The sequence below is a fragment of the Lepidochelys kempii genome, chromosome 7 (assembly GCF_965140265.1).
Source record: "Lepidochelys kempii isolate rLepKem1 chromosome 7, rLepKem1.hap2, whole genome shotgun sequence".
NCBI classification, from domain to species: domain Eukaryota; kingdom Metazoa; phylum Chordata; order Testudines; family Cheloniidae; genus Lepidochelys; species Lepidochelys kempii.
In genome coordinates this window covers 98,977,904-99,122,082 of record NC_133262.1, presented here as the reverse complement: position 1 = coordinate 99,122,082, position 144,179 = coordinate 98,977,904, and the positions used below count along the sequence as shown (strand labels likewise).

Genomic DNA, 144,179 nt, shown 5'->3' with positions numbered 1-144,179 from the left:
AAAGACTAACAAAATTTATTTATTCATAAGCTTTCATGGGCTACAGCCCACTTCATCGGATGCACAGAATGAAACATATAGTAAGAAGATATATACAGAGAAGGTGGAAGTTGCCATACAAACTGTAAGAGGCTAATTAATTATGATGAGCTATTATCAGCAGGAGAAAAAAAGCTTTTGTAGCGATAATCAAGATGGCCCATTTAGACAGTTGACAAGAAAGTGTGAGGATACTTAACACGGGGAAATAGATTCAATATGTGTAATGACCCAGCCACTCCCAGTCTCTATTCAAACCCAAGTTAATGGTATCTAGTTTGCATATTAATTCAAGCTCAGCGGTTTCTCATTGGAGTCTGTTTTTGAAGCTTTTCTGTTGCAAAATTGCCGCCTTAAAGTCTGTTACTGAGTGGCCAGAGAGGTTGAAGTGTTCTCCTACTGGTTTTTGAATGTTATGATTCCTGATGTCAGATTTGTGTCCATTTATTCTTTTGCGTAGAGACTGTCCGGTTTGGCCAATGTACATGGCAGAGGGGCATTGCTGGCACATGATGGCATATATCACATTGGTAGATGTGCAGGTGAACGAGCCCCTGATGGCATGGGTAATGTGATTAGGTCCTATGATGGTGTCACTTGAATAAATTTGTGGACAGAGTTGGCATCAGGCTTTGTTGCAAGGATAGGTTCTTGGGTTAGTGTTTTTGATGTGTGGTGTGTGGCTGTTGGAGAGTATTTGCTTCAGGTTGGGGGGCTGTCTGTAAGTGAGTACTGGTCTGTCTGGCAAGATCTGTGAGAGTGAGGGATCATTTTTCAAGATAGGTTGTAAATCTTTGATTATGCACTGGAGAGGTTTTAGTTGCGGGCTGAAGGTGACAGCTAGTGGTGTTCTGTTACTTTCTTTGTTGGGCCTGTCCTGTAGTAGGTGACTTCTGTGGAAATAGACACTCTACCCAGTCCTGTGATCACTACCTATAGAGCATCACCTTCTGAAGGTGTTGCTCCTTTTCTGATTTTTAGGAAGTTATTCTTAAAGGGTTTCCTGCATCCCCTCTGATGGCCTGATTGGACCTTTCGTCCCCAGCCCTGTGTCTAACTAAAAGTCTCTGCTTGCCTAACCCTCTCCCTCATCATGCACTTGTTTGTGGGGGAATAACATTCAGGCTGAACATCTTGAAAGTTTAGCCTTTTCCCCTGCTGAAATCTATCTTAACCCATTTGCCCCCTATTACTATTGTATTTTTAATATTGCTGTATTTTCAGCATGACCTGTTTCTATTTTGTTCTGTAAAACAAAAGCCTTTTAAAACTGCTCAATATAGTTAAGAAAAAGCATTTTTTACATGCTTCTATCCTTCACCCAGGCATTGAAATAACTCTCTCGTCTTGTCTACATGGAAAAGTAATACTGGATTAACAAAATTTTAAAAAAATCTGATTTAATTAAATCAGTGCAACCCTCTTGTGTGGGCACACTTATTTTGGTTTAAAAGTATCAACTCAAGATGATTGCATCAGTGTAAGTATTTTGGCACAACTTTCATGTACAGGAGGATTGTGTGTGAAAGAAGTTTAACTTAGGAGGGTCTGAAGTATTCACAAATCATCCCTGCTGCATTGCAATTCATTATTTAAAATAGTGGGAGTTTTAAGCAATAATTTTCAAGGAAGGAAATTCAACAGAATCCAGGCCAAGATTTTCAAAATGGAATGTCTACAGTTAGGATCTTAGGTCAATATTTAGGCACCTCACAAGGTCTCAGTCCTACAAACATGAACATGCTTAACTTTATTACAGTAAGTAGTCCCAATCAAAGTCACTGAGACTTCTCACAACAATAAGTTCATTATGCATGTGTCTGCAGGATGGGAATTGAAGGGTATGTCTGCATAGATATTTTTAGAGCACTGGAACAAATTCTGCAACACAAGTCTGTCAACCCAACCTGGGAAGCTTGCTCTAGCTCCCTCCAAAATGCTGTGTAGACACACTTTCAGTAGTCTGATTTTTCAGAACTGCTGAGGACCTAACAGCTCCACTTCAAATAAGAGAAAGAGCGATATATAGGTCACCCACGCACTCAAAAAGTTAAGTGGCATAAAGCTGGCAATCTTTGGGCTATTTTTTGAAGAACTTTCTAGCAAATCAATGTAATCCTTGTTGCTTTTCAATAAGCAGCACAGTGACCTTCATTACTGCAATATTTTGTGCAAACAAGAAAATTTTGTCTGATCACCCTTGCTGCCTATCCACTGCTGCAGTATTTTTGGCTTTTAGTTTTGTTTCAATCACTGAAAGGTCAATAAACCCCTCATTTATTTAAAGGGCTAATGGCTCACTAGGCTGACAGATCTTACACATCTCTGTACTGCAAAATAATAGGTTTCTATATAGTTTGACATCATACGCTCTTCACAAAGTCAGGAGTTTTATTTGAGGCATAAGAGGGACACAAGCTAATACCATGTTTAATTTAAGTTTGATTTCTCTTTGTTTTCATTATTTTTCCACATTGGCACATTACTGGGTACCAAAAATCTGAGGTGAATACAAACGTTGTGAACATGGAAGGAAGGAAAAAGGTGGGGGAGGGTGAGAGGGGATTTTAAAGAGTCTAATAGATTTGCATAGACTAATAAAACATTTTAGAACCCAATTTATCTGAATAAATTCTATTCAGAACAACATTAATTTGGGTATTGCAAAAAGGAATAGTTATGTAAACAATACATGTGGGAAGAAATCAGAAAGCCCAATCCTGTAAAGAACTCATGTTCACATGAGGTCAATGGGATTGACCATGTAAGGAAGTACACATGCATAAAACATAGGATTGCTTTCTAAGGACCTGTCATAGGCTGTGCCTCTAGACCACGCTCTTCAGGTCAGAGTTGGGCACCTTTCTTGGTCTGATGCCTTTTCCTGGCTGTAAGTGCTGCTAGAGACTGCCTGCAGCAGGAGCAGCTACAAGTCTCAGGGAGGCACTTTTCCCTCTTCTTGTGGTTTTCCAGTAGCCCACATGAAAGAGGCAAAGTACAATAGTCTTGTAACCCACAACGAGTCTGGATTCTCCCTGCCCCAGTTCATAAGGCAAATGAAATAATACTCTGAGCAAGGGCAGGGTTTTCTAAGCCTTTGTCAGTCTAAGAGGCCCAGGCTGAGCATCCTGGGCTCTAAAGGAAAAGGAAAAGAAAAACAAAGTGAGGAATGTTCCCTCTACTTAGCCAGAGGCTCCAGGTGGCAGATGATCTTCAGCAGGTTCCTGAGTTGCAGTTCCCACTCCATAGCTGTAATAAGCTCTGCTTCTGTCCAACTACCCCTCACTCTGTTTGGTTCCTCCCTGTTAAGGAGCCACTCTCCTGCAAGTTTCACAGGTGCACCAGGTCTGAGCTGATTGCACCTAGCGGGGCTTGTTAACCCCTTTTTGGATGAGGTGGGAACTTGTCCCACCACAGGGCTCAATCCTGTAAATGCTATCTAGTGCAGTGCTTCTCAAGCTAGCTGATGTGGGGGACCGGCAATTTTTTTTTCCAATGTGCGCGCAGACCAGCAGCCGATGGCTTGCGGACCAGCACCAGTCCACGGACCACCACTTTGAGAAGCACTGATCTAGTGTAATGCTTATAGTGACTTGTCCCGGTGATAAAATATATTGAACAACCATCCAACCAATCTATTCTGGCTCTAACTATTGGAAGTGAGACAGATCTGATAAATTAAAGTTTAAGTTGCTGATCATCTAAGAACTAATAGCAACAATACCAGTTTGAAATGGTGATGAAGTCTTAAGGAAAAGAAGACAAAAATAAAAGCAGACATTGAGGGAGTCAAAAATGACCTAAATAAAGTTTGCTGCAATTCAGCAATGAATGGGAAATCAACAATGGAAAAATGTTAAATGTTTTCAATATAGCTGTAATAGTCATCCCAGGAAAATAAAAATGTAAATGCATCAGAAACCCATGTGACTATGTAGCGAAGTCAAGAGCAGGCTAAAATGCCTCAGTGCTGCAAACACTTACACATGTGCTTAACTGAAAGCACATTAGTACTCCCACTAGTTTTACAGAGCCTTTATGACAAACAGATGTTGTTCTAAAATACAAAAAGGTAGAAAATATGTAAAGTTATTTTTACAATCAGAAAACAGGCATAACTTTCTGAATCAAAACCTAATTAAATTGTAGAAAATATCTCCATTAAAATGTCCTTTTTCCAATTATAAACACAGTAGACAAAATATAAAAGAAACCACTGGACAGTTGAGCTAAAAATGACAGTAGAGGGAGCTGAGAGACAGGGATAAGGACATAGAGCTAAGTGGAATTCAGCCATAGACTTTTCACAGTAGAAGAAGATGGAGTTCTGCCAAATGAGTGGATCAATTCCAGGATGACATTGAGGTTTGGTGCTGAGCTGTACATAACAGATAACAGAAGTAGTTAGTTTTTTAAAACATTAGGTGCACTTAAAGTAGACAAAGCGCCATTTATGGATACAAAAATGTGCATGTATTAATAGAAGTGACCCAGAAAACTGATGAAGGGACATTTTTTGTAATTTCACAAGCTTCAGAAAAGTTCCTTGAAGATTGGAAAGAGCAAATGGAAAACACGAACACTTTAGTCTGAAGATAGAAAGATAAACCAAGAAAATTTAAGCCAACATGTTTAACTTCGTTTGTGGGTGCAAGCTTGAAAACTATTTGGCAAAACATGGTTTCATTAAGTATAATCAGAGTGGATTCAGATAGCAATGTCTATGCTCTGTTAACCTGCTAGTGTCCTTGAACTATATCACTGTCATAATGGAGGACAATCAGTGAATGAAGCATAGTTAGATTTCTAAAAGTATTTGACATAGTTCAACTTCATGGATTAATGACTAAACCCTTGATCCTACAAACTGCTCCATTAAGGGAAACCCCTGTGCTCATGTGGAACCCAGTTGAAGTAGGTGCAAGGGTCTGCCCAAGTACAGCAGTTTGCAGGATCAGTGCCTAAATTAGAGTCATGCCCCATGAAATAAAAAGAAGGTGTTAAACTGAATGCTGGCTTACAGGAAGACAGCAAAGAATGTGCAGAGATTTAACCTTATACCGTTGCAAAGAGATGTTGAGTAGAGTGTATGAGAGATTAATGTTAAGACTTCAGTTATTCATGCTATGTATAAATGATTTGGACAATGTTATTAAAAACAGGAGCTCTGAATATAGAAGTGTCACTAAAAGTGGAAGCAGAGCAAATAACGAGTAACAATACAACACGATTCAAAAGGTTTGGATGAAGAATTTCAAAAAAGTGAGTCACCATTTTAGATGCCTCCATTCCTGGGTGCTCAACTTCAAACTGCTTAAAGTGGCCTGACTTTCCAAAAAATGCTACGTTCCCACCTTCTGCAAATGTGGCCCCTTTAAGGTGCCTCAGTTGGGCACCCAGAAACTCAGGAACTCAAAATCACTAGTTACTTTTGAAAATCTTGGTTGTTGATTAGCAACTACAGTGAAATAGAGACATAAAATAAAATAATTATTCATCTGAGTACAAAAGGGCTAGCCACGGAACGTATGCTAACTCGAACAATCACCCCCGTATGCTGATTAGAGAAAGAATATTGGAAGTAGGGGTGAATTGTTAGAGAAAAAAGGGCTGGAACAATCAAGCCACTGCACAGCAGCACTCAGGGAAGCAAGCAAGATAGTAGGTTGTACTCCTACTACAAGAGAACACAGAATCATTCTAATTACTATAGAATGCACATTAGATCGTAAACAAAATATTGACCAGATTCCCATTTACACTAAGGCCCTTTTTCAGTGATTTAGCAGTGGAAAGGGCCCTTAAAGTGGGAACAAATTACATTTACTTTCACTTTGAGGTTCCTTTCCACTGCCAGAGTAGCGTAAAGGGCCTTAGAGTAAATGAGAATCAGGCCCACTGTAAACAGTACTGGCCCTGTTGGGGCTGGTTTCCCCCACCACCTCCCCACTCACCAGAAGCGGAGCGCTGCGGCTGGGAGCTGAAGTAGTGGAGCGTGCTGGGGCCGGGCTGCTTTGCTTCCCACCGCTGCCAGTGAGTGCGTGGGGTGTGGGGATCCCTTCCCCCAAACCCCCTCTCCCGAGCAACATGGCTGGGGTCAGGGCGAGGGAAGCGGAGTGGGCTGCTCCCAGCCCCCCGATAATCCACCAGGCCACTCTGGGCCTGTGGGGCCCCCAAAAGTGCCCCCCACACACAGCTCCTGCCTCCCAGACCCTGGGAGGGAGGCCTGGGGCCCCACACAGCCCCTCCACGGGGACGCTGTGTAGGGCACCCAAATGGCAAGGGTTGGCCCTGTACATGGGGAACAAATATTTAATAAAGGGCTCTTCAGTCTAGCAGAGAAAGACATAACACAATCCAATGCCTGGAAATTGAAGCTAGACAAATTCAAACTGGAAATAAGTTTGACGGTGAGAGTATTAACCATTGGAACAATGTACCAAAGGTTGTGGTGAATTCTCCATCACTGAAATTTTTTAAATCAAGACTGGATGTTTTTACTAAAGGATATGATCTAAGAATTATTTTGGGGAAGTTCTGTGGGCTGTGTTATACAGAAGGTCAGACTAGACAATCACAATGATTTGGCATCTATGAATCTGAGAGCTAAAGTTGTTGAGTTTATTCCCATGGGAAAAGAGACTTCAAAGTGAGATGCAACAAGATTTCAAAATCACTAAGGGAATTCATGCTAGAGATACTTTTTCACACTGGTGAGGAGATGAAAAGCTAATGGCTAAGGTATAATATAAAAATGATGACTGAACAGTGAACTCAGGCAGAACTATTTCATGTAAAGAATAATAAGCATGTGGGATAACCCGTCCCTTAAGGTGATTAAATCAAAGCACATAATTATGTTAAATAGACACTCTAGAAGTTGGAGATAAAGGCATTAGAGAGAGAGAGAGAGAGATGTATGGCCTAATATGAACACAGGGCAGGCACTCCAGAATTCTAACATCCGTGTTCACATTCACTCCTCCGTGGCCAAAGGAAAGTTCCTTAACCTATTTGTTGGAGTTTTTCCCTATGCAGAAATGGAATAACAACATTTGTAAAAACTTTAGCATGACTTATTACCTGGGCATATATCATAGGGACTAGTATATTTTGTTTTGATAGCATGAAAAATTAACAACACTGTTAACTTAAACCCCTCCCACATGGACTTCAGGAGGGAAGCATCTTAGTACACTAGTGGGAAAAGACTGAGCAAAATACCCAGTTGATATAACTCCAAACTGAAAGCTGTTGTCAGAAGAGTTTGGCTAATCCCACAAGAATATAATTGTATCAAACTGTTTACAAATGCTGGGGTAAAACTTTGAAACAAGTTTTGATGTTCTGTTTAAAGAATATTAACCAAAGTCCTTCACATGTATTTCATAGTAATAATCAGAATGTTGCTTTTTAAAATTATTGTGAGAGAGAGAGGCAAATATTCCACATTGTGCCAAAGGCATTTTAATTAATGAAATGATACTGAATATTGTACTCACAGGTTAAACTATACAGCTCCCATTTAATGTGATTGATTTTTGTAATCAGTAGTATTTTGAGTAATATTAGTGTACTAAATGAAAAGACTTAATAAAAATGAGAAAAATTCTTGAAATATGACAGCATTTAAATAGGATATTTTGTAATGTTTCATTTTGCCTTGTGTGCTGAATTAAAATTATTCTTCCTCCTTACAAGAAGGAATATGATTTGTGTAGAATTTGTAGAAATGGACAACCTGAGCTGAGAACCTAACACCTTTCCAAACCTTTACCTATTTCTTCCACCAAACCCAAGATAAGCCATTTTGAAGGTTCTGAAACTTTGGTGTAATTCTGCTCCTCATAAATCAACTGGAGCTTTGCTCTGGTCCTCAAAGGGAGCAGGATCAGCCCTTTTAGGGCATATGATCATATCTTCCATTACTAGTTGCTCCCAGCTAGTGTAAGAGCCTGTTACTTAGTCATTGCTAATGGAGTTTTTCCTTTAGCACAAATGGTGGGGGGGATTGCTTTGGGTGCTGAAAGTCCCAAGTCCATGGATATACTATATATGGAGTTTGTATGTAGCCTTGGGTACAATAGTGCATTTAGTGATGTGACTGTCACCTGTGGGTAATTCTCTCTCTCTCTCTCAGTTTCTCCTGAGGCACTGAAGAAAGAGATGGGCTCAGATAGTGAGGAAGCAAAGATATGAGGAGAGAAAAAGAAAGGGAGAGAGAAAAAGGGGAAGAGAGGAAGTAAAGGCATACAGCATTAGTGAATGATATTTATTTCTGCTTCTTCATTTTATTATATTTCCCTGTCAGTCATCATATATAGTTTGGAAAGTTTGAGGAAGGGATCCTTATATTAATGTTGCTGGCTAATATGTAATTAAAGAATTAGACCAAAAAAAAAGCAAAGGAAATAACTTAAACTCACCAGAATCTACAAAAAAAAATCCCTGTACCTTTATGCTAAATAAATGGGTGGTGGCAGGAGGGAAACATTGACTGGAGAAGACAAAGGGGGGAAAACACCTTTTTGAGACAGTGAAGAGAGGCAGTTTGTGGGTGAGGGAAAAAAAGGGAGAAGCTGAAGGACAAAAAACAACACATTTCTAAGCTAGAGTAGTTAAGGTTTAGCTAGCCTGAACAAAATATGGCACGGGGAATGACTGGTAAGATCCCCTGCAGCAGGTACTTTACATACCCATCAAAATAAGATATTACAAAATAATGAATCCTCCAAAAATACGCCCTGCATCTGTGAAGTGGGTCACTTTCTAAACTAAAATTTGCTCAAGTATCCTCAGGATAGATTTCAGCTAGAAATATTGTACTGATGTTCTTGGTTATGCCTCTGACATTTAACACTTTTTAGAACAAACTCACTACTTTAAACTACCAATGTCACCTTTATTTCTATTTCTGCTGCTCCAATTGTTTGTTTGCTTCATGATGTGTTAGGGCTGTCTTTACATAAATATAAATGCAAATGTATTCATTTAGATTTATTATTAGTCAATCATTGTACTACATTACTATGGAAGTTAGAGAGATCTTCAATGATGGACTGGAGCTGTCATGGCCGTTCTTGTCTATTTTTGTCTTCTAGGAAATGGGATCAAATTTTAACAACACATACACAAAAGCAGTGGCACTGGAACCCTTTTAATAGTGTGGGTGCTGAAAGCCAGCCCTCTTACCCCTCACCCCCCCGCCACCCCAGCTGGGGCCAGGAGCAGTGTTATGTCTCTGGGAGTGCAGGACCTGGACGAGGTAAGGGGGCAAAGGCTGGAGGCAGGCATGGGGCCAGGAGCAGAGCCTCAAGCATGGGGCCTACAGCCGGAACCCCACATGAGGGGCATTTCTGAGTGGTTTTGATTCTATGTCCTAGTTTTGGGTCCAGCTCCAGTTAAAAGTTAACCTAATTTTATAAGGTTAAAATAGAACTGATTACTGACATAATTATTAGGGTCTGATGTTATCATAGAAGCTCTAAAAGATCATGTCAAAGGATTGGTTTGCAAATATCTCTGTCCTTCAAACTGATATAATACACCAGTGCAATCCAGAGCTTCTATATGTGTAACTCTCTTTTGGAACAGTCTCCATCTGCTATTACATATCCTAAAACATGACATCAAAAGTAGCTCTAAAAATCAAAACTCTTTTATCTCTTGAGTACTTGCCTTGAACCTCACTACATACCACCAGAAACTTTAAATCATTTCCCCTCCCACCTCCTCACATCAGCAGTTACCATTTGCCTCTGACAAGGAAAATGTGCTACTGTGAATTTCTGCCACCTGAGCACCACAAAAGGGCCACAATTAGAGCTGGTTGGAAAAATTTTGATGGTTTTTTTTTTCATCTGAAAAGGCCAATTCATAAAAGCTTCCCACAGGAACATGTTGATTTCAATGAATTTTTAATTTAAAACAAAATTTAGAAAATGTTGTAATGCCCCATTTTGAAATTTTTGAAACAAAATGTTTCTATTTTTCAGTTTAAAATATCTTTGCCTGGAATATTTTAATCTTTATTTAAAACATTAGAAATAAAAAAAGCCAAGATAAAAAAGAAAACATTTTGAATTTACCAAAACTACTGCTTTGATTCAATTGCACCTTTTTCTTATTATTGGTTGGCAAAAGTTTGAGATTCTGGCTTTTTGTCCCAAATTGGGATGGTGAAAAAATGTCAAAATCTCAACATTTTTCACAGGATGGGGAACCTGTTTCCAGACCAGCTGTAGCCATAATCTCACTGAAGAATCTGACCCAAAGTTTTCTGTCCTGGTGATATAAATCTGCTATATCACATGTCCAAAGCATTAAGGGTGAAATCTTGGCCCTATTGAAGTCAATAGGAATTTTGCCATTGACTTCAGCAGGCCCAGAACTTCCCCTCATATTACAAAATACCACTTACAACTCATTGAAGTAGTAATGCAGAAAGGGTTTGACATGTGAGACTAGATGTATATGCAATGCATTTCAGGTGTTTTCTTGCAAATTTACTTACCTTGTTTACTATTTTGAACCCATGTGGATTTCTTACATATTGCAAGTAACTTCATCATACCATGAAAGGATGAATTGCCCTGCTCATGCTGAAGCATTAGCTATGTTTATACTCAATAACACTAATAGAAAATCATTGCATTTCTTAGTGTGGCTGGATAGGACTGAAATTTCAAATGTAGATTGGGACAGAATGAACTTCAAGAAGAATGGAACACTTCCACACTAAAATGGTTTTTAATATTAATAAAGCCATCACAGAAAAATCTACAGTATTAGTATAACTAGCATGATGAAAAATGACTTCATCTTACAACATGCTGAATTGCTCATTTAATTTTTATGTGTGTTGATTAAGATGCCCTTGGCTGAATTTTATATCACTTACTATAATATCTTACCCTTTTCTCCAAAGTACATTGAAATAGACAAACCCAAGTTTACCATTATCAGAGAAATTATCAGATTGACAACACAGCCCTGATTCCCACCATGCATGTATATTGATAGTAATTCCATTTGCTGCAATTAATGTTTTATCTTTAAACAAAATTGCTGTTGCATCATAATCTCACCTTGTAGTTTTACTCTTTAAAAAAAGTTAATGCAACTAGTAGTAATACTGTACTGATAACTTGTCTTAATTATTATGTTACATGAATGGCTGAGGGAACTGAATGAACTTAGTTGTCGATGCAGAAGAAGAGCATTGAGTAGAAACTCCCTCAGCAGAATAATTCCCTTTTAATACCGAGAAGGAATTTCAGATGTACCTGTAGGAAGACATAAAAGCAAGTCTAAGAGGAGGACACCACTATTCTGCAATTAACTCAGCCATAAAAAAGGCAACGATAGTGATATAAATGGGATATTGGTCTGATTGCTACAATATGCAGGACAATGGTTGTGGAATTTGGAATTGTGTTGTAGATTTTTTTTAATTGATGGTGGGCATTGTGCTTTTAGACCTAGTCAAAGGGATGAGATTGCTAGTCTGTTGACATGTCTATTTTGCTGGTAACATAGGAAGGCCACTTTCTTTCCTCCTCCCCACACCATGCCTCAGTGTAGCAAATGGGGCATAAATAGGAGGAATGGGATGAAATCAAGATGTTTTTTGTTCTTTTGAAACCAAAACGGTGACTGAGGTTTTATCAAACCACATCAGGCCATTTGATGGCCACATCTACCTAATATACATTAATAGAATATCAGGGTTGGAAGGGACCTTAGGTCATCTAGTCCAACCCCCTGCTCAAAGCAGGACCAATCCCCAATTTTTGCCCCAGATCCCTAAATGGCCCCCTCAAGGATTGAACTCACAACCCTGCGTTTAGCAAGCCAATGCTCAAACCACTGAGCTATCCCTCCCGCAAATTTTTTTTAGGCCAGGGAGAAGGATCTGGTGCAGCCCCCCTCTGCCTGTTTAAAGATAAAATATTAACAAGTATCTTCATATTGCTGGATGATATTCAAGTGGATATTTATTGGCAAATATTTCCAACTGGTTAAGTCTTGGATGACATCTCTTAAAAGAATATAAATTCTGAAGACATCTGAATTATTATTTTCCCCCTATAACAGTAGAGTAGAGAACTTTTCTTTTGTTCTGATCTATAATCATATTTGGCTCAGCTATGAAGAGTTAAAGTTCAGTTGCAATAGAGAGGAAACTTATTCTACTGGATCAATATTATTTAATAATTTCAGGACTTACACATAGTTGGACCCATCTTTTCTATTTCTGAGTTTTATAATCTGGTACTCTATATTGAACTCATTATGACAACAACGCTACTGAAGGGATATTAAAACACAGCTTTAGAATTCTCTCAGTTGCTCTAGTATTTAACCAATAAAATATTAGGAAATGAATGAATACAATTAAATATCCTGAACTAAACTATGATAAAAGTATCCCTCAAAATGCATTGGGCAAATTACTGACAAAGCATTTTTAATAAAGTACAAACATGATGTTGGACTTCAAGTAAAAAGTCCCCTAAAATTTATGTTCAAGAGAAAAACTTTTGATATTAAAGACTACCGCAACTTCCTCGTTCAAATAAAAAACAAAGATTATGTCAATACATATTTTTGAAATATAAAGATTAAGAATTGCTGAATGGTAAAAATAAAAGTTTTGTTAGTTATACTTGAATAGTTTATAATTATGGATAGTGAATGAGTTTGGATAGGACAATATCTACACCAAGGCCTCGGACTACATTTTGCCTAACATGATGAGTGTTGTCTTGCCAATTTTTTTCTTATGTAGACTTATGTAGATAATGCTTTGCTTATTCCTGACAATAAAAAGGTGATGTTCTGTTATTGCACTGGAAGATTTAGATAAAAGAAGGTTAATTAGTATACTACACAAAAAGTAGTGCTAAAAGTCCCTTTATTGGGAAAAAGAAGACATGGAAACATAATGACATGAAAATAGGGCAAAAAAGTATAAATTGAAGTTTGTAAAACAAATGCCTAATGCTGAGTGGAGAAAAGCTAAAGATTATATAATGTGGAAAGGTATCCCCAAAAAAAGTGAACAAGGCCCAACTAGGAAAAATACTGGACCAAAAACTGAAGGAGGGAGATTGCAGGACCAAACCAGAGATCAAAGGCTGAGATGACGATCATGAAGTGCAGGAGAACTTCTCAGAAATCAGTAACTTGGGCCACTACCTGTTTCATCTTATCAGTTTATTATCTGGCACAAACATGTTCAGAAACTATAAGTGACCATAATTCTGTCTCAAAATTTACAAATAAATTGTGTGGAATTGTGACTCAATATCTCATCTTTAACACCCAACAAAATACATATGCTAAACCACTGGCCACATTTCAACTTCTGTAGTGATAGTCTGGCTGCCTTAAGGGCACCTATGATTTCGATATGATGGGTTATTCCTCTTGGATCTTCAGTACACTGAGAACCTGAGCTGCAGCCCAGGAGCACTCAGCACAGCTCAAGATGGTAGGGATGAAGGAGAAGGAACGGTGTAAAGGCGTCGTTAGGACCATTGCTGATCTAATCTGCACTGGGATTGGCACAATTTATATTAGTTTGAAGACTATTCTGAGCTGCACAGACTGAAACAAGCTCAAAGGTCTAATCCAGAAGCAGGATTGGCATGATACAGGAATACCCCCAGCTATATCTCCTTTCCTATGTCCACATGTTCTGTACCACTCACAGGAAACAGGTTGTTAGGAGCCACTACAACAGCTCTAGAAAACCAAAGGATCCTTCGCAAGAGAGTTCTACTAGGAGCTGTCTAAGGCAGCCTTAAGGTAGTTTTGTTCCAGCAGAGCAGCACCAAGCTGCACTACTACGGCTGAGGGTCTGGTCTACTGTTTCAGGTATATAAGACAGTAAAAGTTTCAGGTATATAAAACAGTAATATTTCCACCCTAGAGATGCTTCATGTCAGTAATAGGTAAAATGATTCTTGTACATACAGTCTGTAAAGTATTTGGGGTCCATGAAGGTAAATAGTGCTAAATAAATGCAGATATTACTACTGTTGTATTAAACATAATATTGTTATGCCGGGCACCACATTGAAGCTGTTGGGCATGATAGTTGTTTTCCTTTTAGGCTAAATGAGGGAACAATTAAATGTCCCTTAGTTTGGCGACAGATGAAACCATGCAAAACCACCACCCAAGGACTAGAGCGCATGCAAACTGGCTAGTGCCTGAGCCATGCAGACCAAGAGGTTTCCCAGGGTCTGACTGATCTGATTGCTGTGTAAGCGTGAGAGAAGCAGACACAAGTGCACAGAGAAGGCAGCAAGGAATTAAAGGAAATTCCAGAGACAGCAAAAGAAACACTCGAAGCATGGTCCTGAGAAAAAGCTAAGAGAGACCTTTTGGAAAGAGTGCTGGCTTGAAACTGGCTTGGAACTGCGTGCAGGGAAATGGGACTTTATGTACATTTTTTGCAAATAATCAGAACTTCATCAAAGAAATACCTAACTCCATCATCACTTTCTCCTCTAATGGACACAACCTGCAAGATCCCAAATATTGGCTAGCTGCTCAGGTCAAAAGAGGTTACAACATCATTCTATGTATTAACAGACTATGACACTCACTGTCTATACTTGCACTGTTGGGGTCTGTCAAAGCATGGTCCGTCCAAAATAGTTCCCACTGCATAACACAGAAGAACAAGGCTTTTATTTTGCAATTATACATTGTCTAAATTGAACAAAGTCAATGTATAATTGCAAAATAAAAGCCTTGTTCTTCTGTGTTATGCAGTGGGAACTATTTTGGACAGACCATGCTTTGACAGACCCCAACAGTGCAAGTATAGACACCTGACTATCAGCTTTTCTCTCCTACAAGACAACTGGTAAAGTGGCAAATTGCTGTGTTGCTAATGATGAATAAAAATGCAGAGAGCTCTTTAGGAATTAAATGCTCCAGATAGGAGATCTCCTAGTATGACTACACTTGTAAATTCCTGAAGTGTTTTCTGCACATTGATAAATGCTTGAACCTCTCAGTTTCATCTGCCTGAGCAGGGTGGATCAAGGCAAAAAATCAATCAATGAGTGAATGAGTAAATCATGAACATTAATTTTTTTTATTGAAAGAAGACACTAGAAATATAGAGCCAGATCCTAGCTGGTGCAAATCAGTGCAGCTTCACTACCACAGGGAATCTGCCTCTCCCTCCCCAATAGTGCTTATTTCTATGTCTGAGTAAAACAATTAGTTTCAGTGATTATCAATTTGTAACGAAGTACTCTACCAGCCCTCACCTGCACAAACCACTCTTCGTACTCTACAAATCACCCTCAGTGGAGAACCCCTGGAAAATGTGGAGCATTTTCCATACCTTGGCAGCCATCTCTCCCAAACAGCCAGCATTGACACAGAAATTGTACACAGGATCCACTGTGCCAGAACATCCTTTGGAATAGGACTCAAACGAGTCTTCGATGATAGGGATCTGCAAACAGGCACCAAGATCTTGGTTCACAAGGCAGTTGTCATCCCCATCCTTCTCTATGGATGTGAGACCTGGGTAACCTATAGACGACATCTCAAGCAGCTGGCATGGTTCCAACAGCGCTGCCTCAGGAGGATTCTCTGGATCAGCTGGGAAGACTGCCTTACAAAGGGTAAGTCTTCACTAGCAACATTAAAGTGCTGCCGCGTCAGTGCTTTAACGTGGCTGTGTAGTCGCAGCACCAGCACTGGGAGAGAGCTCTCCCAGCCCTATTGAAAAACTACCTCCACGAGGGGAGTAGCTACCAGCGCTGGTGCACTGTCCACACTGCCACTTTGGAGCGCTGAAACTTGCAGCGCTCAGGGTTTTTTTTTTTTTCACACCCCGAGCGACAAAGTTGCAGCGCTGTAAAGTGGCAGTGTAGACAAGGCCTAACATCAGCGTTCTCTCTGCAGCCAACATCAGGGGTACAGAAGTGAAGGTCATGAAACACCGACTCTGCCGGGCTGGCCACTGTGCTGCACAACTGTAGCACTTCACTTTACACGTACACCAACAGTGTATATGTACACCAATACATACACCAACAGAAGGGGTTCTCCCATCCGCATAGGTAATCCACCACTCCGAGAGGTGGTCGCTAGGTTGATGGAAGAATTCTTCCATCGACCTAGTGCTGTCTACAGGAGTACTTAGGTTGGCTTAACAATGCCACTCAGGGGTGTGGATTTTTTACATCCCTGACCGAGGTAGTTAAACTGACCTAATTTTCTAGTGTAGACCAGGCCTAAGAGTTTGAATAGGAAGCCATTGCTAGTAATGACAAACAAAACCACTTAAAGGTAAAAAGGAAATTTAACAAGACAAAAGTTTGTGCTGTCTGTGACTAGAAATAAGAGACTATTTTCAGTATGACTGAGGAGGGAGAGGCACTCTGGATCCATAACTGAAGAAAATACTTTGTGGGATGGGAAGGGTTTTCACAAGCATTTGGATTCTGGTTCTTGAGAAACCAGCCAGCTCTGCAACAGGCTGAACTTGGTAGGTTGGGGGGGGGTGGAAATGAACTTCATTCAATTGGAAAGATAACTATTAATAAGTGTAGATCCAGGTTTGTATTTTATGATTTTGTTTTGTACTGTGACTACTTGTTTCCACAACTTTCTCTTGAGTCTAGTTAAATAAATCCTTAACCTTTCTTAAATAAACCTTCTTTTGCTTTATTATAAGTGTTCTCCAGTACTGTGTGGCTCACAGGAGAAGTGGTTTAAAGTTAAAACCGGTAAACTTCTAAACTTTTGAGTGCAGAGGAGCTGGAGTTTCTGAGCGTAGTCAGTATCAGGGGCTGGATATAACAGTGGAATAATTCAAAGGGACTTGAGGATTGAGGTACACCTGCAAGCAGTAGCGTAGCTAGGGGAGGAGTAGGGGGAGTGGTCGTTCCCACTGAGCACATTCTCCAAAAGTGGTGCCTTAGGCGCTGACTCTGTGGGTGCTCCGGGGCTGGAGCACCCATGGGGAAAAATTGGTGGGTGCTGAGCACCCACCGGCAGCTCCCCGGTCCCCGCCCTGCCCCCCCCGCTCACCTCTGCCTCCACTCCGCCTCCTTCCCTGAACGTGCAGCTGCGTTCTTCTTCTCCCGCTGGCTCCCAGTGCTTGCGCTGCGAAACAGCTGATTCGCATGGCAAGCCTGAGAGGGAGCAGGGAGGAGCGGGAACGCCGGCACTCTGGGGAAGAGGCAGGGCCAAGGCAGGGATTTGTGGAGGGGTCCAATAGGGGCAGGGAGGGGGTGGGGTTGGGGCGGGGTTGGGGCAGGGCCAGGTGGGGGCGCGAGCTCCCACTGGCGCCAAGGAGAGTTGGCACCTGTGGCTGAATGACAAAATAACGCAGGACAAAAAAGCGCCAACAAAAGAACACTGACGAAAGAGCATATTCCAATACAGGTACCTCCAAATAATTTTTGAGCGGTGTCATTTTCTTCTGGACAAGCTTCCATCACATAATCAAATGTGGTAGAAACATCATCTGTACACTTGTGACACTTACCATTACAGCATTAGTCAGTCTTGTAACACGTGAATCCCTTGCAAGAACCAAGAGGCCCACATTTTTTAAAACATTTTGTCTTCGCCCTTTTGTTGGCGCTTTTTTTATCGGTTGACATGTACACTCACTCACCCAGGCACCCACACAAGCACACGTACTCATAAGAATTGTTTCCTGCAGTGTAAACAAATGCTGAACGCTTTGGATAATTTCCAGTAGTTCAGTCTGTTTGATTACTTTGTAATCTGCGGATTGTTTTCGCTTCTCCTCTAGTTTTGAATAAAGTGGTGCCTTTTCAACAAATCATTTAACACTTTGCCGACCAAATTCGAAGGGCATCAAATTCATAGTGCTGTGAAATTGACCTGGCTGCCGTGTGGACAGTTTTTTAAATAAATCACATTTTAAAAACAATTGTATATTGTTCATATTTATTTTATTTGTTTCTGATAAGGGATGGATAAGCACACTAAGAAGAAGGAACTATCAAGGTGGGACAGAAAGAAGATGAAGGAAGATGCAAATCGAGTAAAAGAATGGTCAAAATATGTGCGGTTGGAGGCCTACTTTTCATTTGACACACCCACTACATCTTTTGCACCAGAGGTGGAACATTCTGAAGACTTGCTACCTACCTTTAGCCCAGGAGCTGGAGACGGTGCCCCGGCCATTGCGGCTTCACCAGAGGTAAAACCCTCTGAAGATTTGCTAGTACCTACCTTCAACCTAGGAGCTGGTTACAGCATCCGGGCTGCAGCAGCTGCACAGGTAGTGGCAGTGGAGTCCTCAGAAGACCTGATTACTTCAGCAGACTATCATGCAGAGGACATGAATGACACAGTAAGACTCCGTGCTATTGTTGACACACATAGGGAATACCCAACAAATCCACCCTTGTTTTGTGACACACCTGTAACAGCTGATCTAGTACATGCTCTGCTTGAGTTAGACCTTTGTCAGCCAGGACTTAAAGATAATTTTGACAATTTTCCAAAAGATGAAGCTGGATGCCATTTCAGTGCAATTTGGTACAAATAAAAACAAGTGAAAAGTGTTCATACAATCGACTGGCACTGGCTGGTTTACTCACCAAGAGCAAACACTATGATTTGTTTTGCTTGTTGGCTTTTTGCAAATCGGTTGGATGCTCAGAGTGATCCAAAAACTGGTTGCAAGAATTTTGCTAAAGGTACGCACAAAATTGAAAATCATGAAAAAAGTGAAAGTCACAAAAAAGCAGAGAAAGAACTTTTCCTTACCAAATTTCATTTGTTCAACAATAGAACAGTCTTGGCTGGTCTTCTAATGGCGGAAAGGAAAGAGGAAAAAAATAGGATGATTTTACAACATATTATAGAGGCAGTTCTCTTTTTGGGAATTCAGGGATTGGCATTCCGCGGTCATTGCGAGTATTGAGGTTTAGGTTCCCCAAGTACAAATGAAGGCAATTTCTTGGAACTTATTAAGCTGTTGGCTAAAAATGATACATTACTGGAACAACATTTATTACTGAGTGATTGAAATGCAACATATCTCAGTCCTGACATACAAAATGATCTGATACAGTCCTTATCAGCCAAGCTTCTATCAAAGATAGTAGCTGAAATCAAAGTAGCTAGGTACTTTGCCATAATTGTTGACTCAACTGATCAATTTTCTTTATTCTTATGACATGTAACAGTAAATGGTGATGCAGTGGAACGATTTATACAATTCAGCGAATTACCTGGAGCAAGTGCTGAAGATTTTTTCAACATTCTTCTTTCAGCAACCAAAAACTTGGGGCTATCAATAACTATGTGTTACGCAAAAAGAACAGGAGTACTTGTGGCACCTGAGAGACTCACAAATTTATTTGACCATAAGCTTCCGTGAGCTACAGCTCACTTCATCGGATGCATTCAGTGTTATGGTCAGTCTAACAATGGAGCAAGCACCATGTTGCGTGAAATGTCAGGTCTCCAAACTAGGAAACGGGAAATTGCTCCAAATGCACTCTTTACGCATTGCTGTGCACATAATTTTAATTTAATTCTGATTGATGCATTAAGCTCCAATATTCAAACTCGGTTGTTTTTTGGAACTCTAGAAAGTCTGTATACTTTTTTTTTTCCTGGCAGTTTACCTCGTCTTTCAATAGTAAAAGAAGAACAATGCAATCTTATTGAATCTTTCACATTAACTCTAAAGAAACTTTGTGATACCAGATGGGCGTCTAGAAAGTCAGCAGTAGAGGCAGTCTTTCAAAATTTACCAGCACGAGTAATTGCCCTGCAAAGAACTGTGGATGGTGAGATAAAAAACTGTATTCCTAAACAGCTCACTGAGGCAAAGGGTATTCAGGCAACAGTCGGTACTTACGAATTCTTAGTTCTTCTTATATTCTGGAGTAAAGTGCTAGAGAAGGCTTTCCATTTATCCACATATTTACAGAAAAGTAGTCTAGATCTGGTAACAGCTTCTCATTTGCTTCAGATATTTGAAAATGATATGAAAAACATTCAAAGTGAATTTGAATCTGAATTCAAGCAGATTGAGAATGAAGCCACCAAGTTCAAAAATGTGACATTACTACGGAATATAAGCAGCACAGAATACGTAAGAGAAAAAGATTCCATGAGGAAATTGCAGAGGAAGGAATATTTGATGCCCGGGAAAAATTCATAGTTGAATCTTACTTAGTGTCCTTAGATTCTGTTATAAATAGCACGAGTAAAAGATTCGAGCATTTTAAAAATGTGGCTGCCAAATTTAGTGGTTTAGATCCAAAGCATTTTGACAACGTGGATAATGTGAACAAATTAGAATTTTTGATTGTCTGGGTTAGCTTTGCTCTCCATTGAAAGACAATTGGCTACTGAAGTAGATTATAATAATGTAATAGATAACTTTGCTAGAATGAAGCTTAGACAAAAGAAGTAGTTGTAGTTGCTTCATAGATTATCATATTGTTTTGATCTTAGCTTTGACATATAAAATAAGTAAACAACATTTGTTTTTATTGTTTTGATTTTATATACAATATAAATAGATGTCATACTGTAAAACTGTTTTTATATTTTAAATGCAAAATAACACACGTACTTGTAAAACAATATCATTCTTGTGTTTTTATTTTAAGTACAAAATAAATATGTATAACGAATTTAAAAGTATGTAATTAGTAATTTAATATGTTGGATGGTACCTTTTTTATGTGTTCACTCCCCCTGATGTTAGAAGCTGGCTACGCCACTGCCTGCAAGGTAAACACAGGGCTGGCATAGCCCAGAAGAGAGTGCTGGAGTGGCTGAAAGGCTGGTGGTGTTAGGGAGCTGACACCCAAGAAAGACTCCGTCTCCATGTAAGCAGGAGGTATCAAGATGATTCAGTCCTGGATGACCCAAGAACCCTCACACTATCTTCTGGTTAATTTTATTATTGTTCCCACATTAAACTTTTATTGTTGCAAAGGTTAAGTCTGTGCAATACTTAGCTGCGTCTTTTATTATAAGTAGGTCAGTGTGTGTTTATAACTTGGATAGTAGCAAATGAGGGAAAATTTTCTGACTTTCAGCTCACAAAGGGATAGTGCTATTAGTTGTATGGCTCTAGATTCTGCTGCTCGTAATATCAGTTACCCACAAAGATATATCCATACACTGCAGATTTCTTTTAAATGAAATTTTCAAAAGTTAGTGGGCACAAGTGATGAAAGAATTCATATTTTAAGAGAATTTGTTTAGTTCTCCCTCCATCTCCTCACTCCCACAAAAATGGAAAAGTAGATTGTGAGAGTTGGCTAGTTCATGACACTTCAAGGACCTGATCCAAAGCCCACTGAAAGCAATAGGAATCTTTCTCTTGATATGAAGGGGATTTGGATCAGACTCTTAAGTGTAGTAAATAAATCAACATGGCAGATGGATCTCACATTCTGAACAATTTAAAGATGACAGACTGTTTTTAAAAATTGGATCCTAAGCAAAATCCCTGTGGACTAAAATTCATTGTTTACATGACAACTGTCAATAGCAATAGCTTGCTAGAATGCAAAATAATTTAATTATCAGTGTTTAGTCTTCAGCCTCACAGATGTCTGTAGGATAAGTTAGCACATGAAATGTCAATATTATAATTCTGCCTGAACAAAACACTGTCTTACAATTCTCCTTGGGGTTGCTTTCAGCAGTACATATTGTTCATTACAAAGAGGTGAGTAAATGAATGATGACCACTTCATTTGTTCTTTGTTTTTTTTCATTTGTTGATGTGAGGTTTTTTTTATTGAAGGAGTGTTAAAAGCTGAAATAAATGTGGGCACCTTAAACCAAGTAGTTTTCTGCTGAGTAGAAGGCAGAATTATATCTTCTCACCTTGATGGAGAGAAAATTGATACACGGGCCATAATAATTCTCATTAGCAGTATTGGGAGTTGTATGAATCCAGGCAAAATGAAGTGATAAGATGTCTCTGAACATTTATTTTTCTGTCTATATGCCTTATGACTTGCCAACAATTCTGGGAACCCACTACCCAAAGCAGCGAGGTTAGATTAATGGAATAGAGGCCAACCTTGTTAGGTAATTGTACTTTATACTAGAACCATCTCTCTCAACCATTCAGAACCAGCTTTAAAGAAGAAGGAAACCGGGGGTTGGGAGAAACATAGTTAAAATCTCTTCTAAGCACTTAAAATAAAATGTGCTTGTTGAACTACTTTAATATGCCCTCCCTACATGATCCAGGTTGTTCCTATCCCAACTGAGCAACTAGTTCACTCAATAGCTTTGGGCAAATAACTTGGCCTCCACTGACCTCAGTTAACTCATTTGGAAAATAGTAAAAAGGCACAGATTATGACTCTTCCTAGGTAAGTCAATTACAGCAAACAGAAATTTCTGCATGTGTAGTAGACTTGATTTTTCAGGTCTCTTGCACATTGTGCTACTCAGTTACTCTACTGTATATTGTACCAGGCAATGCTGACATTGGCCAAAGTCCTTTATTTTATTAGCAGCTGTGAACTGTCATAACCTAGTTTGACAGCCAACATGATGTAAACATCTGTAATCCAATGTAGTAAGATAACATATAGCAACACAAACTTAATTGAAAAACAATTAGCAGGGACAGCTAAGCCTTAGAAAATAGGTGAAGGGCTGAATTCTGTTCCAGTTAACACCAGTGTGAACACAGAATGATTTTAATGAAGTCAGTGGAGATACGTTAGGGTAGAACTGGTGCAACTGAGACCAGATTCTGTCCCAGTATCTGCATTTGTATTCCATCCACAGACAATGTATAGTCACAGGAAACCTTTGGGTAGGATCCCCTGGGGGAATAACATGAGGGGGAAAGGAGTCCAGGAGAGCTGGCTGTATTTCAAAGAATCCCTATTGAGGTTACAGGGACAAACCATCCCGATGTGTCGAAAGAATAGTAAATATGGCAGGCGACCAGCTTGGCTTAACAGTGAAATCCTTGCGGATCTTAAACATAAAAAAGAAAGAAGTGGAAGATTGGACAAATGACCAGGGAAGAGTATAAAAATGTTGCTCGGGCATGTAGGAATGAAATCAGGAGGGCCAAATCGCACCTGGAGCTGCAGCTAGCCAGAGATGTTAAGAGTAACAAGAAGGGTTTCTTCAGGTATGTTGGCAACAAGAAGAAAGCCAAGGAAAGTGTGGGCCCCTTACTGAATGAGGGAGGCAACCTAGTGACAGAGGATGTGGAAAAAGCTAATGTACTCAATGCTTTTTTTGCCTCTGTCTTCTCGTGAAATGTGAAAAATCCACACTCCTGAGCACCATGACGATGTTGACCCAACCAGGCACAGCTAAGTCAACAGAAGAATGCTTCCAGAAGCCTAGCTACCATCACTCGGAGAGGTGGAGTTCCTACATCAATGGAAGAACCCCTATCACTGTAGTCTGCATCTACACTATGGAAGTATGGTGGCACAGCTATGGTGCCACTGCTATGCCACTCTAGTAAGGTCTTAGCTTATAATCCCAAACCACTATAGCCAACTCACTCAAAAGCTCTCCCTTAAGCTTTTTCCAGGGTCACACTGTGCTCACCAACTATTGCTTTCATGCTTTTGCCTCTAACTCTCTCTGTTCTCAGTTCCTGTATCTATAGCTTTCCCTTAGTCTCCTCCTCCCTTCCCACAAAAAGCCCTTTGCCCATTCAGTTTAAAACTCTGTGTGAGTTCACAACCCCTTTTTGTCCTGGGGGTTCTTCTGATTAGCTCATCCTTACACATATGTTAATTGTAGGGTGTATCACAGAGAAGCTGATCTCTGTGAGGTTTTAGCTCAACCCATAGCAAGGTTTCACCCAGCTCATAATAATAGTCACATAAAGCACAACCTTCTCTCTCTTCAGAAGCCAAGATTCTCACCAAACCTCAGTTTGAGAGTAAAATAAAATCCTAAATACCTGGCTGCAGAATTATTTTACATTAAGAATCATGATCAATTCAACATTACTCTTTTATCCATCTATTTTCCACAAGCTGAATTAGACTTTTCACCACACTCGTTTATTTTCATTTAAATAGTATACTGTAGGAGCACACTAGCAAGTCAGATCTTCTGTGTGAGATGTCATTGCCTGGTGTTTGTTTCAGGTTCTTTTAGTTTGTTTTTGTTTCCTGATGTCCTATAAGAATCCAACTGAAATTACACAAAACCTAATCTCTAATGCGAGCCACGATTCCTTGTGCTTCCCTGAGAGTAAAAGCTGCTCCCACAAGCCATCCCAAAGGAGCAGAGACATTTCATAACTCCCATAAATAAAACCCAGCTGTAAAGATTCAAGCCATTGTAGCTTACACTTATGTATGAGAGGTTTGGTTCAACCATATTAAGTTTTGCCTTTGATCTTTGAAGCATAAATATTTTTAAATGTTTAAACCCTGTGGAAGTCAGTGGGCGTAATCACTGCCTTTCTTTCATGATAAATGTAAAGAAGCCATTCAGGTCTTTTATGTAACCAGGCAGCAGAAATAATAGGAGCACTACTCAAAACACAGGGACATAGCAAGTCTAAAGTAGAAACTGAATTGTGTGGCCCAAGAGAGTTCCGTGGGGACTGAGATAGCAAACACAGAGTCTAAGGCAGAGAGTGGTGGAGCGGCGTACATCTGCATCTCAGAGAGAAGCAAAGACCAGAGAAGCTCCAGACAGACACAGGAGCACCAGTATAGTGGCCCTAGGAAAAAGCTGAGAGAGTGCTTTTGGATTAAGTATTGGCTGAAAAGAGGTTTAGAACTTTGAACAAATAAATGGTCTCCTATTTGATTCCTGCTGTGTGCAGAGAACCAGAACTTTATTCTTTGTAAAAAATTGCATCAAAAAAAAGAGATCACACACACATACAAAACAGACTATCATCAATTTCTCTTCCTAGCAGAAACCAACTGCAGGGCCCTGAACTTTGGATAACTGCTCGGATCAAAAAGGAGTAACAATATTAATACAAATTGCTTTTTTTCATAGATGTTCCTGTTTATCTTTCTTCTCTTGATTCACAGTACTTTGCTCTTTGTTTCCCTTCCTCTCTATCCATTTCTTCTGTGATATTCAGCAGACTGGTGCATTATATTTTATGACAGCTGGTAACCTTGTAAAGGGAACAAGGCGTGCCATTTCTGTAGCACACTTGCTAAGAAGGTATGCCGGAAATGGATTAATTTTATATTAAGTTCTAAATTGCTTGAAAATTCTTTGATGTAATGTATGCAGAGTGAAAAAACACTAACAAAGCAAGTATATAAAGACGAGTAACACTGCTCTACTTAAAGTGGAGCTCACTATGGATGGCTCAGTGTATCCACATTTCAAATCACATTAAAACAACATGTAAGGAGTCATCCCAAGTTCGACTAAGACTAGTAGTTCAAATCTTGTTTAGCAATTTGCAGCTGTAAAAGGCAAAAATCATTTGGATTTCATTCCAGGTGACTTTGTCTTTAAATAAAACTTTATATTTGAGACAAAAACCTACAATAATAAGGACATGCTTGCATTAAAGGGATTTTGTCAAGGCTCACACCTCAAATTAGATCTACCAACTTGGCTTTGGTTTGCACATTTCACTGTCCTCTCCGGCTAGCTGTTTAGTTCTTATTTTCAGGGTGAGTACTGGAATTTACAAAATATAACTGCACAAAGAAGGATCCTGTTATCTACAATGAAAGAGAGGAAGCTTCCTGGAAGTTTAGAGGCCCTACCTTCTCCTTGCATAACGGAATACATGGATGGCGAACAGACTGTAAGCTAGCTGATCCTGTCTCCTTCCTCGTCAGCATCAGGGGTGTTCAGAGTACTTGCATTCTGGCAATCATAAACGGGTAATTTATAGCAGCCTCACCTGCACTTCAGACCAAAGTAGCCTCCCTTCTGAAGAATCTCTGTCCTCCCACCTCGAGTCCTGCACTAGAGACAGTTCAGCTGATCTTGAAGATCTGACCCCAGTAGTTTATAATCCTACCAGTCCTGACTTTCTTCCCCTTACTGTCATCCTGTGCAACACAGCCTACCTTCAATTATACTCGTACAACTCCACTGAAGTGGGCAGGATTGCACAAGTGTAACAGAAACAGAGTTTAGCTCTGTTTGTTGACCTCTGAGAAATCAAGGTGTCTCAGTGCCACAGATCCTAGCAAGTTCCCCCTTCCAGCCAACCACTACGTCACCCATGAGAGGAATACAAACATCTCTGTTCTGGCTCCCCTGTGATGTGTTGAGCTGTAGGGCCTCAGCAGGATGCAGACTAGTTCCTTCCTTGGCCTTTCTGGCACATTTCCTGGGCACTGACTCTCAGTATGCTATCCCTTCTCTGAAATGGGGCTCCTCAGCCCACCTATTCTAAGCCCCAGGACCAGCACTGATCCCTGATACACGCCAGTTACTTAAACACTTCTCCCCCAGAACTCCACGCAAAACATGTGAAGCTTCTAGCTTACAGTTTAACTCTCTCAAGGGGCATACAGCAGTAGTGAGCAGTTAAAGTCAGTGTCCAACACCTTTATGCTCTTTCACATTTAGTCATGTAAAGCACAAGGAAGTACTGATCATACAGAACAATAAGCATCTCAAACCCCAGTGTCCCTCACTTCTATCTCAACCTTCCCCCGTGAGTCCTTGGCGAACCATCGGGATCCAAAAAGACAAGCTAGCAGAGCATCCCCTCCTCATGTAAATTGTTACATGCTGCCTGGTCTCTGCCCCTCAGGAAGCCCCCTACCCAGTTTGTGACATTATGCTGTCCTGCCCCACATTTCCTCTTCCTGTGCATCCCACTATTCCTGTGTGCAGTTAAATCCCTCCTGGTCACTGAGCCTAATTTCCACTGGTCCTACCTTCCTGCCTAATCCAACTAAACTGGATTTCCAAGACTTGAGCGGCTTTTTAGCATAGTCTTTGTAAGGTTTAAGTAACATCATTAACCTTAAGTATTTCCCTTTGTATCTAGCTGGTATGTCCCTGCTACATGATCTGTCAGCAATGATCCACATACATAGAGGTATTCATGATGCAAAGTTTTTCAGTTAAAAAAAATTGCTGTAATATCAATCAGAATTCATAAATGGCACAGACAGCCCCAATTCATTACTAAAAGTATAGTAGTGTTTTATGTTTCTTGGTGATTTAAATAACATAATTACTAAATGAAGTTTCCTTCATAATTTACTGTAAACATCAAATCTGTGCTAATCAGGAATATGCGACTTTATTTAATTCTCTTAATTGTTCAAGATTTTCTTTAAAGCCATTTGAATTTTTACACATCAAAATACACAGATTACTATTTCTACTGGTCCTAGCATTTCATTCTGAAGTAAATTTTACAGAGTAGTTGCATAGGGTCATAAATGTCACACGTCAGAGACTGTAATTGGATGGCCCTAATCCTAGTTGGGCCTGTTTACTGGCTCCAATTCTATTCCTACCCAAAGTACACTATCTGGCACACCCCCTAAATCTAGTCTGGGCCCATGAACTTGCCATCTAGCCTATGCTTATGAACTAGTACTACAATAGGCTAGAAGCTAACTGGCCCCAACCCTCTCCTTACATCAGACCAGCAAACTTGACCTTCTGTACTCTTAGTATGGGAATCAAATTTAATCTCACTTCACTTCTAACCCTACAAAGTCCAGAAACTAGCCACCACCCTATCCCAGGCATGTGGTCTGGCTCCAAGGCTAATCCTAGCCCTCATCTTCAAATTGGTTTTACAATCTGGTGCTAAACGTAGTCTCAGAATACACCTTTGACCTATCTCAAGCCCTCAGCTATTCCAAGAACAAACCCCAAAATTGACCCTTGATTGGACATGTAAAATGTTGCACACTTTAAAGGTAGACTAAACCTATGAACCGGCCTCAATCCTAATCCTAAATTGGCTCATAAATTTAACATAAACCTAGTCCTGTCTCATGAACTGAGGCTCAGCATAATCCTATCCCACATCCATGAACTACTATACAATTAACTATTTTAGGCAAACAAGTTGGTCTCAACGCTAACCCCAGCAGAGTCCCAAGAACAGTTTGCTCCCTGAAAGGATCTTATAAAATGGCTCTAATTGGAACCCTTACTTGGTTGCATGAACTTGATACAATCTTATATATAGGATAAAAACAAGACAAAAAACTATCCCAGCCTGAACATAACCCTTTCTTGTACCCCTGAACTGATTTTAATATACATCTGTAGATGCTTCTTTTAAGGTAGATGTCAGATTGTATGACCATACCAGAAGTTTGTTCTCCACTTATGTCCATGTCACAAGCATTATGTAATATGAATTCAAAGCTCTAACTCTAATCCTAGTTTAAGAGAAAGATTATTCATTTAACTCTGGATTACAATGGCTTGCTGCTTGGTTTTCTTTTTGTTCTCAGTTTCACAGATTGCCAAGAGATCATCTAAAAAGTTAATAGGCAGATCTGGAGCAGAAAAGCAACCTCTTGCAGACACACTGTGAGAATCCTGAAGTGTATGGCACAGCTGGATCTGGGTTCATTTTGCATTTGAAAACTGTACTGCTTTGTTCACAACATTTTGTGTGCCTGCTAAAACAATGATCATGGTTCACATGATCAGGCAGGAATTGCAAAACATCTGTATTTAAAATACAAAGTAATGACTTAGCCATCCGGTTGAAAGGGTTCATGCGATTATGTATGGGATTTCTCATGCAAAAAAAAGTACTTTTTTGGTAGGACATTATGTGGTGCAGAAACAGAGGGGTAATCTTCCATGTCTGTAAACCAGTCTTCAGATCCTACCTTGGGTCACAAATGAAAATGTGGTTGGTGATGTCATACTTGTCCCATTTGCCCATGTCATAAATGTGCCACACAGTTTCATAGTCTTAGCAATTTCTGCTCATGAAAGGCCCAATCCAATGCCCAATGGGAGTCCTTTCATTGACTCTTACACTGTGTTGTGTCTAATCCAAAAAACTAATGGGTGTTGCAGGTGCACTGGCAGAGCTGCATGGGGAAGCTTGCAGAGCACTTGGTTTTGCCACTCGTGCAACAGTTAACTTGCAACTTTGAAAGAAAAACTGCATGGGTATAATGGGGGGTTGAGTAGGTATCACTTTGTTTTATTCCTAAAGTATCCACCACAGCAAAAATCACTGGTGGCATGTACAACCAAAAAATGTCAAATTAGAAACCAAGCACTCCAATGCAACCCCTCACCCATTTATGCCCCAATCCCTCTGACAATGGGAAGTAAAATTATATCATTGTCATTTATTTTAATAAGTAAACTAATTCCTGTGATATGGATCGTGGCACTGAGCATGTGGGAGACTGTGAGCTGTCATGAAAAGATATGACCTCGATCTGTATCACTGCTACATTTTGCCATTTAGAATGTGTAAGGTGAATGGACTGATTCATATTATTTGGCTGATCAGCAAGTTAGAGGAGTAGGGGAGGGGGATATTGAATTCCAAATTCCTTACCCAGGTACAGAAATGTAAGGTTGCCTAAAGTGAGGCCTCACACACTGCTGCTCTCCTTCCATATGCCACATTGTAACCAGATCTCACAGATACTGAAATGTTATTTAGTAAAACATGGGAGAAATTCTGAGATCTGTATTTAGATTGGAGTCAAGGAGAGTTTGAGTAAAATCTTAGAAAGGACCAAATCTTAACATCCTATATCTTTATTTTCTCTTCCATTGTAAGATTTTTCTGTAGCATTATCAAATCCTTGGGCTATTTTTAGCTGGATTATTAAGAATATGCATTATTTGTATTATGCTTGTTTCTTCTATTGGGATTTGTACTTGTAAAGGGAATGAAATAAAGACTATGTTGTGTCAATTCAGCCATTGAATTCATCATGGCTGAAGGTTCTTTAGATATAGATATAAATTTGTCCATTGCATCTCCCCTCTTTCCTCATTCCTTTTAAAGACTACAATAATTAGAGGAATGGACAAAGGGAAAGAGGCCACTTTAATTGCACATTACATCCCAAAAAGATATATTAAAAATGTCTAGGAAAACAAAAAAAAGCCAGTAATATTTCAAAATCATTATTTATTTCTTGGAGTTCATGAAATATAGCTGTGTGTGCCCTGGGCATCTATCCTTGGTTGGACAGTGCCTAACATAGACCTAAGGAATTAGAAAAAAAGAATGAAAAAAATATATTAAATAAAAATATAGTAAGATCAGAACTGAAAATATAGATTTGCCCCTGAAGTCCAACAGCAGATAGGCAAACCAATGTAGGAAAGCCCCCTATCCATTGGTTCAAAGTCCTGGGATAAATGAAACATGAGCCTAAAAAAAGCTAGTCACCCAACAGGCCCCCCCTTAGGGTGTGACAGGGTTATATACTCATTCCCATTCCAGTCATCTAGACTTGGGCGGGTAGTAGAATAGGGCCTAGGATCTGCCCTTCAGATGAGTTCCTCAGGAGTTTACCCTTTCCAGGAAAAAGAAATGAAGAAAGAGGGAACCCTCACGCACAATAAACATCCAGTCCCAGACAAGCCACTAACCCCTTTTTGTTCAGGGTGTGTGTGGGGTTGAAGGCCTTGGTCAAGCCACAGTCCAGCTCAGTACCCGCTGGTTAGCCACCAGAAACAATAGTCGATCCTATCTTCACTTCAGGAAGCTTGAACCATCCATAGGCAAGAAACACATGGTTAAATATTTATTTTAATTATAGTACTATCCATTTATACAGTGCGAAGAAAAATCATCCATAGGACCATTTATAGGCAGGCTCTGCCTTCTATCAGGCCTCTCCCCGGGAGCTGGGGAGATTAGCACTCCTCCCAGAGCTTCCTGGTACTGAACTGAGTTTCTCACCTTTTGAACTCTTCCTCCACTCCCAACATAATTTGCAGGTGCTCCAGGGCAGCATCACTTGAGCCAATACTAACTCCTTAACCCCTTCCTGCTTGGTGTGGCTTTGTAAACCCCATCACAGGGACCTGATTATAGTTGGCCAGCTGGAATGACAGCTGCAAGGAAGACCAGTTTTCAACTGCTGTCCTTTCCTCCTCTGAGTTCAGGCTCAAAATGGTGGGGCAGGAACAGTCTCAGGCATGCAGGACCACTGACAGCTGCCAGACCAGATTTCTAATTGAAACACAGTTTGATGTCACCTAATACAAAATTAAACACAGATGACATTAGCGGGAACAAAAGACAACCAAGGACAGGCGGTGTGTGAAGCCCTCAAACGGACACCTGATGTCATCAGGAGAGGGGCTGCATCAGCAAGGCAGCTGGCAGAAAGAAACACTTAGTACTATAATTAAAATGAATATTTTAACCATCTATCTGTTTCTACAGTGCAAGGAAAGATCAGTTTAATTTCAAAGACCTTTAGAGAAGAATGTGGCATAGTTCAAATTCAGATCATTGTAATTTGCACTCTTATTCACTCCCTAATAACTGGAGCTTAGTGTTCTTGTCTCCTTTCAAAGATACCATTGTCAGAGTTTAATATTCATATATGCAAGCATGTGTATCACTTCCCTTTTTGGTTGATTAATCTTTAACTCAGAAATGAGATGTCAATCTTCTACTAATACAGGGAAGGAAATAGGGCCTTTAGAAAATCTGACATAGTATTCCAGTTGTCCTTTCTTTTTACCCCAATACATACCCCCTTCCCCCCCGCCCTTGGTCTGTCTTGGCCAGCTGTTGTATTACATAATGAGTCCAGATACATGTGAAAGGGAGCAACTCTGCCCCTTTTCCACGAAAGGGGGAAAACTTAGGACATGCCTCTAACAGTAACAGAATCAGGTGGATAATTCCAAAGAATATAAATTAAACTATCAAGCATATGTTTTTCATTAAACATATTAACAATTAAACAATTAACACTTTGTATTTATACCGTTCCTTTTGTTCAATAACATCATATCTCCTTGCACACTAAGCTCACAACACCTGTGCAAGATAGAATGGAAAGAATACCACTTTACATATTCATAAATTAAACTGAGGTGTGAATAGGCTAAAGATGCCCACATACTTAATCAAAAGCTTTGGCATGTAGAGAGAAGATTATAAATAGCATTTATCAAACCATCTAAGGTTCTGACTGCTCAGCTTCTGAATCATCTTTACCTTTTTTTTCCACTGTTAATGTAATACTGGGCTGATTTAGACATAAACATTTTCTACCCTGGGTTGGGTTGTTGGTTTTTTTTTTTTTCTTTTGTATCATGTAATTCAGTACAGTGCAACTTTCAGCATGGGGCCAATATATCTTAGAAAACTTTGTATTGTTTTACAGGGAGCTTATTCTGCAGGACTTGGTGTTTATCCTTGTAACTCCTGTATTATCTCTCGTATTTCTTCCTAAAAGACATTTCCCTCAAGTCTGTATCAGTGTTGGCTATCAAGTACTGCCTCTGGAGGAAAGCCCAGAACTTCAGCTCCAATCCCTGCTGCAGAAGGAGTGGGGAAATTCTTTACTACACTATTTATTTCACAGGACTCTGAAGTAATTACCTGAAAGGACAAAACAATCTCATTATTTACCAGACTGTCTCTCACTCTCTTTATCTGGCAAGTTAACAATTTCCTAGTTTTATTTTCTCATTCATAATAATTGGCTAAGAGTGTAATATGGCCCTTTCATCTGATGTGGCACTTAGCATCTGTTAATGTCTCTTTTGAGACAGCTCAGAGAGAATGAGGATTTGGGGTCCTGTAACTGTATCCGTTAGGATATGCTGATATTTCCTTACCTATTTAACAGTTCCTTTTTAATCCCACTGTGACATTAGTTGAATATATAATCGCTTCTCTATTAGAAGACCACCTTGCAGGCATCCCAAACCACTAGTAAAAAAAGCAGCTGTGTCTGCATTTTGACTGAAAACCTTTTGATCCATTGTTTAATAAACTGTGATGGGTGGGGAACAGGGGTCCCAAGGTAACTGCAAAATTAATTACCAACATATACTATCAGTGTTCCTGTCGTCTTGATGTTAGATTAAAGGTATCTGGGGGCAAACCATTCTGGGTAATAGTTCATAAATTTCTAATAGGTCATAATGCTTGTGATATAAAAATAATCTGTCCTATTGGGTGTACAGATACTAAGATTCTCTTGTCTCCGGAAGCAGTCAGCTGATTGTGATTATTCTATAGATTTCTCCAATAGCCTAAGGACTAAATCCTAAATCTCCTCTTGACGTGTCCAACCAAATATATAAAAACCAAGACCTGAGCTGTTGTATATTGAGTCTTAAGAATGCCTTATTTGAATGCATTAAAAATGCATAAGTAGTCTGTTCAAATGGGCCTTTCTTGGATCTGACGCAGAGTTTAGCAACCACATAAAATAATTCATTTATACACACAAGGAAATAGTCAAAAGGTGTTCTGGTAAATAAAAAGAAAGAATTCATTTGCTGTCAATAAGTAAAACAAGAACAAAATACTCAGGAATCACACTTTCCCATTTACTTCCAAAATCAAGATGATACACAGACTATCGGGGGTTGATTTATTGCATCTAGTCTAGATGCGATAAATCGACCCGAGAGCTCACCCGTCGACTCCTGTACTCCACCGCCACGAGAGGTGCAGGCAAAGTCAATGGGGGAGCAGCAGCAGTCGACTCGCTGCAGTGAAGACACTGCAGTGAGTAGATCTAAGTACGTTGACTTCAGCTACGTTATTCACACAGCTGAAGTTGTGTAACTTAGATAGATTTCCACCCCCTCCCGCCAACGTAGACCAGACCATAATATATATATTTATATACATAATGCTTTATATACATAATGCTTCCAAAGTGACTTCCAAAGTCATGAAAGGGACATTAAGACACTTCTACACCTTCCTGATCTGGGGATGCCAGGCCAGACCAAAGCACAAATTAAAGCACACTCAGCACTCCCTGGCTTGTAATAAATGCTACAGAACTCTTTTGCCAGACAGAAATAGCAGGGCATTGCCAGGAACCTGCTATGATGGGAGCAGTCAAGATAGGGTGGTGCAGGAACTGCTATGCCAGCTTTATACCTCCTGAGGATCCCTTCCCAGCGTGTGTGCATCATTAGGTAGCCAGTTAAACTGGTTTTGTTGTTGTTTTTCATTGTTTTATGGCAAAATGGATACAGCCAGAGCCAGGATCTGACCCAATGTTTTATCTCTGTAAGGAATCCTGTTTCATGGCAATAGCACAATCTATATATCTGATTAATATAGTACAGGTACTGCATAGCCAATACAGCAACCTTAAGCCGGTATGAATATTTTAAAATGCATTTTCTGTTTAATATGCTTATTAATTATAAACTATTCAAGTCCCTCCACAGTAGATTTTCTAGCGAAGAGGCAATGGATACGTCTCTGTTCATTGACTGGGATTCTGTACTTTATCCTGCCATACATATCAGTGTGGATTTTCAGCTCATTTATTCTGTTTCTTCTTTCTAAAAGATTTTATAAAAATTGGGACTAAATTTAGGGCTAAATCTGCAATGTAGCTATTCAGAATGTGCTGGGTTTAATTTTCTTACGGCTGTGCAGCTCCCTGACTATATTAAGAGACATCTGCTTCTTTGTACTTCCAAAACAAACCCTTAGTAGAGAGCACTATGCAGTGAATTCTACTGTAATTGTTCCTATGTTACTAGGCTGGGGACTTAGCTAGAGAGCCTGAGAATTCAAGCACACAATGGTCAGGAAAAACTTCCTAGCATCAGCTTCTCCCACAGACACTGTGATCATAGCAGATGCATGGAAAGTAGCATAAAGTAATGTCTCCACTAGAATATGTTTCATATACTCTCCCACCCAGCTGAGGCTTGGTGATATTAGAATCATGAAACAAATGGACTTTCACGGTGTCCTCCAAGCAAAGTCATTTCTAGGAACCTGTACAGTCATTACCATTCAATTCCATCTCAACCACTAGACCTTTGGTATTATCTATTTTCTGTTCTGATGCTCCAATTTTTTTTTTAAAATTAGTTTGCAGAATTGTTAGTGAACTATGGCCTGGTCTAGAGTAGGGTGGGGAGAATAGATCTAAGTTACGCAACTTCGGCTATGTGAATAACATAGCTGAAGTCAACGTACTTAGACCTACTCACCGCGGTGTCTTCACTGCAGCGAGTCGACTGCTGCTGCTCCCCCATCAACTCTGCCTGCATCTCTCGTGGCAGTGGAGTACAGGAGTCGAGGGGAGAGCGCTCGGGGGTCAATTTATCGCATCTAGTCTAGTCCCCCCCTCCCCAGATCAATCGCTACCTGACGATCTGGCAGGTAGCACAGACATATCTTATATATCAAACTATTTCTTTGATTCATGTGTAGCGGAATGTGCCTTATTACTGTTGTACATGGCAGGAGAGTTCAGAGAGACTTATCCCATTCTTAAATTGTTGTTTTTATTATGTTTAGACATTACAGACTAGGTTCTTGAAAATGCAGAGGCCACAGTCATGTGTTCAAACAATCTGTAGATGCCTTACGTGTCCATCAAGTAAATAAAAGCATTAGCTTCAATAATGTTCGAAGGTTAGGAATTGCACCTGTTTAAAAAATGCAGTCATTGACAAATGAAGTGGGAACAAAAATTTGAAACACTAACTCAGCAATTTCCTTGTGCTTAGGGCACCTAGAAGATTTTCAGAAAATCTAGCTACAATAGTAAAGGAAAACAGGAGACAATAAGGACCCCTAGTCCAGGGACAGCAGCTTCAAAGAGGCTAATCAATTTGTCTAAAGCTAAGGGAAGATTCCATGGTCACAGGTACTCAGAAGTGAAAGTAAGCCGGTACGGCGTACCGGCAAGAGCCGATGCACCGTACTGGTGCAGCCCGGCTTCCCCAAGGGACAATTTAAAGGGCCTGGGGCTCCCAGCAGTGGCTGGAGCCCCAAGACCTTTAAATTGCCTCCAGAGCCCCGCTGCTGGAGCCCTGGGGTAGCGGCTGTGGGGCTCCAGCGGCTATTTAAAGGACCCCGGGGCGGTAGAAGAAGGGGAGCCGCAGGCCCTTTAAATAGCCCCCAGAGCCCTGGGGTAGCGGGGGCTATCTAAAGGGCCCAGGCCTCCTCTGCTTCTACTGTCCCGGCCCTTTAAATAGCCGCCGGAGCCCTGCCGCCGCTACTCTAGGGCTCCAGCGGCTAATTAAGGGACTGGGGCAGTAGAAGCAAGGGAGCCCCACCCCTTCCACCCTAGGCCCCGCCCCAGTCAGTCACTCGGCTTATTTTTACCCCTGCATGTACTAGCCAAGAATCACCCCCTACAGCTTTCCCCTCTGGTTATAAACAGCAGTTCAGAGTTAAACAAAAAACAACCCTGTGGAAAAATAGCACCTGATCATGTAATTAGAGAGACAGTTTCATAATAAATATGGAACAAAATTAAGGTTGCATGGACAACCATAACTGACTTTTGAGTGCTTGACTTTTTCAACCTTAACGTTCTTTTATATCTTTTTAATATAGTTTTATTGTTACTACTGAGCCAAATTTTCAGTTTTCAGGGGAGAGACAGAGAACATAGTGAGGACATTTGCACTATTACTGCTCATGTCTCCTATAAGTGAATTAGTTTCCTGAAAATGTTTGACTGAAGTTGAATCAGTTTACAGCACTAGAGGCATTGTCAGTGAAAAAGCCAAGCATGTGAAGGAAGGAAGAAGAAAATACAATTCTTCTCTGTTGTGGATTTTAATCTTTTCAATGCAGCTTCAGCTAAACTCAGTGGGGGAGACAGCATCCAGCTGACTTTGGGGTTCACAGAATGAGGCATGGCCTAGTCATATGTACTGAGTAGAATTCTGTAATAAGCTCCCAGGACTCGCAAGCAGCATCAGCATGGTCTGTTTGTGCCTTTCAATTCTAGGCAGAGGTCTTCTTGACCCAGAGCCAGGACCAGTATGGGCAACCCTGCAGCTAAGGGTCTGTCTCATAGCCCAAACAATTTCTTTAATGGCCTACATGCTTAATGAGAATCAGCTGGCAGCCCATTCCTCCAGGACTGAGAACTTGACACTCAATTCTGGGTGCAACAGGTATTTTCCCTCCCCTACAAGGAAGCTTGGAAGCCCCATTCTCCCCCTTAGAGGGAAGTAGGGTACATGCACCTGCATTATATGCACCACTTGCATCCAGTTAGAGCATGCAGTACAGAGTGAAGCTGGATTGAAAGTTTTACATATCTGTGTAACAGAATATAGCCGTGTTCCCACCCTATATGTTGTTGTCATAATCTTTGTATAAAGTATGTCTTGTAAGGTATCATTTAAAAACTTATACTGTAATTTGATAATCAGTAATATAATGGCAAAATGCACATAGCAATGTTATATATTATGTTATAAACATAAGCTGAAATCATGACCAAAAGTAAGTTTTCCAGATAAGTCTGGGGAATGGCCAAACCAGCTCCTCAGAGACCAAGGATAAACTGATGCCTCAGGCACATGCAAACAAATCTGATAGACCATTTAATCTGTTAAGTGTCCATTCTTTTGCAGAAAATGGGCAGGGAAAAAATAATAATAATTTACATCTTAGCAAAGAAACAGCATGTAGTTTCCTTCCACACACACTGCCTTGCTCCCAGCTGGAAATGTTTCTCAAAGGGGGGACAGGACTATTTAAAAAAAAAAAAAAAGCGCACCCGCTCCCTTTCATTCACTGCACCTGAAGAGACAAAGGAAGCAGTCATTAGACTCTCTGGGAGGGGTCCTGACCTGAGAGTTTGGTCAGTAATCTGCTGAAGCTTGTGGTGAGAAAACTTTGCTTTGAACCTAATACAGTTTGATAAATTAGGCACCAGTGAGTGTTTTATCTTCATTTTTGTATCTTTCATTTGTAACCATCTCTGGTTCCTATGCCTCATTACTTTTATTCATCTAAAATCTCTTTGTAGTTAATAAACTTGTTTTACTGTTTTATCTACTCAAGTGTGTTTAAGGTGAAGTGTCTGGGTAACAAGTTGTGCGCATATTATTTCCTTAAGGAATAAAGGGACTCAATTTGTACTGTACAGCAGAGGGCTGGGCAGTATCGGACATACATTTCTGGGGGGAAAATCTGAGACTGGGAATGTGCTGGGGTCACCCTGTAGAAATCTTTAAGGCTGGTAGAAGCCAAGATGTGGCTGGCTGCAGCACACACAGATGTAGTTGGAAGGGACTTAAATGCTGGAGGTTGTTTGTGAGTAGTCCAGGTTGGAGGCTACAGCAGCAAGGGCATCCTAGGTTACAGCACAGGAGTCACACAGCTACTCATTGGTCTGGATTGTAACCTGGTGTGTCAAAATCTGGTGCACAGATCTGATTTTGTATAGTGCAGTCCTAAACATCCATGTCTAAGGTGCCCTCCTGTGGCAAACCATGGCACACCATGCACAATTGCCTCAGTTTCCCCTTTATAAGGGCCATACAAAGGAACATTAGTCTCTTGCAGCAGCAACTTCAAACCCTTTATATAAAGTGCCGTGGTCTGCAAATTGCTTGTAGCAAAGATGGGTCCTCTTAAAACCGTTAAGTAAAACAAGGTTACAATAAGCAGCTCTTCCATGTCATTCAGAGGTCACCATTCCCAGATCACCCACTCCAGCTCCAGTAACCACTGTAGCAGTTCCATTAGCCTCCATTCCCAGGTCCTGCTCCCTGAGAGTTCTACAACCTGTTTTGCTAACCCCAGTCAGGACTTCCAGGAGAGGGCTCCCTACAGTGTTTCACTCCCCCAGGAGTATTATTTTGGGGACATTCTGTGGCCTTTTTTATACAAACTAGATGATCGCAGTGGTCCCTTCTGACCTTGGAATCTATAAATCTAGGAGGGCTCCCTGTAGCTTTATACTCGCCAGGCCTCCTTGTCTGCGAGTCTGACCCCTGTTCCTCAGGACCTCCCTCCAGAGTCAACCCCTTGCTTCTGGGTATGGCTTACAGTGCCCACATTGGTTCTTCCCTTCATTCCTAGGGGCCATGCATAAGCCTTCCTACAACGTGGCAGGGTGCCCTAGCTCTAGCCCAAGCCCATGCTCCCAACTGTTTTCCACAGAACTCATTACCAGCAGCTCAGTTACTGCTCTCCTGCAGCTCCTCCTCTCAAGCAACTCTCTGCTTCTTCTACCACTCCTCTGTTCTCAAGCAGCTGTCACTTGCCTCCTTCCTGAGTCTTTCAGGTAGTGCTCACCTGCTCCCTTTTCCTCACAGTGCTCTCTGAGGCCTAATTTGGGTCAACTGACCACTCATGGATTCACTGGCCTCTTCTCTCTTAAAAAGACCAGTATCTCCCTATGATAATCCATCATCCTACCATTTGTGCTACCACAGCATCCATTTTTCGGCTTTGTCTCCCCCCAAAAGTGATTCTCCAAAAGTATTGCAAACCTAAATTGCAGCTAATGTGTGACTGATATCCATGCCATCTGTGAGGTAAATTACTAAAATAAATTCCCTGACAAGAGTGTCCAGACTTCCGACAGTCCCTAATTAAGCAATCTCTCTTGCTAAATCCACAGAGATAGTCATCCAATAAGCCAAGCAGTAACAAAACACCTGTTCTACACATTCAAGTTCTTAGGCAAGTTCCAAAAACAATAGGCTGCATTATGGCATGGCTGTAACAACTCCAGCGTTAAGGTTGAAGCTGGCTTCCCTTTATAAATCCTGTTTTTAAACTCTTCCCCTGCAACTTCTGCACATACAAACCCATCTTTTGGAAATTTCACATGCTGCATTTCAGCTGAGGCTGGAGTCTTCCTGAGAGGGGTTTTGTTTGTTTATTTTAGTTTTGTTTAAAAAAAAAAATTGTTTCAAAGTCAGTGTTTAGAAAATATTCCTGCCTGGTATTTTGGTATATTTTCCTAACATTTCAGATTTCTTTTTGTTCATTGTACCTCCAAAAGGACGCAATCTACCAACTCATAACATATTTTATTGGCCTTACTGATGTTAAATACCTTTAATAGTTAAGCTGAAGGAATGAGGGGAGAAGGGATTTTTTTAAATATTAAGAGTGGTTTAAAAAGGCATACAGCTATATAGATCAGTATCATTCTCTCTCTCACACACACACTTGTTAAAGACAATGAAGGTGGCTCAAGTATGTTCTCTCAACACCAGCAAGGAAATCCTGACATTGCCAGTCTCCAACCATTATCCCACTGCCATCATTCCTCTCCACTATATGGATGTGCCAATTCTCTAACATGATCAACTTAATGTTAATAATACTGACACCCTCAGTGTTATTACACGGGCCAGATCCTGTGAAGGGATGAGTTCCTGGACCTCCCACTGAGTGAAATTAAGGTAGAACATGCATATCTGAGCTCCATATATGCTTGTAAGAAACTAAATTTGTTTGAATATCACCTGTGTTAACACAGAGATAAAATTTAAAGCTAATTACAGTTAAAATCCTTTCCCAGTGTTAATGACTTCAGAAGAGATCTATGAAGAAATTCAATGGAGTGGTAAGTTTAAGAACAGTCTTTATTTGCATTTCACAGAACAAACTCAAGATAACCATAATTCTTTCACTTCATCCTTGCCCCTCTCAAAGCCTTGCCATTAATCAGAGATTTTCTCTTCACTGCTACAAAAAGCTGCATTACCATCGGATAGCTAGTGCTTATCAGCTCTTCCTCTATAAAATCTCAGTGGAGACAAGGTACTGTAATTTTAAATAGTGTTTCATTGGACCCGATTCATGATTTTTAAATGTTTTGGAGTTGACAACTTAAATTTCTATGCAAGCAGATATCAAGAAACATGAGCTCTAGCCCTGGCTCTGACATGACTTTCCTAAGGAAACAGAATTAATGTCATTTAGCCTCAGTGCTGCAGGTACCCCATCTGCAGAATGAGAATACTTACTCACAGGAGTGCTGAGAGATTTCATTATCCAGCTGCTATTTGTAAAATGCTTCAGAAAGGAAAGGAGGGCGGGGGGAGGGGAAATGGAAGCAGTATCAATAAGAAACCAGCAGCCAGGCCATTAATCCTGTTGTGGGATCTCAAAGCTGTGCTTGAGGGGTATAAAAAGGGTGCACATCTCACAAATCTTGTGAGACAGCCTTGGAATGTTGCTTGCTTGTGGTGGCAGCTGAAGCAGGACCTGCAGGCTGTGTCACTGGGGCTGTCAAGGTTCCTCCCCCACTCTGAACTCTAGGGTACAGATGTGGGGACCTGCATGAAAACCTCCTAAGCTTACTTTTACCAGCTTAGGTTAAAACTTTGCCAAGGTACAAATTAATTTTATCCTTTGTCCTTGGAATATCCACTGCCACCACCAAACTCTAACTGGGTTTACTGGGAAACATAGCTTGGACACGTCTTTCCCCCCCAAAATCCTCCCAACCCTTGCACCCTACTTCCTGGGAAAGGTTTGGTAAAAATCCTCACCAATTTGCATAGGTGACCACAGACCCAAACCCTTGGATCTGAGGACAATGAAAAAGCATTCAGCTTTCTTACAAGACGACTTTTAATAGAAATAGAAGTAAAGGAATCACCCCTCTAAAATCAGGATGGTAGATACCTTACAGGGTAATTAGATTCAAAACATAGAGAATCCCTCTAGGCAAAACCTTAAGTTACAAAAAAGACACACAGACAGAAATAGTCATTCTATTCAGCACAATTCTTTTCTCAGCCATTTAAAGAAATCATAATCTAACGCATACCTAGCTAGATTACTTACTAAAAGTTCTAAGACTCCATTCCTGGTCTATCCCCGGCAAAGCAGCATACCAACAGACACACAGACCCTTTGTTTCTCTCCCTCCTCCCAGCTTTTGAAAGTACCTTGTCTCCTCATTGGTCATTTTGGTCAGGTGCCAGCGAGGTTACCTTTAGCTTCTTAACCCTTTACAGGTGAGAGGATTTTTCCTCTGGCCAGGAGGGATTTTAAAGGGGTTTACCCTTCCCTTTATATTTAAGGAGCTAATGTGACAGAGTGGCTGCAATCGACCTGCAAGGCTTGGAAGGTTTTGTGGCTCAATGAAAAAACATCTCTGTAGCTTTAAAGGCTCTCCAACAGATGAGAGGTTTGAGCTGAAAATCTGCCCTCCCTCACACTTTTGTAGCGGAACGGAGGTAGAACCAACGTACGTTGGGAGTAGACAAGAGAAAGTAGATAGGACAGAATTGAAACTGTGTTAAATGCTCTTTGGAAAAGTTGTCAAAGGTAGTGTCCTGTGCCATCACAACAAAGATGGCCACTTCCTTTATTTACCAGGAAGCGTACACTGTTAAGAGACAGCCATTTTAAATTATACTTGAATGAACATAGAAGTAACAGTTCTTGTGATAACATTGTCTAACTGTATTGAACTCTTAGCTATATGTAGATGATAGGTGCCCTCAAAACACCTAAAATACAGTAGATTAGATATGGATCTATGGATTTTCTAATTCCTGCAGAACTGATGCTAGTTTGCATAAAAGCCAAATCCCTAGATGTAGGGGAGTCACAAAATTAAGGTCTGGGTTAGGATCCAGAAAATCATGTTTTACCACTTTGTAAAGAGATTTGAGGACTATGGACAGAAAAACCACTGTACAATTGCTAATATTGTATTATTATTATGACTACAATACTATCTTCCTCTCCCAAGTGTTGGAAGCATTCAAACGGGGACTTGGTTCTGGCTTATCTCTCCTACAAACCAAAACATACGCAGGTACCTTACTGAGAGATTGAAACAATTGTTTCAGAGTAGCAGCTGCATTAATCTGTATCCACAAAAAGAAAAGGAGTACTTGTGGCACCTTAGAGACTAACAAATTTATTTGAGCATAAGCTTTCGTGAGCTACAGCTCACTTCTTCGGATTTTCCACTGAATGCATCCAATGAAGTGAGCTGTAGCTCACGAAAGCTTATGCTCAAATAAATTTGTTAGTCTCTAAGGTGCCACAAGTCCTCCTTTTCTTTAAACAAGTGTGTAATGGACAAGACGAGGTGGGAAAACCCCTGCAGCGTTTGGGACTTAATATGAAATGTTTAATACAAGAAAGTTCATATTTCTGTGTTCATGTTCTAAGTATAAACCATATATTGTGCAGGAGTTGATAAAACCAGAACAGCAGTAGATAGAAATAAGTCTATTTAGCAATAAAAATTAAATTTTCATATGTTTGAAACACCTAATTTTACAGACAGTGTCACACTACAATGAGACCTACTTGTCTTCCATTTTCAGATCCTCTGTTTCATGTGCAGTCTGTTCATCTTCAAGAAAGAGACTATTTGACCTCTGTGGCTGCTGTTCATTCTGCAGGGAAAATGTAGAGATACAGAATTTCATCATCAGATGACTTTAAATAAAGGATGCTATACATAGAATAAAGAGTGAGGGTTAAATCCAGACTCTGATAATGTATGAGGAAGTTAATCTCTTATTGCAGGTTGCTGACAGGCTCTAGGTTATCATGTCTGTAAAACACATTATATATGATTTCACCAAGGTATAAAACTACCAATGGCCTCTAAAAAAAAGGACACACTAGTAATAAGAGGGATACTGAATCTTTTCTGGTCTTTTCCTGTATCTCTTTCCTCTTGCTGGAGTATTAGCCAGAAATTACTTATTACTTTCCCATACACTCATCTTCATTCGGTTCATCAGGTTCACTTATCAGATCTCTCTACCCACACTTGAGCTGAGTCTGCCTTTACTGTAAAGAAGAGAAAAGCAAGTTAAGGGTTAGAAACTATTTTAGTAGTAACAGCAAAAGTAGTGTGTCTGGAGACAAGAACAGGGAAAACTTAAGAGTCAGGACTCCTGGGTTCTATTTATGCCATAACTGGCAAGCTTGCCTTTCACCAAAAGAAGATCGTCCAATAAAAGATATTACTTCACCCACTTTGTCTCTCTAATATCCTGGGACCAACTTGCATTCAATACTACTACAATATACTGTGATACTAAGCAACTCATATAATCACTGCTATTTAGTTCCCCCCCCCCCATCTATAAAATGGGAATCTTCTACTCTTCCCGGCCTCACAGGTGTGCTGCAATCTCTATTAATGTTTGTATATGCTCAGAGATCCTTGGAGATGCCACGTAAACAGGGGAATCTCAAGTCTGAGTTATTTTACCTCCATATTTGACACTGGTACAACCACTACTGGAATACTGTGTCCAGGTCAGATGTCCACAATTCAAGAGGGATGTTGATAAATTGGAGAGGATTCAGAGAAAAGACCCACAAATGAATAAAGCATTAGAAAACATGTTTTACAGGGATAGACTCAAAGAGCTCACTCTATGTAGATTAACAAAGAGAAGGTTAAGTGGTGACTTGATTACAGTCTATAAATATCTACATGGAGAACAAATATTTAGCAATGGGCTCCTCAACCTAGCACAGAAAGGTACAACACAATCCAATGGCTGGAAGTTGAAGCTAAACAAAATCAGACTGGAAACCACCATAATTTAAAAACAAAAACAAGAACAGTAACAGTAAGTAACCACTGGAACAATTTATCAAGGGTCATGGTGGATTCTCCATCACTGACCATTTTTAAATCAAGATTGAATGGTCTAGAAGCTCAGCACTAGGAATTATTTATGGGAAGTTCTATGGCCTGTTCTATATAGGAGGTCAGAGTAGATGATTACAATGGTCCCTTCGGGGCTTGAAATCTATGAAGGTGTGTGAGAATGCTGGCAAAAGCACTATTGAGTTCCTGGGGGGAACTAACAGCTCCTCTCCCAGCATAAGCTGAGAAGCCACTGAGCTCAGGGCTCTGATGAGATCAGGGGACGACTACTGAAAAACAGGGACAGGAGTGAGGTCATAGGGTCAAAGTCAAGGGGTCCAGAGTGGGACACCAAGCAGAGAACCCTGGACAGTACTCCTCCAAAGGCATCCAGGGAGCCAGTGGACGCAGCTCAGAGGAACTCTGCCTGGATACATGACCTGAGGGAGGAGCAGAAATAGGCCCCACAGCCGCAGAGCGCCTCCCCATCCAGCATCTTCTTCCTGGTATGATGGATGGCTGCCTTGGCCAACACCACAGGGAGGTTGATGAAAGTCTTCTGACTTCATGGGGCCATGGATGGGGTGAGTGTACATCAGGAGGTGCAAGGAAAAGTGCAGCTGGAACCGAAAGAGAAAGTTCTGGAGGAGCCGGAAGAGGGGCTCGATGCAAATGTGCACCAGGGTCTCCCTCATGCAGCAAGAGGTCAGGAATGGGGTGAAACAACTCAGGTACATGACCATGCTCACGACTCCATGAAGGAGCCACCAATTCATATCCTCTGTCGGCCAGGGTGGAATACAGACTGGTCTACCGGGGCTGCCCACCATGAGCCAAGATTGGGAGGGCAGGGGAGAACATTGGATCCATCCCCCACGTGTCATATCAGTATGGGGGCAGATTTCTCCCTGCAGAGGAACGTTGGGGATGGGAGGCGAGGGGTGACACCAGGAGCTCTGTGCCTGCTGGGCAGTTTCCCCCACATGGTCTGTGTAAGGGGAGGACAGCAAAGCAGCTCCTGATGCACAGAGCCTGGCATTGCTGCTCACCACCCCTCCCGGGAGCACAGAGGAATGATGTGGGGGAGGGGCTGCCAGTCAGTTTCTCCACGTGAGCTGTGTGAGGGGAGGCCAGGAGTGCAGCAACCCTCCAGCAGAGATCTAGCTGGTGGCCGTTTTCGACAAAAGTCAGGAGGCTGAGCTGCTTCCCAACTCAGGTGAGTTCTCAGCTGCAAGTCCCAGATGTTTTCTTTAGGGTTTTTTTTTGGGGGGGGGGGCAGTGCGGGGGCAGGGGAAGGAGAGAGAAGAGGCAGACAGGACTTCCCCTGCAGGGATCCACAGGGGAGAGCTCAAACCCCTCCACAGGAAACTCCCCAGTCTCCAGGTAGCTCTGCACCCCCCACTCCATCACTCCTTAGCTGCTGGAGGTAGGAGTCACTGTATGGGGAGCTGCCCACCCCCCCCCCCAGCTACCCAACCCCCATGCAGCTGGATTCCCCACCCCCAGAACCATCCCCCACCCAACCCTCCCACACTTGAATCCCCACCAAACAGACTCCCCCAGTATCCAATGCCCCCGCCCCCATTGCCACACACCTGGATCCCCTACCAAGTCTAAACCCCGCCCCACCTCTTGCCCCTACAAATACAGAAGTCAAACTATACCTATACCACAGGTGGTAGAAGGTCCTGCCACTTGGTGTTGGACACACTACAGTGAGGAAATGATGGGTATGGAGCACAAGCGCATACTCCTGTTTCCTGAGTGCAGCTCAGAAACAAGCCAGCTGAAGGTCATGCAGCTGGTTTGGGTGGTGCAGAGAGGATGGCCGGGGGGCTCACACCCAATGATGATGTCTGGAAGGCACAGGTAAGGGGTGGACAGGAAGCTCTCTCCCACAGGACCCGCTCAATCAAGACCCATGAGGAGGGAAGTAAGACTGCCCTCGCCTCCTGGAGTATGCGCTGGGGGACACAAGGAGTGAAGAGCCGCATGTACCTGCTGAGTACCGGGGATCCATCCAGTCCCCCCAGTCATAGCCCAGGAGATCTCCAATCCTGGTCCAAAGCCAGGACCAGTCTCCGGTGCACCAAGGGGGACTCCACCACCTGCACACTGAATTGGGGGTTGTGTAGGAGGCACAGAGCATGCCCAACAGCTCCAAGCCCAGCCACTCAGCATCAGTCAATGCCAGAATGGGCACAGCGACCTCAAGCAGGGTGCTTACACGGTTGGGCAGGTGGATGAGCCTAGGGACACCCTGAAAGCAGGAGCAGGAATTGCACCCCAGGAAAGGGGGAGAAAGGAGAGGGTGCTCTGACAAAGTCATTGTCCAGACCAAGGCCTGCTGGCAAGGGGCTGTCCTCCCCATGGATAACTGGGGTCAGACACAGGGCCTTGATCTCCTCAAAGATGGAGTACAGGTCCCTGCCCACCACAAGGGAGTTCTCCCAGTCAGCGACCAAGACTATATCTACCTCTGCATCGACAGAGGCACAGATAACAAAGAGGTGAGGGTTGCCTCCTCAGGAAGGGTCTCCAAGTGTTGGGGGGGGCACAGAGGAGCAACACCACCCCCTTCTGCTGCTATGATCTCCTCAGCTAACTCCACACGTTGGAACGTGCCAGGAGGCACAGTGAAAGGCTCGGCTGGGGCTGCCCTCCTCACAGTCTTATGGGACAGTGGGGTACCAAAAAGAAAAAGGTGACAAACAGGGGCAGAGGGGTGGATGGGCAAACAAAGTGGGCGGGGGGGGGGGGGGGTCACCAGCCTAGCACTGCTAGGGGAAGGGAAATCCCAGGGGGAGGTGGGAGGGTACATGCGTTTGCAAAGAGAAGTCACTACCACCCCTGCTGATTGAGTCCCAGGTAGAAGCAGGATCAAGGCAAGCAGCCAGGCCAGGGAGTGGAGGTACTCCCAGATGAGTGGCCACTCATCACTCCCCTTGCAACAACAGCAGCAACCACCACAGGCCCAGGAGATAGCAAAGATGACAATAAAGTTACTCAGTCCAACAGGTTTCAGAGTAACAGCCATGTTAGTCTGTGTTTGCAAAAAGAAAAGGAGTACTTGTGGCACCTTAGAGACTAACCAAAGCACCCTCTCCACTGTGCTCTGCAGTAGAAGCATCTCCTCCTCCTTAAGGTCAGCAGCAGGGCTCCCAGGCCACAGCAACCAGGGAAACAGCAAGAGGGGTTCTAGCTAGTGGGGCTGTTACACCCTGGGCAACAGCTGTTGTGCTAGCACTCTGATCACTGGAACTCTAATTATTCTGTCTACAGCAAACCTCATTAAGGAGAGCTGTGCCAAATTGGCAGGCTGAAGACACCTAAGAGGCTAATTAAGCCATTAGCCAGAGAATACAAAAGGCACAGGAAGGAAGTGGGAAAAGGGGGAAGCAAAGAGCATGTGAATTCTTCTCCTATCCCCCTCCACCTTGGGTCGGGGCGGTTACATAGTGTGTAAGGATGGTGGCCACTAATACTATAAATAAACTACATTAAGTGTTTTACCAGTATAAGAGGTCTTAGAAGTGTTTGTGGACTTGAGCAGAGGTTGGACCAAACACAAGATACCATTAAAAACAAACCACTATTCTTGCAAAATATACAAATAATACACTAGAACACCACATGCAACACACTACAAATACAGCAAAATAAAATACAAATGCATCAAGTACACCACCAACTTCTACAAGAGCACATTAAGGAAAGGCCTAAAAATCACACCACTGGGAATTGATCAGCTGCCTCCCGAGTCCCCATTAATGACCTGAAGTTGCTCTGCAGGCACCATGCCCCAGTTTCCCTGCTTCTTTAGCTCAGGGTCCCTTAAATCAAACAATCAAAGCAACTTTTCTTTGGTTCAGCAATACCCATCCTTGGGGCTGGATTTATTAAAATAAACTCATTCCCAAAACAAAGCCAAAGTACCCATCAAGCACATGCTTCCAGTCTTTCCCACGGGGGGCCTTTCAAACCTTCCCTGCCTGAAACCTTTTCCCTGAATTCTCAGGGTTCCCTGCTGGAGTCTACTTGCTCCAATGGTCTTCCCCTGCCATCCCTTTACACCACGCCACCCCGTTACACCTACTCTCCTCATTTTGTCATCACTGCCATGACATCAAAGAAATATGACAAGGAGCCTGTGTCATGATATTTCAAGAGTTCAATTTTTTCCAAGTGAGAATCTGAAGAGATGGAGTGGAAATATCATGAGAATTATTCCCATGGTGTTTCTCACATTAGAAAACTAAAATAAATCCACATCAGCTGCTGGGCATGGTTGTGCCTCAGTTTCAAACCAAATATCTTCTAAGCAAAGATTTGGAGGGTTAAGAGTTTTTTTGTCCACTTCTCCATTATTTAGTAGACCAGTGGGTCTAAAGTCTGAACAAAACAGACTCTCTCTGTCCTTCTTGGGTATAAACAAGTCCATGCTCATGTTTCTGAGAAACTGAGCTTCTTGGGAAGGTCACATATGGACATCTGACTTATGGGCTAAGATAAAGGAGAGAACGTTTTATCCTCACTGAATACCATGTATAATGTATTAGTCAGTGAGATTTCTTCATGTAAAGGTATCTCTGTGTTTGAAGATGTACAGAATCCATAAGTCCTCCAAAGAAGGTATCAACTTAGATTTTAGTGCTTTGGGAAAGAGACTGTGAAAGTTTCTTTTTCTGTTTTTGTTCAGCATCTAGCACAATGGGGTATTGGTCCATGCCTAGGGTTCCGCCTCCTAGGTACTACCACAATACAAATAATAATAATAGCCTTATGTACACAGATGACTTGGGATGAGTGTAGCCAGATGTAGACCATTCCAACAGCCTGTGCTTACAGAGAGATTTTTGGGAAGGAGTCTGTCTTGAGTTGTCTATTGAAAATTGGTAGGTTTCTCTTGAAGTCCAGTGTTTCTCCCTGTTCTGGAAGTCCAGGTCTGTTCCCAAGCAGCAGTATACTAAGAAGCTACACTGATTAATCTACTATTATTTCATGACCTTCAGGATGCTGATGTTAAGTGGTGTGTAATACATCAACCCAGTTTCTTTTTAGCTTTTTCAGACTCTTCTCCAGAGTGCTTCCAAAGTGAACTTTATTGGAACAGAAAGAAAGAAATTCAATCCACTCTTAGCACTCAGCTGTTTCCCCCCCATCACCAGGAACACATTTGACTAGTGAAGTTAGGACCAGAGAGGAGTAAAGCACAAAGCTATTATTTCCAGTCAGAGGGTTTGATGCGAAACTACAGAAAAGAGATCTGTGAATTCAGCAGATACAGAGAATGGAAGATGAGATTAAACTGAATCAGACCATGCAAAGTCTTCATTAGTAGTAGTGAATACTGCCAATGAAATGAAGGGAACCTCAATTAGTACATCATACAAAAAAATGAAGTCCCACAGAGTGGCTTAAAATAAGGCATACACTATAGTAGTATAGTGTACACAGGATATTAGGGTAAAAGAGAGAGACTACGTCCAGCCCTGATGAAAAGTATTTGTAATCAAGAGCCTGGCTACACTTAGCCTACAGGAGAACATGAAAAGCAGCAGCAAATCTATTAAATAGATAGTGTACAAACACAAATACTTAGTAATAAGCAACTAAATTGGCAATAATGCAACAAAGTAAGTATTTGTGCAAAAATTATTTTTGAGCCTTTCCTAATTGGTTTGGTGTTATTAATTATTGCTTTGAAGCTTATTATTGATTGAGAACAGCAAGTTAGGAAACATTTGGGATCTAGTCAGAGCAGTTATGTACTCCTTGCCTGACCCCACTGAGTGGGGTGGTGCATCAGATTAACAATGCCCTCCGTGGCCAAGCATGGCACAGCCTCAAGGTTCACATGGCCTAGCTGCGCAGTCATAGAATCATAGAATATCAGGGTTGGAAGGGACCCCTGAAGGTCATCTAGTCCAACCCCCTGCTCGAAGCAGGACCAATTCCCAGTTAAATCCCAGCCAGGGCTTTGTCAAGCCTGACCTTAAAAACTTCTAAGGAAGGAGATTCTACCACCTCCCTAGGTAACGCATTCCAGTGTTTCACCACCCTCTTAATGAAAAAGTTTTTCCTAATATCCAATCTAAACCTCCCCCACTGCAACTTGAGACCATTACTACTCGTTCTGTCATCTGCTACCATTGAGAACAGTCTAGAGCCATCCTCTTTAGAACCCCCTTTCAGGTAGTTGAAAGCAGCTATCAAATCCCCCCTCATTCTTCTCTTCTGCAGGCTAAACAATCCCAGCTCCCTCAGCCTCTCCTCATAAGTCATGTGTTCCAGACCCCTAATCATTTTTGTTGCCCTTCGCTGGACTCTCTCCAATTTATCCACATCCTTCTTGTAATGTGGGGCCCAAAACTGGACACAGTACTCCAGATGAGGCCTCACCAATGTCGAATAGAGGGGAACGATCACGTCCCTCAATCTGCTGGCAATGCCCCTACGTATACATTCCAAAATGCCATTGGCCTTCTTGGCAACAAGGGCACACTGCTGACTCATATCCAGCTTCTCGTCCACTGTCACCCCTAGGTCCTTTTCCACAGAACTGCTGCCTAGCCATTCGGTCCCTAGTCTGTAGCGGTGCATTGGATTCTTCCATCCTAAGTGCAGGACCCTGCACTTATCCTTATTGAACCTCATCAGATTTCTTTTGGCCCTATCCTCCAATTTGTCTAGGTCCTTCTGTATCCTATCCCTCCCGTCCAGCGTATCTACCACTCCTCCCAGTTTAGTATCATCCGCAAATTTGCTGAGAGTGCAATCCACACCATCCTCCAGATCATTTATGAAGATATTGAACAAAACCGGCCCCAGGACCGACCCCTGGGGCACTCCACTTGATACTGGCTGCCAACTAGACATGGAGCCATTGATCACTACCCGTTGAGCCCGACAATCTAGCCAGCTTTCTACCCACCTTATAGTGCATTCATCCAGCCCATACTTCCTTAACTTGCTGACAAGAATACTGTGGGAGACCGTGTCAAAAGCTTTGCTAAAGTCAAGAAACAATACATCCACTGCTTTTCCTTCATCCACAGAACCAGTAATCTCATCATAGAAGGCGATTAGATTAGTCAGGCATGACCTTCCCTTGGTGAATCCATGCTGGCTGTTCCTGATCACTTTCCTCTCATGCAAGTGCTTCAGGATTGATTCTTTGAGGACCTGCTCCATGATTTTTCCAGGGACTGAGGTGAGGCTGACTGGCCTGTAGTTCCCAGGATGCTCCTTCTTCCCTTTTTTAAAGATTGGCACTACATTAGCCTTTTTCCTGTCATCCGGGACTTCCCCGGTTCGCCACGAGTTTTCAAAGATAATGGCCAATGGCTCTGCAATCACAGCCGCCAATTCCTTCAGCACTCTCGGATGCAACTCGTCCGGCCCCATGGACTTGTGCACGTCCAGCTTTTCTAAATAGTCCCTAACCACCTCTATCTCCACAGAGGGCTGGCCATCTCTTCCCCATTTTGTGATGCCCAGCGCAGCAGTCTGGGAGCTGACCTTGTTAGTGAAAACAGAGGCAAAAAAAGCATTGAGTACATTAGCTTTTTCCACATCCTCTGTCACTAGGTTGCCTCCTTCATTCAGTAAGGGGCCCACACTTTCCTTGGCTTTCTTCTTGTTGCCAACATACCTGAAGAAACCCTTCTTGTTACTCTTGACATCTCTCGCTAGCTGCAGCTCCAGGTGCGATTTGGCCCTCCTGATTTCATTCTTACATGCCCGAGCAATATTTTTATACTCTTCCCTGGTCATATGTCCAACCTTCCACTTCTTGTAAGCTTCTTTTTTATGTTTAAGATCCGCTAGGATTTCACCATTAAGCCAAGCTGGTCACCTGCCATATTTACTATTCTTTCGACTCATTGGGATGGTTTGTCCCTGTAACCTCAACAGGGATTCCTTGAAATACAGCCAGCTCTCCTGGACTCCTTTCCCCTTCAAGTTAGTCCCCCAGGGGATCCTGGCCATCCGTTCCCTGAGGGAGTCGAAGTCTGCTTTCCTGAAGTCCAGGGTCCGTATCCTGCTGCTTACCTTTCTCCCCTGTGTCAGGATCCTGAACTCAACCAACTCATAGTCACTGCCTCCCAGATTCCCATCCACTTTTGCTTCCCCCACTAATTCTACCTGGTTTGTGAGCAGCAGGTCAAGAAAAGCGCCCCCCCTAGTTGGCTCCTCTAGCACTTGCGCCAGGAAATTGTCCCCTACGCTTTCCAAAAACTTCCTGGATTGTCTATGCACCGCTGTATTGCTCTCCCAGCAGATATCAGGAAAATTAAAGTCACCCATGAGAATCAGGGCATGCGATCTAGTAGCTTCCGTGAGCTGCCGGAAGAAAGCCTCATCTACCTCATCCCCCTGGTCCGGTGGTCTATAGCAGACTCCCACCACTACATCACTCTTGTTGCACACACTTCTAAACTTAATCCAGAGACACTCAGGTTTTTCTACAGTTTCGTACCGGAGCTCTGAGCAGTCATACTGCTCCCTTACATACAGTGCTACTCCCCCACCTTTTCTGCCCTGCCTGTCCTTCCTGAACAGTTTATAACCATCCATGACAGTACTCCAGTCATGTGAGTTATCCCACCAAGTCTCTGTTATTCCGATCACGTCATAGTTCCTTGACATCACCAGGACCTCCAGTTCTCCCTGCTTGTTTCCAAGGCTTTGTGCATTTGTATATAAGCACTTGAGATAACCTGTTGATCGCCCCTCATTCCCAGTATGAGGCAGGAGCCCTCCCCTCACAGACATTCCTGCCTGTGCTTCCTCCCGGTATCCCGCTTTCCCACTTACCTCAGGGCTTTGGTCTCCTTCCCCCGGTGAACCTAGTTTAAAGCCCTCCTCACTAGGTTAGCCAGCCTGCTGGCAAGGATGCTCTTCCCTCTCTTCGTAAGATGGAGCCCGTCTCTGCCCAGCACTCCTCCTTCATGGAACACCATCCCATGGTCAAAGAATCCAAAGCCTTCTCTCCGACACCACCTGCGTAGCCATTTGTTGACTTCCACGATTCGACGGTCCCTACCCAGGCCTTTTCCTTCCACGGGGAGGATGGACGAGAACACCACTTGCGCCTCCAACTCCTTTATCCTTCTTCCCAGAGCCACGTAGTCCGCAGTGATCCGCTCAAGGTCATTCTTGGCAGTATCATTGGTGCCCACGTGGAGAAGCAGGAAGGGGTAGCGATCCGAGTGCTTGATGAGTCTCGGCAGTCTCTCCGTCACATCGCGAATCTTAGCCCCCGGCAAGCAGCAGACTTCTCGGTTTTCCCGGTCAGGGCGGCAGATAGATGACTCAGTCCCCCGGAGGAGAGAGTCCCCGACCACCACCACCCGCCTTCTCCTCTTGGGAGTGGTGGTCGTGGAACCCCCAACCTCAGGACATTGCATCTCATGCCTTCCAACCAGCGGAGTCTCCTTCTGCTTTCTCGCCCCAGACATATCATCTGGTCCACTCTCCGCAATGGTACCTGCGGAGAGAACATGAAAGCGGTTAGTTACCTGTGTCTGCGTTACTGGAACCCGGACATTCCGCTTACCTCTTCTGGAGGTCACATGTTGCCAAGCTTCTTCACTGGCCTCTTGGCTCCTCTGTGCAACCTGCTCTATATCTGTAGAGCTTTGTGCCCCTAGAAGCCTATCCTGAGTTTTGTCCAGAAAATCCTCAGTTTCTCGTATGCAACGCAGGGTCGTTATCTGTTGCTCCAGACCTTCAATCTTCTCTTCCAATATGGAGACCAGCTTGCACTTTGTATCAGTCAGCCTATTCCTGATACCCAGAAGTCTGAAAACCTTTCTTCACTCCCAAATCCACCAGGGGTTAGCAGGGAAACCCAGGCCCTCCCACTCTACTGGGTTCCAGCTTAGGGCCCTTGAGCTAGATAATCTGGATCAGGGTTCATTGATTCTGACAGTGCCCTGAGCGCCTTCCTACCTGCCCCTGGGTCTTTGCAGGCTCTCCAGTATGTCGGTCAGTTCATACCCTTCTGAACTGTTGTCTCTGGGCGGCTCTTTAGCAGTTTGCTGACAGGAGCATCTTTCTCCACCCTGTTCACTGCTCTGTAGCCACCCCCCACCCTTCAGTTTCCCAGTCCTTTTAACCTCCCAGCTGCTGTGATACTGCCAAACAGCAGTAGCTGACTATGCCTGTATTAACCCTTTGGTTGCTGGGTTAGCGTGGGGTACATATACCCCATGATAAACCCCTACAGACAGAAGCACTAGGTGGCAGAAGTACAATCCAGAGTGCCACTTTCATTTTTGTGCAGGAAGGGGAGATGATATGCTTATTAGTATTTATTATTTGTATTTCCACCACACCTAGGAGCCCCAGTCATGGACAGCGACGCCATTGTGCTAGGCACTGTACTAACAGGGAACAAAAAGACAGTCCCTGCCCCAAAGCTCTTACAATCTAATTAGGACCTTAGATTATTAATCAACCTCTTCTTTGATGCTCTGCTAATTTAAACAATAGGAAAATGAGGGCAAATCATCTAATACCCTACAACGAAAAAGAAGCAGTAGTTACACTTTCCTTTAACATCAGAGATTATAGCCAAATTGCTCCTCTTAGCTAGAGCCTGAACAGTTTTAAATTTCCTCTTCTGGCAAAGTTTCTGTGTGTGTGTGTGTGTGTGTGTGTGTGTGTGTGTGTGTGTGTGTGTGTGTGTGTGTGTGTGTGTGTGCCTTCCTGTTACATTTATTTCTCAGAAGATCTAAGGGTCTTTCCTCATTATGCTAATTCTTGCTATCTGTTGATCTTGGAGTGAAGGGGAAAATAATTTTCTTTTGTGATGTATTTGTTCCCATGAGACAACTACAAAAAGAAAATCTACCCATATAATAAATTAGAGAATAAAGATTAAGATCTTTGTTCCAATTTGATACAGCTAGGTCAGAAATAACTTGGAGTTATCTTCCCTCCTCATAGGTAGAGTCTTAATTTTCTCTCAAAATGTTTAGCTAAAAACCTAAAGAAGAGAGCTGTCTAACTTGGAAGCTTATCTCCCTCTCAATCAAAAGTTGGCCCAATAAAAGATATAACCTCATACTCTTTGTCCCGTTAGCTATGAATATGAAAGGTATGAACATTTGAGCCTGTGCCATAGTGTATGTGCAATAGAAAACAGAATCAGTTTAAACAAGAATGCCCTGCACAGTTGTGTACTAAAATGCCTAATCAGCTGAACTGCTTTAAGCGCAGGAGAACTTTTACATAGGCCCAAATACTCAGATAATTAGGCACAAAGGTTCAGAGTTCAGAATTCCTGAATCCTATTCCAACCTTTGTTGCCATTTTAAATAGTATTTTACATTTACCTGGCATTTTGTGAGCATGGCCTAGACTGCACCTCACTCCTACCAAATTGGTAAATATCATTAGCCCCATTTTCTAAATGCAGTAAGTAAAGTGCAGAGACATTAAATCCCGGATTTTCAAAAGTGTTCATTTATTTTTGGATGTTTAACGTGAGTTGTACTGTCAGGGAGACTGAGTACTCACGGGAAGTGAATGACAATGAAAAACAAAATAAGAAAAGATACAGAGAAGCAGTTAATTTTTAGGCTCTGCTGCAAGGGAACACTGAAATAGTTTTTACTGTCCCTAGGTTTTCCCATCCCCAGGTCCAGAGTTCTTTTCTGACCATCCTTAGGTTAGCCTGACAATGTTTTCTTGCTGTCTGGAGAAAAATTCCCTTATGTCTCATTCAATCCGCTTATCAAGTCCTAGGTCTTAGAGTTCATTATCATCTCACTGTGAGATCAACATTTTAGTGTTTCATCAGGACTACAGTCTGGTGCAAATACCAGTCTTTATCCCTCATTCAAGAATTATTGTTCTCACATTACTCCTGAGATATGGCCCCACCTTCGTGTATCTGAGGCCAGCATTTAACAGGTCATTTTGATCTCCACTCCCTAGAAATTCCCAATAGCCCACTTCCACTTTAATTGAATTGTCTCGTTAGCACTGACCCCTCACTTGGTATGGCAACTCCCATCTTTTTATGTACTGTGTATATATACCTGCCTACTGTATTTTCCACTCCATGCATCTGATGAAGCGGGTTTTAGCCCACAAAAGCTTATGCCCAAATAAATTTGTTAGTCTCTAAGGTGCCACAAGTACTCCTCTTTGTTTCCACTCAGTAAGGTGATTCACTTTTGATTTGCATATCCATTGTTGTTCCTTACAGGAGTTCAGTTAGACCACATCTTCATGCTGGATGTATCCAACTTCTATCCTAGAGGTAGAATGAAGTCATCAGTTTTCCCTTGCCAGGAAATATACATCACTGAAAGACCACAGGACTTCTGTCATAGCCAGTGTCGGTGTTGCTAGTTGGGATTTCTTTTTATGGTCCAGTTCTGGAAGGTTATATAAATCATGTTGTGAGTATATCTTTCCTCTTCAATGAATATAGGTCTTCAGGCACTAGGCTTGTGAATCTGGCAGCTTCTGGAAGCATTATATTCAGTTTTAAATGCCAAAACAAACACACACAAAAACAGAAAATCTATGCTAGTATGTCCTAGGGAATTTTCTTTCAGACATCCAATTTGTCAGTTCAAGCCTGGGTAGGTTAACAAGAATCCCTGCGATTAAGTGTTAGATTTATGACCTGAGATATAAATGATAGATTAATTTTTTCAATTTTGATAAAACCATACATTTTACAAAAGTTGATAACACTTTTTCAAATCCAATCATAATGTAAATCTTTCATGGTTTTAGTTTGGCCATTTAATTATTTTTGCTAGTCCCTAGGTTGAAGATTGCAATTTTCCTCAAAATGATTTGGATAAGAGATCCAATTATATCATTCAGCATGATTCTTGATCTAAAGTTGTCATTAAGACAGAGTGTAAAGTTTCCATGTTCCCAAGTCAGCACTGTAATATTTCTGTAACATCAGTTCCATTCACTGTCATTGTAGTTGATTTCATAAGATGCTTCATGGTATTGTCCCATAAGTGCAAATAACATTTATTTTCCTTGTCCTCTGAAACGGTAAAGATCAATTATTTCTAATACTGTATACTTTATAGCATGTTACCATGTTGTTAATACCATAGCAACATAAGGAAATGACTAAAGAGAAGCTGTCTGCTGAAATATGTGTAAGATAGAAGCCTCATAAACTTACGAACCCTTGACCTGTATGGCTCCAAAAATTCCTGTGCTACCGCATTTCTTCCATAGTTTCATGGAGTTTAAGGCCTTAAGGGACTGTGACAGGTTTCAGTTGGTCCACCGAGCCGCTGGAGGGTGGTGGGGAGCTACTGCCTCGCTGGCAGGCCTGGGTCACACCTTTCTGTCACCAGGGAATTAGCTAGAGGGAGGTGCATTGGCCAGGGGAGGCAGGTGGAACAGGCCGGGGAGCGCCGGCCAGAGTCTGAAGTGCGCCCCTCCGGCCGGGGAGCGCCGGCCAGAGTCTGAAGTGCGCCCCTCCGGCCGGGGAGCGCCGGCCAGAGTCTGAAGCGCACCCCTCCGGCCGGGGAGCGCCGGCCAGAGTCTGAAGCGCGCCCCTCCGGCCGGGCGGGGAGCGCCGGCCAGAGTCAGTGGCGTTGTCGGGATTCTGCTACCCTAGGCGGGTGGGCCAGGGTAGGGGAACACAGGCCCACCCAACTCCACTGCGTTCCAGCCCAGAGCCCTGACAGTGGTGGGAGGAGAGGGTCCCGCCACTGGGTCAGGAGGGAGCCATCTGTAACATGCTGAGCAAATAGACCCACCGCACCGTGCAGCTCTGCCCCTGGGCTACTTACTACCCGGTCTTTCAAGCGGGTCCCTCTGGTCCCTCCAGCTCGTCAGGGTATTCAGCTGCTGGCAGCTCCAGCTCCCCGTCCGCGTCAGGCCCACGCTAGCCTGGGTCACTGCCTGGCTCCTCCAGTTCCTCCGGGTACTCAGGGGCTGGCAGCCCTGGTAGCCCCAGTCCTTCCTCCAGGTCAGGTTTCTCCTGGTCCAGGGCCTCCCCTGGCTCGGCAGCAGGGTCTGAAGGGAGCAGCCTGTGTCTGTCTCCCTCCCTGGTGCTGCCCTGACTGGGCTAAGGGCCCCGCCCTTTGTACTTCCTGTTCCACCCCGCCCCTTCTGCGGTTGGAGTAAGCTTGGTCTGGCCCCACCCACTCAGGCTGAGAGAGTGGCTCTTTACCCTCTGGTTCGGAGGGAAGCCACCCTGGCTCCCGACAGGACCATCAGATCATCTAGTTGGACCTGCATATCACAGGCCATCAAATTCCACCCAAGTACCCTTATCCTGAGCCAAATGACTTGAGTTCAACCAAAAATTCTAGGCTTCAGGAGACTATCATGTGCCACTATCATGAGAGAACAGGAGAGATCGATGTACCAGCAATGCCCAAGGCCCCTGTGATGGCAGAGAATCAATTAGGTGAGATATGCCCAGATGATCATAGCAGCAGTCTATAAAACTATAGAAACCTAGGAATTGGCATCTTTGATCAGACCCATGGTTCAGCTAGTCCTTTATCCTGTCTCCAACAGTGACTAATACCAGATGTTTTACAGGAAGACCAAAACAGACTGTGAAGAACTTCAAAAAGATCTCACAAACCTAAGTGATGGGGCAACAAAATGGCAAATGAAATTTAATCTGGATAAATGTAAAGTAATGCACATTGGAAAAAATAACCCCAACTATACAGACAATATGATGGGGGCTAATTTAGCTACAACTAATCAGGAGAAAGATGTTGGAGTCATCATGGATAGTTCTCTGAAGACGTCCACACAGTGTGCAGCGGCAGTCAAAAAAAGCAAACAGGATGTTAGGAATCATTTAAAAAGGGATAGAGAATAAGACTGAGAATATCTTACTGCCCTTATATAAATCCCTGGTATGCCCACAACTTGAATACTGCGTACAGATGTGGTCCCCTCATCTCAAAAAAGATATACTGGCATTAGAAAAGGTACAGAAAAGGGCAACTAAAATCATTATGGGGTTGGAACGGGTCCCATATGAGGAGAGATTAAAGAGACTAGGACTTTTCAGCTTGGAAAAGAGGAGACTAAGGGAGGATATGATAGAGGTATATAAAATCATGAGTGGTATGGAGAAAGTGAATAAGGAAAAGGTACTTACTTGTTCCCATAATATAAGAATTAGGAGCCATGAAATGAAATGAATGGGCAGCAGGTTTAAAACAAATAAAAGAAAGTTCTTCTTCACACAGTGCACAGTTAACCCATGGAACTCCTTGCCTAAGGAGGTTGTGAAAGCTAGGACTATAACAGGGATTAAAAGAGAACTGGATACATTCCTGGAGTTTTAAGTCCATTAATGGCTATTAGCCAGGATGGGTAACGAATGGTGTCCCTAGCCTCTGTTTATCAGAGGATGGAGATGGATGGCAGGAGAGAGATCACTTGATCATCACCTGTTAGGTTCACTCCCTCTGGGGCACCTGAAATTGGCCACTGTTGGTAGACAGGATACTGGGCTGGATGGACCTTTGGTCTGACCCAGTATGGCCATTTTTATGTTCTTATGTTCCAGAAAGGTGTAAGAAACCCTACCGTAAGGAAAACAACCTAACCCCAGGGAAGGTGTCTTCATAACCCGAATTAGCTAGAGATTGGTTTATGCCCTGAAGAACAAGGTTTTATATTCTTGGGCGGGGGGGTGAGGCGGGACAGTGGTATTTTTAGTTTTAAACCTTGCTATTGTGATTATGAACATTCTTGATATTCATGTAAATTTCCACTGAATCTTGCTGACGTCTTGGTTGCAGTGATATGCTGTAGCAAGTGTTCCTCAGGTTAAGTGTGTATTTTGCTAAAAAGTATATCCAATTTCACATGAGTAATTTTACAGGATGTACCATATTAATTTTATTATTCATTTATAATTTTACAGTCAGTATTATTACCCAAGAAACTTTACCTTCTCTTTGTTTGCTGTAAGGAATGAGGACTTAAGACCTAAAAGTGGCAATTCTTCAACAAAAAAATCTTCAGAAACAGACTCCAAGGAGAGACTGCTGAATTGGAATTAATTTGCAAACTGGATACAATTAACTTAGGCTTGAATAAAGACTGGGAGTGGATGGGTCATTAGACAAAGTAAAACTATTTCCCCATGTTTATCCCTCCCCCCCCCCCTTGCTGTTCCTCAGACGTTCTTGTCAACTGCTGGAAATGGCCCACCTTGATTATCACTACAAAAGGTCCTTCCCCCCTCCCCCCCGCCCCCGCTCTCCTGCTGGTAATAGCTCACTTTACCTGATCACTCTGGTTACAGTGTGTATGGTAACACCCATTGTTCCATGTTCTCTATGTATATAAATCTCTCCACTGTATTTTCCACTGAATGCATCCAATGAAGTGAGCTGTAGCTCATGAAAGCTTATGCTCAAATAAATTTGTTAGTCTCTAAGGTGCCACAAGTCCTCCTTTTCTTTTTGCGAAAACTGGCAACGTTTATCTCACTTTAAAGTCAAACCTATAAATCACCCAACATTTTAACTGGTTTCTACCTAAGCCAAATCCATAAACTGTAACTGGCCTGGGTTCACACAAAACTTGCCCTAATTCACTTGAAAAATCAACCAGGCATATTGAAACATTCACAAACTTTCTGTGAACCTGGGAAATTATCAGATAACTGGTTTCATGTTAGGTTCAAAAACAGTTGGCTCAGCTATAGTGAAAAGACCCCTGCATTAGTAGGATGTTGGAAATGAAAACCCGGGGTAGATGAAAGGATGGACACAGATGGCAAATACTGTGTTCTCTCTGTTATAGGCCAACACCTACTGAGGTACCTAAATGATCACTTAACTGAGATCCATCTCTCTGAGTTCCCTAGTTACTTTTCAGATCACTGACTTCAACTGATCATTGATTTCAATGGGCCCTACCCTTTAAATATATCTATTATCACAGAGAGTAACTAAGGGACAGAATCTGCCAGTTGTACTCACACATAATAGTACCTTACTCCCTGTATAATCCCAGTGAAATCATCAGGATTATTCATGGATTAAGCTACAGAATGACTAAAGACAGAAGAATTAGGCCCTGAGTGGACAGAGATCCCCATTTCAAATGTAATACAGGAAAGTTAGCATTCTACAAAGAGAAACAAAGCCACAAACATATTTTTAAAAATAAAATATTTGTGTTTTAATTAATCAAGAAATAGGACAGCCACGCTCCCACTGACATTTCATCTCAGTTCTTTTCTTAAGATTTTCATATTTATATCATCAGAACGTATAATCAACACTATGTACAGAATGTATAGGAGAATACGTATAATAACCATGTACTGAAAAAGAAGTACATGAGGCAGTGCTTGACTTTAGGAGAAAATAATTGATGGTTAAAGTTCCTTTCACAATTACCCTTTTTCCCCTTTTTCATTTAGCATCACTATAGGTGCATTTGCCATAACCATGTAAAGCTTCCCCAGTCATATATTGACAAGATGCACAATAGAGCCCATATGGGAGACACTCCACTGTATGATTTCATTGTGTTTTGTTGCTTGCATAAGGCAGAGTTTGATTCAACTGGCAGATGATACATTTTGGGGTCTGCAATTAAATATGTTTTCAGTCTTTAATGAAATTCAAAGTTTTAAGTTGTGTAAAGGAATTAATAGCAAAAAGTGTACTTCCCAAATAGCAATCAACTTGAAAACACATTGCACAAAGTTGTCATACTGAGCACTGCAAGAAGCAGCAATAATTAAAAAGCAGAGAGGACATCGTGCCCCTGTGAGCTACAGTAAATACTCCAAGAATTCATCATCACATCGATATTGGAGCTGCAAGTTTTTAACTAAACAAGTAACTGTAATCCACACATCCATGAAGGCAAAATATTGAAGGTGAGTGATAGAGACAATACCCCAGACTTTAAGGAATGGCAATATGAGCTCTCTGAAACCTTTATTTACATTCTGCATACCTGTTTCAAATATAAATGCTGCTAATGAACAGAAGCTGATTAATTTGTACAAATGAATATTCATGAAATCACCTGGATGTTCATGTTAATTTTTTTTCTGTGGAATGTGACTGCATATGCATAACAAAGCTTTTCTCTTGCCAAGGATACTAAAAGGCTCCATCTAGTATAATAACAGAGTTTGTAATTTGGTTTCTTCAAGTGCAGAATTAAAGAGGTCAACCCCAATTCAGAAAAAAAAATCTATTTTTAAAAATAAACAATATAATACACTTCAGTTATTAATTGTACCTCTTAATCTAGAATGTTTTAAAGGCATTTTGAAATTGACCTAGTATCCTGAAATACAACTGAACAAATGTATCAAACTGGGGTAAAGCAAGGGAGCATTAAGCTTTGAAGATACGGATTTTAAACTAATGTTAAAACTTACATACAGCAGGAATCATTGAAATTCAGCACTACAGTGAGTCTATCTATAAATGTGTTCTTAGGGTGCCAATTGTAATTAATTATATTTCACATCCCAAGATAAACTATTCACGAAGGAACTCTGGGGAAGGGAATCTTTGTTTGGATCTGCCAGCATCATCCCATTAGGGGAAGATGGGGGAAATCCTCAGGGGCCAGATCTGACTAGTTTACGCTGGCTCAGCAAGTGCAAAAAGGCAACCACCAATCACTTCCTGTGCCACTGGGGCTACATAAATACATAGGCAGATAGATAGGAAAGTCTAAACAGGAGTGAAGATCATACAGCAAGAGTCTTGCATGAAAATGTAACCCCAGATTTGAATATTTAAAATTTAAGTTCAAACATTTCAATGTGTTCTTCCAATAATATTATATTTCAGTTCTGCACAGTAAAGGCTTGATTATTTCAGTACGCATCTGAACTAAAATGGAGTCCATATGAGCTACTGCTTTCCTATTCTTCAGAAGTGTCTGATAATGGACAGGGTATGATAAATAGTTGTAAATTGCAACTAATATGCTAACATGCACCTGTGATGTATTAGTCTAATGACAGAGCAGAGAGATAGGGAGCTTCCTCCAAGCTAGGTCCACTGCTGTTTTGATCTTTCACTCTTTAGAAACCTTTTCTTTTAAGCATTTCATTAATGATATCTTGATAGGTACTCAGTAATTCTTCAATACACAACACAAACCACCGATACCTTTTGACAGAAAAATATCCTTGAATAATATTAGAGATAGTGGACTTGATTCTGATCTCCCTTTCACCATTTTTACACCAGTGTAATTCCGTGGACTTTAGTAGAGCTACTCCCAAATACTTGTTTTCAGACCTGGTATTATTTCTGTTGCATTATGCTGCACCCTGTTGTGTATTACCAGTACTACACAGCATGTCAGATGGGTTTTCAACAGTGCGTTTGCTATAGAGACAGACTATGTGCCTTGATGAAGCATCTCTTTCCTCTCTCATAACTTCATTCTCTTGGCTAAATTCTCTACTGACTTACACCACACACAATGTGGAGAACGTGCAGAAAAACCTGAGTGTCTCTGGATTAAGTTTAGAAGTGTGAGCAACAAGAGTGATGTAGTGGTGAGAGTCTGCTATAGACCACCGGACCAGAGGGATGAGGTGGATGAGGCTTTCTTCCGGCAGCTCGCAGAAGATCTAGATCGCACGCCCTGGTTCTCATGGGTGACTTTAATTTTCCTGATATCTGCTGGGAGAGCAATACAGCGGTGCATAGACAATCCAGGAAGTTTTTGGAAAGCGTAGGGGACAATTTCCTGGTGCAAGTGCTAGAGGAGCCAACTAGTGGGGGCGCTTTTCTTGACCTGCTGCTCACAAACCGGAAAGAATTAGTAGGGGAAGCAAAAGTGGATGGGAATCTGGGAGCCAGTGACCATGAGTTCGTTGAGTTCAGGATCCTGACACAGGGAAGAAAGGTAAGCAGCAGGATACAGACCCTGGACTTCAGGAAAGCAGACTTTGACTCCCTCAGGGAACGGATGGGTAGGATCCCCTGGGAGACTAACATGAAGGGGAAAGGAGTCCAGAAGAGCTGGCTGTATTTCAAGGAATCCCTGTTGAGGTTACAGGGTGTCATAAATATAAAGGGAAGGGTAAACCCCTTTGAAATCCCTCCTGGACAGGGGAAAGCTCCTCTCACCTGTAAAGGGTTAAGAAGCTAAAGGTAACCTCGCTGGCACCTGACCAAAATGACCAATGAGGAGACAAGATACTTTCAAAAGCTGGGAGGAGGGAGAGAAACAAAGGGTCTGTGGGTCTGTCTATATGCTGGTTTCTGCCGGGGATAGACCAGGAATGGAGTCTTAGAACTTTTAGTAAGTAATCTAGCTAGGTATGTGTTAGATTATGATTTCTTTAAATGGCTGAGAAAAGAATTGTGCTGAATAGAATAACTATTTCTGTCTGTGTATCTTTTTTGTAACTTAAGGTTTTGCCTAGAGGGGTTCTCTATGTTTTTGAATCTAATTACCTTGTAAGATATCTACCATCCTGATTTTACAGGGAGGATTTCTTTATTTCTATTTACTTCTATTTTTATTAAAAGTCTTCTTGTAAGAAAACTGAATGCTTTTTCATTGTTCTCAGATCCAAGGGTTTGGGTCTGTGGTCACCTATGCAAATTGGTGAGGCTTTTTATCCAACATTTCCCAGGAAAGGGGGGGGTGCAAGTGTTGGGAGGATTGTTCATTGTTCTTAAGATCCAAGGGTCTGGGTCTGTAGTCACCTAGGCAAATTGGTGAGGCTTTTTACCAAACCTTGCCCAGGAAGTGGGGTGCAAGGTTTTGGGAAGTATTTTGGGGGGAAAGACGCGTCCAAACAGCTCTTCCCCAATAACCAGTATTAGTTTGGTGGTGGTAGCGGCCAATCCAAGGACAACGGGTGGAATATTTTGTACCTTGGGGAAGTTTTGACCTAAGCTGGTAAAGATAAGCTTAGGAGGTTTTTCATGCAGGTCCCCACATCTGTACCCTAGAGTTCAGAGTGGTGGAGGAACCTTGACACAGGCACAAACCATCCCGATGTGTCGAAAGAATAGTAAATATGGCAGGCGACCAGCTTGTCTTAACGGTGAAATCCTAGCGGATCTTAAACATAAAAAAGAAGCTTACAAGAAGTGGAAGGTTGGACGTATGACCAGGGAAGAGTATAAAAATATTGCTCGGGCATGTAGGAATGAAATCAGGAGGGCCAAATCGCACCTGGAGCTGCAGCTAGCGAGAGATGTCAAGAGTAACAAGAAGGGTTTCTTCAGGTATGTTGGCAAAAAGAAGAAAGCCAAGGAAAATGTGGGCCCCTTAATGAATGAGGGAGGCAACCTAGTGACAGAGGATGTGGAAAAAGCTAATGTACTCAATGCTTTTTTTGCCTCTGTCTTCACTAACAAGGTCAGCTCCCAGACTGCTGCGCTGGGCATCACAAAATGGGGAAGAGATGGCCAGCCCTCTGTGGAGATAGAGGTGGTTAGGGACTATTTAGAAAAGCTGGACGTGCACAAGTCCATGGGGCCGGACAAGTTGCATCCGAGAGTGCTAAAGGAATTGGCGGCTGTGACTGCAGAGCCATTGGCCATTATCTTTGAAAACTCATGGCGAACGGGGGAAGTCCCGGATGACTGGAAAAAGGCTAATGTAGTGCCAATCTTTAAAAAAGGGAAGAAGGAGGATCCTGGGAACTACAGGCCAGTCAGCCTCACCTCAGTCCCCAGAAAAAACATGGAGCAGGTCCTCAAAGAATCAATCCTGAAGCACTTGCATGAGAGGAAAGTGATCAGGAACAGTCAGCATGGATTCACCAAGGAAAGTTCATGCCTGACTAATCTAATCGCCTTCTATGATGAGATTACTGGTTCTGTGGATGAAGGAAAAGCAGTGGATGTATTGTTTCTTGACTTTAGCAAAGCTTTTGACACGGTCTCCCACAGTATTCTTGTCAGCAAGTTAAAGAAGTATGGGCTGGATGAATGCACTGTAAGGTGGGTAGAAAGTTGGCTAGATTGTCGGGCTCAACGGGTAGTGATCAATGGCTCCATGTCTAGTTGGCAGCCAGTGTCAAGTGGAGTGCCCCAGGGGTCGGTCCTGGGGCCGGTTTTGTTCAATATCTTCATAAATGATCTGGAGGATGGTGTGGATTGCACTCTCAGCAAATTTGCGGATGATACTAAACTGGGAGGAGTGGTAGATATGCTGGAGGGCAGGGATAGGATACAGAGGGACCTAGACAAATTGGAGGATTGGGCCAAAAGAAATCTGATGAGGTTCAATAAGGATAAGTGCAGGGTCCTGCACTTAGGACGGAAGAACCCCTACAGACTAGGGACCAAATGGCTAGGCAGCAGTCCTGCAGAAAAGGACCTAGGGGTGACAGTGGACGAGAAGCTGGATATGAGTCAGCAGTGTGCCCTTGTTGCCAAGAAGGCCAATGGCATTTTGGGATGTATAAGTAGGGGCATAGCGAGCAGATCGAGGGACGTGATCATCCCCCTCTATTTGACATTGGTGAGGCCTCATCTGGAGTACTGTGTCCAGTTTTGGGCCCCACATTACAAGAAGGATGTGGATAAATTGGAGAGAGTCCAGCGAAGGGCAACAAAAATGATTAGGGGTCTGGAACACATGACTAATGAGGAGAGGCTGAGGGAACTGGGATTGTTTAGTCTGCAGAAGAGAAGAATGAGGGGGGATTTGATAGCTGCTTTCAACTACCTGAGAGGTGGTTCCAGAGAGGATGGTTCTAGACTATTCTCAGTGGTAGAAGAGGACAGGACAAGGAGTAATGGTCTCAAGTTGAAGTGGGGAGGTTTAGGTTGGATATTAGGAAAAACTTTTTCACTAGGAGGGTGGTGAAACACTGGAATGCGTTACCTAGGGAGGTGGTAGAATCTCCTTCCTTAGAAGTTTTTAAGGTCAGGCTTGACAAAGCCCTGGCTGGGATGATTTAATTGGGGATTGGTCCTGCTTTGAGCAGGGGGTTGGACTAGATGACCTCCTGAGGTCCCTTCCAACCCTGATATTCTATGATTCTATGTCATTGACATATATAGGATGGTAATGGGTGTGAATCAGCACATAATATGGACCTCTTGGATCTAATTTCTAGCAGATAGGTTTCTGAGACGTGTCCGCTTTAAGCCATGTAGAAGTCATGACATAATATTTAAAGATGTGTTACTGTATTTTTAAGGTAAATACAACACAGAGCCTTACACAACGACAATTGCACCCCTTTGTTTTGTATTCTTCCCTTTATTAATACAACCTAATACCTTTGGAATAACATCCCTTTTAGTTTTTACAGGCCTCCAAAACCAGTTTGCTTCAGGGCATCAGCTAAGATGTATTTATAAGAGCTGGCTGGAAACTGAAAACCCTTCCAGCAAAAAATTACCCATTTTTGAAAAATATTTTGTCTCACATTGGAACAAAATGCCAAAAGGACAATAGTTTTAGTTTTAGACAATAGCTCAACCTCTCTGGCCCCCAAGAAGCAAAGTCAGGGAACTTAGGCTACGTCTACACTGCACTTCCATCTGTAAAATTTTTTGTTGGTCAGGGGTGTAAAAAACCTCACAGCCCTGACCGACAAAAGTTTTACTGCCAAAAAGCACTGGTGTGGACAGCGCTTTGTTGGCAGGAGACACTCTCCCACCGAGAGAGCTACCACCCCTCACTGGGGGTGGGCTTTTTGTCGGCAGGAGAGCTGTAAGGTGCACAGTGTAGACATAGTCTAAGCCTTATCAGCTCTCTGGGAAAGCTGGCCAAAAGTGAAATTGAGAAGAGCCTTCCAGAAGCGGGGGAGGAGGGGAATAGCATTTGGATTTTCCCAAGGGAAAAGTAAATTTTTAGCAAAATTGAATTATTCCCATGAAACATTTCAGTTTAGCAAAAAGGACATTTTCCATTGGAAAAGCATTCCAACAAAAATTTTGACTGGTTCTAGTATTTATCTGAATTAGCATGTTTAGTATTTTTATTTTGGGCAGAATGACAGTATGGTTGCTGTCATTTCTGAACCATCTTCCAAATACTCCTTAGTTTACTAATGGTTTGTTGAAAAGAGGAGAATCCATTTGAGAGTCTGACCTCAGCAAAAGGAATTAGCTTTTTATTTACCTTCTTCCTGTTCACTTTATCTGAAGCTGCTCTTAAGTTTCTGATTTTCTTTTTCCTCCTTCATATGCCATGGATTCTGAACACGTAAAGTTATAATTATGTCTATTGCAAAAAGTAATATCTGGGTAAATTATTTCAGGTACTCAGAACAGTCAACATGAAGTCTGGTGAGTTATTTGTGATTTGGGGAAACTCCAGGGAATTTCTTTTCATGGAGGTTATTAAGGATATTGGTTATTTCTGACTAATTATCTTCTAACACCTTGGGATAACAGCTAGAACTTTTCAATCTAGTTAAGCTATAATTCATAAATATTTAATAGAAACTAACAAAGGCTAAACATAACTATCCTGAAAGATACTTACTGAGACACCAACAGGAATCGAATGTCTTAAAACTAGGTGATTTAATGACAAACTGACAAATACTATAACCTATGAAGAATAATTCATTCTGAGGTTGATAGGTAAACTTGGGAAGAGACAAATTCAGAGTAACTGAGAACAAGAAGGTACTTGTATTTTGTAATGAAATGTCTAGTGCACCTGTTGCATCATATGGGAGGTAATGTAGCCCAGTGCTTGGAGCAAGAAGTAGGCCCCAGAATTTTGGGGTTCTATTCACAGCTCTGCCACTGATGCACTCTGTGGCCTTGGTAAATTGCTTAACCTTTCTGTGCCTGACTTTACCCATCTCTAAAATGAAGGTTGTCTCGAGTCAAAAGATATGTTTGTAAAGCATTCTGAGATGCTAAGATAAATGGCACTATAGAAGTGTCACTGTACTGTATTACCAGAATGTATGTCATGAAAGGGGGCAAAAATCTATTTGAACATGTTATTGATAGAGTTTTGTGGACTTTTGTGGAGTTTTGTGATTTGCAGAGGTGCTGAAAATGGGCGTTGGGGGTGCTCAGAACTTGAGAGAGATGTAGCTAGTATTTGCCAGAGAGAGATGTTTTCTTTTAAACTAAAATAGAATATCCTTTGAAAGGCCTGATCCTGCCCTCTTGGAAATTAAAAGAAAAAAACTCTCGTTGACATAAATGGAGCTGGATCAGGCTCAAAATGTGCATATTTCTGTTTGAAGGGAACATGCAAACTCCATCTGTTTTCCAGCCTCTGAGGGGAAATGCTATCTCTGTTTTGATTATTCAGTTTGTTTCTCTCCACTGTCGTCTGCACTCAACTGCACCAGTTTGCAAAATATAATATTTCATGATGGACCACTTATCAATCCCACACATGCCTCAGTTCTTATGGCACAGTCTCCATTTAGTTTTTTTTTTTTAATTATAAAGGAAACCTTACCACACAATAGCCACAGCTGCTCTCGCTAATGCTCAGACAAAACGAAATGTGTCAGCCATGGAATGTAATATAGCTAAGATATCACAGTGTATCTCCCTTTAAATTATGGTATAGTCCCTCTGTACTAGTTTGGGAAAAAATAAATACATGAAATAACTGACAAAAGTTTTATGGTCACCTTCAATGTGTCTAGACATTAGAATTGAGCATGTGTTGAAATGGACACACTGGGTGGAGGAAGTGACCAAACCTGATAAAATTCCTCCTTGTTACAGTAATGTACGTAATAATATATACAATGTTAATGACTATATATTATGTATACAACTTATCCCTGGAATAGTCCCATATATATAAGACAAATTTCAGTAACACTGTACAAGACATGTGTATATACGCACACACAGACCTATGTCTACATTTTCTAGATAATAATACCTAGCTCTTAAAAGCACTTTTCATCAGTAGATCTCAAAGTGCTTTAGAAAGGAGGTCAGTATCCTTGGCCCCATTCTACAGATGAGGAAACTGAGGCACAGAGGTGATAGCCCAGAGTTACAAAGTTATTTCATAGTTATTTGTGTCCTGTAAAGTGAGTCTTTACTAGAAATATTTCAAAGTAGGTTACAAGGAAGACTTTGTTCAACAGAGTGAATGTCAGGTCTTATTAATGGCCATTTGTTTTCCCAAATAAGCTCAGTGATGATTGAGAGAAATACAAGAGACGAGTAAGTCTGCCAAAATAGCAAGCTGTCGGGTGACTGTACATTAGCAAAGCTGGCAGAGGAGACCTAGCCTTCTCATCTTCGCTAGCAGTGGGTGAGCTGGAGCCCTGATTGTTGAACACAGCATCATTATTACCATGTTAACACGGTTGACTGATTCTCTGGTGATGTGCTTGAGATATCGCATGCCTAATCTGATCAGTAATTACAGCTTTTGCCTCAAAAAGTGAACACAGTCTGTTAGAAAGGAGCAAACTTACCCTGTCAAGGTTCCTTCCCCATTCTGAACTCTAGGATACAGATGTGGGGACCCGCATGAAAGACCCCCTACCTTATTCTTACCAGCTTAGGTTAAAAACTTCCTCAAGGTACAAACGTTGCCTTGCCCTTGAACCCTATGCTGCCACCACCAAGCGTGTTAAACAAAGAACAGGAAAAGAGCCCACTTGGAGATGTCTTTCCCCAAAATATCCCCCAAACCCTACATCCCCTTTCCTGGGGAAGGCTTGGTAAAAATCCTTACCAATTTGCATAGGTGAACACAGACCCAAACCCTTGGATCTTAAGAAACAAGGAAAAAGCAATCAGGTTCTTAAAAGAAGAATTTTAATTAAAGAAAAAGTAAAAGAATCACCTCTGTAAAATCAGGATGGTAAATACCTTACAGGGTAATCAGATTCAAAACATAGAGAATCCCTCTAGGCAAAAACTTAAATTACAAAAAAGACACAAAACCAGGAATATACATTCCATTCAGCACAACCTATTTTACCAGCCATTTAACAAAAGGAAATCTAACGCATTTCTAGCTAGATTACTTACTAACTTAACAGAAGTTCTGAAGAGCATTCCTGATCTGTTCCTGGCCAAAGCATCACACAGACAGACAGACCCTTTGTTCCCCCCACTCCAGCTTTGAAAGTATCTTTTCTCCTCATTGGTCATTTTGGTCAGGTGCCAGATAGGTTATCCTAGCTTCTTAACCCTTTACTGGTGAAAGGGTTTTTCCTCTGGCCAGGAGGGATTTTATAGTTCCATATACAGAAAGATGGTTACCCTTCCCTTTATATTTATGACATACCCATATGCATTTTTGAACTAATATACATTTCAACCACTTTAACATATTTATATTTTTTCACATAAAATTGCAAGAATTAAGGCTATACAACGAACCTCCAGTGGTATTTTAAATTGAAAAGCCTTAATATTTTGCACTGTAAGTAGAAGCAAAAGTTTTCTGGTGTACTCGTATTGAAAAAGTGAAACTATGAAATGCAAGTTCATCATATTGTCAGTCTGTAGGGAACAGAATACAGAGCTAATATGTAAAATGCACTGTTTTGATGTAAATGTCAGTTAAGCATAAAAACCTCAATGCACCATAAATTACACAATAACTACAGTACTACAAAATCTGGAAAAATATTTTTCAAGGATGTGATGACTCCGCAAGGATATTTTCACCCCTATCCAGAAGTCTTGTTCTGGACCTATCTTCCAAAAAGGAATGCCATGTCGTAAAATAATTTTCTGTGCTCCTTCTTGCTTCAATAGAGCTATTGCAATTTACACAGACGGAAATGCTTGCATTTCAAATGGAAATAATTTAGGCAGTCTTGAAATACACTTTGAACCAAAACATGGCCCATAACAAAACAAAGATGTTTTTATGTACAAATATCCTCTGATTATATACATACTTTTTCATATACAGAGATACATTTAACTAAATTCACCAGCACAAAGTATGCATATATTCTGGGACTAATCAATGCCATTCTTCGTAAGGTTTTTGCAGTCATTACAAAGGTGTGGATCAGCCAAAAGTAACCAGAGCATCATGAAAATCAAACAGCTTTTGTAAATAATGCAATATTAGGGTTGGGTGAGATTAGTAGGAAAATGTGCAATTTCACATCGCTGATATTTTGATTTTTTTAAAATGAATTTGGGAAAGTGATTTTTTTTTCTGTGAAAACTCAAAAAGTACCTTTGGCCTAGGAGTACTAGTGGCAGGAGGAAGCAGTCTGCAAAAGCCACATGGCCTAATGGGTTAGCCTTAAGAAGTTCCTGTATTCTGTTTCTACTTCTGCCAATGACTGGCCTTAATAAGTGATCTTACAAATATAAGAATATGTCTTAGACATGGGTTCTAAATAACCTGCTTCTGACTGTCTAGCTGTGTGAAATGGGAAATTCATTCAGCCACTCTATCCTTCGGTTTGACCATCTGTGGACTGTGGAAAAAAATATTTGCCTATTTCATATTTGAATAATATTTTAAAGTGCCACATATGGTAACTGTAAAATATTATCAGCCCTATTAACTAGCAGTTAGTGCAAGAGAACTCAGGATGTCCACAGGTACAGTCCTTTACTTCACCCACTAGCCCATGTGACTTTTGTATGGGAACTCCTTCCTCAATCTCCCGAAGATGAATGTTTGAAAGTAAAGGGTTTTCAGGAGTTTGGAATCATCTAAATAATGAAAAATATTTTATACAAAATGTCATTGAAAACTAGACATTAATCAGGATCTGAATGTTGTTGTTTGGTCCCAGTTCTACCTTTTATTTTAAATTAGGTTAAATAAATAAAACAACCCTTAAAAACAAAATAAAAAAATTACCCTGTTAAATACACTAATAGACCATATTTCATATTTTTATAGGTGACATTTCCTTCTCTCTCTAGCTCAGCATTTTGAGTTATAAACTATAAATTGTAAGCTAAATTACCTGGACTCTGTAAGTAAGTAATCTTTGGCAAAAATATAGTTAGTGTTGTTGCATTTTTGCTTTTCTCTAAGTATAGAATTGTTGTGGATATATATTGTAGATGTTCTCTTTCAAGTAAAGAGATACCATTGATTTATAAAATGCAGAGCACCAGAAACTCATGCACAACTAAATTGCATGGTGGGAAAAACAGTCTGACATCACTTAAAATTTCAATGAAAGTTTGCGCTTGACAGCTTTATAACTTGCCAGAAAATATTATCTAAAGTAAGACAGGCCAAAACATCGTTATCATCTTCAGGTGAGGATAAGTTTTATAACAAAAGGCCAAAATTCTACACTATTTATTTAAGCAAACCATTACAGGATCACAGATGTTTGACCCAATAAATACAGACATGTTTTCTGTTTGCATTGGAGCTAGAGAGAAGCAGCTACAGATTATGTTCTGGGGAATATGGATGGATTACAGTTTCCATAAAATATTGGATTTAGATCTCTTACTGAAGTCTGGGCTGTGTGGTTAGATGTTTGGCTGCGTGTGCATGTTTTCCCTGTATGCTGCCCCAGCTCTGCGCAGACAGCAGACCTTGAGCAAACCACCCAATGACCACAAGATCCATTAAGGAATGAAGACAAAGCACGGTAATAGCACCTGGCAGACTCTAAGAGGATACTAAGATATGTATGCCCGTGACAAAGAACGCAGCTCAGTGAATGGCAAGACTTTCCATTCCCCCCTCGGCTGGACAAAGATACTTCATCTGAGACACATCTTTATACCTTGATACAAATGCTTTGGCACCTGAAGACTATTTAGAATTTCATATTGAAATTAGGTTTAAAGACACCAACAGTTACTAAAAAGCATTTACATTCCTCTCTTGTTAACAAAAGTTATTCTCAAGGAAAAAAACATTTTTATTTTGCGTAACTTTTCAAATAGCGTTCCACAAACCCTACATATGCTGAGGCTCTGAAGCTGAACAAAAATATAAATGTGCATAGATTTTTTGGCTTACTAAACATGTACACAATTAAGTAGGAAATTGCAAAGTTTGCTGATATAGAAGCTGCAGACATGCTTTACATACAAATAAATTAGGGATAATAGCATATACTGCTAATGCACGAGTTCAATCAGACCTAGAATTTGAAAAGTATATAAATATACACACTACCTGCATTGGCCATGATCTTGCATTCCTTGCACACCACCAAACTGCCACTAAACTCCCACACCCACTAAAATCCCATACGTGTGCTTAAGTGCCTTCCTGAATTAGGGAAACTCAGGGAACTGAGGGGAGTGGTGTAAGTAATTTAGTAGGTGGCAGCAATTTAGTAAGTAGACCTGTCACTACTGAATCAAAACCTTAAAAATAGTGTCGTTATGGGGCACTGAGCTTTCCACAGGAGTCTTACAGGTTAAATGTAAAACGGGGATCCTGAAAACATGGGGTTATTAAAGATTCCCTGGCACATTTTGCAGATGGAATGGTGTTTGCTCAACTATCTTGGTCAAAGTGTAATTTAGATAATTTTCTTAGTGTTCTCTGTAGTTCAACGGGATATAGTATTCTTCCTAAATTCCTTTCCGACACTGTTGTGCAATACGACTTTGAGCATGTTCCACTCCAGAGATGGCTCTGTTCCTGGGATGTACTAAGTTATGTTTGTGTATATTTTATAGTTATGAACATTGGAGACGAATGTGTTCATGTCTTCTTTATATATATATATAAATATATACACACACACATCCCACAAGCACATGTGTGTAAACATGTAATTCTCCACTGTTCCTGGAGTTCCCCAGGCTGTTAATCAGTGCAGAATGTGGTCTATACGGTGCTTTGAAAATTTATAGTGTAACAAGTGCTATATCATCATAACATAGTATATTATTACCCCACCATTATGATTATTTATTAGTTAAGAAAATATTGTCAATCTGGATATCTAGGGGAATAGATAATCATTCAAAAATGTTACTATGTTTTTGACATAGTCAATGCAAATATGTCTGAGAAATTCATATTTATGAGATTAATATACAAATTTGAGAAATAAATTTGTTGACACCTACTCCATGATGGAGATGCAGAAGATCTAGCCTCTTTACGTTATGATTAGACTACCATATTAATAAAAGGCTACCTTGTTTTTTTATGTAAAAATATTCATATTATACAAAACTATTGTTGCACAGCAGTTTCAATGAAACATGGCTGCTGTTTATTCTTAACGTTTCTGTATTGCTAAGGCACTCAGAAAGCCCTGTAATGCATACAGATGTATTACCCTTCATTGAAGATCACAAGCTTTTGAATTACCAATTCACTAGATAATAGGGTGATACAGAAGAGACATGGCTGGATGGTTTGGGATTTGGAATGAAACATTTTCAGATGCATGCATGCTACACAATTGCTCACATACTAAAACATTTCACATATCTAGAAGTTACAAAGGAAGCAGGCACAAACTAACCAAGTTTTGATTCAAGTTTGTATGATTCATTGTTCTATGGATCTAAAGTAGTTTGGCATCAAACCATAAACAGTTTAAACACATAATTTGTAAGAGCTTGTATCCCTGTGTGTTTTATAACCTCTGATTTTTTTTAAAGTAAATAGTGTACATTAGTATTCACTTTGCTATGGCATCTCTATTTAGGGCTCATTTCCTAACTTATTCCTTATTCCTCCTAGATCACAATAAGAATCTTATTATGGAGTCACAGTCCCCCCTCTCCTCCCCATAATAGTCCCCTTAGACCTGTGATGGGCAACCTGCGGCCCGCGTGCCCCACGCAGCCCATCAGGGTAATCCACTGTTGGGCCGCAAGACAGTTTGTTTACATTGACCGTCTGCAGGCACAGCCACCCACAGTTCTTAGTGGCCATGGTTCGCCGTTCCCAGCCAATGGGAGCTGTGGGAAGCAGTGGCAAGCACATCCCTGTGGCCCACGCTGCTTCCCGCAGCTCCCATTGGCCAGGAACAGCGAACTGCGGCCACTGAGAGCTGTGGGCGGCCATGGCTGTGGACAGTCAATGTAAACAAACTGTCTCGCAGCCCACCAGTGGATTACCCTGATGGGCTGTGAGCAGTCTGTTGTCTGCAGGTTGCCCACCACAGCCTTAGACTCTCCAGTCCATCTTGCAACCCAGAAAAAATGGACTACATGATACATGGCCACTTATACCAAAAATCACACAATGATCAAGTTGCTTCCAGTCCCAAGAGACCAGTCATTTACCCCAGATCAACTGGTATCCTAGATCTTACACCAAAGACAATGCCGGTAGCCAATCCCATATAAACTATCTAAAGGTTTATTAACTAGGAAGAACTAACAGTTATCTACAGATTAAAGCAAGCAAACATATACACACAAATGAGTTACCATCTAAATCCTAAGAGTGACAGAGTTGTAGTGATCTATCAATTCAAAGTGTCTTTCAGAACGGAAACAGGGGGCAGCCCCTGCGGATCTCTGGTTTCAGTTTAGAGTCTCTGGCCCTGTAAGAGTTCAAACAGCCAGAAAGATGGAAAATTTTCCTGTGACTTTGTTTTATTTCCTACATTCAGCTACAGAGCCGGACCTCAGGTCCCTTCAGCAGAGGGAAGTTACTGCTGAGGAGAGATGAGCCACCAGCAAGGAGATTCCGAGTGTGAGACCGCTACCCAGGCCCATGGGTGGCAGGTGTACACCGGGCTCAGGGAAGCTAGTCCCCAGCCCAGACCACCCGTTCTGCCCAAGACCTCACCTCTCCTGCCAGAGCCCAGAGTCCCCCCCTCCCCATGGGGCAGCCAGCTCCTCCACACACACACAAAGGCCTCCAGAGTCCCCTCCCACCCCCATTCCAACCCCTTTCTCAAATCCCCACCCTGGCCACTGAGCGTGCCACTTTTCCAAGGTGTGATAGGGCCATTAACTAATCCTTTGTACGGTTATGTTCATTGATGGCCCATCTGATTTTGATAGTCCTTCTGGATGGGTGGGGGAAACAATGCCCGTGCCTGGGTTCACAAGTTCAGAGCAAACATTTTCAAAGTTATAAGGCAAAACTCACATATTTTCTTATAGCATGGCATACAGACATTGCAAGTGAGATTAATTTACAAGCATTTTATAGAGTCTAAACACTAAATACAATCTTATAATATTAATACCTATTTTGAGCAAAACTAACATACAGGTGAATTGGCCTGATCTCTTGCTATAAGTTTGTCATTTCTTAGCTAATGCCTGCAGAGCCGGCATCTGGCGTGCCAGTATCACATATGCACCCAGCCATAAACACGACAGAAGAATATTTCTAACCAGGACAACACAGCTAGCTGTATGACACAAAACGTTAACTTGGAGCCTTTGCATGGTACACAATATCCTACCTTAAAACTTACTTTAGTGAGTGTGTTACATATACTTGGGATAAACATATAGCAGATTGTCTAACCAAGGGATTCTGAGAGACTTTGGATTACTTTCCTGAGGCTCCCCCAGTTCTTTTTAAGAACTGTCCAGTGAAAGTTTTGTGCTATCCCCCACATTTGTTGTACTTGTATAGAGCCCTTGAGAGAGACAGAGTCCATATGCCCCACTGGAATGCCTCACTTTCTTTAGAGCATTCTCTCTTGGTCATGGGCTGCTTCCCTTGGCTGGGTTGGGTTGCTGGACACAAGCATCCTGTGAATAAGGGTCCCCTATGGTGGACCACTTCTATGGTGGGGTATCTGTTGAGACTCTAATCACCAGAGGACAGAGCATCCTCATGCTGTACATTGGAAACCTTCTCAGAGGAAATTCCCTCTGCTTGACCAAGAAGCCAGCTTGTCAAGTTTTGCTCTACGATACAACTGCATTTGCTCCAACCCCTCAGACAGAGACAAACACCTACAAGATCTCTATCAAGCATTCTTACAACTACAGTACCCACCTGCTGAAGTGAAGAAACAGATTGACAGAGCCAGAGGAGTACCCAGAAGTTACCTACTACAGGACAGGCCCAACAAAGAAAATAACAGAACGCCACTAGCCATCACCTTCAGCCCCCAGCTAAAACCTCTCCCTCATATCATCGAGGATCTACAACCTATCCTGAAGGACGACCCATCACTCTCACAAATCTTGGGAGACAGGCCAGTCCTTGCTTACAGACAGCCCCCCAACCTGAAGCAAATACTCACCAGCAACCACACACCACACAACAGAACCACTAACCCAGGAACCTATCCTTGCAACAAAGACCGTTGCCAACTGTGTCCACATATCTATTCAGGGGACACCATCATAGGGCCTAATCACATCAGCCACACTATCAGAGGCTCGTTCACCTGCACATCCACCAATGTGATATATGCCATCATGTGCCAGCAATGCCCCTCTGCCATGTACATTGATCAAACTGGACAGTCTCTACGTAAAAGAATAAATGGACATAAATCAGACGTCAAGAATTATAACATTCAAAAACCAGTCAGAGAACACTTCAATCTCTCTGGTCTCTCGATTACAGACCTAAAAGTCGCAATATTACAACAAAAAGACTTCAAAAACAGACTCCAACGAGAGACTGCTGAATTGGAATTAATTTACAAACTGGATACAATTAACTTAGGCTTGAATAGAGACTGGGAGTGGATGTGTCATTACACAAAGTAAAACTATTTCCCCATACTTATTTCCCCCCACCCCCCACCGCTCCTCAGACGTTCCTGCTAACTGCTGGAAATGGCCCACCTTGATTATCACTACAAAAGGTTTTCTTCACCCCCCCCCCCCCGCTCTCCTGCTGGTAATAGCTCATCTTAAGTGATCACTCTCCTTATAGTGTGTATGATAACACCCATTTTTTCATGTTCTGTGTGTATATAAATCTCCTCACTGTATTTTCCACTGAATGCATCCAATGAAGTGAGCTGTAACTCACGAAAGCTTATGCTCAAATAAATTTGTTAGTCTCTAAGGTGCCACAAGTACTCCTTTTTTTTTTTTTTGTGAATACAGACTAACACGGCTGCTACTCTGAATCCTTAAATTAGGCTTCTTTGCTTTTTCTTTTACATGTACACAATATATATACTAAAAATTCAGTTATGATTTCAGCAACAGAGAGTAGTGAAGAACACTTGTAAAACAGTCACCCAATAACTATACACAAGATAGGGTCAGAATACGTCTGTCAGACTTATCTCGAGCTACTTAGAGGAGGCCTGGTGCAAAGTCCACTCAAAAAGCCCCTGAAAAGACTTCCACTGACATCAGTAAGCTTTGTATCTTGTCCCTGGCCATGGCCCACAATAGTATTGTGAGAGCTCTCACATGGTCAGATTACCAAAGTAAAAGCCTCCCTGGATCCCAGTGGAAGGTCCTATCTGACTAGCACATAAAACAGAGTTAAACGTTGTTAGTGGTACAGGAGGGGAAAATGTGTATGGACAACAACTGTAACTTCCAGTTTGCAAAAAGAAACTGTTTCCAGATAAGATTTACAGCTATCAGTACAGATATGCAATATGCTTGGTTCTTAATAGAAGAACAAAAAGACTCCATGCAAGAGGAAATATGCAGGGAGAAATTACTGGAAAATCATTTTCCATCTGACATATTGATATATCCTTTAGCTTTGTAGTAGGACTGACATTTTATCCAGGAGGGGGCATGGGTACACATAAAGATAAGCAATATGTTACAGTAGATTAAGAAATGCTCCCTATATACACATAAGGTGCTATTTGTACATGAAAAATGTTATGTCGTTACCGTGCATTTAGGACCAAAAAGGAGGTTTGCAAGTATGTGTGCAAGGTGGTTGGTTACATACATGAATTGAAAGTGAGTTTGTTGCAGAGGTGAGGAAGCTGAGTGTGTTTGAATATTGTAATACTTAAGAATTAGGAATGAGCAGTGGCTGGTGAGAATGTGAATGTCAGTTTAAATGGTGGTTTCTGGGATTTTTAGTGTTTGTGTTGATAGGCAATAACTTAGAATTAAAGGCCATTCTGTAACTAAGTTAACTTAAGGGTTTTCTGTTTTTTGTTTTTTTTGGGGGGGGGGATTATATAATTATGTCATTACTTCCTGCATCAGCAGAATTTTTATACTCTTGGAGTATGAAAATTTTGGAGATTCTCTGGGAGAGACATACATAGACTTCAGTAACTATGAAAAGGAAGACAGAGTGGCTAAACAATTTGACAAAGGCCACACAGTAAGCTAGTGGCAACTAGAAAGTAGAACTCAGTCCTGCCTGTTCTCACCACTGGACCACAAAGGCTTTGCCAAATATTCAGAATTTTTAGACTACATTGAGTATATCACCCTAGCTACCACAAGATAAGGACAATCTCCTTAGCTACTGTAAGGTATAGAGAAGAGAGGCTATGAAACATTGTTTCAACTAGTGAAATTAATTTCAGTGGGTATATTCATTGTATATATGAGGAATTATAGCATAGGTAGGTTTCAGAGTAGCAGCCGTGTTAGTCTGTATCCTCAAAAAGAAAAGGAGGACTTGTGGCACCTTAGAGACTAACACATTTATTTGAGCATAAGCTTCCGTGAGTTACAGCTCACTTCATCGGATGCATTCCGATGTTAGTCTCTAAGGTGCCACAAGTACTCCTTTTCTTATAGCATAAGTAGACTCAGACTGTGATAGAATCAGGTCAGTCAGGGAGCTCTTTCTACCTTACAGGATAAGTATGATAATTTATCCTCTTAAAAAGTAGAACAATCATGGATTCTGATTACTAGTTTCTTTGATAGTTTTCACTGAGAATTTTTTCCATTTAGCAAAAAGATTAATGCATTCTGATGATACAGAAGCTCATCTGATCAGTGTCCTTTGTCTTTTTACCAACTACTGTTGGGCAGAGATTAATGTAGCCTTGAACACAATGGAATCTTCATTTGGGCACAGCAATAAGGTGGCGCTATGCACCCTGGAAAAGATTTAATCCCTGAATACTAAAAGGATCAACGGGCAATTCACTCAATGTCATCTTAGGCCTCCCTAGTCTCACTGTCCATAACAGTGCTGGCTAGTACTGACTATGGCTGTGGGTTCTGAGATGTGGATATTTGTCTACTACAAACTGGACTGCAACCGCTGACTCATTCCACAGCCATCAGAGGAAAGTAGCTTTCTGACAGGCTTTGAAGCAATGAGCAAATAGTAAGAGGTTCTTTACCCCATTGCAAATCACATGATCCATCCAGTATCATCAAGCCAAAGGTCAAAGGGCCAGGCCAACAATTGCAGTGTTATGACCCTTTAACACAGTGGTTCTTAACCTGGGGTGCACGTACCCCCTGGGAGTGTGAGATGCCCTTTCTGGGGGTGCGAGACATGCCAGATTTTTTTAGAAGGTAAATTGAAAACACAAATTAAGCACAGGCACTTAAGTACAACTACTTTGTTTTGTCAAACCTATGTATTTATGAACATTATATATATTTTTAATGATTACTGTAATATACAAACAAAAAATATAGCTAGGTTTAAAGAACTGACCTACTCCAACGATTTTTGATAAGGGGTGCCAGAACATATTTTGATTTTTAATAAGGGGTGCGAGAACATATTTTTAGAACCAAAGGGGTGCAGGCTGCAGTAAAGGTTAAGAACCACTGCTTTAACACGTCCATTAAAAAAAAATTGATGATTTACTCTGCCTTGTGATGTAGAAGTGTAACTGCCGTTAATTTCAGTTGTGGCTGTGTGTGCTATATATTGGGATACAAGGTGAATAATTATTTCCTTTCTCCCCCCCAAAAAGAGACACCTGATATTTTTGCAGCTATCAGTAGTTTTTGTATACAATGCAACTACATTTTGTTAAAGCCACTTTCACACAAAACGTATCCCAAAATCTTTGCAAATTAAAATAGTCAAGCAAGGGGGGGGGGGGGAATTTTCAAATTTTGACACAATTTTGGGAGGAAAAGTGGGGGGATTCAAAAAATTGGGAGGCATTTTTCCACTTTTGGACTGGCTCAAATAGTTAATTTAAAATAAAGAATAACAGGAAAAATTAAGAAAGACAAGGTGAGAAGAGAGAGAGAAACCTTTTGATGAAGTTTGCAAATATATGGAGAGTTGATGAGCTGGAGAGTTCTGGGAAGCTTGTGCCAGAGGACCTGAGCTGCAAAAGAGACGGCTCTTGCATCTGCAGTGATAGGACTAAGAGATATAGACTGGTAGAGCAGAAAAGGGAACATATAAAAAGGCTGTGAGAAATTCCACTGAGGATTTTTAAAAACAAGGAGGCAGTTTTGAAATGGAGTCTGAAATGAATAGGGAGCTAGTGCAGCATGTTAGAATATGGACAACATATTTGAGCCTCCCTTGGTTGGCACATGCTGAAGTCTGAGGACCTGAGAGGTGCCATTGAGGTGTTCTAGTAGACAAAATATGTTTGTGTGAGGAACTAAATAATTATCCAGCAACTCTGCCCACGTATCTTCTGATCATGTCCAAGTTCTAAAGCATGCTTCTTACTTTCACTGATTACTCTGCAGAGGATCTAAGAAGGGTAGAGAAGCCGGTATTCAAGGTATTTTTTCTTCTACTGAGGACTATTCTTTGTCCACTATTACAAATTATTGCATATTGGAATATTGTGATTCATGTTCAGTTAACAGTTGTGAGGAAATACAGAGAGATTTACCTTTAGCTAACTGTGCAATTATGCTAAAAGTTAATAGTAGAACTAGGCAGGAAGCGTTTTCCCATCCCACAGGAGTTTGGAGGATCTCAAACAATTTTCCATCAAAACTGGAATGAAAAGTCAAAATCTCAAATCTCAAAAATGTTCATGAATTGCTAATGTGGGGAAAAATCCAGTCAAAACATTTCATTTCAATAACTTTAAAACATTCATTTTTACTTCAACCTTTTCCAAATCTTTTTTTTTTTTTTTAGTATCAATTAACTAAAATCGCAAAACAAAAAGCCATTTTGAACTGGAACATGAAACTTTTCATTTTGAAAATGTCAAAACGGGGTGTTTTGACAATTTTGAAACTTTTTTCCAAAATTTTTTAAATAGGAGATTCATTTAAACCAACACTTTCTGGAGATCAGATTTGGTTTTTGACAAGCTGGCTTTCGCCAATGAAAACATGTTTTGTTGGCAAATTCCCAGCCAGCTCTGCTCACAAGTACATATTTCAGGGTTCCAGAGTGGTTAGGAGTTGTTCCCTCCCCTTTCAGACGTGTTCTCCATCAGACATTATTCTTTTCCTGCCCCTCATCAGAGCTTAATTTGTAATATTTAAGTCATTGATTTTTGCATAAAACTCCCATAGGCTTTGACATATGGACTGATAGCAGAACTTGGCCTAATCAACACTTACACGGTGAATTCGCCTTGCTTTTTGACCTCTCCTCATATGCACCTAATATATTGCCATATTAATAAAGACAGCCATCTCTAGGCTCCCTTTTAGTCTTATTCCATAGCTCATCATAGCCAGCCAGAAATCTGTATAAGTCCTTTACATATGGGAAGTGTATACTGTTGCTCTGATCTTGCAATGCCTCCTTCCTCTGTCATAGTAAACTCCTTCATGAAAGCAGGATTTCTTATCATGCTTTGACAGGATCATAGAAAAGATTCTTTCCTCTTTTGTTCATTAGAAACCAAGAGATCGATAAATCTAACAGCAGCCATTACTGTCAACAGGAGTTACATGGCTATCTTGCAAATAGCCCCTAAAAGTTTTGCTTCTCTCATAATTTTCTTTTGTCTCATCTGAGACAGATATTATTTTACTTTAACAAGCGAAACTATCATCAGTGTCACATACTGGTAGAAGCAAGCTGCTCACACCACTTGAGCAGGGTACTTGGGCCTAGGCACATGATGTTTAATTATTAATTTTAGTATTAAACACAATGGTTGAAAAAAAGTCACTGCTTTAATTTTAATCAGCCCAGTTTTTATATATTATCATCCATATTTTTAATGCTCTGTCACATTACAGAAGTCGTTTTCAAATATCACTTACAATTTGCAAGACAGTAAAAGATTTTCCATGTCTAATGTTTAACATAATACAGTTAATTAAGATTGGCTCTTGCAATGAAGAGCCTGAATAAATCAAATTACTGCAATAGCAGGATCAGATCTAAAGCCCATTGAAATCGGTGGAAGTCTCTCCATTGACTTCAGTGGGCTTTGGATCAGGCCACCATCAGCTCCTGTAGGCACTCGTGGGGATGGGGTTCCCCTTGCAGTAGATACCACATGTATAGCAATAGGGGATATATTCAAAGGGAACTGAAAACTGTAATAGGAAGAGCTGGAGACAACACTTTGGGGTGCATTGTGAAAAAAATTTTATTGGAGTAACCTCCCTCCTCCTCCTTCTATCCACCGTGATCTCCCCTATGCCCAGGGCCAGACTAAGAATTTGGGAGGGGGCAGATTAGTGAGTTGATTCTTTGGGTTACACCCCAAACTGAACTGACTCATTTTATATAAGTATGAGAGTGGGGGGATCTTTAGGGATCTCCTCCTGCTGGGGAAGTGGAATGCAGCTGCACATTTCTATCACTCTTAGCAATGGCTTATGTTTTAAGACTATCTTAGAAAGAAAGGGTGACATTTTTCTTTAATGAAAGCAGAGATCATAGAATATCAGGGTTGGAAGGGACCTCAGGAAGTCATCTAGTCCAACCCCCTGCTCAAAGCAGGACCAATCTCCAACTAAATCATCCCAGCCAGGGCACTGTCAAGCCTGACCTTAAAAACCTCTAAGGAAGGAGATTCCACCACCTCCCTAGGTAACCCATTCCAGTGCTTCACCACCCTCCTAGTGAAAAAGTTTTTCCTAATATCCAACCTAAACCTCCCCCACTGCAACTTAAGACCATTACTCCTTGTTCTGTCATCTGCTACCACTGAGAACCATCTAGATTCATCCTCTTTGGAACTCCCTTTCAGGTAGTTGGAAGCAGCTATCAAATCCCACCTCATTCTTCTCTTCTGCAGACTAAATAAGCCCAGTTCCCTCAGCCTTTCCTCATAAATCATGTGTTCCAGTCCTCTAATCATCTCCACTGGACTCTTTCCAATTTTTCCACATCCTTCTTGTAGTGTGGGGCCCAAAACTGGACACAGTACTCCAGATGAGGCCTCACCAATGTCGAATAGAGGGGAATGATCATGTCCCTTGATCTGCTGGCAATGCTCCTACTTATACAGCCCAAAATGCAATAAGGGCACACTATTGACTCATATCCAGCTTCTCATCCACTGTAACCCCTAGGTCCTTTTCTGCAGAACTGCTGCCTAGCCACTCGGTCCCTAGTCTGTAGCAGTGTATGGGATTCTTCCGTCCTAAGTGCAGGACTCTGCACTTGTCCTTGTTGAACCTCATCAGATTTCTTTTGGCCCAATTCTCTAATTTGTCTAGGTCCCTCTGAACCTATCACTACCCTCCAGTGTATCTACCACTCCTCCCAGTTTAGTGTCATCTGCAAACTTACTGAGAGTGCATTCCACGCCATCCTCCAGATCATTAATGAAGATATTGAACAAAACCGGCCCCAGGGCCGACCCTTGGGACACTCCGCTTGATACCGGCTGCCAGCTAGACATGGAGCCATTGATCACTACCTATTGAGCCTGATGATCTAGCCTTTAAAGACCCAAGGACTGGCTGTGTCAAGAAGGAGCACTTATCAGTGCAAGCAACCACTTTGACCCTCAAAAAATTATTAGCTGCCATGGAGGTTATAGCCCATAGAATGGTTTGGGTTAAGAAATAAGTAAAATTTAGGCAACTTAAGCCCAAAACTTAGGTCTAGAGGAGTATGGGAAATTGAAGTTGCTAGTGTAAGAAAAGTCAAAGGTAAGTTGGAGATGAAGTGTTATGGGAAAGTGAAAGTTAGCAAGGATATGAAGCAGGGTCATATTAACATTCTGTTTTGGTTATAATTGGTTTGAGCAAGGTTTTCAGTATCTGTTTTTGAAAACTGTGAATGTTCTATTAAAATGCTAGCTGTATTGATAGTAAAGGAAGGACATTAGTGCAGATGTTAATTTAAAGAACTTGTAATGTAAAGATCCAATAAGAAGGTGGCAGAAATATGGTAAATAGCAGTTTAATGTTAATTGGTATTATAATGGAGTATAAAAGGAGTAGCCTTGCTAAATTGCAGGAGAGTTCCAACAAACATCCAAAGGGTGTCATTAGGTTCCAAATTATGAGTACTGCAGAAAGGGATCCTTCCTAGAGTCATTTCCCATTTAGTACGTGTGCAACTGATTGTTCCTTCCTAAGTGGAATGCTTTGCATTTGTCCTTATTGAATTTCATTCTGTTTATTCCAGACCATTTCTCCAGTTTGTCCAGATCATTTTGAATTTTAATCCTCCAAAGCACTTGCAACCCCTCTTCACATTCCCACCAGCTTTCATTATTGAACCTAATAAATGTCCATTTCATCTCCAAAAAAGGTGTATGTGTATGTGATTCCCACCCCACACAAGGAAGAGCAGGTTAAATTAGGATAATTAACCTGATGGGATGCACTTGGGGAACAGCAGGGTGTGCAGGATTGATTAAAGATGGAGCCCAGCTGGGAAGGAAAAGGCAGGACTGAAAGTAAGGAAGTTGGCAATAGAAAGGTGCTATAGGAGAAGTAGGCTGCAGTCACTCCCTGGGAGTAGGGAGGTGTGTTTGAGGTTATGGAGCTCAGTAGTCTGTGATTAGTCCCTAAGAGAATGGAGTTTTAGCTGGTACGTGTGGGGAGGGGGGAAGCTGGAAGCTGTAGAAAGGAGTCTAGGGAAAGAGCAACGGAATCTGAGGGAAAGCAGATCACACTTGCCAAATATAGGGTCCCTGGACTGGAACCTGGGATAGAGGGCAGGCCTGATGTCCCCTACCAGCTGCTGGGAAAATGGCACTAGACCTGGCCTTGGACTGGAAGGCTGATTGGGACCACAAGCAGGCTACTGATTCAGTGGTTCTTTGACACCCTGGAAGGGGAAAAACACACAGTGATGTGGCTGAAGGGCCAAGACACAGCACCCAGAGTTGCAGAGAGAGAGAGAGAGAGAGAGAGAGAGAGAGTGGTGGCAGGACATGCAGTGATTAGCAGAAAGGGGGAGCCTGGAGTGGAGCTAATCTGCAGATGTGTCCACAAGGAGGTGCCCCAGCGGTGAGAGCACTCTGATTGTATATAAAACTACTACCGTGCTTTTGCAGAAGATGAGAAAGGTGGTGGGAAAGTATGCCTAGGGAACAATCTAAATAATATGGGCCAGCTCCTCAACTGCTGTAAATCAGCACAGTTCAGCTGAAGTCTATGTTCTATCATGTGACAGAATTCAGTGCCCTCAATGTCAATAGAGCAACATTGACTTACACTAGCTGAGGATGTGGCATTACACGAAATCATGCTACTGAGCTAAGGGCCAGGAAAATATTGTCAATAAAAATGGTACTTTTAATCCATTTGGTTTTAACTGTGAATGCCTCCCAACTGTTTCCCACTGCACTCTGTGGAGAAGAGGAGGAAAGTTAATTTTATTCTAGGACTACCTTGAAAGCTGTTCAAATGTGTTGCTGTTCTGCATTTGATGCAACACCAAAGGATGAAATCTCCACTACAATGTACTGTCCATGTCACAGTCATTGTAGAACAATAATGTAATTTAATTAACCTTAGTGGTACAGTGGGAAGCCATTTTAAGGAACTGTATCTAATCTAATTAACCATGCTGCATAATAAAAATTCACCCCTTCATCAGAATGCAGGGTTGGCATAAACTCAGCATTTCATAATTAAAAAAATATCTACCTCAAAGTACAACTCTATTCTGTGACAATATGGGTGGAAATTCAAGTGGCAATTCAAATACATTACATAGCATAGCTTGCAATCTGCTAAACCAGTGTCCCAGTTATCTTTACCTGGGCACAAAGTAAAAAGTCCTGTGAGGTGCAATACTGTTTCAGGAGTATGTTTTACTGGTAACTTGGGAGGGGCAGGTAAAGGAGGAAGCACTTAGAATTTGTGCTGTATACTTGTTGCTAATTGATTTTAAGGACACACAAAACCATAGTTTTGTGTTTCACCTGAAATTCATTTTGATGCCCACAAGCTTCTTTAAATGGGTTAATATTGTTGATGCATTTCCAATATTCAAATGAGAATTTCATCTGAGTCAGTCTGGATGAATGTTCGAAGAAGGACTTAGATGCTAGCATACAAATCCTCTTCATTGCTTTATAATCTTTTACAATTCCTTTAGGATTTTTCCACCTACATCAGTAAAAGCAAGAAATATGCAGATTGTTCAGATTAACTGATGTGTTTATCTTTAATTAGCCATGTTCAATAATATAAACTAAAAATAAAAAAGATCAGGGTCATTGCTCTCAGTTCATACCTCTGGATGGATTTGCTGAGGTAAATCTAATATTTAACAAAGAAAGAAGAGAAGCTGTATTTCAGTTAATCATAGATGCTGATATTGTGAAGAACTGAGTTATTTCTGAATGACAGCAATGAAAACAGCCTCAAGAAACAATTATACTGTATCTGTGCTAACACAATTTGCACAGTTAAGACCACTGAAGTCAACAGAAGTCTTTCCATTGACTTCGATGGACATTGGATAAGGCCCTTAGGGGAACATATAAAATTGCTTTTTTCGATGGGCATTAGCAGGTGCACTTTCACAGGGGCGGATACCTAGCTTCTCTTTTGGCAGGCACAAACTGTAACTGCAAGAGAATTCCAGGCACAGCTCTTAGTAGTTATTTCCACATCTAACTTTCGGCTTGATGCCCACCACAGTATTTTAATATCATATTTCTCTTTCTTTTTTAATCATTGTTAACTACTCTTATTTTTAAGATGCCCCCCCCCCACACCATTTCTTCTGTCCAACTCCTCTCTCGTGTCTTCTTTACACACCTCGGTTTCTCTCATTAATTTACATCTCTAACTTTGTATCTTATTTTTTAAATATATCCAGAATCTTGCAACAGTGCCACAATTGTCTCATAAAATCTTGTTATATGGAATAATACTGAAATGGAATTGCTTCAGATTGCAGATATGCAGTACTTTAACAGATCCATTGCAAGCTCATGTTTCAGCAATTCTTTGGAGAACAAACTGGGAGATTGAACTTTGTCCCACAGTCTCTGTTGATGATGTATGTATATAATAGTAACATTAATGTCCTCAAAAACTGTTCAGATATCTCTACTCTGATTGGCTGCTGCCTTCAGAACTCCACAGTACCTTATGACCATAGCAAAAATGGTTCCTTGCCTTGATCTCTCCTCCACCATTAGCCCATCTAATCCCAGGTATATACATTCATTTAAAAAGACTTTAACCTTCTTGTGCTCCACTAACCTTCTTCAAAGGCATGAAAAAGGAGGGTCAATAGGATCAGAATGGGAGGGAGCGATATTGACATAAAGCTTCTAACCTCTACAGTGGTCTCTGACTGAAAAAATCTAGCTGAATTTTGCCTAGTAGCTTTCACAGCTCTCATACATTTTAAAATTATCTGGGAATTACAGGTGTAGGCCTGAGACCTGATCAAACCCCTCCCCCCACCCCCCTTCGCCCCTATGCTCCCATATTAAACCAGCCTTGGGTGAAACTCAGGGGGTTCACCACTAAAATTGAAAAAAGAATGTTCTGCTGCTGATAAAGCACCCCCACCTAATGAGAGAGATACCCAGGCCCTGGGAAATTAGGGAGGATACAGAAAGATACTCAATAAATGCTAAAATAAGCTCTGACCAGCGTTTTAATGCTGACCATCTGCATAAGCAGAGAAGGTCACAACTAAGTTAAAATTTGGGCATTAAAGATAAAATGTAAAAAACTTGGGCAGGAAGGAGGACACATAGATGCCAGTGAGTAATTGATTAAATTTTTGTTATTTAGAAGAGGGATAATGTGACAGGTTTCGTAAATTTGAAGGTGGGAACTAGTTTTATCTATATAATGTAAATGAAAAACAATGCTCTTTGGGAACCATTTCTGGACTGCAGTTCAAGCTGCTGGAACTCTGACCTCTCTGCACGACTGTGACATGCAGAGGCATTGCTGGGAACCCCCAGATGAATGAATCCTAACTGGCCATTGGGTGAAATTTGTCTGTATATTGGGAGTGGTGAGCATGAGAGATTTGCTTGATATACGTATTCTGTGTGTGTTGCTAGTAAATAGATGTTTAGAGCACAACTGTGTAAGGCTCTTTTATTGAGAAAAGATTCCGCGGACCCGTAGAGCCCTGATCACCAAGGGAAAGGGCGGGTACTTAAATTGACCAGGTTTCTTCCTGAACCCCATGGTAAGGATAAGTACCTTACACCCTGAACCCTCGGAAGGGAAAGGGTGCAATTACCTAAATTGATTGGGTCACACTTTGAGCCCTTGGTAGTAAATAGCCCAGGATCCCCTAAATTGCCAGGTCACACCTTGAGCCCTCGGTAGAGTATAGGTGGAGTGCCCTAAATTGAGCAGGTAACACAGGCTCCATATTTGTTTCTATATCTCACTATGCATAACTGGCCCAGACTAAGGGTATAATTATTTTATCTGACCTTTCATGTACTGGAATACAAAGCCCTCAAGTGAAAGCTCTTCATTACTTGGTCTCTCACATAGCAGAAAAAATATTATTATTTATTTCTATTGTAGCACTTAGGAGCTCCAATCATGGACCAGGATCCATTTATCTTAAGTGCTGTACAAACACAGAACAAAAAGACAGCCCCTGCCCCAAAGAGCTTACAATTGGGGCTTTAGAATTCAGTACTGGGGCTTTAGAATTCAGGGGATAGGAGAGTTGCTGAAATCAGATTTGCCACAAACTATCATTTCAGTTAATTGAGATAGCTGGTCCCATCTGGCTAGGTTGTTTGTAGGAGCCTCAAAGGATTTCTGTTTTTGCAAGTATTCATCAGTAAAGTCTGAAACAAAATATCAGTTCCTCCACTTTTGATGCCTTCCTCTGGAAAACCAACTAGGAGACTGAACTTATCCTACTGCCTCTCAATGGATGGATGTATATTATAGTAATAATAAAATTAATGTTTAGCAAGTACCAGTCATTTAAAAAAAAGGAACCATTTTTTTTATTTTCAGAAAGGTTTAGGATTAAGTAAATTCCAATTTACTGGTTGAATAATACCTAGTGTGAAGGAAGATGCAGCTCTCAGCATTCATTCTTTCTGTAGAGCATATGCAATATCCCCTTTGTGAGCTATTAAAAACTCTTTTAGATTCAATAATATTTCGATGCAGGAAACTACAGTCCATAGCATGCACAGTTCATTAAATCTGGTATGAAAATCACCTCAAATGCTACAAACACTCAGTGTCTCAATGTGGGTGTAAGAGATGGAACTCAAACAAGCTTTTAATGTCTAAAAAATAATAGCAGATATCTGAGTGGGTATCATTCTCTTTCTCGCAAATGGTGGGAAAAAAACAAATTACTGAAACAAAGGCCTTAATGCCAGTATTTGGTAACAGCTACATACTGTTCTCTGAGATGTAACAGATCAGACTATAGCACAGGGTAATACATCGTGTTTCACAAGGGTAATATGAGGAATTATTTAAATTTTTTAACTAAAGCCTTGTTTCCAAACATGTCACCCAACGGTGAAATACCAGCAAAATAGACTGCAAAAGAACCAAAAATGTGTAACCAGAAGAGTAAAGGGCCTATAGAAAATGCAAATACAAAAGGTTGGGACTGGGTTCACTTTATAAAAGTGCCTTTTAAACAAAACTTCCCATCTTCCAATATAGGGTGTGCTATAGAATATCGGAGGTTTGGGTATCTTAGGCCTTGACTCTATTCAAAGCTGTACTGGTTTAACTTTAAATCATCTTTAAAACAACTGAATAAAATTGGTGCAAATCCTGTCACAATTTCAGGGTAACTGTATCTGTATTCTCCCTCACAGGTCCCAGCCTTGGACTCTGGTAGGTATCAGCCCTTCAACACCCACAACCCAGTTTCCCTGGTGGTTACAAGTTCATAACTATCTCAGATTCAGAACCAGAACCCATGCTGGGTAGTTCAGCTGTTTCCTTATATAGCTCAGGCCTTTGAGCTCCAATCACCAGGAACAGGTAATCAGCAGACAATAACCCTCTCCTCAGGGCATAGCTACAAAAGACTGGAGTTTTTCATAACTGGAGATGGGGGAATTTGCATTAACCTCTCCGTAGGTATTCCTTGGGAAATCCACCTCACACTTATTGTCCCCACAGTCCATTCTTGTCTGGCATATTTTCAATATAGCTCTTTGAACATCAAGGCCTCACCCCCCTCTTCCCTCATGAGAAATAACATACAATCCCAGCCCACAATAATACATATGCTTAATACAAAGCATACTAAATATAAATATACTAAATATAAAAATATTTTATATATATTTTATATATATATATAAATATATTTTATATTTTACTAAATATAAAAGCTTAATATTTAAGCTAGTTAAACAGAAATTAAAAGGTAAAGTCTCAAAAGTGAAATGCCTGCAAGCTGCATGGAAAATTTAAAAACATCATAATAGAGGCTCAAATTAACTGCATTCCCCAAATTAAAAAACATAGTAAGAAGACAAAAAAAGAGCCACCATAGCTAAAAACCAAAGTAAAAAAAGGCAGTTGGAGGCAAAAAGTCATTCTTTAAAAATTGGAAGTTGAATCCTACTGAGGAAAATAGAAAGGAACATAAACTCTGGCAAGTCAAGTGTCAAAGTATAATTATGCAGGCCAAAAAAGAATTTGTAGAGCAACTAGCCAAAGACTCAAAAACTAACCACAATTTTTTTTTAAGTACATCAGAAGCAGAAAGCCTGCTAAACAATCAGTGGGGACACTGGACAATCAAGGTGCTAAAGGATCACTCAAGGAAGATAAGGCCATTGCAGAGAAATTAAATTAATTCTTTGGAACAGTCTTCACTGCAGAGGATGTGAGGGAGATTCCATACATCTCAGCTTTCTTTCTGTTGCAATTTGAGGTGTCAGTCGGAGGTTTTGGAACAAATTGATAAATTAACTAGTAATAAGTCACCAGGACTAGATGGTATTAACCCAAGAGTTCTGAAGGAACTCAGATATGAAATTGAAGAACTACTAACTGTGGTACATAACCTGTCATTTAAATCAGCTTCTTTATCAGATGACTGGAGTACAGCTAATGTGACACCAATTTTTTAAAAAGGCTCCAGAGGTGATCCAGGCAAGTACAAGCCGGTAAGCCAATTTCAGTACCACTCAATTTGGTATAAACCATAAGAACAGAACTCTCAGACACATAATGAAAATAATTTGGGGGGGGGGAAGAGTCAAAATGGCTTTTATAAAGGGAAATCATGCCTCAATCTATTAGAATTCTTTGAGGGGGTCAACAAACATGCAGACAGGGATGATCCAGTGCATATAGTGTACTTAGATTTCAGAAAGTCCATCACCAAAGGCTCTTAAGCAAAGTAAGCAGTCATGGGATAAGAGGGAAGGTCCTCTTGGATCAGTAACTGGTTAAAAGATAGGAAACAAAGGGTAGGAATAAATGGTCAGTTTTCCAAATGAAGAGAGGTAAATAGTGGTATTCCTGTATTGGGAAACGTGCTGTTCAACATATTCATGAATGATCTCAAAAAAGGAATAAACAGTGAGGTGGCAAAATTTGCAGACAATACAAAATTAAGATAGTTAAGTCCAAATCAGACTGTGAACAGTTACAAAGGGATCTCACTAAAGTGGGTAATTGGGCAACAAAATGGCAGATGAAATTCAGAGTTGATAAATGCACATAGGAAAACATAGTCCCAAGTATATATACACACAAAATGATGAGGTCTAAAATTAGCTGTTACCGTTCAAGAAAGAGATCTTGGAGTCATTGTGGATAGTTCTCTGAAAACATCTGCTCAATATGCAGCAACAGTCAAAAAGGCTAACAATGTTAGGAACCATTAGAAAAGGGATAGATAAGGCAGAAAATATCATAATGCCTCTATATAAACCCATGGCATGCCCACATCTTGAAAACTGCATACAGATCTGGTCATCTCAAAAAAGATATATTATAATTGGAAAAAAGGAGAGAAGGACAACAAAATTGATTGGGGTATGGAACAGCTTCCATATGAGGAGAGATTTAAAAGTCTCAAACTGGTCAGCTTGGAAAAGAGACAAGGAAGGATGAGTTATATTTGAGGTCTGTAAAATCTTGACTGGTGTGGAGAAAAAGAATAAGGAAATGTTATTTACTCTGTCACATAACACAAGATTGGTTTCAGAGTAACAGCCGTGTTAGTCTGTATTCGCAATAAGAAAAGGAGTACTTGTGGCACCTTAGAGACTAACCAATTTATTTGAGCATAAGCTTTCGTGAGCTACAGGAAGTACTTCTTCACACAATGCACAGTCAACCTGTGGAACTCTTTGCCTGGGGATGTTGTGAAGGTCAAAACTATAACAAGGTTCAAAAAAGAACTAGATCAATTCATGGAGGAGGTCCATCAATAGCTATTAGCCAGGATGGTCAAGGATGCAACACCATGCTCTGAGTTTCCGTAGCCTCTGTTTGCCAGCAGCTGGTAGGGACAACAGGGGTAGGATCAGTTGATGATTGCATGATCTGTTCATTCCCATTGAAGCACCTGGCACTGGCCACTGTTGGAAAACAGGACTCTTGATCTGACCAAATATGGCCATTCTTATATTCAATAAGGTTTTTCAAGGATACTGCAGGAAATTGCTATATCTGTCACAAATCCCATCTGAACCTTAGAATTCTGCTTATATTGATTTATTGTAAATCAATTTTAGACCTGGGCTATATCAACTTAAGAGTGTGAAATCAAAGTTTTGTACTGTTTTAAAATCACACCTTTAGTTAAACGACTGAAATTTTGAATAGAGACAACTAGAGTTGGTCCAGAAAGAAGGAAAAAAGAAAATATTGGAAATGCCAATATTTTGTCCCACAACTGGGACAGATATCTAAGCTCTTTGCAGAACAAAAAGTTTTAAAAAAACTCAAACTGGAAATACTGCAACAGTTTGTTTCGATATATTTTTTTTATAAGTCAACATTAATTTTTATGTCTGGCTCAGCAGTCAGTGCCTCATGGGAGTTGTAGTTCCAGATCTCTCAGTCTCCACTATGGGCCCATCTCCTCTGCCAAACCACATCTCACATGATTCATGGTGGGCTCTCCCCTGTCCCATGATGCACCACAGCAGTTTAGCAATGGTGATGATGTATATTGCATCACAGGAGGCGTAGTCCAGCTGGAAAGCTGGGCCCAGAGGAAGAATGAGGCTTGACTGACCTGGAACTACAATTCCCATGAGGCATCATAGCAGTTCACTCAGATGCAGAAATTAATTTCAACCCCAAACAAAATGTTCAATATGATTTTACCAATGCAATATTCTACAGAAACTGATCTTTACCTATAGGAATTTCAGTGAAACCCCATTTTCCAATGTGAAAACATTTTGAAATTTTTCAACCGTCCCTACAAAAAAGGCCTTAAACATAGGACCTAGACTCACTGTTGCTCTGTGTCTTGGGTAGTAATTTATATCATTGCAAAGTGAATGTAAAAACACTGCCAGATGAGAGTGGCTGTGGTTTATGCCCATTTTGCACTGATGTAACTTGCTACACTCAGTGCAGGACAATGGTCAATCATGCCTAAAGATACCCACAGACTTCTTGAGGCACTACAGATAGGTAACTTACATGGTTAATATTGCAGCATTTTATTTTTTCCAAAAAAAGGAAGAGAAACAATAGGGAGGAGGAATAAATTTGTTTGAATTATCTGTGCTTCTGGACAGATTCAGGAAACAAAAACAAATAGGAGCTTAGCTAGAAGTGCCCACAAACATCCCCAAGAAGGGGATTTGGTTGTAGTTACTAGGCATGACTGATAGCTTTTAAAAAAACCTTTGGAGAAAACCACTATTATGGGTGGGCAGTTTTGTGTGTGTCATATTCACAGCCTGAGAGATTAGTCAATAACAGCTCAAGGGCTGGAGGGGAAGGAGAGGTCATATACACAGAAGCAAATACTCAAATGGACTTGACAGAAGAATAAGATGCAAGACGGGGAGAGTTATTTGCTGTCAAGCTAGGTCTCAAATTTTAATTTTTGGATACAGGCTACAGATTTAATAGATTCATGAAGTTTAAAGCCAGAAGGACCCAGTAGATCATCTAGTCTGTCCTCCTATATACCAGGCCTACCTAATCACAAGCTGAGGAAAGCAAATCACCTATGAACCTCTGAAGAAATCCAGGTGACATGCTTTAACTTAGGCAAATTATAGACTGAGAAATCATCCTGAAGGAAGATCAGAGGGGCAAGAATGTGTTAATATGTGTCTGCTAAAGTATAGAAGTGTAAGTGCCATGCTGAAGCTTTCTATTGTAAAGCAGATGTTACAAACCTCATTTTCATTTTTCATTCTAGGAATGTGTATAGTAATTGCAGTAGAGTTATGCAAGTCTGTACAGGACAAAACACTGGTAGATTTACTAAATACAGTTTACCATTTCTGTGTTTACTAAAGTAAATGTTTGTTAGGGGGGTATTATTTCTCTTGGAAGCTGACTGGAAGTTTTTATTCACATTTTATTCACATCTACATTAAGGTTTTGAATACAATAGCCATGGGGGTTGACTCTGTAAAGCTTTCCAAAAAGTGCTGAAGAGACAGAATTCTGGCTGATGATTCAGCAACAACTTCAGCTGAGGTGCAGGATGGGGAGTGTAATAATAATGACAGGTTTCAACCCTATTAGCAATCAGACTAATTAAAACAGGGCTGCCAGGTGGTTCACAAGCACAGACTCTTACTTCTATGTGGAGGTGTGTTGAAACCAATCGGGTAAGAGATCAGTTTTAGGTTCAGGGCCTAGCAAAATATATGCATATAGTAGCACTCATGCCACCGACAGCTGTCTCCTCAAGCTTATCCATCAACTAGTCAGTGTGGATATTGAATAATGATGGTGACAGCACAGCCTTGCCGAACTCCCATTGAGATAGTAATCCACACCATGTATCTGCCATTGACTCAAATGTAGCTTTCCATTTTGTTACAAAGCTCTTCTGTTAATGACACTATCTTTCCAGGATGCTGAATTGCCACATCAGATCCCACAAATTTCCTCAATGCAATGAATCAAAGACCTGATAGAAGTCTATAAAAAGCACATGGCTAATTAAATTCAGCCATCGTCTCAAAAAGCTGTCTCAAGGTAAAGATCTGGTCAACAGCAGAATGTCGAGGTCTAAAGTCATGCTGAGTATCCTAATCTTTGCCACAAGGGCATCATTGATTCAAGATATTAACACAAAAGCAAAGATTTTCCCTCAGTCCAACAACAGAGTAATTCCTCTACAGTAGCTAAATTCAGCCTTATTGCTCTTTTTGAATAGAGCCAAAATAACCCCCATTTTCCAGGCTTCGGGGATGATATAAGTATGCCAGATGGTCTGGAAGAGCCTATGCAGCGATGGTACAATAATACTCTCACAATCTTCACATTTTAGGGATAATGTTACAAGCCTCTGGTTCACTTATGGACTGCAATCTGGATCTCTTCTTGGTTGAGGAAAGAGGGCTCTATCAGAATTTCCTGCCCCTTTTCAAATGGAAGAGGGATTGCTGGGTGATAGACAATTGAAAAATGTCTTAATATGATCTTCCCATTGATGCAACTGATCCTGCAGAGTCTTCCTGATGCTGCCATCCTGATTCTTTACTGGACAAGCTGGTGCCACATTCTCCAACTGACACTGCAAAGATGAATAAAGGGTCCAAAATTATGTCTGGTGGCTGCCTTTTCTAAACTGGCTGCTTCAGTTAACCACCAGGATTCCTTATCTTTCTGACACAATGACGTTCCAAAGTCAAACCCACTGAGCCAATAACAAACATGTCATTCAAAACTCCAATTTTAGCTTCATTTTTTTCTTAGCTCCACCTGTTGTAAGTGTCTTCACTGATTCAGGGCTGACATCTGAAGGGCTGATAACCCCACAACTGAGATTGCAGCAATCACTGATTACTTGAAAATGTCATTTCTCATCAGATGACAAAGGAAGTAAGACTTCTGTCTCTAAGGCTTTGATGGCAGTCAGAACAGAAAGTTATCTGATAACTTGACTGTAGTAAGAGCTTGTGGTTGAATCTGACTAATTTTGTACCATCAACTGTCTTTGAAGTCAGAGGCACACTTATGTCAGCAGAAGCCAATGGTCTGTGTCAAGTTCGGCATCTCTGTGAACTCATACTTCAGTGACTGTTAACCACCAATTATCATTAACAAGGGCATGACCAATTACAGTCCTAGTGAAACCATCTGAGCTGTACAGGTCTGCTTGTGTATCTTTGGGTGATGGAAGAGCAAATCACAGATCACCATTCATTGGCAGCAGCAAATTTCTCAAGGTCCTGCCCATTCCTGTTCTTCTGCCCAATACCAAACTTCCCAAGAGTACTTGCCCAGGTTGCATTATCCTTTCCTACCTGTGTACTAAACTTACCCAGGATTATGATAACATCTCTTCTCAGAGTTTCATTAAGGATTGGTTGCAGTTGCTGGTAAAAATTATATGCAGCTGCATTGTTGGCCTTGGGGTTGGTGAAACCATACATTGTAATGATGGGAATATGCCTAAACCCAGTAAGGAATCAGATTCTGATAGTCACTCATTAATCACCTGCCAACCCTGCAATACCTGTCGGGCACAGCGTAAAAGTAAAATGGCCAACCCAGCCAGAGCAATCCTTCTCAAGCTGCCTTATTGCCAACTTCCTTTTCACTACTTCCTGGCCAACACACCTCAGATAAAAGTACAGATATCAATGTTGAGGATTTTCAACTGCTTTACAAGGAGGACAACTTCAGCTATTTTGGACAGTGCTCAAACTTTCCAGACACAAATTTTACATTTGCCACCAACATTCAGGAAACTGGAATAGCCCTTTTGCAAGATTTTATTGGTAATTTTGCCTCAGCAGCAGAGAAACTCTGCCGTTTCAGCTACAAGGTTCAATGACCAGATTGTTGCAGCTGATTGGCATCCGTATAAACAGCCTCACAGAAAGAATATATTGACCCCAGAAGGCAATGTAAATGAAAGACAAAAGTCAAAAAAGGACATTCTACAAACTAAACACAATCCTCCATTGTGTCAGCTCCTTTGTGCCCAAGAGGAACCATTGATATTCTTTTTGTCTTTTCGAATGGAAGAGAATGAGACAGAAAAGTTATGTTCATATTATGAAGGCATCTGCTTATCTTATAGCATATGCACGTCTGCAGTAGTAATTATAGCCAATGTTCACCACACAAACAGGATCACAGTGTTGCAGCCACTCCACAGGACATGGAAAACCTGAGGAGCAGAAGATGCTTAATGGTTCTATTGTACAGTAAGACAGGCCATGGAGAAGCTGTGCAACAACACGCCTGTCTAGATGTTAAAACAGAAAGTGGGTTTGGAGGAGTGAGTGGTTTATGTTGGGGCAGAGAAGTGACCAGTGGTTCCACCATTATGTCAGTCCACAAGTATAGCTACACAGAGAGGCTCTAGCTTCTGTTACAGCTTGTGTGGGCTGTATTTGGGGGAGTGGAGCAATTGTTCAGATGCTCCATAACTAGTTAAGAGAAGTTTTATTTACAACAGGGTTGACATATTTTGAACAAAAAGTGGGTCCAAAACAATGGTCTTTAAAAAAATTCAGGACAAGTTGTTGACTATTAATTTTTTATTATTATTTTCCACAAAAATGGTTTGTTTTTTTAAAAATTATCAATTACATAGAAATGGCTACAGAAATTTTTAATTTGCTAAATCAAAAATTTTATTAACGATTTAAGTAACATTTCTGATAACGTTTTTGATTTTTTTATTTCAGAGCAATGGAGGGATTGAAAAATTTCAAACACAACTTCAAATTTTCTCACAAAAATAGTTTCATTTTTCATTCTTCCAGTGGCTGAAAATAAGTACAGTGTTTACTGAGACCTGAGTATGCAGCTCCAAAGAAAATTTCTGTTCATAAGTGAAATGTGGGACTCAAAAAGAACTACTCTATCTGTGCCTTTGGGCTGAAGTGATGGCTGTACTGGGGGAAAAAAAATTAAAATGCTCCTGGGCATCTCATTCATTAGCTGTTGACATCTACACTTACCAATAAAGTTTTAAACACACAGATATTTAGACATGCCTGCCACCACAATGCTATGACCTGACCAATAAGAGCGTGTGGGTGGGTGAGTAGGAAAGAGTGATGATGATAAACCAGCATGTAACATTCAATTTCAGGGAGCTATCTTACCCAGATCCAAGTCTAACTATAAAGCAAGACATAAATCTAGGTCATCCTTGTCAAATAAGATGTTTAGCTCAACTGGTTTTTAGTTTTTTATCTTTCCCTATGAAAGCCTTTGGGAGGTACAAATCAGCCAAAGTGCATATATGAGAATCTGAACATCTGGATGAAAGAGTTAGTGCTAAAAGTAAAGCCACTTTAGCTCTTGAATGAGTGAGAGTTTCATGTGCATTGGAAATTAAGCAGGATGTTTACATTCCAAGTGATAGCCTCTTTGGGAAGTATTGCCACAACAAGCATATCAGCCTTTTTAAGATGTGTAGTAAATGCCGCATTTAGTGAGGTAAAGATTGCTCTGTAAAAGTGTCAGAGCTGAGGGCTTGTGTGAACATGGGTGCTAGAAAATTCCACTCAGAAGCCTGTGGGTCTTTGTTTGAAGGCAGGATCTGAAAGGAAAGTTGCTGAAATTAGTGATACTTTGATATGCAAATAAATATTTACTTAGTAAGAACATTATAAATAAAGAGATTTGAAAGAGTTTAGAAATTCTTTTCTTCCCTTTAATATGACTTTAAATGGTTCCGGTGTCTCTAAATAAGAGCAGTTACTTTTTCAACAGAAGTTCTGTTTGATGATGTATTTATTTGGATTTATTCACAGTGGAGAGTGGTAAACAGTAGCATCACCCAAGGATCTATACTGGGACTAGGGCTGTTCAACATCTTCATAAATGATCTGGAAAAAGGGGTAAACAGTGAGGTGGCAAAGTTTGCAGAGGATACAAAATTACCCAAAATAGTTAAGTCCAAAGCAGACTGCAAAGAATTATAAAGGGTGACTGTGCAACAAAAAAGCAGATAAAATTCTTTGTCGTTCAAAGCAAAGTAATGCCCCTTGGAAAACATTATCTCAACTATACATACAAAATGATGGGGTCTAAATTAGCTGTTACTACTCAAGAAAGATCTTGGAGTCATCATGGATAGTTCTCTGAAAACATCTGCTCAATATATAGTGGCAATCAAAAAAGCTAACAGAATGTTGGGAACCATTAGAAAAGGGATAGATAATAAGAGAAGATATCATAATGGCAGTATGTCAATTCATGGTATTCCCACACCTTAAATACTTCATGCAGTTCTGGTCAACCCATCTCAAAAAAAGATATTAAAATTGGAAAAAGCTACAGAGAAGGGCAACAAAGATGATTATGGGTATGAAACAGCTTCCATATGAGGAGAGATTTAAAAGACTGGGACTGTTCAGCTTGGAAAAGACACAAGGAAGGAAGGCCATACTAGAGGTCTATAAAATCATGAATGGTGTGGAGAAAGTAAATAAGGAAGGGTTATTTACTCCTTCTCATAACACAAGAACTAGGAGTCACCAAATGAAATTAATAGACAGCAGGCTTAAAACAAACAAAAGGATGTATTTCTTCACGCACACAGTCAACCTGTGGAACTCTTTGGCAGAGGATGTTGTGAAGGGCAAGACTAACAGGATTCAAAGAAGAACTAGATAAATTCATGAAGGATAGGTTCATCAATGGCTATTAGCCAGGATGGGCAGGGATGGTGTCCCTACCCTCTGCCAGAAGCTGGGAATGGGTGATGGGATGGATCACTTGATGATTACCTGTTCTGTTCATTCCCTCATTGGTCACTGTTGGAAGACAGAATACTGAGCGAGATGGACCTTTGGTCTGACCCAGTATGGTCGTTCTTATGTAATAAAATTAATAGATGGCAGGTTTAAAACTAACACAAGGAAGTACTTCTTCACAGAATGCATAGTCTTGTTGCCATGGGACATTGTGAAAGCCAAAAGTATAACTGGGTTCAAAAAAGAATTAGATAAGTTCATGGAGGATAGCTCCATCAGTAGTTATTAGCCAAGATAGTCAGAGAGGCAACCCCATGCTCTGGGTATCCCTAAACCTCTGAATGCTTGAAGCTGGGACTGGATGACAGGGATCATTTGATGAAATCACCTTGTTCTCTTCACTCCTTCTAAAATCATCTGACACTGGCCATTGATGGAAGACAGGACACTGGGCTAGATGGACCTTTGGTCTGACCCAGTATGGTCATTTTTATGTTCTTGAATTCTTATGCTTTAACAAGCACTAAAAGACAACCTGGCTCCCAGTGCCCTGACAACACAAAACAACTGCAATAAAAAAAAAAAATAGTGACAGGGAATGAGGATGCAATATCCCTAATCCTTATACCCATTTGTCAATGAAATCAGTATTCAAGCCTGTGTAACTCTAATTAAATCAGCAAATGATTGACATACGATAGGCCTTTTTTCTCTCAAGCCACTGCCATAAACCTAGTTAACCTTATTCCCAAAGGAAAAGGACACAACTAAGGTCCATTGATAAAACTGTCATATCCACTGAAGTCAGAGCCTTTCAATTTATAGCATCCATAGGAAGGATATACAATGAGTTACCAAATAACTTTAGTTCCCATGACATTCTCACAGCTGTCAATTCATTTCTCCAGTGGGGCCTTCCTTTCAGCTTTCTATTAACCCCATAGTTCTCAAAGTAATAAATTTAACAGCATGTTTGAAAATCTTTGTTTTCCAGCTCAAACTAGTCTGATCTCTTGTCAGTACAGCAGAAAATATATTAGATTTATCAATCCCTAGAGATCCTCTAGTCTAGAGAACCAGAAAACTAATGAGGATTGTGACATCACTGGAGACTGAACCCTGAATAATTAAGGAGGAAGAAGATGTTTAATCCAACTCTTTAAACTACATTGTACTTGTTTGTTAATACCTGTTCAACTCAAACGCCTACCTCGGAGAAGGGTTTTCTTTGGTCCTGATTCATGAAGGTGATGCATACACTGGCCCTGAGTTAACAAAGCACTTTGAATTCAATAGGCGTAGGATCAAATTCTATGACAAAAATTCCATTGACTTCAGTGGGGAATGTGCACTCAGAGTATCTAATCCAGTTCTCCATTAAGGCTCCATTAAAATTCAGGAAAGGCAAGAACAGATATTCCTGATATTGCTAAAGTAACCCCAAATTTAAAAAATATATCTCCAGCAAATGTTGAGGCCATCTTGATACATCATAAAGGACAAGGAAAAGGTGCAACAACATTTCTTGTATCAAGATTTGTATCTAAAGGAGTAGTTGTTTGTTGATCAGCACTCCATGAGGATCCCTTACCTTCTAAATCAAAAGTATCAGAGCTTACTTATTGACTTCCACTACTAATCTGGTAGCTGTGTGGGGAAGGCGCTAACATACAAACCTCTCTCCACATCTCCAAACAGGCTGAGTTTGTAATGGAACCCAAAATTTCCTCTAATGAGCCTGCATTTTCTCTCTCTAACTTTCTTTTGCAATTGTCATTTAAAAGAGGTCAGTGTTTTAAATAATAAATAAAGACCCACTGATGTTAAAATAACCTTTTGGGCAACACATGGAAATGTTTATTTGAACAAGAAATGCCCCTAATGGAAAGGTTATTAGGAGGAACAAATTCATAAACATTTAAAGATATGCTGCTCATTGAGTCTACTGATAGGTTTTAAAGACTAAATCTTTTCAGACAAACATGATAGCATTACAGAATGAGCACAAGAAGATGAAGAAATACTTTAGTAAAATCAAAATAAGTTATTTATACTGTGTCTCGCTAAACCTTGATTGAAAACCATTCAAATTGGCTTGGATAGGAACACTGTCATGTACACTGAAAACTGGAAAAAAATACAAAATAAAGTACAATGATAAATGGCAATGTACAGCATGGAAGATGTACCTTGTCAGGTTTTAGGCACTACTTTATACAAACAGTAATCAGCATTCATTGAAATGGCACAACAGAAGAACATCAACATCACTAATTTAAGATTAAAGTAGTGAATAAAAATATCAGTAACTCCTTTCTACAATACAAAAAAAAGCAACAATAGCCAGCGTTCAAATTATTGAATAAAAACTTTGAAGGGTAAACCCCTTTGAAATCCCTCCTGGCCAGGGGAAAGCTCCTCTCACCTGTAAAGGGTTAAGAAGCTAAAGGTAACCTCGCTGGCACCTGACCAAAATGACCAATGAGGAGACAAGATACTTTCAAAAGCTGGGAGGAGGGAGAGAAACAAAGGGTCTGTGGGTCTGTCTGTATGCTGGTTTCTGCAGGGGATAGACCAGGAATGGAGTCTTAGAACTTTAGTAAGTAATCTAGCTAGGTATGTGTTAGATTTGATTTCTTTAAATGGCTGAGAAAAGAACTGTGCTGAATAGAATAACTATTTCTGTCTGTGTATCTTTTTTTGTAACTTAAGGTTTTGCCTAGAGGGGTTCTCTATGTTTTTGAATCTAATTACCCTGTAAGATACCTACCATCCTGATTTTACAGGGGGGATTTCTTTATTTCTATTTACTTCTATTTTTATTAAAAGTCTTCTTGTAAGAAAACGGAATGCTTTTTCATTGTTCTCAGATCCAAGGGTTTGGGTCTGTGGTCACCTATACAAATTGGTGAGGCTTTTTATCCAACATTTCCCAGGAAAGGGGGGGGTGCAAGTGTTGGGAGGATTGTTCATTGTTCTTAAGATCCAAGGGTCTGGGTCTGTAGTCACCTAGGCAAATTGGTGAGGCTTTTTACCAAACCTTGTCCAGGAAGTGGGGTGCAAGGTTTTGGGAAGTATTTTGGGGGGAAAGACGCGTCCAAACAGCTCTTCCCCAGTAACCAGTATTAGTTTGGTGGTGGTAGCGGCCAATCCAAGGACGACGGGTGGAATATTTTGTACCTTGGGGAAGTTTTGATCTAAGCTGATAAAGATAAGCTTAGGAGGTTTTTCATGCAGGTCCCCAAATCTGTACCCTAGAGTTCAGAGTGGGGGAGGAACCTTGACAAGCCAGCATTCAAATTATTGAATAAAAACTTTGATGGAAAATCATCAGTATTAGAAAATTCAGAAGCAATCCAACAGATGTAATGTTTCTAGAGACAAAGGATTTCTTCCTACTATACAGTGCCTTCAAAAAATCATCACATTCTGATGTTGCAAAGCTGTGTTGGAGCAGGTCATTGGAAGGAACAAAGAGAAAAAGATACAGGGCTATCAGGTTTTTATATGCACCCTTTCCCAGAAAGAACTTGAGCTAGTTCAGAGGTTGAAGAACACATCGGGGAGGAACATTACCAGTCTCTACAAACGGGTATTTTGCTGCAGCTGTCTTACTGGAAAGATAAGTAATGAGAAAAATGTTAAATATGCATGTTAAATATTTTCCATTTAAAAAGCTGGAGACATAGCCAACACTAATTTAATTTTTAAAATGTCTTAGTACACTGAAATATTTTCCTCCAGAATCCCTGAACAAAGTGACAATTTGCCAGTGGGACTAGAGAGAGAGTGCTAAGCAATGGAAAAAGATTACCTTCCTCTATAACAGTAAACTGGTTACACCATTGCCCCTGAGGAGAGAATCAGTCACAAGTTTAAAAAAAGAGAGGGTTTGAGATACAGTTCAGCACTATTAATATGATGCAATAGTGGTACAAAAGGAGACAAAGCCAGAGAAGGAGAATGATTAAATATAAAGATGAAAAGATTGGGATGGTCTCTTATGATACAATGGTCTCATTTCAAGGACCATCATTTATTTTATTCCCAAAGCTATCTGCATTCCACATAAATTTGATGTTCCCTCACTTTTATTGTTGACAATTACTTTAATTGGAATAAAAAAACATACCACATGCAATTGAGACTATAGAAAGTTATTTCAGGGGTGAATCCCAAAGTCATTTAAGTTTCCCTGTGTGAATAATATTGTGTGTCCCTCATTCTGGGATGTTGGCACATATTGCATTCCATGTTTTGGCCTTGGCATGTTGGGAGAGATGGTTACACAAACAGCACTAACACACAGGAAATAATGCACACAACTAGAAATATGCTAGCAGGGGAAGAACACTCCATAGTAGTAACTTAGAACTCATGCACCCTGGCCCAAATGAAAGGTATTCACAATTTAATGATTCAGTGACAGAACTTTCTGTAGAAAGCAAACTGAATTTGCCATCTTGTTACAAAGCAACAGCCCAGGAGCACCCTGCACTCACATTTTATTTCCCCCAAATTCAAGCTGCAATATTGAAAAGGTCTTCTCTCAGAGCTTTCTCCTTACCACCCTAAAAGCTGGCTTTGCTTGAAGACATCCATCTCCTCCTGCATGAAAGGGAGACTAACTGATCTCAGCAGTAGTCTGCATCTAAGACAGAGGACATGCGTTTCTCTGCTGATTTTCAGTTTATATCAATAAGAAATTGTTTGCTACATTTTCTTTCTTTAAATGAGTTGTCTTTTTGCAAAACTCCAATAAAACCCTCAAATTAAGTTAAATATTTTAATTTTTAAATTTTTAGGGACCAGATTCCTCAATCCTCCAAGTTTCCTTTGTGCCACTTTAGACAATGTAAAATGAACTTAAAGCAGCCAGAGATTTGTACTAGCAAACTCCCCCTGTTTATGCGGGAATCTCTAATGGTATAAAGCTTGCAGAGGCATCTCTGACACCTCATATGCCAGCGGTGAGGGATAGAATACTGGGGATGAAAAGAAGAGGCAAAGGGGATGTGACAAGACAGGGGACGGACAGGAAGCTCCTCCACACCCAGTCGTCTACTAATGTAAGGATCCAGAGACACCTGGCATTGCCAATTTAAGTGTCTCTTCTGGCCAGTGACCGAGAATCAGTGAGCTGTGACCAGCACATTGACATGTTCTTCTAAAATTGGCTTTGTTCCTGTAATATCCTAAGGCACTATGGTCTAGAGGAGGGGGCACTTGACTGGGAGTCTCTTGACTGTATTCAATTTGGGGCTCTGCTACTGACTGCCTGTATGACCTTGGTTGAGTCACTTTACCTCTCTGTGCCTATGTTTCCCCCCACCCTTTGGCTCCCTCATCAGTTTAGACTATAAATGCTTCAGGGCAGGGACTGCTTTCACTATCTCTATTTACAGCACCAAACACAACAGGCCCTAACCTTGTTTGAGGCATTGAGGCAAAAAATAATAATAGTTAGGGCCCTATCAAATTCACAGAAAAACGCATCATGGACCGTGAAATCTGGTCTCCCCCATGAAATCCGGCTACTGTAGGAGGGTCACAGTGTTGCCATCCTTACTTCTAGGCTGCCTGTAGAGCTGAGCGGCCAGAGCGTGGTGGCTGCTGGTCAGGCACCTAGCCCAGAAGGCAGCGCCGCCACCAGCAGTGCCAAAGTAAGGGTGGCAGGGTATGATATTGCCAGCCTTACTTCTCCACTGCTGCTGGCATTAACACTGCCTTCAGAGCTGGGCTCTTGGCCAGCAGCCATCACTCTCAGGCCACTCATCTCTGAAGGCTGTGCTGAAGTCAGGGTGGCAATACCTTGACCTTCCTACAATAGCCTCCCCCCCGGCCCCCTATGACACTGTTTGGTGTCAGGACCCCCACAATTACAACACCGTGAAATTTAAGATTTAAATATCTGAAACTATGACATTCAAGATTTTTAAAAATGCTATGACTGTGAAATTTACCAAAATGGGCCATGAATTTGGTAGGGCCCTAATAATAGTTAATAGGGGCTGCAGATTATAGTTGCTGCTTTTGTTTGCTTTTGCTGTTTTTGTTCTGTCTGGGCTCTTTATAAATGTTCCCATAAAGGGGTACCTGAAGAAAAGGGACCCTCACTGACTGACAGCTGTTTGTTTTGTTTTTGGTCTGCGAAATTAGTGCACCAGCTCACACCTGGGTTCAATTTCTGGCTCTGTCATTGCTTTCATGGGTGAGCATGAGCAAGTGACTTCCTTGCCTGTCCCTCAGCTTCTGCACCTGTAAAATGGGGATAATAATACTGACCTCCTTTGTAAATTTCTTCGGGACCTATGGATGAAAAATGATATATAAAAGTTAGGTTTATTTTATTAACAAGGTGAGTGTTTGCCAGATATGAAAGGATTTCAGTGATGCCTTTTAGTTCCTGCTCTGGCACATCATTATTTTATTGTGAAACCAGTCTACCAGTGATGGGTGCAGTATAATGCCTTGTGATGGGATTCACTCACCATCACAGTGCCTTCTGCTGGCTGTCCCGGGAATTACCTTTGCTAGCCAGTGCACCCTCTTCTGGTTGTGTCTCACCACTGTCACTTCTGCTCCAGGACCCACATCACTCCCAGGACCATGGTGTCCTCTTCATGACACATTCCTCCAGCTGTGTCACACTCTGTTCTCCCCCATTCCAGGGGGACTTCCCTCAGTGGCAACTGCAGCCAATTGTCTGGCCACTTCCTCAGTGGCAAGAGGGGGGGCACCTGGGCCCACCCATTACTCCAGGTCCCAGACCAGCCCCTCTGTAGATGGCAGCCATGTGCTGTATCCCCTCTAACCTCTCAGTCCATTTGTCTAGGCCACTTCCCTGTAGCCCCAGTACCTTCTTTGCCCTTGCCTTAGGGCCTTACCCCACAACTCCAAGCCACCAGCTCTTCCCCAGCTCCCCGCTAGCAGCACTGCTGTGTCCAGGGTGCTTGCTTTCTTCCACCTGTAAGGCAGCCAGTTTTCCCTCCTTGAGCTCCAGGGAGCAACTGAAGCTGCTCTGCCCTGCAGCCCTCCTTATATGGGCCAGTCCGGCCCTGATTGGCTGCTCCTCACAGCCCCTCTCTAATTGGCTGCCTCCTGCCCAGCCTCCCTAGGGTTCTCTCTAATTGGCTGCCTCCTGAGAAGCCTCCCCAGGGCTATGTTACCCTTATGGGCCAGTGTGGGGCAGATGCTGCATCACATGCCTGCTATAAACTACAAAGACACTAGTAAAAATACCAAAACCAACTTGATAAAAATAAAGAAATAATAAACTTGATAAAAATAAGAGTGAGTGTGTTCTGGCCCTGCAGGGTTTATAACCATCAGATTCACAGCTTCATTTCTCATGTAGTATTCACCACTAGCCTTCTGGTCATGCACTTGGGTGTTTTGTGCCAGAGAGAGAGAGGCAGAAAAATAGTCTTATATATTTGATCATACATGTTAGTTTCATTGATTTGCCCTCCCCCCATCTTTCTGATGTCTGCGGTGTCTTCCAGTTTAAGTATTTCACTTACATATGCAGTGCTGTTGTATAACATCTCTTTTAAATGTGTAAATATAAATGCAAAAAAGGGAAAGTGATTATATTTCATGGAGAATCACCTATTTGGTGAAAAAAATCTCTACACAGGTACTGAAAATTACATTGCTTTTTCAAATATTAATATGCTTTCAGAAATTAGAAATTTGTTGTAGTTTGCTTTGTCCTACTCCTGATGAGTTAAGTTAATAATATTCACTAAGTGCAACTATTTTACTCTCTGCTTTCCCTCACTCCCACTAATTGACAGCTGGATGGGTCTGGTTTACAATGCCTTTTTATGGATTATTATGAATTCTTATAATGTAAAAGCTAATTTTTGTGATGACAAAGACTTTCCTGTAGGCTTTATTTGAGGGAGGCTCTTTTTTCTCTTACTATTGTAGCTGCCCGGGGCTGTTCCATTTTGACACGACCAACCTGTTGCTAATAATTACACCTTAATTCATATGAAGGGAAGAGAACCCAAGCATCATTTAATGTAGACTACTAGCTGTTACTCGGTTTCGGAAATTTTAGTAGCAATAAATACACATATGTTTTCTCAAGGTTATTTAACAGAAAATCTCTGGAGGCAATCTTGCTAAACGATTTTTATGTCAGAGGATTTTATGTATTTATCCTAGAAGAATATGTACTATTTACTTTTTTAATAAGTCCTGAGAAATGTCTTATTCCATATTATTTTTCTTCCTGGAGTTAAATTTGTTTTGTTTTTTTCCCCCTTCATTATCCCTTTGAAAGAGGTTTCATTGTCAACTTGAGATTTGCCATAACATATAGATGGGCTGATTTTCACAGCATTAGAGTTGCATGCAATTTTATAAACAAAATATATGCATAATGTAAGTGTTTAAACACTTAATCACTCTAAAAGGGGTGAAGCCTTGTTTGATGTTCTGCTACTTTAAGATTAAATTTTAAACACAAAAAATGAATTACAGGGCTCAGTCCTGCGTGGAGCAGGTGAGTGTTGCATATATTAGAACAGGTAAAAAGTGATGAGCGAGACCTAGGGAAAGGGAAATGGAGTCCTGCAAGTAGGGGAGTGGGTGCTTAGGGGGCTTGAGGATTACTACAGAATCTCTCAGTGGGGAAGAGCTAAACCTAGGACTTTCTGGTGAGCACTCCAGTCCTGAGACAACAAAACATGTAAGTATATAACTAACTGCAAGCATGTGGTTGCAACGGGAAAACTTACGCACACAAAGCTAAGCATGTGCTTAAGTGCCTTCTTAGACTGAGGTCTCAGCACCTTGCAGGACTGAGCCCTAGTGCTTGAAGTTACTTGCAGCCTGGCATAGCCCTTGCACTTGCCTTGGAGTATAATATGTCTGTGCAAGCTACTGTGCACGACGCAAGGATCGGGACCTAAGTGTTTGCCTCTATTTAGCTTTCTGTTATATTATTTTGTTATGGTTTACTGCTGATAGTAAGGTATCAAAGAATCAGAATACAAAACTATTAAAGTTTGATTCTGCAACTGAGCCCAGCCCCATAGGTCTCCAAATTTTGGAATAATATTAGTGTTAGACAGGCTGCCATCAGGTTCTGTAGTGAACTGCATATCTACCCAAATTTTCCTCTCCCATTAAAAATCCATCCTTCTTGTGGTGGCTCACCAAAGGATTTAGGTGTAAAGTGACCTAAAGCAGGTGATCTTAGCCAACCTTATTGTTCAGCTATTTGAAACAATGGCTCTTAAGCCAAAGATAGAACACATTGCCTGCATAATGATGGGTAACAAATAGAAAACTGTATGGTCACAGTTATTTGGCAAGTCTTTAAGTGACGTTAGTGATGGAAAACTCCTCCCTGAGGCCTGTACTACGTGGGGCAGCATGGGGATACGTCAGCTGTTCTTTCCTGCTTACTGTGCAAATAAAGCAATTTGGAGGATGTGAAAGATGTTGTGTGGTGATACCACCTCACCAATATACCACTGATACTCATCTGTGTCTCCAGTTTGTCAAATGTAGATTCTATGTTTCCTATGCCTTCAGAATATCTTGCTGAGACTGGGAACTGGATAAAAGTAAATGGACTCAAACTCAAGCCATACAAAGTGGAAGCATTACTAGTCAGTAGGGGAACACTTGTAAAAGAATGGATAGTGGTTCTCCACATGTCAAGGTTCCTCCCCGACTCTGAACTCTAGGGTACAGATGTGGGGACCTGCATGAAAAACCTCCTAAGCTTATCTTTACCAGCTTAGGTCAAAACTTCCCCAAGGTACAAAATATTACACCCGTTATCCTTGGACTGGCCGCTACCACCACCAAACTAATACTGGTTACTGGAGAAGAGCTGTTTGGACGCGTCCTTCCCCCCAAAATACTTCCCAAAACCTTGCACCCCACTTCCTGGACAAGGTTTGGTAAAAAGCCTCACCAATTTGCCTAGGTGACTACAGACCCAGACCCTTGGATCTTAAGAACAATGAACAATCCTCCCAACACTTGCACCCCCCCTTTCCTGGGAAATGTTGGATAAAAAGCCTCACCAATTTGCATAGGTGACCACAGACCCAAACCCTTGGATCTGAGAACAATGAAAAAGCATTCAGTGTTTTACAAGAAGACTTTTAATAAAAAATAGAAGTAAATAGAAATAAAGAAATCCCCCCTGTAAAATCAGGATGGTAGATATCTTACAGGGTAATTAGATTCAAAAACATAGAGAACCCCTCTAGGCAAAACCTTAAGTTACAAAAAAGATACACAGACAGAAATAGTTATTCTATTCAGCACAATTCTTTTCTCAGCCATTTAAAGAAATCATAATCTAACACATACCTAGCTAGATTACTTACTAAAAGTTCTAAGACTCCATTCCTGTTCTGTCCCTGGCCAAGACGACTACAGACAGACACAGACCCTTTGTTTCTCTCCCTCCTCCCAGCTTTTGAAAGTATCTTGTCTCCTCATTGGTCATTTTGGTCAGGTGCCAGCGAGGTTACCTTTAGCTTCTTAACCCTTTACAGGTGAGAGGAGCTTTCCCCTGGCCAGGAGGGATTTCAAAGGGGTTTACCCTTCCCTTTATATTTATGACACGCCCCCCAAATCTCAGCTAGGGTGAAACACTGGCTGGGATTTCTTCCTGGAGCTCTAGGAAAACAGAGTTAATACGACACATGCATCTCTAAATATTCTACCAAGTACATAAAGACTAACAATATTTTCCACATCTCAAGGACGATTTTAACCAGTTGATTCTGGGAAACTTTCACGGGAGAGTGCATCAGCCACTTTGTTAGAAGCTCCTGAGACGTGTTGGATGTCGAAATCAAAATCTTGGAGAGCTAAACTCCACCGAAGAAGTTTTTTGTTAGTTTCTTTGATGGTGTGAAGCCACTTTAGTGCAGCATGGTCGGTTTGCAGGTGGAAACGTCGTCCCCAAACATATGGGCGTAGCTTTTCCAGAGCGTAGACAATGGCATAACATTCTTTTTCAGTGACTGACCAGTTGCTTTCCCTCTCAGACAGTTTTTTGCTGAGAAACACTACAGGGTGGAATTCTTGATCAGGTCCTTTCTGCATTAAAACTGCTCCCACACCACGCTCGGATGCATCTGTGGTTACTAGGAACGGTTTGTCAAAGTCTGGGGCCCTTAGTACAGGGTCAGACATGAGTGTCGCTTTAAGCTTGTTAAAGGCCTTCTGACACTTTCCGGTCCACTGAACAGCATTTGGCTGTTTCTTTTTGGTTAGGTCTGTCAGTGGGGCAGCGATTTGGCTGTAGTGCGGTACAAATCGTCTGTAATAACCGGCCAAGCCTGAGAAGGATTGAACCTGTTTCTTTGACTTTGGGACAGGCCACTTTTGGATAGCATCCACTTTGGCCTGTAGGGGGCTGATAGTTCCTTGACCCACCTGGTGTCCAACGTAAGTCACTCTGTTTAGGCCTATTTGACACTTCTTAGCCTTAACAGTTAGTCCTGCCTCCCTTATGCGCTCAAGGACTTTTTGTAGATGTTCCAGGTGGTCTGCCCAGGAATCCGAAAATATGGCCACATCGTCAAGGTAGGCGACTGCATATTCTCCTAATCCCGCTAGGAGACCATCTACAAGTCTTTGGAAAGTGGCGGGTGCATTTCGCAGCCCGAAAGGGAGTACATTAAATTCATACAGCCCGAGATGTGTGATGAAGGCTGACCTTTCCTTGGCAGATTCATCTAGCGGTACCTGCCAGTACCCCTTGGTTAAGTCCAAGGTAGAGATGAACTGGGCCCGTCCCAGTTTCTCTAATAGTTCATCAGTGCGTGGCATTGGATAGTTGTCTGGGCGAGTTACAGCATTTAGCTTACGGTAGTCCACGCAAAAACGTATTTCCCCATCTGGTTTGGGAACTAGAACCACTGGAGATGCCCATGCACTTTCAGAGGGGCGGATTACACCCATCTGTAACATATCCTGGATCTCCCGTTCAATAGCAGTTTTAGCTTGAGGAGACACCTGGTAAGGTTGAACCCTAATTGGGTGAGCATTACCTGTGTCAATGGAGTGGTATGCCCATTCAGTCAGTCCTGGGGTGGCTGAGAACGTTGGCGCGTAGCTAGTGCACAGCTCCTGGATCTGCTGTCGCTGCATACGCCCAAGGGTCATGGAGAGGTTCACCTCTTCCACACCACCAGCACATTTCCCTTCGTAATAGACACCTTCAGGCCACTCAGCGTCGTCTCCTCCCTGGGCTGTAAACTGACAAACCTTTAATTCTCTGGAATAAAAGGGCTTTAGAGAATTAATATGATACACCTTAGGCTTTCGGTTGGAGGTGGGGAATGCTATGAGATAATTAACAGCTCCCAGGCGCTCCTGGACCACGAATGGCCCTTCCCACGATGCTTCCATTTTATGGGCCTGGAGCGCCTTTAAGACCATGACCTGGTCTCCTACTTTGAAGGAACACTCTCTGGCATGTTTATCATACCAGGCTTTTTGCTCTTTTTGAGCATCCTGTAAGTTTTCTCTAGCAAGGGCTAAAGAGGTTCGGAGGGTGTTTTGTAGGTTGGTTACAAAGTCCAGAATGTTAGTTCCTGGAGAAGGTGTAAATCCCTCCCATTGCTGCTTCACCAACTGCAATGGCCCCTTAACCTCACGGCCATATACAAGTTCAAATGGGGAAAACCCTAAACTGGGATGTGGTACAGCTCTGTAGGCAAAGAGCAACTGCTGCAATACTAGGTCCCAATCATTGGAGTGCTCATTTACGAATTTACGTATCATGGCCCCCAAAGTTCCATTAAACTTCTCCACCATGCCATTTGTTTGATGATGGTAAGGAGTGGCAACCAAGTGATTTACCCCATGAGCTTCCCAAAGGTTTTTCATAGTTCCTGCCAGGAAATTAGTCCCTGCATCTGTGAGGATGTCGGAGGGCCAACCTACCCTGGCAAAAATGTCTGCTAGTGCCTGGCACACACTTTTAGCCCTGGTGTTGCTTAGAGCTACTGCTTCCGGCCATCGGGTGGCAAAATCCATGAAAGTCAGTATGTACTGCTTTCCTCTGGGTGTCTTTTTCGGAAAAGGACCCAGAATATCCACAGCTACTCGCTGAAATGGAACTTCAATGATGGGGAGTGGCTGGAGAGGAGCTTTGACCTGGTCTTGGGGTTTTCCCACTCTTTGGCACACCTCACAAGACTGGACATAGGTAGAAACATCCTTGCCCATTCCCTCCCAGTGGAATGACCCCCCCAAACGGTCTTTGGTCCTGTTCACCCCAGCATGGCCACTAGGGTGATCATGGGCTAAGCTCAAGAGCTTGGCCCGGTATTTAGTTGGAACTACCAACTGTCTCTGAGGATGCCAGTCTTCCTGGTGTCCCCCAGAAAGAGTTTCCTTGTATAAAAGTCCTCTTTCTACAACAAACCTGGATCGATTAGAAGAGCTGAGAGGCGGTGGGTTGCTCCGTGCCGCCGTCCACGCTCTCTGGAGGCTTTCATCTGCTTCCTGTTCGGTCTGGAACTGTTCCCTTGATGCTGGAGACATCAGTTCCTCATTGGATTGGGGACATAGGCTTGGTCCCTCTGGAAGCGATATAGGGGATGGAGCTGTTTCTGTTGACTGTGAACCGCTCTCCGCTGGTGCACTATGTTGGGATTCAGGCTCCGGCTGAGCCTCTTGTGTAGGGTTATCGGCTGCTGCCAGTTCAGGTTCGGTGGGGCCCTCTGGCGTTGAGGTTGCAAGTACTGGATTCAGTGCTGGCACGGGGTCTGGTGTTGGTTGTTTGGCTGGTTCCGGTTCTGGGACTGGTTCCGTCTGGGTCTCTGGGACTGGATCCACTACTGCTGTTGCAGACATTGGCCTGGGGTCCGGGTCCATCACCTCTGACCGGGCCCTGATAGAAGTTTCCGGAACAGAGCTAGGCCTCACGGCTTGTTTAGCCTGGCTGCGGGTGACCGTTCCCACCCTCTTGGCCTGCTTCACGTGATTGGCCAAGTCTTCCCCCAACAGCATGGGGATGGGATAATCATCATAGACTGCAAAAGTCCACATTCCTGACCAGCCCTTGTACTGGACAGGCAACTTGGCTGTAGGCAAATTGAAAGAGTTGGACTTGAAGGGTTGAATCGTCACTTGGATCTCTGGGTTGATTAAATTGGGGTCCACTAAGGAAGCATGGATAGCTGACACTTGTGCTCCGGTGTCCCTCCACGCGGTGACCTTCTTCCCGCCCACACTCACAGTTTCCCTCCGCTCCAAGGGTATCTGGGAGGTATCTGGGCCTGTGGACCTCTGGTGTGATTCCGGTGCAATGAACTGTAATCTGTTGGGGTTCTTGGGGCAGTTGGCCTTTACATGCCCCAGCTTGTTACATTTAAAACATCGTCCAGCTGACGGGTCACCGGGGCGAGGTGGGTTGCTGGAGAACGGGGTGGTGGGACGATAAGGGGTCTGGAGGGTTCTTTGGGAGGTAGGTGGGGCTTTGGGCGGCCCCCGGTAATAGGGTGTGGTCTGGGGTGGTCCCTTCTGGTCTCCGCTCCAACTGCGACCAGTTTTCTTCTTCTCTGCCACCTCCACCCATCTGGCTCCAATCTCTCCTGCCTCGATTACAGTTTTGGGTTTCCCATCTAGGATGTATCTTTCTATTTCCTCAGGAACACCCTCTAAGAATTGTTCCATTTGCATTAGGAAGGGCAAATTTACTGGAGATTCAACACTTGCTCCTGATATCCAGGCATCCCAATGTTTCACAATGTGGTAGGCATGTCGGGTAAATGACATGTCTGGTTTCCACCTTAGGGCTCGGAACCTCCGACGAGACTGCTCGGGTGTTATCCCCATTCTGACTCTCGCCTTGGATTTGAACAGTTCATACTTGTTCATATGTTCTTTAGGCATTTCAGCTGCCACCTCAGCTAAGGGTCCACTGAGCTGCGGCCTCAGCTCTACCATGTATTGGTCAGTAGAGATGTTGTACCCAAGGCAGGCCCTTTCGAAGTTTTCTAAGAAGGCCTCAGTATCATCACCTGCCTTGTAGGTGGGGAACTTTCTGGGATGGGAAGTGGTACCTGGAGAAGGATTGCTAGGGTTTGTTGGTATATTCTGCTGGGCCTTTATCCTCTCCACATGCTTCCTTGCCTCCATTTCCCTCTTGTGGGCAGCCTCCTGTACCTCCTTCTCCAGCCGCATGAGTTCTATCTGTCTTTCATGTTCCCTTTGTTTTTCCTCAGCCTGAAATTTGGCTAATTCCAGCTGTAGTCGAGCCGAGGATTTGGCCATTCTAACCTCTCTGTTTTTAACTAACTTTACACCCGAGGTTTAGAAATAAACAAACAAAACTTGGCTGTAAAATTTTGCTGTGCTGGAATAGAATACCTATTCTCTGATAGTGATTGTCAGCCTACAGAAAAAGACAATTCCCTTGTCTCTGCTCTGGGCCCAAATTAAAGCAAAAAACCTCCAACTACTTGGAAACCTGCTTACCCAGCCCAAAGAAAAAAAAAATTTCTTTTCAAACCTGTGCTCCTTGTAAAACAAAAAAAAATCAAAATCCTAAAAAAAAACCTGCCACTTTTGTCTCCAGGCAAATGGGTAGAGCACACACCCCCTATTTACTTTTAGGAAGAAAAGAAAAAAAAAAAAACCTCTGGGTTGGAAGACTGTGAATTTCCCTGCAGGAGTTAAGTACCCTGCCTCCAGGCAAAGAAAACCTGCAATTCACAAGATAATCCCCTTTTGTCTCTGCTTGGCCACAAAGCAGAGAGAAACCAAGCTGCTTTCAGTTTCAAAGCTGCTTTCTGGACTTCCTAAAAATTCCTTTTTAAAATCTGTATTTCTAGTTCAAAAAATCTCAACTGGATCTCAAAATGATTTCAGGTTAATCCCACCACTGTGCCACCATGTCACGGTTCCTCCCCCACTCTGAACTCTAGGGTACAGATGTGGGGACCTGCATGAAAAACCTCCTAAGCTTATCTTTACCAGCTTAGGTCAAAACTTCCCCAAGGTACAAAATATTACCCCCGTTATCCTTGGACTGTCCGCTACCACCACCAAACTAATACTGGTTACTGGGGAAGAGCTGTTTGGACGCGTCCTTCCCCCCAAAATACTTCCCAAAACCTTGCACCCCACTTCCTGGACAAGGTTTGGTAAAAAGCCTCACCAATTTGCCTAGGTGACTACAGACCCAGACCCTTGGATCTTAAGAACAATGAACAATCCTCCCAACACTTGCACCCCCCCTTTCCTGGGAAATGTTGGATAAAAAGCCTCACCAATTTGCATAGGTGACCACAGACCCAAACCCTTGGATCTGAGAACAATGAAAAAGCATTCAGTGTTTTACAAGAGACTTTTAATAAAAAAACAGAAGTAAATAGAAATAAAGAAATCCCCCCTGTAAAATCAGGATGGTAGATATCTTACAGGGTAATTAGATTCAAAAACATAGAGAACCCCTCTAGGCAAAACCTTAAGTTACAAAAAAGATACACAGACAGAAATAGTTATTCTATTCAGCACAATTCTTTTCTCAGCCATTTAAAGAAATCATAATCTAACACATACCTAGCTAGATTACTTACTAAAAGTTCTAAGACTCCATTCCTGTTCTGTCCCCAGCCAAGACGACTACAGACAGACACAGACCCTTTGTTTCTCCCCCTCCTCCCAGCTTTTGAAAGTATCTCGTCTCCTCATTGGTCATTTTGGTCAGGTGCCAGCGAGGTTACCTTTAGCTTCTTAACCCTTTACAGGTGAGAGGAGCTTTCCCCTGGCCAGGAGGGATTTCAAAGGGGTTTACCCTTCCCTTTATATTTATGACAGCCACTCTCTTCTTATAATTAGACCCCTGGACGGATTGTATCTGCATCTGATCTGCAATCCGTAAAAGTGATCCGCGGATATAAAGTGAATATCTGCGGATTTGCAGGGCTCTACTTATAATATACCGGAAGCTTTCTTTGATTTTTTTCAAAATGTTGTTACATCATATCTGATTCTTAGTTCCTAAGTACCTAATTTTGAACGTAAGGAGACTGTGTATTAACATATCAGTAGCTTCAGACAATATCTACATATAAAAAAAAAAGTTCTCCTTTTCCATGTATTGATTATATTAGCAACATATTTAATGAAAATGAAATCCATACACGATTCTTAAAGATAAAATAGTTTACAAAAAAAATACATTGAATATAAACATTAGGTTAAATTCACTTTGGTATGAAACTGGACCATTATTTTAAATATGACCTAGATAGAAGTAGAGATAATATATTTAGTGTGAATGGCTCCCAGTGACTGGCATCAAGAACAAGCAAATCACTCACCTGTTAAAAGAACACCCTTGTACTAGGACATTAAAGAGGTATTGTAGGCATGTTCTTTGGAGTGTCCATGCTCATACTGGCATTTGTCTGAGGTCAGGTCTGTACTATATCAGCATAAGTATGGGCTGTGAAAAGTCCACACACCTGAGCAACGTAGTTATACCAACCTAACCCCATGTGTAGACAGTGCTATGTCGACAGGAGAGCTTCTCCCATCAACACAGCTATCGCCTTTTGGGGAGGTGGATTAACTACGCCGATGGGAAAAGCTCTGCCATCAGCGTTGGGGCGTCTTCACTAAAGTGCTACACCAGCGCAGCTGCACCCCTGTAGTGCTCTACGTGAAGACAAGCCCTAAGTTCCACATATGTTAATAAAGCTAAGTGAAGTTGATTGGTTTTATCCAGAAGAGGAGATCAGCACAGAATACTTAGCACTGACTAATTTTTTGAACGCAAACTTTATATGGCAAATTTTAGACCAGTGACCATCTTTGGATCATGTGTACACAGTGCTTGGGGAAAACATATCCCTATTGCTCCAGTGAGCTTACAATCTTGTCAATAAAGATGGCAAGACAGTTATACAAAGCGATCCGGATTGCTTCTTAAGCTGGACTCATTTGAACAGCATGCACTTTACACAGCCAAATGCGAGGTCACTCATCTAAGAGCAAAAAAGCTGGTGGACTGTGGAGTAAGTGTCTTATCTTATGCCCAGCTCTGCCTTTAATCCCTTTTATGGCTTTGTACTCACTGTTTTACTTTGCGAGAGTTTCAACTAAAGCTCTCTATATCCACAAATACTGTGTACTGGTAGGTGGGGGTGGGAGTGGATTCCTTGGTGGTAGTGAATATTGTGATTCTGAACCATATGAAATTTCAGCTTAAGTAAGAGGAACAGATAAACCAACCCACTGGTGAAACATTACTTCTTCTGAAAACCGAGTTAATCTAAACCTTTTATTTAGTTATTTGAGTTGTTTTTAACAAGACAGCTCACGCATCTAATTAAGTTTCTGCATTAAACAATGTGCAAAAGAAAATATGCTTTGACATTACATTTATCTTTGGAATTTGATGTACTTCCCTCATTAATTTTTAGCCTAAAACCCATGGGCCTCATTACTGCATCACTGATTCACTTTTCGTACATTGTTTTTTTCCCTGAAATTTACTCATTTACTTTTCTTTCCAGTGGTATTTAGTAGATGAGTAATATCAGGAGATATAACTGACAGCACATTTCATAACTAGTCTAAGCCCATGTCTGCATCAAGTACATTAAAGATTCATTTATATTTTATATGAAGATAGTATCTGACCTCTTTCGAGATATGTGCAAATTCCTCTATTATTCACCCTTGATAATACCTTTCCAAGGAAAGAATTGACTGGGGAAGCACCAGCATCTGTCATTCAAAATTCTAGGGTTTGGAGGTTGAGGAATTTTTCTCCCTGCCCTCTGACCAATGCGTGCTCAGAACAAAATAGGAGTTGGTATTTTACAAGATACACAAAGCTTTCCTTGACCATGTATCACAGGGGTGGACCCTGCCCTTTATCAGTCCAAAATGTATTGCATCATACAGGCTATTTTCTCAAAACCTTATGGTTAATTATACATGAGCTAAAGCAAGATGTGTGCTTAGCCATCAGAAAAAGAGTATTAGCTACAGCCTCTTCCATTGAGCTCAATCTTTAGCTACAATGTCGGAAGAAACACACTGAAGCTGAGTCTAACTTTAAGGAAAAGTACTCCAAATATTTTAGATATTTGATCCAGGTAATTGATTACCAGGAAAGCTGGACATTCCTGAAGGCCAGTGGTTTTAACGATTATATATGATAAGAAAACAAAAGAAATATTTCTATATTTTGGATTAAAAAAAGACTTTGCTCTATTATTTGACTAGAAACGAGAAGTATAATTACTGTTTAATTCCCATATTTTACCTAGGTTAATTTTACATTCTATTAATTTGCATAAACTAATTGTTGTATGCATAGCAGTTTGTTGGGTAAAGGAAGCCCAGCTAAATGTTTCATTCATTAAGAAAAATGTTCCAGTGCTACTGTGTGCAATAATCTTTAGCCCATGTTGTGGGTTATGTACACAGTAAAATATTCTATAAAAATAATTGCCCTGATCTATTGAGAAATTCTTCTAAAATGAAGCAGAACAACTCTCAGAAGTGAACAGGAATGTTATAGCATGCAAATGCAGGCATCAGGACACACAGCTCAGTGTTGAAAGTAAATATAGATTTAGGTACTGGATGATAAAAATAACCCATTGCCAGCTCAGTAGCTGGTGCATTCACTCTTTAGATCAGAAGCTTATCATCCTGTGATGAGATTTGACCTTCCACCAAGTGTTGAGGCCAAAACTGACATCTATAGAGACTGCTACATTTGCGGTAAGTAGTATTCTTTGAGGACGGTAATCATCAGAACTTCTCAAATAGTTTTTAAAATGGGTTTACAAAAATTAGGGCTTTTGAGTTTCAGTAACACAGCAGGAGCATGATGCAGAGTTAGGACAAGTTAGGATGGCAGAATTAGTAAATATTTAGGATACTTTAAACCTTTTCCTTTCTAGGCCACTTGAATCAGAATTTGCCTGACACACCACTACTAGACTGCTTTTGGAAAAGTATTATTTAACCGGAATTCATTCAAGAGGATTCTATAGGAGTCTTTCTAAACAGCCACACAATTGACTTTGGTACTGATTATCTGAACCATTCCATAGCAGGATATAATTCTCTACTTCTACCGCATCCTTCACCTCATTATGTCAGTTACACTCATCCAGTAAGGGAACAGAACCAACGTTTTGTAATCACAGTCAGAAATAATGGTGAAGACACTCTGTGCCAACATGAGAGCACTCTCCTGCCAATATAATGCCAGTGTGGACAGCACAAAACTTGCATTGCTCTGAGCGATGTAAGTTATATTGATTTAGGCTGTAGTGTAGAGCTGCCCTGAGACTGTCAAATTTAGCACTCTTAAGCACAGACTTAACTGCTTTCCTAAACTGGAGCTGCAGGGAGCCCAGAAATCTGGTTAATACTCCCCTTTGTGTTCTTTACAATACACCTAAAGTAGCATGGCCTGCTGATGCTACATTTCACACTGAAATGTGTGAAGTGGATTCTGCTTAGTGCATACTGAGCATAAGTGTTTGCCTGTATCCAGTCCTTCCAACATGAATACTAAACATTGCTTTATAAAATACTTTGAGATAAAGCTCCCTGAAATCATTGTTTTAAAATCCAAAGTATGCAATATGAACATACAAAGGATATGAACCATTTCTTCTCAAAATTAACATTCCTGAAAATCAATAGAAAGCCTTAGCAAAGATTCCATGATGCTTTTTGACCTTGAATTAAAAGTTGTGGTGATAAACTCTGGTAATGGAATTGTCTATATTTGATTACTTGGCATCTGATGAAAACATTGCTGTAAGAATAAAGAATAAAAGAAAAACAAAACCGATTCTATTCCAGGCTAGATCTGCACTGATGTAAAAGTAAAAGATAATAAACCAGATGAGAGCTTCATTTAGCTTTCCAGAATGACATTAGAAATTAAGTGTCAAATTCATTAGAACTGAATATATTATTTGCATATGATGTATGGGTACAGTAATCAGGAAACTGTGCAAGGCACTTTTACAAATAAAACATATGCCATTGAAATTCATTAAAACTTTTCATCCCCCTACACAGAAGTAGGTACTTCTCCATTAGGTACCCAAGGGATATGTGCTGTGAAAAAAAGCAGCATCAGCAGAAAAAGGGATGTGACTGCTTCAGTGCACTAGATGTGGGAACCTATATTTAGTAACAAATGTAGGAAAATGGACAAAAATGGCTTTGCCTAAGTTAAGGCTGCTCCAGGCAAATGTACATGCTGTCAAGTTGCACAGATTGCCAGTCTGTTGCTCAAATGAGTAATGATATAGTGACATTTTATATTCTAGGAATATAAACCTGACACTTTAAATGGCCACCTTAACTGAGGGGTCAGAGAAATCAGTCAGAACTTATAAAGAAAACTTCACCTTCATCTCATTACCCTCCATCTCTTTAGCTTCACATGCCATCCACATAGCTTCAAATCATTCTATATCTACCAGTCACACTTCATCTTTTTGCACTAGATCTCATTCAAAACAGTCTCCTTCAGGGTAGTACTGAAATTGCTTACTGCTTTCAAGCATCATTGGCATATATTAGACATGAGGTAAAATTCTGGCCTCATTGAAGTCAAAGGGAATTTTACCCATGACTTCAATAAGCCCAGGATTTCACCCCAAACTAGACCAACCTTAGTCAACTATTTAAAACTTTCTTACAAAGGATAGAATAATTGATTGTTTTCTCATTTAGTGGCTACTGACTCACAACACCCATATATCTCATTTAAAGGACATGTCTTTGCTATCTTCTCCATAAAGGGAGTCGTCTTCCATATCTGTCTTGAGCTCCTTAGGCCAAAAGAGAGCTCAGATCTTGCTTTATTTCTGTGAATGCCTTACTATTTTTTAGTTTCCCAATACGAGGAATTTTGTGAACTCCAGAGATCTCATAAAAACAACGAGGAGTACGGAGGCACCTTAAAGACTAACAGATTTAGGTATGTAGGTGCCTAAGATGCAGATAGGGCCTCACAAGATATTCAAAGCACCTAAGCAGGTTACGTGCCTAACTCCTATTGATATATTGTAGTTGCCCATTAAGAGAAGGAATGCTGTCTGATAGCTGGTCCTTTAGCATCTCTCTGCCTCCATTTACCAATTTGCTAAATAGGTATATTAATACCTAAATAAGAAGTAGTCTCAGGCTTAAGACACCTTGTCATAAATATAAAGAGAAGGCTCACCACCTTTAAATCCCTCCTGGCCAGAGGAAAAACCCTTTCACCTGTAAAGGATTAAGAAGCTAAAATAAACTTGCTGACACCTGACCAAAATGACCAATGAGGAGACAAGATACTTTCAAAGCTGGAAGAGGGGTGGGAAACAAAGGGTTCTGTCTGTGTGTATGATGCTTTTGCCAGGACCAGAGCAGGAATGCAGGTCAGAACTCCTGTAAAGAGTTAGTAAGCAATCTAGTTAGATATGCGTTAGATTCTGTTTTGTTTAAATGGCTGATAAAATAAGTTGTGCTGAATGGAATGTGTATTCCTGTTTTTGTATCTTTTTGTAACTTAAGGTTTAGCCTAGAGGGATTCTTTAGGTTTTAAATCTGATTACCCTGTAAGGTATTTTCCATCCTGATTTTACAGAGGTGATTCTTTTACTTTTTCTTTAATTAAAATTCTTCTTTTAAGAACCTGATTGCTTTTTCATTGTTCTTAAGATCCAAGGGTTTGGGTCTGTGTTCACCGATGCAAACTGGTGAGGAGTTTTATCAAGCCTTCCCCAGGAAAGGGGGAGTAGTGCTTGGGGGGATATTTGGGGGGAGGGGGGCAGACGTTTCCAAGTGGGCATTTTCCCTGTTCTTTGTGTAACACTTTGGTGGTGGCAGCTTTTAACCTAAGCTGGTAAGAATAAGCTTAGGGGTCTTTCATGCAGGTCCCCACATCTGTACCCTAGAGTTCAGAGTGGGGAAGGAACCTTGACACACCTTGAGAAGCTTGGATGAAAGATGCTATGTAAAATAAAGAATATATAGCTATAGAGAATAGATTAATATATTTATCAATATCTGCCACTGTAATAAGTATCTAAGCAATATACTTACTATAGTAGATAGTTATGTTGTCCCTCTCTGGTGCTTGCTAATCAGAGTGGCTTCTCCCCTTTCCTTCCATGAGCTGGGTCCTGGGTTCTTTATTGAGATGCCTTGTGCCTCCACTCAAGGGGATTCCTCTCTGTGCCTGGGACACAAAGGTTTCTGTCACTTGAGAAATGGCTAATAATGCTACCCTTAACAAGGAATAGGACCCTGTACACAAAAAATACAATAATACAAAGCCCAACAAATAATGTGCCACACCTCAAAACAACAGTATAACAAATGGGGACTTTATGGGAGGCAGGGAACAGTGGATCCAGGTAAGTAAAGGGTTATGGTCAACTAATATATTCATAATACAATAAATTCCCCACTTTCCACCATTCACAACTGTATCATAAATGCCAGCTCTCTCCCTGGCACCTTCCCAAGCAGAGGAAATGTGTAGAATGAGTCTGAAGAGGAGTGTAGAGCACTGCAAACATTAGCCAGCTTGAAGACAACAAAAGAGGCCCTCTCACAGTATTTTCACCTGAGTGGGGCAGGTTGCCTGGCTCCCTGGTCCAGAGTTCTGGGGAGGTCTCAGCTGGGTCTATAGCCAACAGGGGGTTGATCCCTGACGGCATTTCTCACAACTCCTGACTTCAAAATAAAAGTTCCAAAAACTTAAACTAAACTGAGTCCCTTTGTCTGTGAGTCAGGCTATCCCCTCACACCAAAGGATTGAGCAGTCCTGGCTCCTCATTGGCCCAGCAAACTGTCTGTACAAATCACCCCATCACAAGCCCCACTACTTTCAGAGTAACAGCCGTGTTAGTCTGTATTCGCAAAAAGAAAAGGAGGACTCGTGGCACCTTAGAGACTAACCAATTTATTTGAGCATGAGCTTTCGTGAGCTACAGCTCACTTCCTCAGATGCATATCGTGGAAACTGCAGCAGGCTTTATATATACACAGAGAATATGAAACAATACCTCCTCCCACCCCCACTACTGGCTTTTACAGGGGTTTACCATCTATTCTGTTCCTGCTACAGACTCTAAGCAGGCTGGTAAATGGTCTACAAAACTATGGAGCCACTATTGCACTCCATAGGCAAGGTCCTGTCAAGACTCAGTCCAGTGTTTCAGGAGCTGACAAACTCCAAAGGGGGTTACAGATAGAATAATAGATGCAAAAGTAGAACTTCAAAAGAGTGGAATCTGAGAGTGGTGTCTACAATTATCACATTGTCTCTTCCTCAGGTGCTGGACACCCGTGGCTCGTTGGCAATGCTTTTGGTTGCTATGCAGGAAACTCTTCTTGTCACAGCCAGCATTATAATATGCACTCCTCAACCAAATGCTTTGATGACAAGTCTAAGTTGTACGCCACGTGAGCAGGTGAAATTCTGATTAGCTGAATGATAGTTGTCTATCCAGTTCTATCTGCACTTGTGTATTTTGTTCTGTGTTTTAAAGACAATTAAGCAAAACCAAAAATCTATAGAAAAGAAACTACATATTTACATGGAACCAAAAGTTCATAGCATAAGGAAGTGGGCAGGAGGGGGGGGTAAGGTCACAGGACTGCTGGGGAAAAACCAATCATAGGTAAAAACACTCAGAGTTGGAGCTTCCCACTTTTTAAACAAACATATGTCGTACTTCTCCACTCCTGGGAATATTCTGTAACGGCTGATATCTTCATTTTAATCTCTGAAGTGCGCTAAAAATGTAAGCTATTATTGTTACAAGTAGCACTTAAAGGCTCCAACTGATATCAAAGCCCCATTGTGCTGGGCACTGTACAAACCTCTTGTCTACATGGGGGAAATTACCAGTATAATTCTACCATTACAGTTATACTGATATAACGTCCCACATGGACGTACTTATTCCAGAATACGAGAGCCTTTTTCCAGTTTAGCCTATGTTGCTGTAGCAGTAGAATTATACCAGTATAGTTATGTTGGTAAATTTCCTCATGTAGACAAGCCCTTGGCAAAAGACAGTCCCTACCCTGAATGTCTTACTTCCTTTTTCCCTCTCTTTATTTGTCTTGTCTAATTATATCAGCTCAGTTTTACAGATGGAGAACTGAGGCTCAGAGATATTAAGTAACTAGGCCTAAGTTTACACAGAAAGTCTGTGGCAGAGCTAGAGACTTAACCCAACTTTCCTGAGAACCAATCAAGGACCTTAACCATGAGATCACTTTTTCCTCTCATGTCTCAGTGATGGCAAAAACAGACACCAGTTCTGAAATGATTTCCCCTGAAGTGGCAACCCATGTATGACATATATTGGGCATAAGAACTTACTGTGTTGCATGTCTGAAAAACCTACTCAAACATATTCCTTCCATTTCTAATGAAAGTGCCACCAAAGGATTTGCCAGATTGTTGATAATGCTTCATGAGAACCATAAGTGATAAAGCCAATGTAAAAACTGTACATTTACATAAATGGGAGGAGATTGATGTTTTATGTGTTCAGATACTAAAAGTATGCAGAATGTTCTCCCAGTACAATATTTATTCCTGTTAGACTCATAGGGCACAGTGTGTGCTACAACCATATTTACATAGAAAAGATTTTTATGGAAACACATCTAATTAAAAATAAATTAACAGCTTTCAGAATATGAAAGAAATGCAAAATGATAGCCCTTATGAAAGTGACCCTAGTAATACACCATATGATGGAAACATAGCCCCTTTCACGTTGGGGGGTGGGGAATCTTTTCAGTAAGAGTTTTGGGAATAAGGCTGGAAATTATTGTTCCAGTCCTGCAAGGTACAGAGTGCCCTCATTTCCCATTGCAGGCAATGGGAGTCCTGCCAGGAGAAAGGACTTGAGAGTTTGGATGAATCAGAGCTGAAGGCATCAATATTTTACAGGACTGTGCCCACAATCACAAAAATAATGAGCTTATTGCCATCCCTTTCACCAGAGATATATCTAATGGGAAGGTGGCCAAAGATGCTATTGATTTGCTATTATTTATAGATTAGTTTATTATAGACTATGCACCAGCTATTTAATTATGGTAACTAAGAACTCAGTTCCCTCTCCTAGTACAAATGGCTTAACATCTGGAATGTAAAGGTCAAGGAATCAAAGAAATATTTTTATGTTTAACCCAAGATGAATATGAGGACTACTTAAATCCATGGACACCAATTTATCCTTACTTTCAAATATCAGGAGGTATTGATCGCCTCATGTTTTCTTCCTTTTTTTCCCCCATTTAGCTTATTCCCTCCTAACTATACTCACCCCTACTGCCCCCAAAAATAATCGTGGAACGAACACGCTTTTCACCGCCATCATTGTTCACTCTGCCTGAGTGTTCTACACCATTACTTACTGTTTATGTTTTGCCTATTTCGATTGTAAGCTCTTCAGGGCAGGGACAATCTACTACTGTCAAGGTTCCTTCCCCACTCTGAATTCTAGGGTACAGATGTGGGGACCTGCATGAAAACCTCCTAGGCTTACTTTTACCAGCTTATGTTAAAACTTCCCCAAGGTACAAATTAATTTTACCCTTTGCCCTTGGATTTCCATTGCCACCACCAAACTTTATCTGGGTTTACTGGGAAATGTAGTTTGGACACGTCTTCCCCCCCCAAAATCCTCCCAACCCTTGCACCCCACTTCCTGGGGAAGGTTTAGTAAAAATCCTCACCAATTTGCATAGGTGACCACAGACCCAAACCCTTGGATCTTAGAACAATGAAAAAGCATTCAGTTTTCTACAAGAAGACTTTTAATAGAAGTAAAGGAATCACCCCTGTAAAATCAGGATGGTAGATACCTTACAGGGTAATTAGATTCAAAACATAGAGAATCCCTCTAGGCAAAACCTTAAATTACAAAAAAAACACACAGGAATAGGAATAGTCATTCTATTCAGCACAGCTCTTTTCTCAGCCATTTAAAGAAATCATAATCTAACACATACCTAGCTAGATTACTTACTAAAAGTTCTAAGACTCCGTTCCTGTTCTGTCCCCAGCAAAAAAAAAAAAAGCATACAGACAGACACAGACCCTTTGTTTTTCTCCCTCCTCCCAGCTTTTGAAAGTATCTTGTCTCCTCATTGGTCATTTTGGTCAGGTGCCAGCGAGGTTACCTTTAGCTTCTTAACCCTTTACAGGTGAGAGGATTTTTCCTCTGGCCAGGAGGGATTTTAAAGGGGTTTACCCTTCCCTTTATATTTATGACAACTACTCTGTGTTTGTACCATGCTAGCATAATGGCCTCACTCTTGGCTGCCCCTCAGGCGTTACCAAAAACATAAATAAGTAAAAAAAAGCCTGAAGTGCCTTCTATGGAGCATAACTAAGAGTATTGCTTTCCCAGCTTCACATAGTCTGCCCATGTTTGTTTTACTTTCTCCACTACTTTATTTAATATCTTTTCCTCCATCTTGCTCTTTTGGTTTGCCCAACCCCTCTACACTCTCTTGATGTCATCTCTAATTAGCTCTTAATTCCTTCTGTCAATAAAAACATAGGTCCTTATGGAAAACAGGCACAATAGAAGACAGTAAGGGCCTAAGCTGATCTCATTGGATCCAAAAGTAAAAGGATCAAGCACTTGCATGGTAAATTGGAGTGGAGGGTGGGCTGTTTTGAAAATATCTCCATTAGAGCTTTTATCAAATTAACAGTTCATCCCCAATACATGGAGATACATTCCTTGTTTGTTTTGTTCTAAATAGCTGAAAACATTTTTTTTTAAATTTCATTCTTTAATAAGCAAAATCTTTGTAAATTAGTAATTAGAAGAATAATTTAGGGAAACACATTTTTCTCGATTGGCTTGTTCTTCTGATTGCCTTTTACAGTGTGATGAACAAATATTAAAACATGCTTCCTGGCAGGCAGTTACTATAACTGGAGTAGGGCTTTTTAAATAGAAATCTAGCCTTGATCATTGAATATTTAACAAATTGAAAACACTGCTTATTCTTTTATTAAAAATCAGACAAATGCATTCTTTGATAATCAGTTTAAAGAGAAGGAAAAGTTAAATACTAATTTCTATCCATGTCTGAATACTGCCATCTGAAATACAAATGTGTTGAACACCAGCGACATCCATGGACTACCTTTGCACTAAATGATTCAGGACATAGTACTGAAATTGGAAAAAGCTACAGGCCAGAAGTTCTCACTTCGGGAAAAGTGAAAGCTTTGAAACATATGTAATTGTTAATTATATAAATAACTATATTCCATTTCTTTGGAGCATGTTATTCCCAAACTACATGTCAATATAATACATTACTATGTACAACACATGGATTTCAAAGTCATCAACATGTTGTACTGTAAGAGCTCTGAGATCCTACTATTAACTCTGTTATATTTCAGAGATGCACGAAGAATAGTCTTGTCCAGAATAATGGTGTTTGAACCTACACAGGTCTTCCACAAAGCTGGGCAAAATTTTTCAATCCAAACATTTTTCAGTGAAAGATACAGATTTGGTGACACCAAAGCATTTTGCAAATTTGTGTCAGTTTTCCCGAATTGTTAAACTTGAAAAGCAAAAAGTATTCTGAAAGAAAAATCAACAGTTTCCTTTTGACACTTTCAAAACAATATTTTAATTTTTCTGGTCAAAAAGATTTTTTTTTTGCTTACAAATTTCCTTTAATTTTACATTTGAAAATACAATCTAAAAAAAAACCTTGTCATTGAACCATAACATTTTGTTAAACACAAAGAGTTTGAGATTTTGTTTTGCGAATTTGAGGGGGGCGAGGGAGGTTCAATTTGAAAAAAAAATTCAAAATTTGCTTTTTATCTCATTGAAAATTATTTTTCTTCAACTTTCTAAAATTGCCAACAAACTGAAAAATCCATGATTTGCCCAGCATCTTAGAATTCAGACAGGTCCACGATATGCCACTTAAATCCTGTTGCAATACTATGCAAGAAAGTTTCACGGGGAGTGGCTGTGAATCACTACATGGTCCAGAGGGGGTTTCATGCTAGCTCGAAGTATGTGGGCTCAGGGTGTGGACTGGGGTTATAAGAGGGCAATGGAAATATAGATTCAGTGGTCTAAAACTCCCACATAGCAGACAGAGGAAGAACAACTGCTATTCTCAACCATAGGCTCCATGACAGGGCCAAACTGCAACCCTGTCATGTTGCCTATGAGTTGAGGGTGACATAAATTAGAACACTGATGTTTAGTTCCATAGACAATCTGACTGCCATTGCTTTACTCAGGAAGGGCAAATTTCACCTAGAATGAATTTAATGCTCGTGAAATTTAGCAAAGTGCCAGCCTTGGACATAAAACTCATTAACTTATGCATGCACAGAGCAGAAACATAGCACAGGCAGGCAGCAGTGCAAGTTTTGCCAGGCTGCCCCACCAGTGAGCCTCAACCCATTCATGGAGAAACCCTCCCTGGGGCAAGGAGATCTGTACCCATTCCTTAGATAAAACAGGAATTTAAGGCTCTAGGACTGTCACAAGCACTGAATTCACCCATAAAACTGTTATAAAACTGAAGTTAGTGAGGCTTAACAAATGTTCACATTTGAGATGGATCGGAAGTTCAGAACCTGCACAACTTTCAAATCCACAATGCTAGAGTGGGTTCAAATTCAGGCAAACAAGTTTTCCCATCCATAGCGAGAACCCAGATGTTCATTAATATTCAGTGAGTGTTCACTGAACTCAACAAGTACCTTCTGTATTTTAATGAGTTCTGCATTGGCTCCTGTGGAGCAAAATATATTGGATGCAGGTGGTGGGCATGTGCCATACTTTTAAGCAAACATCAATGTAACTAGGAAAAAAAATAGGAAGGTGAATAACAAGTAAAATAGATTAATGAAAATAAGCTCTTCCAGATGGTTACTGTGTGAAAACAAGAGGCCAGGGCTGGAAAGGAAATGGGGGTGGGATGTTGTGTATGTTATTTATTAGAATTTCTTTACGGGGGCAGGGGACGGTGGAAAGTGACAGGAAGATGAATATAGAATTGAGTAAATCATTTTAACAGGGAGTTTGGCAAACTGGGAGAAAAAGACAGAATACTGGAGAACAACAGCTAACCAGTTTTTGTGATTAGTAAAAAGATTAGATCTAAGTTTATCAGTTTTCTCCAGGGTCAGTTCTCTTTGGAAGACTGACATATAGTGCACTAGATAAGTATAGGCAGAGCTGGTAGCATGAACGCTTGAGATTGCAAGCATAATGTTCTTTTAACATAGTCTTTTATGTGTAGTAATGTGTATATAGTACAAGTAAGCCAAATACAAGAAACAAATCCTTAGTAGACAAATAATCTGAGTGAGATGTTCAGAACTAGATTGGTTTTGTACAGTCAATCATCAGTGCACATGGTGAACATTTTCTTTTAAGAAAATAAGTACAAAATCAGACACCTAAATCCATGGCTTTGACTTCAGTGGGAGCTGTAGGTGATCTGAAAATCAGGCCCTTTTCTTCTAATAGCTAATATTTAGGCATAGGTGTCTGATTCAGTACACTCAGTTTGGGGGAATTATGCTGGATTAACGCTAGTGTAAATAAAAGTAGAATGTGATTGCCTGTCTATTTAATTAACTAAAAATGTGAACTAGAGAGTAGTAGAGAGATCGAACACTCATTAGTAAGGAGCCCAAAGAAAGGGAATCAGTAACTAATCCCTGCTCTGCCACCAACTTACTGTTTGTCCTTAGGCACTTCATTTAACCTCTTTGTGCCTCTATTCCCTCAAATGTTAACTGGGGGCAGTAATACTCACCTAGCTCACAAAGGCATTAGTTAATGCTTGTAAAGTACTTTGAAGATACAAGTGCTAAGTATTGCTGTTTCATGTTGCTTTTCTTTATATTTAAATTAATGTAGCTGCTTCCCATGTCCTGACACAGACAAACCTATGGTGAAGGGTAATGATCATCAGAGTTAGGGTTTATGGATTTGTCCACTTGCAGCACAGCCAGCTGCAAGTTCCAGCAATTGCTACGCAATGCAAGATCTATCTAACAATGCTTTAGTAGCTAATTGTTGAAAGAACAATATCTGCACAGCCATAAAGACCCAGTTTGCTAGAAGCAGTAAAAATAAATATCTCTGGGTCTTGATCACACCCAGGCAAAGATATCTGATTCCTTACTGATAGAAGTAGCCCAGGGAGAATGAACAACTTATATTGTCAGGCATACATACATACATATTGCCACAAGACACATTGGTTGTAAAATTCAATTGTAAACTGCAAGGACAAAACACAGGTTTGTAAAATATAGAATTTACTGTACAATAGGAAACAGACTGAACAATCTCTCAACCAATGTGCTTTAACCTGCAGCGTATTTGGAAGATCATAACTCCCATGGCTGAAGAAATTGGACCATTCAAGGCAGCCACTTGCACCAAGGGACTATGCCCAGCTCTATATGATGCTGATCAGTCACCATCTAGGCTGAGGTAAATCCTTCCCACGCACCACAGGCTAAACGCTGTGATGGGTTGGATCACAGAAACCCCCTTGGGGCTGCCAACTGATGTACCAAGACTACTTATGCCCCTGTTTTCCCTGCCAGCTTGGGACTCCAGAACCCTGACTGGCTGTGCCAGCCACGATTGCTGGCTACAAACACAGACCCAGGTCCGAACCACATCCCACAAATTGCAGGGTTAACTGAAAGCAATTTAGGAAGCGTTCCTGCCTCTGACACTCAGATGCCCAACTCCCAGTGGGGTCCAATCTCCAAATAAATCTGTTTTATCCTGTATAAAGCTTATACAGGGTAAACTCATAAATTGTTCATCCTCTATAACACTGATAGAGAAATATGGACAGCTGTTTCAACTCCCACCCCCGCCCCAGGTATTAATACATACTCTGGGTTAAATAATAAGTAAAAGGTGATTTTATTAAATACAGAAAGTAGGATTTAAGTGGTTCCAAGTAGTAACAGACAGAACAAAGTAAATTACCAAGCAAAATAAAATAGAACATGCAAGTCTATGCCTAATACAGTAAGAAAACTGAATACAGATAAAACCTCACCCTCAGAGGTGTTTCACTAAGCTTCCTTTTACAGACTAGTCTTCTTCTAGTCTGGATCCAGCAATCACTCACACCCCCTGTAGTAACTGTCCTTTGTCCCAGTTTCTTTCAGATATCCTTTGGGGTGGAGAGGCTATCGCTTGAGCCAGCTGAAGACAAAATGGAGGGGTCTCCCAGGGGTTTAAATAGACTTTCTTTTGTGGGTGGACACCCTTCCCTCCCCCTGTGTAGAATCCAGCTACAAAATAGTTTTGGAGTAACATGGGCAAGTCACATATCCATGCATGACTGAGTTCCTTACCAGCCAAGCCACATTCCTGGGAAAGCTCAGATGTGGATTGGCATCTCCAAGTTAATTGTTGGCTTAAGGGCTTCTTGATTGGGCACTTACTGAGAATAGTCTTTTCTCAGGAAGCTGACCAAGTGCTTCACTGAAGCTATTTAAAATTAAACAAGTATACAGCCAATATTCATTACTTCGAGTACAAAAATGACACATTCAAATAAGATAAATATATTCAGTAGATCATAACCTTTGCAGAGATATGTTACATGGCATATGTAGCATAAAACATATTCCAGTTATGTCATATATATATTCATAAGCATATTCCCATAAAGCATTACGGGGTGCAACATCACAAACATTATAAGCATTCAGCAGCATATTCATTCATCACAGTCCATTACTAGTTTTTCTGAAGATCAAGTTCGACCAATTTATGGTATCCTTACACCAACACATTGGAACATACTCTCTTGTCCCCTCAATATGTACAACTGCATTGAGTCTACTGGAGTTATATTGGCGTAAGTGACATTGGTCTAGGCAGAATTTAGCCTATTATCTCTGGGAGAGGGAAATAAGCAACTTTGTTTTTTTGAGCGCTGGTGGAGAGTGCTTGCTATGGGAGCGGCAATGGGAGAGGTAAATACCAAAAAGGACAGTAAACAAAAGTGGGGACATACTGCACTATGAGTTTTTAAACAGAACGTCCGGTGGATTTTTGCTCGTTTGGGTGTAGACTGGGATTCATTACTCATTCTTAATGCTAGAGTCAATTATAACAGAGTACAACTCGTATCTTCCACAAATAGTCAGAAAGTGATACCAATAGGGAGGAATTTATTCCATCACAGACAACCAGATCTAGGTTGTTAAAGTCACACAGCACAGAACATGATCTGTAATCTAAGCCTTTTATATTAGCCTGCACAGCAACTCTTTTCTTTCATGTTGCTCCCTCAACGCATTGATTGAAGCTATTATGTGTGTCCAAATTGTCTCACTTCAAATTGGGAACAAACACTGCTGGCAATACTCAACCTGTTGTATTCTTACATTGCATTAACTACAATAGATAGAAAAGCCCTACAAACCAAACTACTGTGGGATTCTGTTTCAAGGATCAATCTGGGAGAGGGAGGATGCTTCAAGCTGATCAACTCACATGAGCCTGCTTGTATCGATTAATAAAAACAGTAAATTTTCCAAATTAGATATGTGCATAGAGTCAAAACCTTCATCTAGGGCCAGATTGTGGCTGGCACTTAAGTGTTGCACAGTGGAGATGGTGGAGGGGACAGAAGAAGGATCATCCCTTGGTGAACCTACTCCAAGCAGATGATGAATGAATGAGCTGTATAAATAGCAGTCCCTGTGCTTCAAAGGGGTTGGGGAAAGGTGGGGAAGAAGTGCAGCCCTGACCCATTGCCGTCTGCACTGGTTCATAGAGTAGGACCAAAACTGTGGGGGAAGTAAGGTCCACTTTTAAAGAAATATAGCATCGGGCTCTGCTCCCATAGATGCCAGTAGGAAGAATTCTGCCACCCTGAGGCAAAATTCTTTTTTGACTTTCCTCAGGGGTGGTGTGGCTCTGAGACACCCCTAATGTCTAAATAGCACAAGTGTGTGTGTGTCCTTAGTGAAGACACAGCAAGTTATGACAGATATTGCTTTCTCATGAAAGGTCAATGTCTTTTAAAATGGCTCTAACTAGAATTGAACAGTTTCCACAAGCTGTTCAATTCTTTATCTGCACCCCCACCCCGGTATACTCAAACATGCAGAATTTTTTCCTATGAAAAGGACATAGAAATCAAAATAAATCGCTTACAGTCTGATCCTTATAACCAAAAACCCAATTATCTGTAAAGTATGCAGAAAATAAATTAGCATAATGGGAAATAGCTTTTAACAAGTAAGATGTGATCCATATACCACCAAATGATCACTGCAAGTATTGAACAGCAAACCAGACTCCACTGAACTTGACATCTGCTCTTGCTGATATCTGATGTATGCTTCAAGAATAATGAATAATAAATAACTAAATTTCTTGCTGTAACAATTGTTTGCTTGAATTATCAAAATTATCACAAATTTCAGCTTGAATTATCACAACAGGTCAAGCCTTGTTATTCTTCCCCACTCAGTGTGTCACTTCATTCAGAATTTTGCATTCATCACCTTCCATGCTGAAATTTGTCATTGTACGTAATAAATATAGTTGGCTTGCTCTAGTTCCCTCTGAAGCTAATATGAGTTCCACTTTACCTTCTGCCCACTTCACTGCCTATTTACATTGGATGCATGTCCGGAAAAGAAGTGTCTATCTCAGGACCTTAATCAGCAAGATTCTAAAAGTCTGACTCTAAAGGAAGGAAGAGGAAAGCAGGACACAGCTGGTTTTGTCTATTTCCATCTGTCTTAATGAACCTTCAATGGCATAATTTTTAATATTTTTTAATAATAATTGTCTTGCAGTTGGCATTTAGTGCTTAAATTGTGCCATCTTGTGGTGGCTTGTAAGTGGTGGGCTGTTGGGTTGTTTTGTTTTGTTTTTGGGGAGAAGCAGCACTTGCCATCTTGTACTCCAGAATCTAAGCTTTCATTCATAAAATGTCACTAGCATTTATGGCAATGAAGACAACCTTGAAAATGTGAACCATGTGTAAACCAAATACAATGTATCTGCAGGCAGCTTAAAACAATAACTCTGAAAAGCTTGACCTGGCTCTTTCATCTCAGGGGTTGGTAACATTTACAGTTGAGGGATGATCATACTATTGCCTCTTTTTGACCTCAGCCAAAGTTTGGGGCCCAGTGCGTGTTCCAGCTGGAAGTAGAAATTGATGGTATCAGATATTTCTCTGATGTAATTTGTTTATTTACAAAGAATGTACAAAGTTCCATATCTCTGAACACAGAAGAAATAAAACAGGAAATATTCTTTTGCTCACAGAACTAAGAGCACTCTTTTTAGCCTGCACCCCTGCCCCAAAACTTCTTCCCAGGTTTCTTCCAGGGTCAGACTCATGCTTTCAGCTGTCCCTTCAGGCTGCCTCTCTCACTCCGTCTCTTCCTGTCTGACCTCAGTTTCTGTGAGATCCCTCTTCTCACACATACCCAAAACAATACTCAGCCAAAAGCTTGTGAGTGGGTTCACACACACCTTTTGTTTTAAGTGGGGTTTATGCTTACAGTTATGTCTATTGAGGGGTGTGTTCAGACCTACTAATCTCAATGGGGCTTTAACTCAGCCCACAACAAGATTTCACCGAGCTCATAACTGTATTATGGAGATCTGCACAATCTACTTTGAGGAACATCTTATTTTGATGTTGACATGAGTGATTGAAGCTTGGGTTTGGAGCAGTTTGGTAGAATATCACCAACTGTTTTCACAGTCTGACCCCTGGAACCAACAAGCCGCATTGGAAGCAAAGAGGCAAGTGAGCTCCACTGAGTGGGAACAAAGTGAGAGGAGCTTGATTGTGAGCAGCAGAGCAAAGAGGGTGTCCTGAGCTCTACCAAAAAAAAAAACCATGCCCAATAAGTCTAGAAGAGTTATGGGAAGCAATTAACCCCACCATATGGGAAGGAACTAGGGTGAACAGATAGCAAGTGTGAAAAATCGGGACATGAGGTGGGGGGTAATAGGAGCCTATATACAAAAAAGCCCCAAATATCAGGACTGTCCCTATAAAATTGGGACATCTGGTCACCCTAGAAGGAACCCAGAGAATGGATGATCACATGTTGAACATTTGCCCATCTGCTGTGAGTAGGGTCTCAAATGTTATTCCTGCACCTCAAATGGATGGAGCCTGGTGTGTTGGCATAGCTTGGGAGAACACCACTACTTTATTTCTAGTTCAAACCTGCAAGCAGTTATGTCAGTATGTGTCATAAATATAAAGGGAAGGGTAAACCCCTTTAAAATCCCTCCTGGCCAGAGGAAAACTCCTCTCACCTGTAAAGGGTTAAGAAGCTAAAGGTAACCTCGCTGGCACCTGACCAAAATGACCAATGAGGAGACAAGATACTTTCAAAAGCTGGGAGGAGGGAGAAAAACAAAGGGTCTGTGGGTCTGTCTTTATACTGCCTTTGCCGGGGATAGACCAGGAATGGAGTCTTAGAACTTTTAGTAAGTAATCTAGCTAGGTACGTGTTAGATTATGATTTCTTTAAATGGCTGAGAAAAGAATTGTGCTGAATAGAATAACTATTTCTGTCTGTGTATCTTTTTTGTAACTTAAGATTTTGCCTAGAAGGATTCTCTATTTTGAATCTAATTACCCTGTAAGGTATCTACTATCCTGATTTTACAGAAGGGATTTCTTTACTTCTATTTACTCCTATTTCTATTAAAAGTCTTCTTGTAAGGAAACTGAATGCTTTTTCATTGTTCTCAGATCCAAGGGTTTGGGTCTGTGGTCACCTATGCAAATTGGTGAGGCTTTTTATCCAACATTTCCCAGGAAAGGGGTGGGGGGTGCAAGTGTTGGGAGGATTGTTCATTTTTCTTAAGATCCAAAGGTCTGGGTCTGTAGTCACCTAGGCAAATTGGTGAGGCTTTTTACCAAACCTTGCCCAGGAAGTGGGGTGCAAGGTTTTGGGAAGTATTTGGGGGGAAAGACGTTTCCAAACAGCTCTTCCCCAGTAACCAGTATTTGTTTGGTGGTGGTAGCGGCCAATCCAAGGACAAAGGGTGGAATATTTTGTACCTTGGGGAACTTTTTGACCTAAGCTGGTAAAGATAAGCTTAGGAGGTTTTCATGCAGGTCCCCACATCTGTACCCTAGCGTTCAGAGTGAGGGAGGAACCTTGACAGTATGTGCAGACAATATTCAGCACATCACTGGCTTTTAGCTGTGTTTAGTAAAGTGCAGTGTTGTTGTAGCCATGTTGGTCCCAGGATCTGAGAGGCGGGTGAGGCACTATCTTTTATTGGACCAACTTCTATTGGTGAAAGAGACAAGCTTTTGATCTGCACAGAGCTCTTCTTCAGGTCTGGAAAAGGTAACCAGAGTGTCACAGCTTAATACAAGGTAGGACAGAATTAAAACCTGTTTTAAAGAAAACTAAACTGATCCTTTTTGATTGTCTACTGATTTTTCACTGCTCAACCCCTTGATTTCATGGACTGCCACATCCCATTATTAGAGCTGGCCAGGAAATGGTCTGTGGAAAAAGTTACGTTTTTGGAAAATATTTTGTCTCAAATAAGAACAAACCTCCAAAAGCTTCAGATTTTTTCCATGGAACTAGAAAGTCCAGAAGCAGCAGGAGCACTTGGATGTTTCCAAAGTGAAATATGCTCCCTGGAGCCACTTAGGAGCCTAGAAGTCCTGGTTCAACAGCATCCCACCACAATAGCCACTGCAGAGCTAGGGAGCCTGGAAGCCCTTGGACTGTGGAAGCCAGGGCTCTCAGGTAGGGATGGGAGAAATTTTTCAGACAAAAATTTTCTTCATCAAAAAATGTAGGTTCAGATCAACCAAAACATTTTGTGAATTTTCCTTGTTTCAGTTGGGGGGAAAAAATCCAAAAGTTCAAAATGTTTCATTTTGACATTTTCAAAATGAAATGTTTTGATTTTTGGATTCAAAAATTACTTTTTGTTCTAGAATTTTACTTTCTTTCTTTTTTTTTTAAGTTTAAGCTCAAAACTGAAATATATTTCATTTTGCATCAAACAAACCCCAAAACAAAATATTTTTACACCAGTTTTCAATGGACAAAAAGAAAAAGACTGTTATTTACTCAGCTCTACTCCCAGGGCTTCCTGGCCCCCAACCCTTGTCAGCCCACCAGCTGAACTCCAAAGAGGTGGGGAGCGTGGGAGCTTGGAAACCAGAGCTTTATCGCAGCTCTTCAGGGGGCTGCTGAGGAGGAGGAAATGCATTCCATCAGAAAATTTCCAACCAGGTCTACCCATTAGAGCCCTCTCAGCTCCAGTTCTAAGCCTTGAGAAATATGCTCAGCCATTATTAGATCACTTTGTTGTCAGTATCATTTCATGACATTCCAGGGTACAATCCAGCCAGTGTCACCACCTGCACTGGGGTGTCTCACAATGCTTTGCTGCTATATCTCCCAACCTAGGCCCTTCACAAAGAGCCAAACAGCATGCAGGTCCCACCCTGAGTGTCTGTGTATAGCTGCAGCCTGTCAGCAACACTCCAGTCACACTCGGGCTTCCATCAGCCTTGGTTACCACTTGCAGGGTGACCCCAACAAAATTCATCCAGGCCTGAATTTCCCCCCAAAAAGAGTGCTGGATAGTTCAGATATTTTAGATTGGTTACCCCTCTCCGGGGATCAATATCCAACAGTTTGCTACCTTAAATGGAGTTACCCACACAATTCAGTTTAAACACAATGCTGGATTAGTGTTGATTAAAGAAGAAAACAAAGTTTATTTAACTACAAAGTGAGTACAAGTATAAGGCATTAAAGTCAGAAATAGTTACAAGGGAAATAAAGATAAAATACTTCTACTAAAACTTAACAAACTAGACGTGGTTCAAGGTGAAATACCTTACCACATGATCCCAGTAACATTGCTGACCAAATTCTCAGGCCAGGATCTGCTCCCAAAGTCCAAAGGCTATTCCTTTTGTCTTCTTGGGTGAAAGAGAGAGAGCTGGATAGGGAGAGATACCTTGACATGTTTTGCTCCTCACTTTTATAGGCCAGTCCCTCTTTGAAATGCATTTGCCTGAGGGTTACCTCTAGATAAGGTTTATTCTCACTCTGAAGACAGGGACAAGGAGTCTAGTGGTGAAAGAGGTTTGATGCTGCTTGCTTAAAATGTTGGTCTGTTTGTTCCTGCCTTGCCAAAGAATGGCCACTTCATCTGTGATGGCCCATCAACTTTGATGACACCTGGCTAGAGGCATCAGCTTGTCCTTTGTGTTTGAAAAGCTGATTTACCCAGACTTGTCTGGTAAACACATCTCAGATAATCTCAGGTTATATTTATAACTAGATATAATGTTAGGTTTCAGAGTAACAGCCGTGTTAGTCTGTATTCGCAAAAAGAAAAGGAGTACTTGTGGCACCTTAGAGACTAACCAATTTATTTGAGCATAAGCTTTCGTGAGCTACAGCTCACTTCATCGAATGCATACCGTGGAAACTGCAGCAGACTTTATATATACACACAGAGAATATGAAACAATACCTCCTCCCACCCCACTGTCCTGCTGGTAATAGCTTATTGGCCCACCTGATGATCACTTTAGATAAGCTATTACCAGCAGGACAGTGGGGTGGGAGGAGGTATTGTTTCATATTCTTTGTGTGTATATATAATGTCTGCTGCAGTTTCCACGGTATGCATCCGATGAAGTGAGCTGTAGCTCACGAAAGCTTATGCTCAAATAAATTGGTTAGTCTCTAAGGTGCCACAAGTACTCCTTTTCTTTTTGTAGATATAATGTTGTCATTATTGACCAGTTAGTTTATTGGTTTTCAAATGATACCTCACAAGGCATATTTTGTACAAAGATTATTACAAAAGTGTGCAGGGTGTTAATACAGGAGTGCATTCATTCACACATCTCAGCATTGTTTCTTTCATTTTATATATATCCAAATGCTGGTACTGCCATATGATGCTTTATTTCTCTACTCTAGTCCTCATCCAGTTCCAATTAATGTCAATGAAAAGATTCACACTGATTTCAGTGTGAATTGGATCTGGCCTTAGAGTAGCTTCATCAAGAAGACTCTTTCTAACTTTTTTTTTTTTTTTTTGCAATAGCACTGCAGATATTTGATCCTTCAAATGTGGCATTTGTGGGTCCAATACTGCTCTCAATGAAACCAGTTGGAGTTTTGGCATTACTCCAATCAGAACAGGATTAGGCTCAGAATGTATTGAAGCAGACTGATCATTAATATTTTGCCTATTTAGTGGAATAATTAATTGAGCAGCTGCTAAAAGGTGGTCTACATCATAACACCAGCATTCATTAAAGTTTCCATACAATCCCACAATATTTTTGCTGACCTTTTACATTAGCGCACTTCCCTTTTTCTCCTAATTAAATCATGTTTTTTCCTGGCTTTGATTAGTTCCCTTGTTTCTTAACTTCACAAAAGCAATTTGGGATAATTATTTTTTAGACGTGTTTACTATATATATTATCATCTGATCTTAGTTTCCCCAGGCCAAACTATACAGTATGTACTTTTTTTCCCCCCAAGCAGCTCTAGTATCAAATAATTATATGCTCATAAAAAATCACTAGTAAGTTTGTTTGCAAAGTACTTCTTTGTGTACTAATGTACTAAAAGTTAGCAGTTTACTGAGATCTCCACTTTTTATATATAATTAGGCTGGGATTTGAACTTCCTTTCAGTAAAAGCAAATCAACGTCTCTCATTTAATGTTTTTAATTTTAATAACTGCTTCATAGAGTTAAGCTTGTTAGCAGCAGTGTTGGTCAATACATAAAGATATCTTAGCTAAGTAATTATCATAACAATGCACTTTTGTACTTAGGAAAATAGTAGCAAAAAATACAAAAATGTTTGTTTTCTTTTTCTCCCATTCTTGTGTAAGCAGTGTCAGGATGAGCTCCACCCTGACATCTGGTGGTGAGGTGTGGCAAGTTGTGGAAAAGAATTTCAGGGGCCGATCTCATTTGCATAGGCACACCCACCACGCCTAGAATGAGACCATAGCTGCCCAAATGGTCACTTTGGCTGCTGTGGGATCCCCAGTGTCTCTGTTATTGGGGCAGGAAGAATAAATTGTTATTACCCTGATTATGGGAACTGTGCTTGGAACTGTACGTGGCCTTTTGTTACGATGGAGGGATTCACCATCATCTAAGTAGCACTCGCTAGGCAAGGGTCATGGGTTCCAAAACTGTGTGAATGGAGAGAGGCTGGGGACAAGTATTAATACTTGGTGGCATGGGCCCCTTGGTGAGGGCCTTACATGCTAATTGCACTTCCTCCTCTCTCCACTGTGGAATATCAGAGCTAATTTTGATTTCATTAGAAGTCTAGTTACAGGCTGCTGAGCTCACTTTGGGCTGACAGTGCACCAGCACTGGGGCTCCCCTATTATAAGCTGAATTCACCTAAGCGCTGAAATCACTGAGTGTTGTGTTAAGTAGTGGGGGAGCCTGAAGATATATTGTGGAGCAGTTTGCGGGCCGGCTGGCGAAGCAGTTCGACACGGAGCAGTGTGTGGATGGCAGGAACTGCTTGTGGGCCGTGGAGCTGAGCGAAGGAGTTCGTGGGGCGGCTGGCGGAGCGGAGCGCAGCTGAGTGAAGGAGTTCGTGGGGCGGCTGGTGGAGCGGAGTGCAGCTGCGCGAAGGAGTTTTGTGGGGCGGCTGGTGGAGCGGAGCGGAGCGCCGCTAT

General features: G+C 41.2%; 2 long non-coding RNA genes across 2 annotated transcripts in view; one reads left to right on the top strand and one right to left on the bottom strand.

Annotated features, from left to right (window-relative positions):
* Positions 1-43,139: 43,139 nt before the first annotated feature.
* LOC140914935 (uncharacterized) lies at positions 43,140-134,832 on the bottom strand. The gene is made up of 3 exons (XR_012160038.1): positions 134,512-134,832; positions 125,482-125,617; positions 43,140-43,320 (listed from the first exon to the last, which is right to left on the bottom strand). It is a non-coding gene; the product is annotated as an uncharacterized lncRNA (long non-coding RNA).
* Positions 134,833-144,018: 9,186 nt separating this feature from the next.
* The window catches only part of LOC140915363 (uncharacterized), a 7,472-nt gene continuing 7,311 nt past the window's right edge, over positions 144,019-144,179 (top strand). Inside the window, exon 1 of the long non-coding RNA XR_012160140.1 lies at positions 144,019-144,179. This exon is cut by the window's right edge and continues 30 nt beyond it. This is a non-coding gene — a long non-coding RNA (uncharacterized lncRNA).